The 121,896-nt window shown below is 48.9% G+C and overlaps 9 protein-coding genes across 18 annotated transcripts; 5 read left to right on the forward strand and 4 right to left on the reverse strand.

The window, feature by feature from the left end:
• Positions 1–1,382: 1,382 nt before the first annotated feature.
• On the reverse strand, positions 1,383–13,504 carry RNF168 (ring finger protein 168). Of its 4 annotated transcripts, none has more exons than XM_030456236.1 (10): positions 13,365–13,504; positions 10,302–10,448; positions 9,432–9,722; positions 8,938–9,051; positions 8,008–8,351; positions 6,459–6,535; positions 5,632–5,811; positions 4,848–4,972; positions 4,492–4,579; positions 1,383–4,125 (listed from the first exon to the last, which is right to left on the reverse strand). In XM_030456236.1, the coding sequence occupies exons 5-10, from the start codon at positions 8,306–8,308 to the stop codon at positions 3,094–3,096; spliced, it is 1,803 nt and encodes a 600-aa protein (XP_030312096.1). In that variant the 5' UTR covers positions 8,309–8,351; positions 8,938–9,051; positions 9,432–9,722; positions 10,302–10,448; positions 13,365–13,504; the 3' UTR covers positions 1,383–3,093. The 4 variants fall into 4 exon arrangements, with proteins under 4 accessions (XP_030312096.1, XP_030312093.1, XP_030312094.1 ...); XM_030456233.1 differs by having other exon boundaries at positions 2,861–4,125; positions 4,848–4,975; XM_030456234.1 differs by lacking the exon at positions 9,432–9,722 and having other exon boundaries at positions 2,861–4,125; positions 4,848–4,975.
• Positions 13,505–14,242: 738 nt separating this feature from the next.
• On the reverse strand, positions 14,243–19,251 carry WDR53 (WD repeat domain 53). Its single transcript, XM_008500858.2, has 3 exons — positions 19,069–19,251; positions 17,405–17,896; positions 14,243–15,744 (listed from the first exon to the last, which is right to left on the reverse strand). Exons 2-3 carry the CDS (start codon positions 17,879–17,881, stop codon positions 15,157–15,159), a joined length of 1,065 nt encoding a protein of 354 aa, XP_008499080.2. The 5' UTR covers positions 17,882–17,896; positions 19,069–19,251; the 3' UTR covers positions 14,243–15,156.
• Positions 19,252–19,338: 87 nt separating this feature from the next.
• Positions 19,339–24,811, forward strand: FBXO45 (F-box protein 45). 2 transcript variants are annotated; one of them, XM_030455946.1, is made up of 3 exons: positions 19,339–19,804; positions 19,974–20,330; positions 22,294–24,811. In XM_030455946.1, exons 1-3 carry the CDS (start codon positions 19,520–19,522, stop codon positions 22,477–22,479), a joined length of 828 nt encoding a protein of 275 aa, XP_030311806.1. In that variant the 5' UTR covers positions 19,339–19,519; the 3' UTR covers positions 22,480–24,811. The 2 variants fall into 2 exon arrangements, with proteins under 2 accessions (XP_030311806.1, XP_030311807.1); XM_030455947.1 differs by lacking the exon at positions 22,294–24,811 and adding an exon at positions 20,664–21,130 and having other exon boundaries at positions 19,382–19,804.
• Positions 24,812–34,271: 9,460 nt separating this feature from the next.
• On the forward strand, positions 34,272–38,787 carry NRROS (negative regulator of reactive oxygen species). Of its 3 annotated transcripts, XM_030456604.1 has the most exons (3): positions 34,303–34,385; positions 35,756–35,879; positions 36,124–38,787. In XM_030456604.1, exons 2-3 carry the CDS (start codon positions 35,772–35,774, stop codon positions 38,092–38,094), a joined length of 2,079 nt encoding a protein of 692 aa, XP_030312464.1. In that variant the 5' UTR covers positions 34,303–34,385; positions 35,756–35,771; the 3' UTR covers positions 38,095–38,787. The 3 variants fall into 3 exon arrangements, with proteins under 3 accessions (XP_030312465.1, XP_030312464.1, XP_030312466.1); XM_030456605.1 differs by lacking the exon at positions 35,756–35,879 and having other exon boundaries at positions 34,272–34,385; XM_030456606.1 differs by lacking the exon at positions 34,303–34,385 and having other exon boundaries at positions 35,788–35,940.
• A 1,543-nt stretch (positions 38,788–40,330) lies between these two features.
• Positions 40,331–60,043, reverse strand: CEP19 (centrosomal protein 19). 2 transcript variants are annotated; one of them, XM_030455922.1, is made up of 6 exons: positions 60,034–60,043; positions 51,851–51,863; positions 51,615–51,622; positions 44,747–45,055; positions 42,377–42,559; positions 40,331–41,175 (listed from the first exon to the last, which is right to left on the reverse strand). In XM_030455922.1, the coding sequence occupies exons 5-6, from the start codon at positions 42,504–42,506 to the stop codon at positions 40,799–40,801; spliced, it is 507 nt and encodes a 168-aa protein (XP_030311782.1). In that variant the 5' UTR covers positions 42,507–42,559; positions 44,747–45,055; positions 51,615–51,622; positions 51,851–51,863; positions 60,034–60,043; the 3' UTR covers positions 40,331–40,798. The 2 variants fall into 2 exon arrangements, with proteins under 2 accessions (XP_030311782.1, XP_008499081.1); XM_008500859.2 differs by having other exon boundaries at positions 40,333–41,160.
• Positions 45,529–51,311, forward strand: PIGX (phosphatidylinositol glycan anchor biosynthesis class X). Of its 2 annotated transcripts, none has more exons than XM_030455920.1 (6): positions 45,529–45,617; positions 46,129–46,192; positions 46,952–47,093; positions 47,596–47,809; positions 48,936–49,039; positions 50,069–51,311. In XM_030455920.1, the coding sequence occupies exons 1-6, from the start codon at positions 45,548–45,550 to the stop codon at positions 50,225–50,227; spliced, it is 753 nt and encodes a 250-aa protein (XP_030311780.1). In that variant the 5' UTR covers positions 45,529–45,547; the 3' UTR covers positions 50,228–51,311. The 2 variants fall into 2 exon arrangements, 1 of the variants encoding a protein (XP_030311780.1); XR_003987879.1 differs by having other exon boundaries at positions 45,540–45,617; positions 47,596–47,910.
• Positions 54,261–97,659, forward strand: PAK2 (p21 (RAC1) activated kinase 2). Of its 2 annotated transcripts, none has more exons than XM_030455918.1 (15): positions 54,261–54,469; positions 75,536–75,740; positions 80,443–80,543; positions 81,137–81,287; positions 82,214–82,245; positions 82,587–82,694; positions 83,868–84,003; positions 84,646–84,709; positions 85,424–85,472; positions 87,426–87,538; positions 88,032–88,149; positions 89,995–90,094; positions 92,726–92,922; positions 93,418–93,555; positions 93,956–97,659. In XM_030455918.1, exons 2-15 carry the CDS (start codon positions 75,560–75,562, stop codon positions 94,040–94,042), a joined length of 1,575 nt encoding a protein of 524 aa, XP_030311778.1. In that variant the 5' UTR covers positions 54,261–54,469; positions 75,536–75,559; the 3' UTR covers positions 94,043–97,659. The 2 variants fall into 2 exon arrangements, with proteins under 2 accessions (XP_030311778.1, XP_030311779.1); XM_030455919.1 differs by having other exon boundaries at positions 83,871–84,003.
• Positions 97,660–101,017: 3,358 nt separating this feature from the next.
• Positions 101,018–103,586, forward strand: LOC103534864 (aquaporin-12). The gene is made up of 3 exons (XM_008500862.2): positions 101,018–101,624; positions 102,509–102,625; positions 103,211–103,586. The coding sequence occupies exons 1-3, from the start codon at positions 101,018–101,020 to the stop codon at positions 103,384–103,386; spliced, it is 900 nt and encodes a 299-aa protein (XP_008499084.1). The 3' UTR covers positions 103,387–103,586.
• Positions 103,587–105,804: 2,218 nt separating this feature from the next.
• On the reverse strand, positions 105,805–113,634 carry LOC103534894 (galactose-3-O-sulfotransferase 2). Its single transcript, XM_008500893.2, has 4 exons — positions 113,529–113,634; positions 109,727–109,837; positions 108,157–109,108; positions 105,805–107,322 (listed from the first exon to the last, which is right to left on the reverse strand). The coding sequence occupies exons 1-4, from the start codon at positions 113,555–113,557 to the stop codon at positions 106,483–106,485; spliced, it is 1,932 nt and encodes a 643-aa protein (XP_008499115.2). The 5' UTR covers positions 113,558–113,634; the 3' UTR covers positions 105,805–106,482.
• Between the last annotated feature and the right edge of the window lie 8,262 nt (positions 113,635–121,896).

The following is a 121,896-nucleotide window of genomic DNA, read 5'->3' on the forward strand; positions in this document are numbered from 1 at the left end:
GACCCCAAAAGCTAGCTCAAGGCAGAAAGCTGTTCCCTTTTGGAACAGCTCAGACACCTCCTGCCTTCGCAAACATCAACCAAACTGCAGCTGATTTCACCCGTTTCAAAGTTCCCAGGTTGCAGCAATGCAAACTGTGCAAACCAAATGTACCCAGCAGTGACCAAATTCCACCTTCCAGGGAGAAGAGGAGAGGGCAAAGAGGTGCCTGCCAGGAGTGTTATGCAGTGGAAATGTGATGATCTTTGGGAGCTGAGGGCTTGCAATAGCCCACCTCAGGGGAGGGTGCTGGGCTGGCCTCTGGTGTAGGTTTTAGGGGGTTTGGATATTTTGCAGTTATGGTGGAGTTTCAGCTAATGATAAAGTTTTAGGTTTTGCTGTTTTTATGTGAGAAGGCATTGGTACTGAGAACAAAATCCGGTCAGTTGGAAAGCACAGAATTCCCAAATAATATAACATAGCCCATACATACACACACCAAAATACTCTTTTGTACTATTTAGACCTTAGAAGTGGCTGATTCCCTAACTTGCAGCTGAGTTTAATGCATTTCATAAACCTTATAAAACAGAGATACATTAAACAGGAAAAGAAGGAATCCACAACACAGTTTGAGGGGTGAAGAGGAATGAAACTGGTGTTAAATGCAGCAACCCCATGAACTGGGACATGGCTTCAGCTGCAGCTAAACTGCACAAGGTGCACTGCTGCCTGAAATTTTCCCTTCTCCCTTGCCCTGATGCTCCCCTTTCCCCTTTAACATCTGGAATTAGGTTATGGAGACTTCCCACTTCCACAAGTGTAGGAAATCTCCCGTTGGCAGGGAGCTGTTAGAGCAGCTCAGTGTTTTCTGTGAGGTGCACTCAGCAAGAGCTGCTGAGTTAGAGCTCCCAGAGCGTGGTTTTTAAACACAGTGCCACAGCCTGCTCCAAAGGCAGAGCAAGCCTCACAACAGCAGCAGTAGATCAAGGCTTTGGGGGGATATATATTTCATCTGTAGCTTCATTCTTTTCAGCAGTTCAGTGTTTACCTGGCTCTGTATCAGTATGACCACACATACTGCCTTTCCTTTTTCACCAAATATCTGTCAAACATCAAGACCTGGCTGTAAAAGCAGCTCCAAAGCCACCACTACTCTACTGGGGGATAACAAGGGTTGATCTGAGAAAAAGACAGCAATTAACCAGAGGCAGAAAGCCTAAACAATCCATTAGACCAAGATGGCAATAAATCAGAGGAGCATGTGGTGTCTCAGCTCAGACCTCCTTGAGAAGGGGCAGCAGTTTTGGGGAGCTGAAGTCTGGGAAGGAGGGGCCTCTGTCAGAGCAGGGATCATCTTTTGAGCAACCTGGAAACAGAGACCAGACTTCAGAAACAGATTCTAAAATGAGGCTGAATAGATTTTAAAAAGTAAACTCTTTCTCCTCATCTGTTTTGAAAATTGATAGGTTTACTTCTTGCAGAACTGTGATGACTGGGAAGGCCATCACCAGTATGGAAACACAAGTAACACAGAAAACAACCCAAACAAAGGTAAGGATTAAACAGAAAGACATCTACAGCTAAGGAAGGCTCCCAGGACAATAGTTGGGGCAGCAAAAGGAAAAAATGAATGATTTGCAACTGGTCACCTATTGTGAGTTTCTCAAAAAGCATCTTAGAACATACCGTTCACTTATGAGAAACCCACCATTCACAGAGACATCCAGGCAAAGAAAACAGTTCCAGTTCCCTCTCAGTCTGCTGTTCATGCTTGTAGTAAGTTTTCAGGTTGTGGGTTTTGTCTGGTTCTTTTGTTTGATGTTGGTTTTTTAAACTTAAAAAATCAGAGGATACTGCTTTTAAGTATTCCAAATTTTCCAGAACCAAGTTAAAGGCTATAAATGATTTTAAAAAATAAACAAAAGAACACATTTAAAACATTTGCAAACTTTGGTGACTAGCACACATGCTTCAGCAATGCAAATTGATGCTTTGCTCTCTTTCAAACACCTACAATGGAAAAATTGCAAGCAAAGAAAGGCCAAAAATAGAGTTTCAAATTCCCAATTCCCAACGGAGAAAACAATCCAGCAAGAACATCTCCTCTGCTGATCAGCAGCTGGGTGACTTCACCAGCCTCAAATTCCTACAGCCCTCAGCTTCCCTACATCTGAACTGTCATCTTTGAATGATGTCAGTTTAAAACTCAACTGAAAGACAGCATAAAGCAGTCCCTCTAAAAATGGGAAGAGTTCAGAGCCAGGGACAGTGGTAATGTGAATCTTCAGTTCTGTCATTCCTGAAAATGCCACTTTTCATCTGCTTCCCCCTTCTGGTGTAACTTCATAGTACCTGTCTTGGGGACTATCAGGATTATTGTTTTTAATCAGGCTCAGGCCAGCTGGCATATAAAAACTAAGCAGCACTAACCACAGGTAGTAGTAGCACACAAAAATAAAGTTGCAGAACGCTAACAATGAAAAACCCAAAACTTTTTCCTAAGGACAGTGAGAATGGGATCTGCAGAAGTCAGCTCTGTGAACAGAGGTAAATACAAGCCCAACAATGACCTGGTTTTCCCCTCCATCCCTGAAAGGGCAAAGTAGACACGAGAGAGATGGAGAAAGTGCATCTGGAAGACTCCTGTCTGATGCTATTCATTAACCATGGTGCAAACAATGCCATTCAACAAACAGCTAAAACCCCAGCAGCATGCTTCCATTTAACAGAGCAGTGGCTGTGCCAAGGGAAGACTCAGCCTTACAGTTGGCAGACAACCAGAAATATACTTTTTTGTTTGTTTGTTTCCCCCCTGGAATGTGCATCTTTACTGTAAAAATTCTCATTCCAAGACTATAAAGCCATCAGTTACTTTGGTCTTAAACACTAATGGTATTCACATTCAAACTGATGTAAGCACAAGTGCTTAAAAACAAGGTGTAGTCAAGAAAAGAGCAATTAACATTTTTTTAGCCTGGGGGAATAGATAAATTTGTAACTCAAAGCATGCCCCTCAAAACCAACAACCTGAAAACAGTTTGCAGGAAGTTTTGTCTAAAGAAAGGAGAAGGAATGACCATTCATTCTCATTCCAACCATGTGTCAGTTGATCTACTCCACCACAGGGCTTTTAAACATCTGAAGGATTGTCTTCTGCTTATTCTTAGGTAATGAACAAGCATCCTTCGTGTCACTGGTGTTAACCACACAATTCAGAACCTTTCCCCACTTGGTGCTGGGTGATTTCACCCTGGCTCTGGTAGGGGACTGCCAGTTTTCATTGCAAGAGCCTTTCCGAGTCTTGCGGTGGTTTGTTTCAGACTGGTTTTTTGGTACCTTGGAGTCTTTTGCCAGCCTAGGGCTTCCCTTCCTGGCAGGAGAGTCTTTGAGCAGCTGAGGTGGTTTGGCACGCAGAAGGTATTCATCTGGAGAGCCCTTCTGACGATTCAGGGTCCTTTGCTCCTTGTCCATCTGCTTTTGCAGCTGCAGAGCCAGGAGCCTGTCCTGCTTCTCCTGCATCCGCCTCTCATAGAACTCCTGCTCAAAGGCTTTGTGCAATTCCAAGTCAAAATCATTCATCTGCTCCCCGTGGTCCTGTACATTTTCGGGGAAAGTTTTTCTCTTCTTATCAAGCACGCAGACGTCAGCTGCTGCTTCAGCTCCTGGCTCCAGGGACTTTCTTTTCGGAGTCTCCTTTGTGTTTTGCAGCCTCCCCACCTTCTGGAGCTCACACTCTGCACCTTCATGATCAGACATCACAACATCTGTTGCTGACTGAAACCAGGGACAAGTTTCAGTGGGGTTTTCAAGGCTTGTGCTGTCTGCATGTGTTAAACTGTCACTGTCTGTCTCAGTGCCATCATCTCCTCTGGAGCCACAAGGAGCTGCTCCAGACCCTGCTGTGATTCCATGAGGCACATCTGGATCTTCACCTCCTGGACAGTCTGGTTCTGGTGTTTTGCCCTGCTTGACATCAGTGGTTTCCTCTGGTGCTGAGGCACTGAAATAGTTCATGCATGATTCAAAAAAAGGATCCTTAGCACTGCAGCCTTGGGTCACACCAGTCTGCTGTGGAGACAGTGTTGGCATTTCCTCTTGCTCGTCTGGCCATGCAGAGCTGCTGCCTTCCTTGCTGTGGGTCACCTGCAGAACACAGAGAGACCACAAATACAGTGAATTTACCAAAAGCCAATGGCTATGAATGAAATGCAGATCTCACTTCTCATACCTGCAGTGCTCATAACTAGTAATTGATTAATTAAAAATGTTTAATAATAATGAAAATATTTTCAACAACCTACAGAAGCCTAGCTAAAGGATGGAAAACAAAACTGCAACTTTTTGCATTTTCTGTGGGATTTAGCATGAGGTGAATGTTGCTGATACACAGAAGGTTTTAGCTGTTGCTGAGAAATCAAGAACTTTTCAACCTCTCATGCTTTGCAAGGCAAGGGATAAATAACCCATAATTACCAACACTGAGATTTGTAACAAAATTATTCTAGTTACCAAAGAACCAGAGTCACTCCTGCCTCTTTCCATTGTTCTACAAAATGATGTGGATCCCAATGCATGATGAGCTTTTGGAGAAAGATACCTTGAAGGGAGAAAAAGAACAAAAGTTTACGTTTTTAAACCTTTTCATTGAATTGCCAGTCCTTTGCATTAATCAGTGTCTTCAGATTTATTCTGGCAATCAAAAACTATAAGAAAAGGCCAAGTGTTTCCCTTCTCCTATGAGGAAACGTTTTAACATTCAATAGTTTACATTTGCTCCAGATTGTCCATGGAAGTTGGACTCCAGGATTCCAAATGATCAGTGGGAGGAAAAGAGCAATCATTAAGGGGAAAGCTGAGTTGCTTACTTCTGAATGTCTCCAGAGCTCCCTGGTTTGTTCTTCATCTTGCAGGAATTAGCTGGGGATGTTTGAGATGAAAGACTGCCTGCTGGTGAAGGACTTCTAAGACTGTGTCCTTTGGAATCATCATTCTTCAATGACAAGTAAAAAAGGTATTTATATAAAACAAAACACAACTCCACAACAAGTGGAGGAACCCCAGAAAGTTACTTTGTTCCTTAGGTACTTTTGTCCAGAAAATTCTAGAGCTGTAGTAAGGGACAGTTACAGAATAACAGATGTTACATGTTCTGTGTGCTGCCCTATTGCTTGTATTTGTTCAAATGCTCTGCTCAAATAAGTGCACAGGCTTCATTATGAGAAGAACTGTTACTGGGTAGTTAAAACCAACCAACCAAAACCCCAAAACAAACTAACAAAACAAACCCCAAAAAGTAAGCCAAACTTTCATTTTATGTTCCTTTTTCTCAGCGTAGGTTACAGACACCAATTTCTTCCAAAGAATTATTTTGAAATCGTGACAAAAAGGAAGCATTCAGAATAAAACCAATATTGTAACATGCTTCACAACAAAAACACCCATCACATGTTTCAAGTGGGCAGAAATATCTGGGGTAATTCACCCTCCTGCTGGTTCTTCAAAAATTAATGGTGAGTACTGGGCGCTGCCAGCACCTTTCAACTGCAATCAAAATAAAACCATTTCAATTTTTTACTTTTGCCCAGGAAAGTCTTGAAGTTGCTTGCACTACTACTACGTTTCCTCCTGCCCCTTTTGATCCCAGCTCACCAGACTGTTACTCAGCTGCCAGGCCAACTCTTCATCTTGCTTCAGCTGCTTCTCCATCTCCCGCCGTCTCTCTGCTGCCAGTCTGTGTTCCTCCTTCTCCTCCTCTGCCAGGAGCTGCTGAATGTATTCCTCACTTGCCTTGTTCTCCTCTTGTTCATGTGCTCGCCTTTCTGCCTCCACCTAAAAAAGGTTTTTTCCAAAGGTTACTACTGCTGAACCAGACTTTGCACCAGACCAGCTGTGGTCTGTTCCTTAGGGAGAGCCAAGAAAGCAAGTGTGAGACCACAGCCAAAACAGTTCCAAATGTTTATATTTGCTAGTCTCAAATACTTTATGTGCCTCTGAGGACCTGTAAAAGGCATTTTAGTATGTGTGGGCAGGGATGCAGGCACTGGAAGGTGGCACTTGAACCCTGGAAGAAGTCCACGCTCTGCAGAGTTTTGGTAAAAGCAGGAGAGCAGCCTGGGTGCTGTGCTGTGTCAGTACCCCCACGTGTTTCTCAGCCTGCAGAGCACACCTGCTTGCAGGAACAAGACAGAACGTGTTACTGGACTAATTCAGAGCACCAGCTACAGATGAACTAGGACAAGAAAACCAGAGAAGTGCTGCCAAAACAAAAAATGTTGTCAAAGACAAGAAGCGTCTCCTCTTCCATAAAGGATAAAAATGTAATTCATGCTTTTGGGAAGGCCAGTGTCTTCTTTCAGCAGCAAATTACCTTTTAAGTATCTTTCTTCATCATGAAATAACATTTTAGCTGCTTGTGGGAACAATCAGAATAACTAGATACAAAGAGTTTAAGCTTTTTAACTATGTTTTAAACTTACCTTGCTAATTTCTGCTTCATATTCCTGCCTCAGTTCCCCAGGCTTGCTCAGCTGGTGCTGTGGACAGGGGACACAGACTAAATGGCAGGAAGGAAAAAAAAGAAGTGAGGAGCAAAGCAAGATCATGGCAACCAACAGTGAAAGATTTTAACAAAAGATCACATCCATATCCTGTCACAGGAATGCTTTCAATTCAATCGAGTGTCATGGGAAAAACAACAACAACAAAAAAGCAACATTGCTTTGTGTTTCAAAGGAACAAAATAAAGAAGCCCTGTGTTAGAGTGGCAAGAACAGGAAAGTGTTTTCCATGCACTGCAGACACTGCAAGTACATCCACTGACCATGACTTACATCTTTGCTTTTTGTGGTCAGAAACATTTCAGAATGCTACAACTGGAAAACCATGGCAGAGAGCCAGCCTACCAGTTAGCCCCCCTCTCCCTTACTAGAGCATACGATATAAGAAACTCCAAAATCCCTCTTCAAAAATTCATCAGATTTCACCTCCTTTTCATAGAATCATAGAATAGAATCATAGAATGGGCTGGGTTGGAAGGGACCTCAGAGATCATCAAGTCCAACCCTTTGACCACCGTTGCGGTTGCTAGACCATGGCACTGAGTGCCACATCCAGTCTCTTTTTAAATAGCTCCAGACACGGAGAATCCACTACTTCCCTGGGCAGCCCATTCCAATGCCTGATCACTCTCTCCGTAAAGAAATACTTTCTAATATCTAACCTAAATTTCCCCTGGCACAACTTAAGACCCTGCCCTCTTGTCTTGTTGAAAGTCATCTGGCAAAAGAGACCAACGTCCACCCAGTTACAGCCTCCTTTCAGGGAGTTGTAGACAGCGATGAGGTCTCCCCTGAGCCTCCTCTTCTCCAGGCTGAACAGCCCCAGCTCCCTCAGCCTCTCCTCATAGGGTCTGTGCTCGAGTCCCTTCACCAGCCTGGTTGCCCTCCTTTGGACCTGCTCCAGGACCTCGATATCCTTCCTGACCTGGGGGGCCCAGAACTGGACACAGGACTCGAGGTGTGGCCTCACCAGTGCTGAGTACAGGGGCAGAATGACTTCCTTGGACCTGCTGGTGACGCTGTTCCGGATACAGGCCAGGATGCCATTGGCTTTCTTGGCCACTTTTAGGCTCACTCAGAGACTGCTGCATAAACTGAAGCCTTGGCATTTCGAATTAAATAACAGCATCTAAGTGCTGGAAAAAATATTACCCACTTTGCTTCCTTGTGTGTGATACACAAACACACAGCTGCCAACACTCCACTTACTGATTTTACAGTTTACATTGCACCAGGAATGAATTCCTGCCTAATACCCACTTAAATGACCAGGCAGTCTCACTTATTCTCTGTCCTAAAAAACCCCAAGGCACAGCCCCTTTCTCTTGCCTGCCCCTCTCAGAGGTGAGCTCTGCCACTGCATCTGCTGGCAGGAACACAGCCTGCAGCTTTTGCCTCCCAACATCCCAAGTACCACCACCAGTAGTTACTTAGGGAAAGCAGAGACATCCCGGGACATTTTACTTACTTTCCTCTTCTAAATCCTGCCCGTTGATCCTCCGTTCACATTCCTTTGGGTAATTCTTCTGGATCTTCTCCCAGAGCTCCCAGTTGATGAGAGTATTCCTGCGGGCATTGTATCGTGCCCAGGAGGAGACTCGTCGGCGACAGAAAGGACAACACAGACTGGCCTTTTCCACGGTCAGCTGGAAACAGCAGTTACAGAGGGTATGGCTGCAGGGCAGGGTCACAGGCTCCACAAGGATCTCCATGCAGATCTGGCAGAGACAGTCAGACAGGGAAAGAGGAGCTTCTGATTTCTTCGACATGCTGACTCAAAGTGGGGGAGGAAGATCAGTACAAAAGCAGTACCTGGAAGCAAACAGAAACATGGCTTTTACTTCCTGTCATGAATATATATATATATATTAAAAAAAAAAAACCCAAACAGGAGATGCTTAGTTGTAGAGCTACTTTCTGAAAATGTTAGTGGATTTAAGAAGTCTGTTTAAGTGGCTATTTTGGCTCACAAACTGAGATTCTCAGCATTCAGAGGAAGGCAGAGGTCTTTCCAGAAAGAAAAGTTGGAAAAAGTGTAGTTTTTCCTACCAGTTTCCTGTGAGTTGTAACGGGTGCTCTGGAAATAGGAAGGATGTGGTAAAGAGTAAGGGTGGGGAAAAGGTGAGAGCTTTTCCAGCATTTATCCTCTGTTAGTGACAAGCTGTGCTCCATGTGCTCCATGTTATCAGAGTTATCTTAATTTCCCATTCCATCAATTTTTTAGCATATGTATATCCTTCAAAAGTTGCTTCTGGTACAGGTATGGTTCCAGCATGTTTTGAAGGTGAAATACAACATCCCTACGCATCAGAGGAGAGGGGGGTTCTTCCTCATTCATTTGCTGAAGCTGGGACTAAGTGGTCAAAATACTTTTCATTTCTATGATCCAAGAACTGACCGGTGCTTTCAACACTTCAGCATCTTCTTGTACAGCTTAAAATCAAGGTGGGAATCATCCAGTCTTTCTGTGACCAGTGCTCTTCACGGGGTTTTTCCAGGTGGCCCAGACATACTGCAGAACAGAAAATACAAATACCAGACACGTACGGCAAAAAAGGGTGCAAATACTGGGGGTTCTGAAGTTATAGTAGCTTTAAAACATTGTTAAAAGCTTTGTAGCAGCCAGCTTCATAGAGACAGGGGTCCTTCGGACAGACTGCACCTTCAGCCACAAAGGAACTCGACAGAGAGACAAAGATACTTTAAGTTGGGTTTTATTGGGTCTGCTCTAGCTTTGATGAAAAAAAAAAAAAAAAGTTCAAATTCTAAAAATAAGTAGAGGACAGGGAAACACCCAGGTTTGCGGGTGGATTGCTAACAAGACCCAGAGGAGCCGGCGCGTCGCGGTTCTGGCCGAATTTCAATCTGTAAGGAGGCGGAAAAGGCGCTTACCCAGCCCTGAGAGGGAACCCGCACACACAGCCCCGCCGGGCTTCCCCCCTGCCCAGGACGTCGCTTCACCACTTCGGAGGGGCCAGCGGCCGCTCCCGGCCCCGCACGGCCCCGCACCCCGGGTCAGCACCCACCGAGCCGCTGCTGGGCGGCGGGGCAGCGAGGGGTGCGGGGCCCGGGCCAGGCCGGTGCCTCCCGCAATGGCCGCTGCCGCCACAGCGCTGCCCGCCCAACCGCCGCTCCGCTCCGCCCCGTCCCTCGCCGTCCCACCGCTCCTCCTCCCAGCCGAGCCTGACGGGAGAAAAGACGGGAGGGAACTATGGACGGGTGGGTGGGGCCGTTCCCCCGGTAACCGGTTCCCTTCTCCCGCCCAGGCCTGGGCCCGGCTCCGCAGGTGCGGTGCTGGGCGGGCTGAGGTGCGGAGGGGAGCTGGTGAGCTGAGGGGCTGTGGCTCTGGGTGTGCAGGGACCAGCAGGAGCTCTCGGTGGGGAGAGGGCAGGACACAGGGGCACGAAGGAAGCCTGGTCTGGGCACTCAGAAGGCGGCTCTTCTTAACTCCTTAATTAATGGGAGAAAGTCCTCCCCGTGTTAATGAGGTGGGGTGGTTTTACCCTTTCACCTCCTGCGGGCCAGAAGGAACAGGCTTGGTGTTCCTGCTCTCTTGGGAGTGGCATGGCTGTTTTAAAACCACATCAATATATGAATATATCTGGGCTTGGTTTGCCTTGGCTTGGTTTGTTTTTTACAGAAACATCAGAGGAACGATCCCTTTTCCTCATTGCCCATTTCTGCAGTAAACAGCAACTGGAAAGGTGCTGGTGGTGCTGGAGTGCTGCCAGAGTCACAGCAGTGTCCCTGGTGTGTGCTCACCTCTCCCCAGGCTCCCAGATCCAGGGGGTATCCTGGCTGATCTTCTCCAGAGTCTCAGCCTGCAGTTCAAACTTCTGTGCTAGGTTCTGCAAGCTGGAGTCCAGGTCAGTGAAGCGAGCTTCCAGGGTTTGCAACCTGGTTTCTACTCTGAGAGGGGGAAAATAAGGGCATTTTGTAAGGACTTGAGCATCAACCAGCGGTGCTTCTTGTGAGGTGGGTGACACGTTGCACTGTGAGCTGCTCCAGAGCCTCTCTGAGCTCCTCCAAAGCTCTGTGAGAACATACACCAGTAGAAATATTTTTTTTAATATATAGCCTAGGTATTTTTGGCAGTTCCGTGGTGCAGAAGTCTTATAACTGGCAAATAGAGATGCAATATTTGTATTTAGGTTTGTTGGCAGGTCTCAACCATTTGAATCAAAAATAGTGGCATGGTTTCTTTCTCTTAATACTTTAATTCTCTGAATTCTTAATTTTGACATATTTGATCCTTGAGCCGTTTTCATTTGACACTGAGCAGAGCTTCTCATTCAGCCTCAGCTAGGAAACAAGAACAAATAATAAACAAGGCACACACTGTGCTTCTCTTCTCTCACCAGCTGATCCTGGTCTGGGTTTCCCTTTTATAGGTTTGCCCTTCCACAGAATAAACTTGTGATAAGAAGACCATTGTGAAACAGCAATAAGAAAACCATCTCATAGCTGGTATTTATGAGCTGTTTTTTCATTACTTAGTATCTGTTGTGTACTTCCTTATTTATAACAAACAAACCCAAACAAAACCCAAATGTATTTGTACTTGTAATACTTTGTACTTAAATGATAATCCTAAAACTGTGGTTTTGAGTTTGAGCATCTTCACTCCAATTTTGCTTAAGAAAACTGCCTGGTTTAAAGAACTTGCTGTGTTTAGGGGCAACACAAGAGGGAGATGCATATATTTATGCTTTATTTGCTCATTACTCAAGGAGCAGAATATGCTGGACTTCTGTCCTTCTGGGTGGGGGGTTTGTAAAGACAGTTTTCTTTACATTTGCCTCAGCTGGTTTACATACAGGCATTTTCTTGAGAATCCAGAGGATCTCAAATCTACCAAAAAAATAATAGTAAAATGACCACATAGAGTGCTCACTTTAATCAGGTGGTTACCTCGGTAACTCTGCTGTCTGTGGATGGTTTTCAGCAGCAGTCAGTTCAATGCTTTACTGTTTCACCAGTTTTGTCTTGCCAGCACTTTTTTGATATGCAATATAAAGCCCATCTGCAAATTACTCTTGTGTATTTTTAAGCATCTGTAGCAGATGTTTCAGCATTTACTAATTTTTGTTCTAAAAACATCTGTTCAGTTATGCCACAGGAGGACTGATCTCTGTATCTCATCTCCTGCAGCTTTTTATACATTTTGATACAATTGCTGCTGCTCTCTAGAGCAAAACTCTGAATGGAACAAGGAAGAATGGATTAAACCTCCTGCTTTCACATCAGTCACAGCCTCTTTTCCACAACCCTCTTTCCTTCAGTGGGAGTGAAGCTCCCTGAAGCTGCTGACCTCTGGGTCTGAACACAAACCACATCCCCATTCTCTGCCAGAGTTTGAGAGTTCTCATTAGCCTGCTGAACTGTACCTGGGAGTTGTGCAGTAAGAGATCTAGCACACCCATTCCACTGGAAGTGTCATCTTATGTGTAACTCTGTTTCCACTATTCTGGCACTTACAGAAAATTACATTTTTCATTACTTTAGAGCTGTCACTTTGGTTTTATTTCCCAGGCCAGCTCAGAGTTCCATGCTTCTCCAGAGCTCTTCCTGTGCACTCACTTCATGGTACCAGCAAACACACGCTTTTGCAGACAGTTTCCTACAATCTTAATTTCCACTTTTTCTTTCAGGTGTTGTTCCCATGTTTCTGTTTCTTTCTCTGGTCAGGTCTCTACTCAGTCTCTTTTTTTTACAGTTATTTACCATCAGTGAACAATGTTGGGGAACCTGACCAGGGGGAGCAGCTTCTGACCCAGCCTGTCAGCTGTTACTGGTCTGTAATCATTCATTTACAGCATTTGATCAGCTGTGATACTCGTGATAGACACTGATCAATCATTTTTAGTAAAGATAAGCCAAAGTTACAGGTATGACACCTCATTTCTTGCTTGATGCCATTTGCACAGCACCTGTAAAAGTAGCCTAAGAAAATCCCTACGTGTAAATTCACCGAGAGGGAACATTCTTGCATCTGTCTTGAACTCTGGAGAATTTCAGACCCTTTTCCAGCTCTTTTGCCAAAGAGCTTTTGCTCATGGCTCACTTTTGATCCCACAGTTGTTGTCTGCCCAGCTGGCTGGAGAGGCCATCTCTCCACCAGCCCTGTGATGCTGCACTGCAGCTGAACACGTGGACTGGTGCCAGCAGGGGCAGCTCAGGACAGATTATTTTACACGAAGCCAGTGAACCTGTTGGCCAAACGCTCCTCTTCCCAGCCCAGGCTGTGAAAATGGAAGGTGAATCATTGTTGCCTATGCCCCACTTCTCAGCAACAGTGATTTGCTGTCTTTAAACTCATCAGAAAGGTCAATTCCCAGGGTTTTTTTAGTTAATGATAACCACTGACTTCCCATCTTTGAATCCTCCAGACTCTGAGGCATTTTCCCAAATGTAGTTCATTCCAAACCCCCCACTTAGAACAGCAGCAGAGCACGAGCCTGAGTTTCCTGTTCCCCATAACCACCCAGCAGCAAACACTGGGTGCAGTGACAGCCCCTAGCTGATGGAGCAATTGCTCAAACCCTGCAGCAAACACCCCAGACCAGCAATTTGCAGCTTCTAATGGTTCACCAAACCATGCAGCTTCTGCCCCTGTCCCTCTTCCCTCCCCAATGAGTAAAGCAGAAACAACAGTTCCCATGAACCTCTCCCCACACACACCCCCCCAACCTGTATGTACCCCCCGCAGCTCCCCAGGAAGCAGAGGTGATGGTGCTCAGGATGTTTCCTCTCCCCTGCCCCAGCCCCTGTGCCCCTGCTCCTTCCCTGTCCCTTTGCAGGGGGCCAGCAGGACCCTCCAGTGACCTGTTCAGTGTCTCGTTGAGGGAGCGCAGGCAGATGCTGCCCTTGGACATCTTCAGAGCATGGAGAGAAGAGAAGAAACAAGCACTGGAGTGGGCTTGATCCTCCCTCCTGAGGCAGGCAGCTCCTCCAGGGACAGGGGATCCGAGTCCGGCCGCAGGCTGCTGGTGCTCAGGCTTTTTATAGACTGGGTATCCAAATATAGGGGGGGATGCACAGACACATGCTCCTGAACATGTATCACTTACAGAACCAAGCATCTGGGCTGCTTCCTCTGGCCCACTGTTCCACTCTGTCTTCACACACAGGATTAATTAATTAGGCAGTGACACTTAAGGGGGTACTGACACTATTCTGTCGTGTTCTGGCTTCATTTTGCTGTCATGCCCATAGGTTTGTGCCTTGGGCCAAAGCCTCCTGCTGTTAAAGGCTGTTCAAGCAGATTGCTTTTTTGCCCTCCCCTCCTCTCCCCCCCTTTTTTTTTTTCCTGTTTAAAAGGCATGATGGTAAAATCAGAATTGGATGCAAATGAGTCGCATTTGGTTGCAGGGAGCTGCTCTGAGGATGAAAGACAGCTAACCCAAGAGAGCTGCAAGTCTCTTCCATAAAGGATGGACAACCAGCACAATGGGCTCATGGTTTTTAGGAGATGGGCTTGCAAAAAAGCTGGAAATTTTTCCATCAGAGAGAAAAAAAGTAGACAGATGGATAGTGTGCACCTGGTAACGATACAGCTGGTGAAACAAGACAGCATAAACCCCACATCACTGAAGCTGGTCTTCAGCTGGACCAGGCATTCAGTCTCTTGAAAGATTAAGGACAGCCTGAGGAAAAAAAACAACTTTTATTTTTTTGCCCATACCATGGGGAATCTAGCATGAACTGAACATGTCAAAAGCTGCAGAATTAGTTACGTTCTCCCTATCTCCAACTTGCAAATTAGGAGATGTTTCTAGAAAGGCAAGTTCTGCTCATTTGGCTTCTAAAGCTTTGGGAAGACAGTGGAAATATTTGGGTAAGGAAGAGCCATGCCTTTGGCACTCTGTGTTCATGTATGTGATGGGGGATACAGTGCAGGTCTTGATGCAATTTTGTGTAAATTTGGCAATATTAGAGTGAGTACAAAGCACGAGGAAGCAGTGGGAGAGAAAGCTTTTATTAAGACAAATGTAGTAGGTTTTTTTCCCTGGGATAAACAACTAAATGAGTAAAACAACTGCCCAGTTAAACAGATGTTAACATTTTCCTCTGCTCCTTTGCTGACTGCAGTGTGAAGAAATGCATTTGGCAGGGACTGTTTCAGTAATTTGATAACTGATTAGTTAGTGTTTCTCTAGTTTTATAGGAAGCTGCTGACCAAGTAAGGTGAAATGTATTTCCACTACAGCCAGGTGAGGCAAACTGTGACACAGCTTCACAGGGAGAGTAATGTCCAGCACTGCACTGGTTCAGAATGCACAGCTCACAACTGCTGAGCCTCAGTGAGCACTGTGGGTGCCTCTGTGAGCATTCATTCCTTCCTCCAAACTTAATTCTGGTAGCTTAGTCAGGAACTAATATTACCCCTAACTCTATTGGAACCCGTTTCACTTCAACTGGAGAAGCAGAGTGCCAGCCCTGCCAGAACCAGCTGCAGCGAGTACCAGCAGCACTGACACCAGAGTGCCAGGTCAGGGACATCATCAGCACACAGCAAGTCCCTTCTCCAGGAGGATGCAGCAGGTGTCAGTGTCAGCAGATGGAACTGGGTTCATTTCAAGTGGTTTTTCCCCTGCAGATTCCTGTAAAGCAGTGCCTAAGCTTCAGGCAGTGGGTACACAGACACTGAGCTGCTCTGATCAGCAACTAACACTCTCCTGGAGCCTTTGATCTCCATGCATGAGATCCAGTTCACCTTCTCTCCATGCTCAATGGTCAGCTTTGGTAAAACTCTGGTGTGTTCATCTGAAGCCACCTGGCTGAGCTTCCTCTCTTTTCGGGTGGAAGCAGGGACCTGGCCCTTCCTTCTCTGCAGAGATTTTGCTGGACTTTTCCGCCGCTTTCCCACATCCCCGCCGACATCCCAGAGCAAGACTTTCCCATCGTTTCCTCCAGTCAACAACCAGTAAGCTCCTGGCATAAAAAGGACCTGTGACACCCCCAGGCTGTGAGCTGGGAAGTCCAGCTCATCTTCAAACCTGCCCCCTGTGACTCTGAATATTCTGACTCTGCCATCCTGAGCTCCGCAGGCGAAGATGTTGCCGCAGGATGCCACAGACAGGGAGTGTGCAAGGGGGGGGTTGAGGAACTGCCCAGCTGACTGGGGGCTCTCCTCCTCACATTTACACTCCTGCAGATTTCTGGTCCACAAGGGACGAGCTTTCTGCAGGTTCCACAGCATAACCTGGAAAAAAAAAAGAAAGTGGGGATCGATGATTTGCCCAATTTTTATGTAAAGTCTTTCCCTAGCAGTAAAAAAAAACAACACCCAAGCAACCGCATTTCTTGCTGGAGCAGAGCAAAGCCATGCAAGGGGTGCAAGATGTGAGGAGGGGCTGAGCTTCACCTGATAAATACAGCAAATCTTTACAGTGTGCTTTCCAAACCCTCCTGGTGCCTTATTCAGCTGAGTCAATGACTCAGACATTTAGACCATGAAAGGGATGAAAAAGCTGTTGTAAAAGCTTTCCATCCCAGCAGAGGCAATCTGAGACACTGCACATCCATTATGTAGCAGGGACACAGACACACTAGCAGACACCAACACCATTCCCATTTTTAATTCTGTCTCTGCTACCTACTTGGCCTAAAATGATCCCTTCCATCAACGTGCACAAGGCAAACAGTAGTTCAGAGCCTCATTTTTAAACAGATAATGTATTTTTTTACATCCAATGAGCAGATCTGTCTGTGCCACTCCCATGTGGCAGTAGGGTGTGCTTTTCCTATGAGATGAGGAGGAAGTTGTGCTTTTAGACTTGCCAGCTCCCCTCCAGGCCCCTCAGGCCTGAACTTCACTTAAAATCCTACACTCATCTTTTTGTCAACCTAAGGGAGTAAAAAAAGAATTTGGAAAATTTCTAACCACTTAGCAAAGGCTGCATCTAGCAGACTTCCATCAATCAGCCCTTGTTTGGATCCATATTCTTACTGGATTTCCATGATCCATGGCCTCAGTATGGAAAAATACCACTTGTACTAAATATCAGTATTTTTTCTCCTAGGTGAAGGAGGGCTTCAGTTTTAAGAAGACAGGAAACTGCTTAGTGCTGTTAAAGCAAACTTCACCCTAATACCACTAGAACCACAGAAACCTTTGTCAAAGTGATGGTTCTTTTCAACCACTGTAAAGAAATTACTGCAAAATGTCAGTTCTAGGTGGCAGCTTTGACAGTGTGACCCAAGACTCCATTAACTCCTGGAACTGCTTTTCTCTGAGTGCTTCCACGAGTGGCATGTGAAAGACAAAGCTTCCTATTGATGAGGACAGAGTAAAAAGCAGAGAACATTTAATGCTGCCAAGGGGTTAATCAGGACAAAGGATAAATTGTAAAAAAAGACTTGTCCTCCCATACCACTTGAAAAGATATTTATCTGCCTGTAGTAAAGCATTTCTGATAGCATCAAGAGTAGTATTTCTTGATAGCATAATATAGAATATTATAGATAGCTAGAATATGGATGGAATAAATTCTTGATAGCATCAGCAAGCTTGAAACATTTTGCCTTTTCCTTGGCTCTGATCTGCACTTTGCCTGCAGCCATCAGCAGGGACAAAGAGGGAGCTCAGGGAGCTCATGTGGCACGAGCACCCTTGGCAGCGTGTTCTGCTCCCCCTCCCACCCCTCTCACTTTTTAGATTGTAAATATGAAGGAAAATAAAAATCAGGGAGAGGAATTGCTGAGCAGAAGTGGCACAGAAAATCTCCTTTAGGGTAAGAAAGGAGCTTTCTGGTGATGCAGGCTGTGCACCCCCCCTCTCAGTGACAGTCTGTGGGTGCCTCAGGACACAGGTGGGGAGTTACAGTTCTTCTCTAACAACTCTCTATGTTTATGCAAGTCACCTGCATGTCCAGCCCACAGGAAACGAGGCTTTGAGGCCTCTGAGGCCGGAAGGCAACCGAGGAGCAGATGTTTGAGTGCCTCAAGGACCTGCTGACTCTCTTGCTGTCCAAGTCCACGACCTTTACTGCCCCCGAATCATCCGCCGCAGCCAGGACGGTGTCGGTCTCGTTGACAGAGAGGCAGTTGATCTCCTCCTCATTGACATGGAAGCATTCCAGGGGTTCCTTGAGGGCCCGGACATCCACCACACTGATGGTTTCTCCGTGGGAGGTGTAGAGCCTGGTGGGACAGCGTGGGGAGAACAGCAGGGAGGTGACATCCTCTGCCTCCGGGAGCTGCAGCTGCCCGGCCAGGCTGCCTCCCCCAGCCCACAGTCTCAGCTCTCCTCTCTCTGCACCCGAGGCCACCAGCCCCTCCGTGTTCACATCCAGGCACAAGACAGAGGAGGAATGCCCACCGCTCCACTTGGCTGCCATGTTCCAAGGAGGCCTCTGAAACAAAAAAACCCACCTTGAATCGAGCTGCCGTTGGTCTCCTGACAGCAGAAAGCTTATTGAAGCTACAGGGTCAGCCCACGGACTGTAATGCAAACTGCTTGCAACTCTGGTGTCCAGATAAACCCTGGTGTCCAGATAAACCCTGGTGTCCAGATAAACCAAACTCTAGTGTCCAGATAAACCAGACCCTGGTGTCCAGATAAACCAAACCCTAGTGTCCAGATAAACCAGACCCTGGTGTCCAGATAAACCAAACCCTGGTGTCCAGATAAACCAAACCCTGGTGTCCAGGTGAAACAGGAGCCTCTACAGATCAGATGTGGCTCCAGCAATTCAAGCATCAGCCCCACATGGGATGGCAGTGATGCAGTCCCTGGAGATCCCCAGCTCTGACCTGGCTGCCTGGGGCAGAGGTGCTGCCTCAGCACAGAAGGATTCAGTCTGCCTGACAACACAGTTCTGGGTGAGTCTACTGGAAGGGGAAGATGACAAACTGGTCCAGCCTGTCTGGAGAGCAGCCAGAGGGTTCCAGTCTGGGTGAGGGCACATGTGGACACCTCCCTTCCATCCCCGGGCCCAGGCAGTGGGTACCTAACACCAGCTTGTGGAAAAGCCTCACGACACCTGGAGCAAGAAAGAGTTGGAGGTGAGGAGAGGGATAACCCCGAAGCACCTGCCTTCAGTATGCTTCCAAAGCACACATCAAAACGGAGAGACTTTAAACCATTGTGCACGTGTCCTTTGCACGGTGCCAACGTGAGGAGGATTTTCCTGGGACTGGGAAGCACCGCAAGAGGAACAGACACACGAGTGGGCTTTTAGAGGAGCTTAGGGCAAGGTCTGCAGCACTGACCGGGGCCACGGCTGGGGCTCCCCCGGGACAGCATCAGCAAACAGTGACAGCTCCGGTACCGCCTGCTACCTGTGGGTTTGTTGCATTACTGGGGGATAAAGGGTTTAGTTTGGGTTTTGTTGGGTTTGTTTAGCTGCTTTTTTTTTTCTTTGCTTTTTTTTTTTTTTTTTTTTTTTTTTTTCCCCTGTATGTTACTATGTTACGCTTTGCCTCTGTTTTTTTTAAGCCTGTTCTAAAGAGCAACTTCAGCCCTCCAGGAAAATTTCAACATCGTTGATTAAATAAAATCCCCACACCGCGCCGGACACCTTACCCCACAACTCAGGCGAAAAAAATACGCGGCCACCGGCTCCGGCCCGCTCCTCCGGATCGGAGCTAACTTTTCTCCGGCTCCCTCCGCCGCAGGCCCGGCTCCGGTTCCGTCTCTCGGGAAGACAACGGGGGAGGCCGGTTCGGCAGGGCGGAACCGAAGAGCGGCGGAACCAACCGCCGTGGAGCGAGCACCTGGGGGAGTGTCTGCGTGTGCTCCCCGCCCCGCCCCGCCCCGGCCGTCTCTCCGGTGGCTGCGGTGCGCATGCGCGCGGGGCGGTGCGGGGCGGTGATGGCGGCGCCGCTGTGGCCGTGGCCGTGGCTGAGGCTGTGCCGCGCCCCCTCGCTGTGAGGGGCGTCGGGGCCCGCCGCCCGCACCCCTGACACCGGCTGGGCAAAAGGGGTCAGCGGCGGCGGCCCCAGCCGGCCCGGAGAGCGGGGGAAGGAGGGAGGTCATGGCGGCGGGTCCCGGCCCCGGCGGAGGTAGCGGCGGGGCGGTGTCGGCGGCGGTGTCGGTGGGAGGCGCGGGCTGGCGGCTGCCGGGCCGGGTGCTGGAGTTGGTGTTCTCGTACCTGGAGCTGCGGGAGCTGCGGAGCTGCGCGCTGGTCTGCAAGCTGTGGCACCGCGTCCTGCACGGCGATGAGAACAGCGAGGTGTGGCGCAGCCTGGCCGCCCGCTGCCTGGCGGAGGAGGCCCTGCGCACCGACATCCTCTGCAACGTGCCCACATACAAGGGCAAGGTGAGACCCCCGCCAGCCCCCCGCCGCCACGGGACACCCCCGCGGGCACACAGACACCTCCTGGGGGCTCCCGGGGACACCCCCGAAACCGCGGGGTGCGGGAGACACGAGGGGGTTTGATCTCAGCCCCCTCCTCCTCCCTCTGCTCCTCCTCCTCCTCCTCCCTCAGGTCCGTGCCTTCCACCACGCCTTCAGCACCAACGACTGCTCCCGGAACGTCTACATCAAGAAGAACGGCTTCACCCTGCACCGCAACCCCATCGCCCAGAGCACCGACGGGGCGCGGACCAAGATCGGTTTCAGCGAGGGTCGTCACGCGTGGGAGGTGTGGTGGGAGGGCCCCCTGGGCACCGTGGCCGTCATCGGCATCGCCACCAAGCGGGCGGCCATGCAGTGCCAGGGCTACGTGGCCCTGCTGGGCAGCGATGACCAGAGCTGGGGCTGGAACCTGGTGGACAATAACTTGCTGCACAACGGGGAGGTGAACGGCAGCTTCCCCCAGTGCAATAACGCCCCCAAATACCAGGTGAGGGGGGCTGGGGGGCTGCATGGAAGCTCTCTTCCTCATCTGTCTGCCTGTCAGCTGGATGGAGCTGAAATGCCCATGATAAAAAAGCATCTTTGGGGTGAGGGTGCTGAGCCCCTGGTTGCCCTCAGGAGGGCAACCTCAGGGATGTGGCTGCCCCATCCCTGGAAATGTCCCAGCCCAGGCTGAATGGGGCTTGGAGCACCCTGGGCTGTGGGAGGGGTCCCTGACCATGGCAGGGGGTTGGGAATGGATGAGCTTGCAGGTCCTTTCCAACCCTAAACCAGTCTGGGATTCTGTAAGGCAAATCCCCTGCCTTTGCTGCTTCCTCAGACTAGACCTGTGTGTGGTGTCTGACACAACCTGACCCTCAGCTGTCTCCAGACTTTTAACTCAGCTCCGTGGCTACTCTTGTGTCTCTTTGGACACCGCGTTGCTGTTAAAAATAACAGCTGAAAAGGCCACCGGAGCCTTCTGAAGTGAGGAGTGCCCCCCCAGCAAGGTGTCTGTGTGTCTGTCTGTGGTACCCATCCCTCCTGGTGTAAGGCAGGGTGAGCTGAGGTCAGTGCTGAGGGAAGAGTTTTCCTGCAAAAACCTGCAGCAGTGCTGAGTGCTGCTCCCTGGCACTGCTCCCGTGGGTGACTCCCCTTGGCTGGGATCTGATCTTCAGATAATTTCAGGTTATTAAAGCTCAAGTGCCATTCCACCTCGTGGTCCTTGTGGAAGTGCTTATCTGTTCATCTGGCTCCTCACACGAGTACATTTTGTCTGCTGGGCTTCCTTGTGTTACAACTTAAGCTGTGTACATGATGATTTCATCATGCTGTGGCTTTGTACCAGTGCTGCCTGATGTTTCAGCTGTGTGTGTGTCAGGCTGATAATCCTGAATTTCATGGAAAAGTTAACCAGCAAGCACTGCATTCTTTCTGAAGGTTATACCTGCTGGTTTTGCAAGCAATACATAAAATTAGTGTAGTTAAAGAGATTTTAGGTCTGGGTTGATGCTTTCCAGGCCCTGACTCTTTGTGGCTGCTTCCTGCTGCCCCTGTCTTGGCCTTTACCAGAGGGAGGAGGCATTTGAGGCCGAGAGTCTCATGTTGCTCCTCTGCACAAAGTGCTGAGAGCTGGAATCTGTGATCCTGTGGAGTATTTTGTGTTCAGCAGGGCACAGAGAATGATCTGCTCACACAAAACACTGCAAGGAAACAGGTGTTGGTTAGAAGGGAAATGTGCTGGCTGGAAGAAAGCCTCAGTATTGGGGCTGGCTGGTGAAGCAGCAGAGGTCTGTGTGTGCTTGCTGCTGCTGAGTGGAGCTGGATTTATGTCTCAGCTTCTGCTGGGTAAATGCAGGAAGCACCCTGCATGCCCAGATCCCACTCTCCTGCTGTGGCCAGGGTTGGTTTTTCAGTTTGTGCTTCTTTTGCCCAAGCTTGGAGCTGGTGTTTTCTTCTGCCTTGCTGAGGGAATACTTGGTCAGTGACAGCACCTGCATTAGTGGTGTGTTCTGGTTTATGGGACAAGTTTATGTGAACTTGTTCTAAAACAAGTTCCTTATCTCTAAAATTGCTCCCCACAGAGCAATTACTGCTCAGCAATTGCAAGAGCTCAGGTAACTTGGAGGCTGTGACTGAAAAGTTTCCAGAACTGCCTTCTGCTGAAGCTTGTGACATGCAGTGTGCTCACTTCTCCTGCTCTCTCAGGGTTACATTTATTGGTGGTTAGGGACAGGCTGCCCACTGGGAATGCTCAGCAGAGGTGCTTGCGATCCTGCTGCATTGAAGGGAAATTGAGAAATTCCTGTCACAACAGCAAAAGAATAATGAGAAACAGGAAAGCCTGGTTTTAAGATTATTTACTGTCTTCTCTGTGCTTTGTTTATATATCTTCAACTGAATATGCTGACTCTCTGCATTTTGTTTTGGTTTTTTGTTACTTTATTCTCCCCTCCTGTCTCTGTTCCCAGATAGGTGAAAGGATTCGAGTTATCCTGGACATGGAAGACAAAACATTAGCATTTGAGAGAGGCTATGAGTTCTTGGGAGTTGCCTTCAGAGGACTGCCAAAAGTTTGTCTGTATCCAGCAGTGTCTGCTGTGTATGGGAACACAGAAGTGACTTTGGTCTACCTGGGAAAACCTCTGGATGGATGACGTGGATTTTGTCGTGGGGTCATCAAGATGTGGATGATTGGGAGGAGAAATCTGCATGTTGGTTAGAGGGAAACGTGTGTTACAGGAAAATAACCAACCAACCAACCAAACAGAAAGGTGTGAGTGTGTGTCCAAGAGCCCTGGAGGGAATCATGTGGAGCTATGAAACGGAGGGCCAGCCATACTTCAGGAATTGTCTTATATTTCCTCTTTCTACCAGGCCAGAAAAATCCTCAGGGTTGCAGCTGGTTGTGTGGGAAGCTGACACGTGCATGTTGCAACAGATTTCATTGCTAAGCTGGCAGTGTGTGTAGCCTCAAATATTTAAGAAAAGGATTTGCTATCAAACTGCTCGAGGAAGTTAACCTGAGATTTGTAAGTAGCCTGTTTTGTGGAAGACTCCCATTTTAAAACTGGTTGTTCCTTCCCTCCTTTGGACCAGCGTGGGGACAGGAGGAGAACAAGTCTGGTTGGGGTTTATTTACAGTTTTTTAACATAATGAGAAGCATGGTCTGTCTGGACTGCCCTTCACTAGTACAATGATCCAAAATGTGTGCAGCTATTTTTAAGTGTATTTTAAGGGTTGTGTATATATTTAGGACACGTGGAGAAGAACAGCTCAAAGAAAGGTTTCTTTGTTCTAACAAAGTTTGCTTTGTTCTAACTGGGACAGAGTTTCTGAAAGGGACAGCCCCCTTACCATGTGGCATCAGCAAACACACCTCAGACAGGTATGTGACATCCATTTCAGTGTTCTTGTGTGGTGGTGTGAAGCATTTGGAGATGCTCTTGTGGTGCTGCATTGGGTCATTTTCTCTGGAAGTTTCCAAAGCTTTAGCTACACTTCTGTTCTCTGTAGGAAATGCAAAATGCTTTCCCCACAAGTTTATTTTCCCAAGATTTTCTGTCCCCTTTCAGAAAGGAAGCAGCAGCACAGCAGTGAGCTCATCTTCCTTTCAACACTCTTTTAAAGCATTCTTCCACTCTCTAATCACTGTTGCAAAATGTTTTGAAATAATAAGGAAGGAACATTCCGTGTCTGAATCCAGACCTTACTTTCAGCTTAAAAGGCTTTAAAACTTGGCTTTAATAAAAAGCCAAAACCTTTCTTTAATTCAATATAATCCCCCAGTACCCAAGTAGTCACCTCCCTGTTTTCAGTCAGGACAAATAAAACTCTCCCCAGCCCTTTGATGGGGACTCTGGGGCAGGCCCAGTGTTCAGGCTTTTCACTTCTTCCTCTGGACTTCTGACCCCCACAAGCCATGCTCACTGTGAAGCTGAGGGGTGTGGTAAGGAGGGACTCCTGGGTGAAACCACTTCTCTCTGATGCTGGGAGGTTTGCAGCAGGCCCCAGAGGAGCTCCTCGGGATGGGCATGAATGTCTGTGAGGCCTGCAGCCAGCTCTTGACTCTGGTGTCTGTTGGCTGGGTGTTTCCCAGAGCTGGGAATGCTTGTCAGAGAGAGGGAGAAGGAAATATTTATCCAGCCTCTGGTTTTGCTTTGTTTGTGCTAGATTGTGTGAATGGCTTCAGATGGGACACTGGCAATTCTCTGAGCACAGGAGAGGGGTTCCTCTCAGCCTGGAGCTCTTTCCTCCCCCCATTCCTCAATAACCTGGGCTGTCAGCAGGTGAGAGAGGCTGCTGCCCAGCTGTCCTGGGAGTGCTTTTTACCCAGCAGGTAACCAGATTCTGCTCTGGCACAGAGTATGTACATCATTGCCAGGTTAAAGGATTTTAAAGTATTTATTTGTTTTGTGTGTTGTTTGTTGCTTAAAGGCAATCATCAAGGTCTGTTCCTCATGGCTGCATTAAAGAAACAAATCAGGCAGTGACAAATTCAGGTGGTACTGAGGACAAGTGAATAAATGAAGTGGTGTGGGCACATGAGTGCCTTTTGGAAAAGTCTGTTACGAACAGGGATTGTGCTGGACTGTAAGGTATAATAAATAGAGCATGGTAGTGGGTGCCTGAGGGGAGGGAAAAAGGAAAGAAAACCCTGTCCAGTTTCAGGAAGTAAACTTGTCCCCAAGTTGAACGCATCGTCTGTGCAGTCCTGGAAGATGTGACCTTTGTGCTTGTTCATGAATCCAGTTAGATGCAATTAAATTCTGAGGAGTTTTATTCATAAATTAAGGTTGATTCCCATTCTTCAGACTTCATCTTACCCTCTAAATCATTTCACTCCAAATGAGAAATGCTGAAAGTTGAACATTCCTTAAAGGTGGGCTTGAAGGGGGGACTCACTTGTGTAAGATGATAATAACTTATTCCTGGAGACCAGTGCTGGCTGTACAAAAAAATAAAATAAACTCTGCTGTCGTTCAGAAGGATCTGTTGGTGTGGATTGTTGTAATGACACCCCTGGTGTGGTGAAAGGGGGTGGCAGGCATCTGGTGTTGGGGTGTTGGGGCTGTGCCCCAGCCTGGCTGCTTGAGAAGGGAGAATCTGATGAGTGGGTAATGAGAACCCCCTGAAAACTCAGTGTCTGGTAGCTGGGTTTGGGAAGCTGCATCCCCCAGAACTGGGCTGTAGGGAAAAGGCTTCCTGAGCAGAGTTCCTCTTGTCTGACACTGGGGCAGTGGCTGCCCCGCTGCTGTACCCAGCCAGCTTCTTGCCTTGTCTCTGGTCCTTCAGCTTCCTGTACCAAAGTTCAGTATTTGGCAGTGCATGTAGGAAGACAGAGGTGATTTTTAGGAAGGAGTAGGAGCCTGTGGTGTGGCTGTTAGCTCCAAGGCACTTTCCAAACTCTGCATCAAGAATTTGTTTTTAAGTGGTGCACTTGAGGCTGTCATCTCTGTGAGCTGCTCAGGAGACAGGCTGGCTTGCCAGGAACATGGAGTCCCTTGGGGAGCCTGAGGTACTGGAGAAGTCAGCTTGAGAGCTGTCTGAAGGCTTTTCCCTGCCCCAGCTAATGATTTCACTGCCTGGGCCAGGAGGAGCAGCAGTGGTTCATAGCTCCCATAACAGAAATCAGTCAGGTTCACAGGTCTTGGTTTCAGTATCCTGCAGGTTATCCATTGTTTTTCTAGGATAAGGCACAGACCAGTTCCTCTGAGGAAATCTGAATCAAATTTATTAACCCTCTAGCTGCATTTTATAGCCAAGCCTCCCCCCTCCCCAGTGCTCTTTTGTGTTCTTCCCCAGCTTTCCTGTAATTTTCCAGCTTGTTCTCTGCAGCCAGTGCCAGCACAAAGTACATCTTCTCCTTACCCAGCACAGCTCAGCTCCTCTCCCGTGGCTTCCTAGGGATCAAGGGATCATTGCTTTTTCTCCAAGGTCTTAGCAGAGTTGCCATTCCCATAACAGCTTCCCCAAGTCCCACCTTTCTGTAAGTATTGAGTCTATTAAAACCCTGAATTTAATGGGGTTTTAAGTGTGCTGTGAAAGCTGTTGGGAGCTTAGGTGTTGGGTCACCTGTCTGCTCACACTTGTGTGGCTGAGGAAGCAAAGAGCTGGATGTGACCTTGTGTTTTGGGGACAGTCTGCACACAGATGGGGTGCTGGATTCTTGTGTTGCCTGAAGTCAGTGGCATGACTTCTGCTGCCCTAAGTGGGCAGAGGGGTTGACTCTCCATCTCCAGATGGTGTGGGAAACTCCCTCCCTCTCATATGGATATTTTCTTAAACATTTTTTTTTCCCCTCCCCACTTAAAATGCAGCAGTGAGCAGTCATTTTGGGGCATCCTGTGTGTGCCTTCTACTAGCAGAACACCATTTGGTTTTGTTACTTTTGGCCACATTTCAGGTGACAAACCTGGAGCAGATGGCCCTGATCCTGCTGCTTGCCTTGGACATGCCTGGGTCCTTCTCTGCTTCCCTCGGAATCCAGCAGGGAGCTGGAACCAGAACAGGTTTTCTCTCCCCTTAGTGGTGATCTGCACTTCCTTCACAGAGGTGTCTTTTCCAGGTGGCTGCCTCTATTTTATCTCCCTGGGATGCTGACAGCAGGGATGAATTCAAATAATGCTTGGCCTAATATTAGTTTGATCACACAAAACTTATTTTCTCTAAGTTTGAGAAGATTTTTAGAGGATTCCCTTTCTGAGAGGTAACCAACCCTCAGTGATTCTCTCCCCAAGTGGCTATTTCAATGCTGACATTTTGGTTCTAGCTAAATTTTTTCATGGTATAAATAGCTCTGGCAGGAGTGCAGCTATCAGTGCTGGGTGTGCTGCTGGGCTGTGAAACAGCACGATTTTTATTTTATTTTATTTTATTTTTTGCACAGTACAGATACTTTTGTGAGATCTGTTGCCAGAGAACTGCCTTACTGAAATCTGCTCTGGGGTCCTTTCTAAAGTGTCAAAAACGCTGACATGATTCAAAAACTTTTTACTGAGAGAGATGTAAGTAAAGCAGCACGGCCGGGGGGCCGCAGCTCCACCACCGGCTCGCACCTTCAGTAAGGTGAAGCCGGCCCTTTATACTTTTCACAAAGCCCTTCCCCTCAGTCTCCCATCAGTTCATCATTGGTTCCCAAACCGCGGGCTCTCCCAGCACTGGTTCTCGCTTCGCGGGCTTCTCTCTGTGGCCGATGGGAACGGTTTCACGTTTCGCGGGCTTCGCTCTGCTGCTGAGGGGAATGGTTTCATGTCACGTCCCTGTTTCGCGGGCCCCTGCAGTCGGCCCCTCCTCCTGTTTTTCTGGGTTTTGTTCCTTAAACATACGCTTACAAATAAACACCCCAAAACAACAGGACACAACAAACTGTCTCAACAAACTGACCAAACAAGCACTACCAAACTGAAAGATACACTCAACAAAACAATAACCTACAATTTTAAACCCTTATTTTTCACATAAAGTTACAAAACAGGTTTTTTTTTAGGTGGTGAGGGATGTGACATTGTTTGATTTCTGTGTCAACTTCACACCTTCACGTGGAGGGAAAATTAAGTGGTAAGAAAGCTTTACCTGCCGTGATGCTGGACCTTGCCCAGTTATACCTGAAGCAGCTTTTTCCGTGTTGTCTGATTTCCCGATGAGTTCTCACACTTCCCCACAAGAGGGCAAAGTTAACCGTGCTGGAGCAGCTTAGGCTTTGAATTTCCCCAGTGTTTTGGAAAATGAATGTTTCTGTGGAATATGCTCCGTTACTGTTTGGTTCCTGGCCTCTGAAGAAAACAAACAAACAAAAAACCCTCAACAAAATACTTGAGATGTGAATAATGGACATAGAATAATTTAAATACATTGCTTCATTTGAATCCTTGGTGCTGAAATCAGGCTGAGCAAATCTTTGCAATTCAGAAAATGATTTTCAGTGACAGCAAACTGAGCTGAGATTCTGAAAGCACCTTAAAACACAGAAAGGGATCTCAGAGGCTCAAAAAAAAAAAAATGACACCATTGCCACTGAATGGGAAGACTCAGCTGTAGTCAGCTACTTCTCAAGTCTGTTTTTTCCCAGTCTTGCTTTTCTTCCTCTTGGGCATTTCTGATCAGGTTATAATGATGTCATCAAAAAACTGCTAAAAAGAAACCAAACATATATTCCAGTGCAGTAGGAAAAAACCCCACAACAACAAAAAAACCAAACCAACAAGTCATTTGAAAGGGATTTAAAAATAAAACTCTTTGCATAGTGCAAGTGCTGTTTATCCTTCTTCAGTTTCCTGGTCCACAACCAGGGATGTCTTTTTCCTTCCATGCCCACACTTGCAGGTGTGCTGGGAGCTGGCTGGAGTTGTTCCACTTTTTGCTTGATTTATTTTGTCTTTTTAACACATATTGTTGTACCTGTGTTAAGAGCTAAATATTTACCTGCGGGCAGTGTTTGAAGGTATAACCCTGCCTGTTCTTGTCCTTCACATGGCTTCTGATCTTGTTGACCAAACTGCTTTTTTGTCTGATTCTCCAAACACTGCAGTGGTTACAGCTTTCCAGGCTCTGCTGCTTTTTAATCACCTTTTTTCTGGAGGGGGGGTTGCTGGCTTGCTTTTCTGGTGGGTTGGCTTTTTTTCTGGTTGGTTGGCTGGTTGCTTTTTGGTGCTGAGAAAGGGGACAGAGAATGCTTTTGTGATGCCAGATCCCCTCTGACATTGGGCACCTGAGCCCTTCTGCAAGGTCTTGTGCAAGAGCACGAGAGGCCAACTCCTGGCCAGGAGATCTTTGTCTTGGCTTTAGCATACAATTTTGTCTCATTCCTGGAAAAATAACTGATACAGGCAGAACTGGAGCAGAGTGGGACTCAGGGGAGTGTGCAGTATGGAGTAACCTGTTTTGCAGTGCCAAGCTGTGGCCCAGTGGTCTCACCTCACTCTGCTGTGTCTCTGGGATGTGCCTTGGCTTTGCTAGCAGAGTGCTGGAGGATTTTTTGGGGGGGGAAGGAAAATGGAGTACAGGAGGGGAAGATGTCCTGGAAGGATTGCTGTGCCTGTCTCCACTTCCCTCCTCTTGCATTCCCATGGGCAGTCAGGTCTCAGAATGAAAGTTGGAAGCCTGTCCCTGTGGGGATGAGGTTTCAGATGCAGTGATGTCACCTTTGTGATAGAATTTGTTTTTTTTTTAAGAAAAACAAACTGCCAAACACAGAAACTTATATCCTGGTAGGTTTATTTTCCTGTTTTCTTATGCAAGAGTAAGGAATGTGCCTATGTGCACATATGGAGAGGTATGCTAATGCCCTGCTGGCTGGCTTTTCTCTGTTACTTGTCCAAAAAAAACCCAAACCAACACTAGAGAGGAACCCTGAGGATGAAGACCAAGGAAAGGAAGACTTCAGAGTGTAAAATCTCTGGCTTGCTTCCAGCCCTGACTGCAGCCTACCTTGAGAAGAGTTTTGGGTGAGATAATGCTGGGCAGCAGGGATGTTGGCTCTCCTGGCCAGAGGGGAAAGCTGGGTGGGATGTGCTTAACTCTGTAAGAAGCTGGGAGTGTTTCACTTCCCTTTGCCTTCATGACACAGTTACTCCTCTTCAGCAGAAGAGCAGCAGGAAGGGAGTAGTGTGATTACAGAGGGGAGTAGTTCTTCTTCCCACAACTTACATTTGTTTAGTGATGTCACAGCAGTGATTTCTCTCTGCCTTCTCCTTCTGGTGACTTAGAGCCTCCAGTTCTGGCAGTTTGATGCTTAAAACTTTGGGAAGTGTGCTGGAGTGCTGTTTTTATTGCTTTGATCTGTTGATTTTATCGTGCAGTACAAAACTGGGATCTGTTTATCCACATCTGGCAAACCTGTGGGGAAAACTCAGGCAACACTTTCAGGTGCAGCCAAAGAGCAAAGGGTTCATGTGAGCAGCTCAGTTGTGAGGCTTTCCAGCTCTCCAGGACCTCTGGGGGGAAAAGCCAGCTGTCTGCTCTGTCTCCTAGGGCACTTGCTTCTGCAGATGCAGTGCAAGCAGTTCTGCTGAGCATCTGGACTTCCTGTCGTGGATCTTCTTGGATCTTGAGTCATAAGGGAGTAGATGCAGTCAGCTTCCAGTTGCTGCAGAAAGTCAAGGCTCAGCACTGGCTGTGTTCTGCTGCATGCCCTGCTCCAAAGACCTGGTGATCTCCAAGGAGGAGGAGGAGGTTCTCTGCTCCAGCGTGGTGGTGGATCCCTTGTGCAGACCTCAAAAACCTGGGCCTGGAAAAGGTGGGTGGGTGAAAGCCCCAAGAATCAGCAGGAACCTCAGCCACAGGATGGGCAGAAATGGGATTTCCCTGGCTGGGTGGCTCGGCCTGCTGCAGAGCTCCCTCCTCATCCACACCTCACACACTGACAGAGATGGGAGAAGGAAGGAGGAGACCTCATGGAGAGGGAGCTGGGAGGGGACCCAGGGCCCTGCCTTGAGCCCCGGGGGCTGCTGGCTGGGAAGCAGCTGCTGACCAAGCTCCCTCTTCCCTCCCACACTCAGAAACGGGTTGGCTTTCTCTTAAGCCCCATTTCTGCCTTTCTGATGAGTCCTGGAGAGGATTGCTTGCACCTTTTGGAGACTAAAGGGTCAAAGAGAGGTGGGGATCCTCTCTGAACACTGCTGCTGAGGGGCTGCTGGTTGGTGCCTAGGTCCTCAGTCAGATGTCCTCCAAGCCCAAAGAATTAACTTGTCATTTTGCTGGGAGCTCACCTGGGTCCCTGTGGGCTTGGTGCACCTTGTCAGCCCGGGGGGTTATTTCCTTCCTGCTCCCCCCTGAGCTCACACAGCTCCCATGTCTGCAGGTGCCAGCAACCAGCACGGTGCTGCAAAGGCAGTGAGCAAGCCCTGGGCTCTGCTCAGAACTACCCAGAACCAACTCTGAGTTCAAAGAAGTCTTCTTCAAACTTCCCATCAGAAAACCAGGCAAGGGCTAGGAGGCTCCAGACAGCGGAAAATGGGGCAGCAAAGCTGAGCTTGGTTGGGGATAAATGGGGAATCATCCAGCAAGGATCCTGGGCAGGGAGCAGGAGGGTAGTGGTGGAGTCAGTCCTGAATCCTCTGGGCATTCGTGAGCTGCTGCAAAACCAGAGCCTGAAGCTTTAGTTCAGTGAGTAAGGGTAGTGCTAGCACATGGCTTTCCTTGTAACAAGGCCCAGTGGGGCTCCAGGCACAACTAAATACAGCTGGGAGGGGGAAAAATATTTCGAAGCTGATTATAAGTTATATTATAAGTTGCTGATTTGTTTCTCTTGGTTTCCCGTGCAAGAAGTACAGTGGGGGGCAGCTGGGCTTTTGCAGAGCTCCAGGGCAGCTGCAGCTGCAGGAGGGGTGTCCATGGATGCATCCCTCCTGTCCTGGGACAGGGCACATCCTCCAGTGTTCCCTGGGGATAAACCAGCTGCATTCCCATCAAGAAATTCCACCAAACTTCCAGAGCTGTATTTTAATGCCAAGCTAGCCAGCTGGCCATGTTAACCTCTCCCTTTTGGCCATGCAATGAGGTGTCTGTTTTCTTCATGTTCATCTGAAATTAGAGGCAACCACTGCTGCTGCCAGCTTCTGAGACATCACAGACCTTCAGCTTCCCTTCTTTTATCCAGAGCTGGTGATTAAATTAAGTAACTCCTTTACTTGTGTTGTCTCACACTGCCCATGCACGCTTCAGCCGAGCAGCAAATCTAAATTTCATGTGGACTTCAAAGAGAAAATTTGGATTTTCTTTCCTTTTCAGAGTCGTTGCTGACCCCACAGTGCCTGGGGAATGAATGGCTGGAGGGAGGTGCTGGTGACCCTATGGCCACTCCACCTTTTCTGATGGAGCCCAAAGGGCTGGACCTGGGGCCCAGCAGGGTCCTGTCACTCCAGCCTGCCTAATATTTTCTGTAATGCTCTCTGCTGCTTCCCATGAGCCTGGAGATGCTGATGTTTCTGTAGGTATTTATCTTATTTCCCAGAGCAGCTGGTTCTTCTCCCCATCCCTTTTCCCTCTGCAGGGGCTGAAGGCTCTCTGGGGGTGCTTTGCTCTCCCCTCCTTTGCAGAACAACTCATTTAATTCCCTCCAGTGCCAGCAGAGGAAGCCCATGGAGAAACCTGACTGGGCTGAAGCTGTAGTCCTGCTGGTGTGGGAGCTGCGAGTGACCTTTCTCTTGGTGCTTCCATCCTGGAAGAAATCAGATTTCCTTCAGGAAAAGAAGGGACATGCCAGGGGGCAGTGCTGGGCTGGCTGCTTTCTGTGGCAGTTTCTCACGACTCTCAGGGTCCAACATTTCTCTTGTTTTATGCTTGGCAGTTTTGGGGTCATTAAAGGGAAAGATGGTTTGGAGGGAAGAGTGGGGGGATGGAGGAAGCTCACTGGGTGTAAAATGCCACGGGGGTTTCTGATCCTCTCCTACAGCTGCAGGAACTGCAGTTTGATGTTAGGGACATGGCTGAATCTCCTGCAGCTTCATCAGCGTTGGAGCTGAAAGTTCTCACACCCCCAGTGCTTACTGTGACAGCTGGGTGGCTGGGGCACAGGCAAAGGGGAGCAAGCAGCAGCTTGGGGTTTTTTGCAAAACCAGGATGTGGGGGAAGTGTGAAAAGCAATGGTGCTGCCCCAGCCCTCAGCCTGCAGGGAGCAGCCCTGCTGTGGGGACGTGGTGGATGGACCCTGGCTGGGTGGTGCAGGGGCTCTCTCACCCAGGGTGTCCCACCAGAGAGCACCTCTGCCTCTGGGCAAAGGTTCTGCTTGGCTCTGGTCAGGCTAAGTGATGGGTTTGGAGGTGAAGGGTGTTGTTTTCTCTCCCAGCTCCTTCTGGGCTGCAGGCAGGGAGCTGTTTGACCCTCGGGGCACCACTTCGGTGGCACCACAGGAAGGAATCTCATCAGAAGGTCTCCCAAGAACCTTCAGATCACCAGAGAGGGGAATTTTGCTACCTGTGAGGATGCTTGAGTTTTACAGCTTCAGCACTGCCCTGACCTGGGGCAGATCTCTGCCTCTCCCCCCATCAGATGAGTGCCTCTGGTTGGGCTCACGGAGGGGTTTAGGGGATGACAAGTGGGTTGGTAATTGTTGGCTGGACTCAGCCCTTCACGTGACCTTGAGCAACACCATGGGAATTTTGCCTTGCTGTGCAGCTTCTGCCATCTGCCCTGGTTCACTTGCCTGAGGAGTGCTTCTCTCTTCTTGATTTTTCTGCTTCTAACTTCCTTGAAAATGGAGGAAACGAAACCACAGGGCTTTTTTTTTTTTTTTTTTTTTTTTTTTTTTTTTTTTTTTGTGACTGACATGGGGGAGCTTTTGCTTTTTCTCCTTCCAGAGAAGAAATGAAATTTAGGGTGAAGGCAGAAAAAAAAAAAAAATCTCCCAGGGTATTTATGCTGGCTGGCTGCAGGAGTTTGGGGGTCACTTGGTCTGGCAGGTGGGGCTGTCCCAGGCTGTGATGTCCCTGGGGGGGGGGTGCATGATGTGCTGCAGCAAGTGGGGGTGGTGCTGCCTCTGGGGCACAGGTTTTGGGGCTGTACCTGCTGCTGCTCCCCCCACAAAGGGTCCTGTGGCAGGGCTGAATGCTTTCTCCATCATTTTGAACCCTTTCCCACCTAAGTTAAATCCAGGGAAAGTTGTTCCCCTCAGCAGCTGGATTTACTGGGGATTTTGGGGGTGCGTGAGGACCCTGGGAAAGGGGAGGCATGGGGTGGGAAGGGAGATGGAGAGCCAGGGATGAGGAGGAAGGGGGTTTCCCTCTTCATACTGCTGTGGAAATGTGGATTTTCCACTCTCTCTGCCATAGCAGTTGTGGGAAAAGCCATTCCTGCTGACTTTCACCCAGGGATCAGCGCCTGGGAGGTCAGACTGCAAAGGGGCTGACTTGCACCCTGCCTGCTGGGTTTGCCAACATCCCCAGGAGACCCAAAGCTCTGCGGATGGTGGGATCTGAGCATCATCCCAAATCTCAGAGAGCACACGAGGGGCTGGGTGCTGCTGTCCCACAGCGGGGGACTCAGCATCTGGGGACATGTTCAACCTCAGCTTGGCTGAAAAATCAGCATCACCTCCTTCCCCCGTGGGAAGGGCACCCAGGGCTCCTGTCAGAGCCTCTGGTGGCAATCAGGGGACTGCAGGGACACAGATGCCATGCAGGGGGGTGCTGCCCAGCCGGTGGCTTTTCTCCAGCTCTGGCAGGGCTGGTGGCAGAGCTCAGCCCTGAGCGAGGGCAGGAACCCCCCTGCCTCGCTTTGCTGCCCAAATCCCTTGTGGGGGTTTTGCTGCTGGAGCTGTAGAGAGGAATCAGAGTGCGGGGTCCCCAGGAAAGCCAGAAGCTGCGTGATCCCTGGTGGGCTCCAGTTGCCCCTGTGCCCCCTCCTGTCCCCCTGTCCCCCCGTTTGCTGTGCCTGCCCCGGGTCAGTGAGCGCGGTGCCTCCATGTGACTGCAGCTTCCGTCCCTCCTTCCGCAGAGGCTGTGCCAGGGCTCCGCAGGGGGGACAGGAACCCCACGGGGAACACCTCCCCCCGGGACCCCCCCCAGTCCCCCTGCAGGGGACACCAGCATGGGGTGCAGCAAACCCTGCCTGGGGCTCCTGGCGGTGAGTAACTGCTCCCCTTTTTACGCCTTTTATTCGGGGTGGGAACATTTATTTGGGGTTTTTTGGTGGTGTGTTTTTGTTTTTTGTTTTTTGTTTTTTGTTTTTTGTTTTTTTTTTTTTCCCTTTTTTTTTTGGGGGGGGCAGCCTCCCTTGAAGCCAGCTTGGAGATCCGTGGTGCCCAGGCTGGTAGTGAGAGCCGGTGTGGCATGTGGCAGGGAGGACACCTCAGGTGACTTCCCAGACCTCCTGCACGTGGGTTTCTTGGTGGGGCAGTGGGCAGGGGTTTCCTGCTGGGCTGCTGCCCCCTGACCCCAGGGAGCAGTGTGGGAGGATGGAGGGATGGATGGATGGAGGGAGGGAGGAATGGATGGAGGGATGGAAGCACTGGTAATACTGGGGGAGGCAAAGGAGGAGCTGGGGGAAGGAAAGCGTGAGCTTCTGTGGGAGGGTTTGAGGGGCCAAAGGCCAGCCAGAACCAATGCCACCATTTTTTGGGTGCTGTGAGGACACAGCAGGGTCCCTCTGCTGCCACCACGCCTGGGACTGAGGTGGTGTTGAAGACCAAGGGCTTGGGAAGATCCAAGGTGCTGAGGGCTGGCTGCAGCCCAGGACAGAGAGGGTTCTCCATCCCCAGCAGATTAACAGATGCCACTTGGCTAAGATGTTGTCTTGGTGCTGTTGGCTGTCCCAAGGAGGAGACCCCCCAGGAGACATGTCCCTTGCTTCCTCTGTGCTGCCAAAAATACCCCCCCTGCAAGCATGGCAGTGGTGAGAACGCTGCTGGCTGAGCCCCCACTGGGACCTTGCTGCTCATTTGCCTGGGGCTCAGCTTTTCCCCAGATGCAAATGTCATCAGCTCGGGTTCCACCGAGTCCCTGAGCGGGCACCTCAAGCCAGAGAGCCTCCACTTCCCTGCAGGACCTCCAGGAGGGTTGGGTGCTGGAGCTGGCAGCTGGGCTGGTGTCACCAGGAGGAACCCTGGGTGCTGGAGAGGGGAGATGTGAGCCCTGGCAGGGGGAAGGCTCTGCTGGGGGGCTGCACTTCAGTGGCTTTTGTGACCTGATGGTGCCTTTCCCATGTGCTCTGCCCCCTGCGAGGACCGGCCTGCCACCTCCTTGTCCCTTCTCTTCTCCTGCCTGCCAGGTTCTCACTGCTGGACCCCACAAAGCCTCCTTCCAGGGCTCTTCACCATTCCTCCACAGGCAGCTTGTGGTGGCCCAGGTGTCCCAGGGCATGTGGGGAGCCCAGGAGCCATGCTGGGAGCTGTGTGCCTACTGCTGGTGTCACTGCTGCCACCCAAAGCTCTGGGACCTTTGGGATGAGAGGTCTGTGGCCTTTGTCCTTCTCACTTCTTGTCTCCATCTCTATAGGACTGCCATCACTGAGATGGGGGCCCCGCTCCCTGCTCTCTCCCTGCTTCTGGTCCTGCTGGCAGTGAGATGGGGAAGCGGGGCGAGTGCAGCCTGGGCATCACCTCCTGGGGGCTGCAAGCTCGTAAGTCCTCCCCTGCAACCCCAAAACCTTCTGACTGCTTGGTCCTGCCCTGCAAACCCAGGTGCCTCGGCAGCTCCAGACCTTTCCCCTCCCAGCTGCTGGCTTTGCTAAGGAGTAGACTCTGGGGTGCTAAGACTCTAAGCACAGAGCCACCCCATCCATCCTCACTTTGTTCCCCAAACTTCTCCCTCCTCATCTCTCCCCACCTCTCAGAGCAGTGTTAGGTATCCACTTCTTGCTTTAGGTGCAGAGCACTATGGACTGCACTGGTAGATGGCTGAGCTCCGTGCCAGGGAACCTTGGAGCTGACACCGAGGAGCTGCTGCTTGATGACAACACCCTCCAGGTCCTGGGCAATGCCTCCCTGCTCTCAGGCCACCACCTGCGACATCTCAGTGTCACCAAGAACAGGCTGGAGCTCATCGAGCCCGGGGCCTTCCTCAGCAGCCAAGGCCTCCACGTGCTCTCTCTGGCAGACAACCTCCTCTTCACCAACTACTCACTGACAGCAGCTGCTCTTTCTGCTCTGCCAGCCCTGAGGACACTGGATCTTGCTGGAAACCTGCTCACCGAGGACATGGTGTCAGTTTTGCTCTGGAACCTCTCTTCCTTGGAGTCCTTGTCAGTGGCCAGGAACATAATCATGAGGCTGGACTCGTCCGTCTTCGATAACCTAACACAGCTGTTGGAGCTGAACCTGGAGAAGAACTACATCTTTGAGATTGACCAAGCTTTTGAAGGGCTGCAGAGGCTGCAGAGGCTGAACATAGCTTACAACTACCTCCCGTGCGTGGTGGAGTTCGGCCTGACCCAGCTCAGGGTGCTCAATGTCAGCAACAACGTCATTGAGTGGTTTCTGGCTCTGGAAAGCGACGACCTCTTCGAGCTGGAGGTGCTGGACCTATCCCACAACCACCTCCTCTTCTTCCCCGTGCTGCCCCGGCAGAGCAAGCTGCACTCCCTGCTGCTGCAGGACAACGAGCTGAGCTTCTACCAGCGCCTGCCCAACGGCACATCCCTGGCCAACGTCACCGTGCAGTTCCTGCTCATTGATGGCAACTCCACCAGCACCACGACAGTCAGCCTCTGGGAGGAGATCTGCCACAGCGACCTCTCCTCCCTGCGACTCCTGGACATGAGCCAGAACCAGGTCTGGTACTTGCCCGAGGGCTTCCTGGCCCAGATGCCCTCCCTGACCCACCTGAACCTCAACCAGAACTGCCTGGAGACGTTTCGCCTCTCGGAGGGGGACCCTTTGGCCACGCTGATGGAGCTGGACCTCAGCCAGAACCAGCTGGAGGAGCTGGGGCTGGAGATGGGCACCAGGGAGGTTCTGCCCAACCTGCAGCTCTTCAACCTCAGCACCAACAGGCTGCAGGAGCTTCCTCCTGGGGTTTTCACCTACACCAGGAAGATCATGACCGTGGACCTCAGCCGCAACCGGGTCGACCTCTGTCCCTGGCCGGCTGTCATGGGAGAAGTGAAGAGTCCTCCCTGCGTGGACGTCAGGGGCCTCAAGACTTTGACACACCTCTCCTTGGCTGGCTGTGGTCTGGGGGGACTGCGTGGCCACCCCTTCCAGGGGACCTCACTGATGCATTTAGACCTCTCTGACAACCACCGGGCGCTGTCCGGGGACCTGGCGTGGCTGGAGGACCTGGCCGTGACACTGCGGGTGTTGTCTCTGAGGAACACCAGCCTCTCCTCCCCCGGCACCGTGGACTTCTCCACCCTGAGCGGCCTCTCACGCTTGGACCTCTCGGGGAACTCCCTGAGCGCCTTCCCCGTGTCACTGAGCGCCCTGCGGCTCCGCAGCTTGGACCTGCGGGACAACCTCCTCCCGGCGCTGCCGCCCGACATCGGGAGGACGCGGCTGGGAAGGAGCCTGCGGGAGCTCTACCTCAGCCACAACCCCTACAACTGCTGCACGCTGGGCTGGTGGGAGGCCCTGCGGCGGGCACAAGGCCTGCGGGTCCCCGACGGGCCCGAGGTGACCTGCAGCTACGCATCCCGCACCCTGAGCCCCGGGGCGCTGCCACAGCCCGTCCGGAGGAGCTGCCTCTGGCAGTCGGCTGACACGGCCCTGCTGTACCTGGTGCTGGCTCTGCCCACCTGCCTGACCCTCCTGGTGGCCTTTGCTGTCACCTTCCTCATGCTCAAACAAAAGTTGCTGAAAATGGTGAAAAGCCGGTGTGGGGTCTCCAGCTCTTACTGATGGCTGAGGAGGAGGAGGAGGGGCTCAGGAAGGGTGAATGCAAGCAGGCTGTCAGGGTTAGCAGCGACAAGCCCTCTGAGGTGGTTAAGATGGAGACATGTTTCCTGAAGGAGCAGGGGGTGGTGGGAGAGCTGCTGCTCCTGCTACTGATGCCCGAGGGGTATCCGAAGATTGCAGGGCCATGGGGGTGATGGAGCCTGGGGCATCCTCAAAGGACCAGAAACCTTCAGCTGGTGTTGGCGAGAGCCAAGCAGACATAACACTGAACACCTTGTGGCTAAAGGGGTGTGAACAGTTGCCCCCTACGGCTGTTTTTTTTAATCCCCATTCAAGCAGTTACTTTTATTTATTCACCCCTGTAGCCAACTCTCTGCTGCAAACCATTCTGCAGCCCCCCTCCACGCGTTGTCCTGGGCTGGAGCACCATCACCTGGGTGCTGGGGAAGGGTCCCCATGGCTGTACTTGCCAGCATCAGCAAACTCGCCCTGGGCATGCACCTGTGTGCTGGTAGGATGGGCTGGAAAACATATTTTGGGTTGAAATTGCTTGGTGTGAAGTTGTGATCCTAGCTAGAAGAGCCCATTAAAAGTAGCCCAAGTCACAGTGATATAAAATATTGACTCAAGACATGACAATAAATTATAACCGAGGTAATATTTTATCATCGAGTTCTTTTCCTGCAGTAACTGCTGGATGAAATGGATGGAAAGGAGATAAAGTACATGCAAGCCTTCCTCCTGTTGCGCAAGGTGTGTACTTGGGGGCTGTGGTCTCCAGGGGGGTTTGAGGTTTTTTTTCTCCCCCCCCAGCCCCGGTGGCACCGTGTCCCAGCAGTGCTCCACGGGAAGTGCCACGCTGGTTCCTCGGAGGGTCCCACCCTGGGTGGAAGTGAAAAGTTATGGTAGTTTGTGCTAACTCAGAACTCCTGCTGAGAACTGGAGTGGCTTTGTTCCTGCTGCACCGTTGGGAGGAGTCTGTCTGAGATGGTCCCTTCCCTTCCACCCCAGAGCACGCTGCGAGTTCAGGGACCGTGTGGGCTCGGGGAAGCGGGTGGCATGGAGGAACACCAGGGGGGCTTCTCCTTGTCTGCATTCGAGGGAGCTCAGAGAGGGGTGCTGAGGGCTCAGAGCCACCCCAGACCACCCCGTGTCACTCCTCCTTACTCTGAGGTTGTCCTGGGAAGTTGGGGAGGGAGCTGTGGGGATGGGAGTGGTGCCTGGGGGGGAGGTGCAGGCAGAGGGAGCCAGGGCTGGCAGCGGTGCTACCAGGGCTGCATCCTGCTGGTGCTGGCCTGGGGACAAGGACTGGGGTCACTGGTGAGCCTCACGTGGCTGACTGACATGCCAAGCTGGAAAAACTGGTTGTAGGTTTGCCCATGGAAAGCAGCAGCACTGGGGCCAAGTGCTGGCAAGGCTCTGGGAACCCAGCTGCTAAATCCATCTCAGAAAACAGCTGCTTTCTGGCCCTGTTCTGGACTAAAATAGCCAAAACCAAATCAGGCCTCAGCAGGGTAATCCCTCAGCCTCTTTCATCTACTCTTTTGCCCACAGGCTGCAGGCCCATGGTTCAGCAGTGCCCTGTAAACCCCCCCTGCCCTGTCCCCTGGTAGGTGTGTGGCAGCACTAGGTGCTGGCAGGGTGGGCACCTCACTGCTCAGGGCTGTGTCTGCAGAGGTCTGGGTGGTGCTGGGGGTGTGTGCAGGCTTCCTGCAGCACCAGGGCTGCAGCTGCTTCTCCTTTTGGCAGGGGGATGTGGGGCACTGCCATGGGTGTGCACATCAGTAGGAACTGAGGGGCCTGGCACTGCCCAGGGCACGGGTAAATTGTGGGTGGATGTGGGGGATCCTCTGAGCTCCTCTCTCATGGGAAGTGTTGGCAGCTTTGCCCAGGCACAGGGACAGCATTCTGGGAAAGCTGAGGCTCACCCAGAGCTGGGACTTGTGAGGGATTTCAGGGAAACAAGATGGGCTCCTGTGTTTGGAGTGCCTGAGATCCTTACAGAAAGATCCTTCCTCAGCTTGGTGAAGTCATGGAGATCAAGGATGTGGATTTCAAGCACATTTCCCCAGAACTGAGCACTTACTGGTAAAGCATCACTTTGTAGTACAAGGAAGAAAAACATCTCACTTCATCAGCTTGAAATCACTGTATTTTCAAAAGTAACTGACCTGCTAGATATTCCAGTTCTTAAATACAAGGATTTGCAGTTGTGTCAGAAGCTGGAGAATTAAGCATTGCCCACAGAATTTGAGAGTAATAGTCTCAAAGCAATGTTGGCTTATCCAGCATATCTAGTACATATTTAACATTACAACAAGTAATAATAAATCATATCTGTATACAAGACACGTTTAACACTTCATTTACAGGTAAAGCTGAATAGAAATCACACCAAGGAAAGCTGGTGAGGTTTTCAGCTGAAGCCAACTGAGAGAGTAAAGAACTGAAAATTATTTAAGCACTCAGACATAGGAAAAGACTAAAAACATCCAGTAAGGTCAGCTGCCCAATTTCCATTCCATCAAGTCAGGCTTCTTGAAGTTCACCAAAACCTGGAGTTGCTGTAGCACCTTAAGCCTTGGGTTCTCTGTGGCCAATGTAATGTGCATCAGTGGCTGAAAATGCTGCAGCACGTGTACCCTGACAGAATCCCCTCTGTCAGGTTTGTCTCTGAACTGCCCATCCAAGACATCTTTGTGCTGAATCAGATCTCTTCATCTGACTCCACGTCCCAGCCACAGGACTCCAGCTGCTCATCCTGGGGGAACTCAACCTCGAGGTCGTAGACGAAATCAGGGTCGTCCTTCTTCTTCCTGTTCTTTTCAAAGAGCTCATCCATGATGCTTTTCCTTTTGGCTAGTTCCTTGTCATCTAGTTTGTTCATATCCTCTTCTGGGTTGATGGTCTCTTCCTGCTGGAATTTTTCCAAGCTCTCAGCCAGGCTCTCTCCTCCCAGGTGACCCTTCAGCAAGCTGTACATCTTCTGTAGCTGACGCAGGGAGACTCCTTCCAGGTACACCTTGTGCCGAGGGTGATTCTTCAGCTGCTCAGCTGCCCAGCTGCAGTCTGGAGAGAAAGCCACTGGGAGGGATTACAGCTGCAAGCAAACCTCCTCCAATAAACAGACCCTCTTCTCCCAAGCCCTCATGTGAGACCTCCAGACTCAGCAGAGCCACTGCCTGGGTTGAGATCATAGAATCATAGAATGGGCTGGGTTGGAAGGGACCTCAGAGATCATCAAGTCCAACCCTTGATCCACTCCCCCCGTGGTTCCCAGCCCATGGCACTCAGTGCCACATCCAGGCTCTTTGGAAAGATCTCCAGACACGGAGAATCCACTACTTCCCTGGGCAGCCCATTCCAATGGCTGATCACCCTCTCCAGAAAGAAATTCTTTCTCATCTCCAACCTAAACCTCCCCTGGCACAACTTGAGACCCTGCCCTCTTGTCTTGCTGAGAGTTGCCTGGGAAAAGAGCCCAACCCCCCCTGGCTCCAACCTCCTTTCAGGGAGTTGTAGAGAGTGATGAGGTCTCCCCTGAGCCTCCTCTTCTCCAGCCTCAACACCCCCAGCTCCCTCAGCCCTTCCTCACAGGACTTGTGCTGGATCACTTCACAGCCTCCTTGCTCTTCTCTGGACCTGCTCCAGCACCTCAATCTCCTTCCTGAACTTCCTGAGGGGCCCAGAACTGGACACAGGATTCAAGCTGTGGCCTCACCAGGGCTGAGCACAGGGGCAGAATCCCTTCCCTGGACCTGCTGGCCACGCTGTTCCTGATCCAGGCCAGGATGACATTGGCCTTCTTGGCCACCTGGGCACACTGCTGGCTCCTGTTCAGCTTCCTGGCAATCCAGACTCCCAGGTCCCTTTCTGCAACTCTGTGCCCAGCCTGGAGCTCCCCATGGGGTTGTTGTGGCCAAAGTGCAGGACCCGGCACTTGGCCTTGTTGAACCTCATCCCATTGGGATCAGCCCAACTCTCCGGTCTGTCCAGGTCCCTCTGCAGAGCCCTCCTGCCTTCCAGCTGATCCACACTGCTCCCCAGCTTAGTGTCATCTGCACATTTGCTGATGATGGACTCAATCCCCTCATCTAAATCATCCATAAAGATATTAAACAGATGTAGCCCCGGACTCCTCAGGGGGAGCAGCGTTTGCCCCCCAGGAGCCCTCCCTGCCTGCTGGTGAGAAGCCACTGGGCAGTTACTGAACCTGCTGTGCCCAGCTAAGCATTCATCTGTGTCTGCGGAGAGCCTGGGCAATGCTGCAAGTACCAGATCCTACCTGAGAACTTGGAGAAGTTCCTGACAGGCATGAGGCGGCGGCGAGGCTTCTCCCGGCTGCCCTCTGTGTAGAGCAGGATGATGGAAGGAGGCTGGAAGCAGACACCACACTTCTTGGCAACGTAAGTCATTGGGGTGCTGCCTGGAGCTCAGCCTGAGGGGCCCTCACCAATGGCAAAGCTCACTGGAAACCAGGAAAAGGGGAAAAAAAAAGTGTCTTTCAGTACCATTCTTTTTGATCAGGGTCGGAGTGACCCAAGCTCAACAAAACCAAGCAGCTATGGGGCAAAGTCTCCCCAGTTTCACACCAAAAGGGAGCTAGAAGATGTGTTTTCTATTATTAATTTTTTTTAAGTGAAAAAACATCATTCAGTAGTAAATCAATGCATTACAGGTTCTTCACAAACACCACTTACTCCATATTGTATCCATTACTCTGGGAAGTCAGGAATTGTCTCCCTACCTCCTGCCCCAACCACCTGGCACTTCCTATGGAAGCTCCCCCTGTCTTCAGAGACAACCTGAATTTCCAGCTCAGGTGTAACAATATATATCTGCTGTAAATTTATTTGAAAAAAACCTTCAGGAAAATGCAGCTAAAACAAAAATCTAAATGTCTTGCAGCCCCACTGAGATCTCTAGAAAATCGATTCTGAGCAGTGCAAGAGGGAACAGAGTTCTGCTACCCAGAAGTTCTGTGACACATATTTGCAATTTAGATATTGGCCTGGAAACAACACAGATGGGGACAAATGGATGTGGTTCAGCTTTCCTTTTTTTCTCTCTGTTTCTGTCACAAACCTGGGGATAATATATTCCTTATTTTGCATGGTATTGATGATGTTTATATCTGTAACATTAGAATTCCCTTATTTTAAAAACCCTTCTAAGAGGAGGGGGACCTAGTCAGTGTTTGCAAAACTTTTTTAGAGCTTCAGAGCATATCTGTAACTGACAGCAGAGGGGATAGGGAGGAAGAAGAAATGAGGAAATGAAGGACAAAGTAATGAGCCCTAATTAGATGAAAATGAAAAGACGGATTAATTTTTAAAAGAGGAGACTGCCCTCTCCTCCTCAAACTGAAACCCAGCATGGAGGAAATAAAACAGCTGTGAGTTTACAAGTGACAAAACACTTTTTTACACAGCCACCTGATGTGTGTGAAGTTACCAATGGAGAAGAAAGTGGATCAGGCCAAGCTGTTTGTGTGAATTTACTTTATGTAGAATTAAGACTTGTAATATATGCTAATGAATTTGTACTCATAACTACTAAGAATTCAGGGTTAAACTGAGAAAGAAGCTAACAAAGCAGCTCAGACATTTCACTTTCCCATACAAAGCAGCTCAGACCTGGCATTTTCCCACTAGAACAATGTAACCAATACAAGGTCCTAACGGGATTAACTTCTAGCTCGGGAATAATTAAAAGTGTAAGTCTTTTCTTCTGTAACTCTTTTCTTAAAACAAGTCTTGTTCTTAAAGCAAGACACTGCCAAGGCCATTCAGGTGCCAGCTGGGCACCAAAGGATGTGAACATCTGCACAAGAAGAATATAAAGATGTCACCACCAAGGGATAAGAAGAAAGTTCTGGCTGGGGTCTGATACCACCTTGTAACAATAGAATGAAGTCAGCAAGAACTGAGAATGTAAGGATGATGTAACCTCCCCTTTTACTGTATAAATACCCCAACCCTTTCCCTTAACCCTTGGAACTCTTTGTCCGGCAGGAGCTGGGAGTTCCCCGGATATGAAAATAAAAACCTTTGGTGTTTAAAGACTCAAAACTCCGTCTCTAAACAGTTTTGCTGGGCCTTTTTTTTCGGCTTCACCACTTCCAGGGATTAAGCTATAAAACAGTCATAAAGGCCAAGAATGTCTTCAGCTCTGACAATGCTGAGGATCTGTGTGTGTGCACAGAGGGACCAGGAGCTTTTGCCTTAACTTAAAAGGTGGAGAAAGAGGGTGTGTGTGTGTGTGTGTGTGTGTGTGGGGGGGGGGGGGAGGATGTGCTGAGCAGCAGGCACAAGCAGCCTGCAGGCACCAGAACCTCCAGATTCTCTTTTTCTACTTTATCTCAACTGTCCATACCTAAAATGCTCTTGAGAGCTCCTCAGCATCAGCCCTGCCCTTGGCTCTGAGCCTTTTCAGGTCAGATGGAATGTGAGAGGAGATGGAGGGACCCAGATCTGCTGCAGGAAGAAAGAACACCCCAAAAATGAAGGTATGACCCCAAAATGAGAAAAATCCCTACAATCTTCAAAAGCTGCTTTGGAGCCAAACTGAGAAGTCTTTGTTCCTGGTTGAAAAGCACCCAGGAGACAGCTCTAATTTGCAGAAATATTGAATATTAATATTGAAAACAACCTACCTTTTGCTTTTTAATAGTTCTTTAAGAGTCGGGGGAAAAGCACAAGTCTCTCAAGAGCCACTTTCACGATCTTCAGATGAGAAATGATGCTTCAAACTGAACTGAAATGGCCTCTGGAAGGGTCAGTGTCCACAGCAGAGGCACCTCCACCCGGGCACCGGGAAATAAATAAATCCTTGGCTGAGGAAAACAAAGAGGAGGAGCAGCAGGGAACAGAGCTTTGGTGTCTTCAGGTGAGGCAGGGGTGGCTAAAGCTGGCTCCGGTAGCTCTGAAACACGGGTGGGTGTTCCTCTTTTACCCTGCAGCTGCTGTTAACGTTAAAAAGCGGCTTTTCTGTTGCTTGCCGCCGCCAGACCGGCAAAGCCTCGGGGTCGCGAGCGCTTGAGGCCTGAACGTTGAGAGAGAAGGAAGAACCGGGTCCGTTCTTCCCGCCCCTCTCCCCTTCCCCTCGCCTCACCCGGCAGGACCGGGCAGGATTCCTCTCCCTCGGCGGCAACGGCGGCCCCGACCAGGCCGCACCCCCGCTGTGGTTGCCATGGCTACGGCCGCTCCGCAGGGCCCTCCCGCCGCAGGTCCCCTCCGGGCTGCCCGCAGCAGAGCCTGCGGGGCGCGCCGGTGGCTGCTCACTCCTCCCATCTGAGAACCCGCCTAACGGGGGGAGAGGGCGGCCGGGATGAAGCGCCGGGGCAGCGTTTACCGGCGGGCCCCACCGGTGCCGCGGGCCGAGGGGCAGGTTGGTACCGCGGGTCAGGCGGGCACGGGAGGCGGCCGGAGCGGGGATGAGTCGGAGCGTGCCCGCCATGGCGGTCGGTCGGCGGCGGGGTGAGGCGGTGCTGAGCGTCGGGCTGGCCCTGCTCCTCGGTGCCCTCCGTGAGTGCCACCTGACTCCGAGGACCGGTTCCCGAGGAGCCCGGCGTGGGCATGCTAGGCCTGGGGGCTGCCCCGCGGGCTGGGAGAAGCCGGGCGGGTTGCCCCGGGCCTGTGCGGAGGCGGTGGAACCGTTCCCTGAGGCCGGTGCTGGGGTTCCGGGCGGTGCCGGGGTTCCGGGCGGTGCCAGCCGGTCGGGCTGAGAGTCAGTAAACAGCAGTGCGGGGAGAGTCCGCAGCCCTGCCCGCCGGAGCAGCCCCGGGTCGCGCTGTGAGGAGGGCGAAGGGCTCGGTCCGGGGTGTGCGGGATTCCCCGTGGAAAACGTTCGTGAGTGGGGGTCTGTGCCTGGCGGTCTCTGGGTTTGGGGAGCAGGGCTCAGTCCCGGGAAGCTGCTGTGCTGTGGAGGTGTTGCCGGGGTGTTCACAGAGCAGGACTGGGCTGTTGGGAGCTGCCCGGGGGTGCGGTACCGCTGCTCTGCTCACATCTCTGCTTTGGTCTCTCTGTGCTCTGGCAGGGGTCCCAGCCACTTGCCCGGGGGTCTCAGTCACCCAGCAGCTTCTGAAGGAGGGGTTTCACAGGTGAGCTGCCACCCGGGGAATCCTGCCTGAGGATAAGCTGCTCGTTCTGTACCAGAGCTCTCAGTGTGACCTGGGGGAACAGCTTGTGCTAGGAATCGGGATCAAGTAATTAACAGTTCCAGTCTGGAGTGAAGGAAGAGCAGGAAGCCCCTCTCTAAGGTCTGTGTGGAGGCTGGTGGTGGTTCTGAGGAGTTAACAAAGAATGGAAACTTCATTTTGGAGATGGGGAAGAAGGAGGCTGAGGGGAGACCTTTTGCTTGAGAGGAGGCTGGAGCCAGGGGGCAGAGCAGTCTCTTATCCCAAGTAACAAGTTACAGAATAAAAGGAAACGGCCTCAAGTTGTGCCAGGGCAGGTTTAGGTTGGAGACTGGGAACAGTTTCTGCCTGGAAAGGGTTGTCAGGGCCTGGCCCAGGCTGCCCAGGGTACTGGTGGAGTCCCCATCATCCCTGGAGGGGTTTCAGACCCTGGGGATGTGGGGATGAGGGACATGGGGCAGTGCTGGGGCACTGCTTGGACTCAGTGATCCTCCAGGTCTTTTCCCACCAAAATGATTGAGTTCTGTGACTCTCTGGATGTGGAGTCAGAATGAACAACATGAGTCTCAGCAGAGCAGGACAGAGGGAGCTGTGTGCTGAACCTCAGCCCCTTGGTGTGTGGGAGCTGGGTCTCTGGGTTTGTCAGTACCTCTGTCAGGGGGAGGGGAGTGCAGTGTTCTGGAGTGCAGATGTGAATGTTTTGCTTCTATTTCTTGTTTGAAGGGAGCTGGTGGTGAAGGTGGAGCTTGGTGCCAGAGGGGAGGATGCAGGAGGGTGCACAGTGGCAGCTAGAATTCATCTTCCACCAGGAATCTTCGTGGATCCCTACGAGCTGGCATCACTGCAGCAACACAACTTAACAAAGGTAACAACCCCAGAGCTCAGCCTCCTGGGCAGGTACTCAGGAAGTTGTCATCTCTGGTAATTATCTGACCAAGGTGTGGTGAGTTCTTTTCCCTGGAAGGTGTTGCAGCACAGCCTCATCTTTGTGACCTCTCCTTGTACCTCTCCCCTTGCCCAGCACAGGGTGTTTGCTTTTGTGTCTTGCTGGGATCTCAACACTGAGTCCTGGGGAGCCACTGGGACTCTGCTGAGCCTCAGATGAGCAGCTGTGGGAAAAGCCACTCAGGTTGAGAAGACAGAAGGTTGGGGGTGCTGTGCATTTGTCCTGAGTAGCTTCACAGCTTTCACAAGAGAATGAGGGAAATGGTTTTCCCTTCTGAGGCTGCAGTCTGGAACCACAGCAGCCAGCAGCCTCTTAAATCCCAGAATCAGGCACACAAAGTCTGTGTCTTTCCCCCCCTGCCAACTCCCTGCCTCGTGTCAGTTCTGATTGCAGCCACATCTCTCTCTCTCTCTCCTTGCAGGCAGTGTTAATTCCTGATGCCATCGATGTGGAAGCTCCTGAGTATTTATCCACAGAGCTCCATGTCCTCCTGTCCCTGGAACCTCACCTGCAGTGCTCTCACTGTTTCCAGGCTGCCTTGCCTGTGCACGGGAGGTACCAGCGCCCAGCAGAAGAGAGTCAGGAAGCCTGGGTTGTTGTGCAGAGCCCAGAAGCACTGCTCTGCTGCTGTGACAGTAAGATCTGGGGAGAGAGCAGTAACCACAGGCAGGCCAGAGCTTGGAATCCACTTGTGCATTTGTTATCTGGAGATGGAGCTCTCAGTAGTCATGTGAAGGTGAGAGGAAGACAGTGGCTCTGCTGAAGACCATGTTGTCTTCCTCTGATGAAGGCAGGTTAATTGACTTCTTGGTGTTGTGCTGCTGCCATTGTACCCTGGTACCAAAAGTGTTGGCATTTGATCTGTTTGTCACAGTCCCTGCAGGTCAGCTGCTCAGACCACGTTTTCACAGTGCTTCTCTTAGCAGCTGGAGCCGTTTGTGGCATTTTTAATATTCACTGTCAGGTATTTTGATTGCTCTAAGTATTCTGGTGGTTTCTCTTTCTGCATTCCCTGTGTTAAGGGAGGAATGTAGAAAGCTGTGTCTGGAGGTTAGAATGGCTGGGACTCCAACATGGACCCCTGTGAAACAAGAACCTGATATCCCCTGAAAATCAGTATTTTGAGTTATATCAGCAATGAAGTCCTTTATTTTTCCTACAAATTGTATTTTCTGTCACTAAATCACCCTTGCTGGCTGCTAAGTCAAATGTGCTGATGATTCTCAGCTTCTTGATCTTCACTTCTGTATTAATTGAGCAAGGATTTTCTGGGATCAGCCTAGGGGCAGGGAGGACTGTCTGGTCAGTTAGAAAAGGGGTGTGAAGTCTTCACCTTTTTCTGCCCCATTTACTCCTCATGAGCAGGAAAACATTACCAGTATGAAAGCATCTGAAGTATTGGAGTGGAGTTCTTACCTGTGCCAGCAACGAGGAGAAACAGAAGAATGACTTCTGTGCTTTTTGGGAAGAGCAGTGATAACTGTATTGCTGCAGTGGAGGGGTTCACAGGCCAGGGAGGAAATCTTGCCCCTGTTAAGGACAGAAGAACTAGGTTACCACATGGGGGTGAGTTTTACTTGGGTGCCTGCTGTATCACAGGAAAAAAGAGTTGCAAAGTTCATTAAAAGAAGTGGCCAGCTCTGCTTTGCCCCTGCTGGCACATTCCTGTCGGTGCTGGATTTCTGTCTAGCTGCTGTGGAGGAAAGATAACCTGGTTTGGGAGAGGGATGGGCTCGGGCTGATCAGGACTCTCTTCCCCAGATCTCCTGCCCGCTGAGTGCTGGACGCTGAGTGCTGCAGAGGGAGCTCCCTGCTCAGGACAAGCCCCCGGCCCCTGTCGGTGGTACCGAATAACGCAGAAACCTGTGAGTTGCACTGCTCCTGGGAACTCGTGGTGCCTTTTTGTGTGTGTGATTAACGGGTTCCATAGCACAGGAACTAAGCAGTAAAAGCCCAGTTGTGTGATGCCCCCTTGGGGAGGAGCAGGGTGTCCTGTGGGCTCTCTCTGCTCTTTTAGACCTTTGTGGGGCTGCTCTCCTCCCCTTTTGTTGACAGTTTACATGGAATTGTAGGATATACTTGGCAGTAGTCAAATTTAAAAAGGTTTTTTGCAAAATAGGTGCTTTGGATGAGCAGCAAAGTGAAAAGGTAGTTTATGACTTGGCTAAAGGAAGGAGTAAAAGCCCAAAGATTGAAGGGATAAAATCTGAAAGAATCACCACTTCTTTTTGTTTGGTTGTTGTCAGATTGGCTGAGTAGCTAGGAAAAGGTGTGCTTCCTTTACTCTGAGTTCAAGACCAAGGAAAGTTGTACCTTTAATGTGGTCAACAGCTGCCTTTGATACTTGCAAAGGTTGCAGTAGCATAAAGATTCAGAAATCAGACCTCACAACAGATCTGCTGCTTTTATAACACGTGTGCCTTCCTGTGCTTAAGATACTGCAGACGTATGGGACATCTGCAGCTCTTACCCAAAAACGTTCTGGAGCTTTCTGCAGCACAGAGAAACCAAACAGTTGTTCAGCTTGGAGAAAATTGACTTCTCAGTGATCTGTGAAGTGCTTCTTGGAGCCTTCTCTCTTCTGTGTTGTACTAGGGCCATATCCTCAATGGCAAGCCTGCTGTACAGATCAAGATGCAGAGGATATAAATAGTTCCTGCTTAAAAGAGTAGCAGAGGAATTTATTGAGCTTTGCCCTGCAAGAGCAGCTGTCTTTCCATGTGCTGTTACAGGAAAGGTGGTGTCCCATCTCTCTTTTGATTTTGAATCCCAGAAGCACCCTTAGCAAGAGGCTACTTAGTAACCAGTGGTCTGGTTACTGAGCCTCTCTGAGTTGCAGTAAAGAAGAAACACCACGTTTAGATTTGTGTAATCCATTTATTTTTCCTTTGTAGACCCCTGAGGAATTGGTTCTGCAGGTCCCAGTGGGACTCAGGCACCACAGTTCCTTAGTGTGTGTCCTGACTCTTCTTGCCACGGTGCTCTGCTCCAGCCTGGTTCTTGCAGCAGTCTGCAGATATGGACACCTCTCCCCAGGCCCCTGCTCTGAGTAAAGAACTACTGACTGACTGACTGACTCTCCTCTGTCCAGCAAAACTCCCTGAATATTGCATCAGCCTCCTAAATGCAAGGCCCTGAACCTGGATCAGCACAAAGCCAGGCTGATGGCTTGGCAGAGAATGGTCTGAGAGCAGCCTTGAGGAGAAGGCTGTGGAGGTGCTGGCTGATAAAAAGCTCAATCTGGGCTGGCAGTGTGTGCTGGCAGCCCAGCAACCAGCCCTGTGGTGGGCTGCATCCCCAGCAGGGTGAGGGAGGGGATTTTCCCACTCTGCTTTGCTTTGGTGAGAGCCCCCTGCAGTGCTGGGTCCAGTTCTGGGGTCCCTAACAAGAGATGGACACAGAGCAATTGGAGCAAGTCCAGAGGAGGCCCTGGAGGTGATCTGAGGGCTGGAGCAGCTCTGCTGGGAGGACAGGCCAGGAAAGTTGGAGCTGTTCAGAGGAGGATCTGGGGAGACCTTGGAGCACCTTCCAGTGCCTGAAGGACTCCAGGAAAGCTGGGGAGGGACTTTGGATGAGGGCACAGAGTGATAGGACAAGGGGTGATGGCTTTAATCTGGAATTGGATAGATTTAGGCTAGACATCAGGAAGAAATTCTTTCCTGTGAGGGTGCTGAGCCCCAGATTGCCCAGGGAAGCTGTGGCTGCCCCATCCCTGGCAGTGTTCATGGGCCCTTCAAGGTCTTGAACAACCTGATGTGGTGGGAGGTGTCCCTGCCCATCCAGGGGGTTGTAACAAAATGATCCTTCAGGTCCCCTCCAACCCAAACCATTCTATGATTTGATGAAATGAATCTTACTCTACTTTTATTTATATCTTGCTTATGCATGAGGGTCTCTCCATGAGCAATAGTCACCTTGGCCTAGCTCCTAAAACCACCTTGCACACCCCCAGAGATTGTTCTGGTGCACTGCACAGTCTGGGTTCTGGTTCCCTGCCCCTGGCCCAGAGTCTGCTCTGACTTGTGCTGCCTCTCGTGGGGGTGTTTGTGTTTCTTGAATTCAAAGCAATGGACTCAGGGACTGGGCATCAAGGGAATGGAAAACATTTACTAATCATTAAAGTTTCTGAATTTTAAGCCTGTTGTCCAGGTGTGTTAAGTGTGAATTTGTGAAGAGATGTTCTGGGACAGGAAAAGGCTTGTTTTATTATTCTCTGCCATCCTCATAATTGAGAGCAAGAAGCTGCTCCTGGTCAAATCAGTCACAGTTGAAACAGTTTAGGAAAGCTGAAAGAAATTTCTCCCTCTACCAGAATCTGAACGGATAACCCTTGGAAGGTGAAAGCTGGTGTAAAGAGCAAATATTTAGAAGATTTGAACTGAGCCAGAAGAACAGTTGATAAATACAAGGAAATGGAGAGGAAATTACTTAATGGAAAACCTGAGCTGCTCTGGATTGACCCTATAGCTCAGTTCCTTACTGTCAGTAGGTGGCATTGTGAGCTTACAGTAACTCCTGGGGACTCTGAGAAAATAGATTTTATTCACTTCAAGATGAGAGTAAATCAGTGCAAGGAGGTGATCTCAGGGAGTGTGTGCCAGGAGGATGAAGGAGAACTCTGGTTTTCAAACGAGGACCTGCTTTTGAGGGCTATGTGTGCAGCCCAGGCTTCTCACCAGCAGAATCAGCCTTTCATCCCTGTCCAGCTGGAGCTGCAGGATCCCTCGGGCATCTTTGTGCCTCTGCTGGGATTCAGCAGGGAGCTGTCTTGTGACTCTGCCCAGGACAGGTTGGTAAGTGCCCTGACACTGGGCTCTTGTTCTCCCTGGGCTGAATGATGATGGCTGGGCCAGCACTTCAGCTGCTCCCTCCCTTCCTCCCTCCCGGGTCAGACACTGCATCTGCCTGGGGGAAGGGAGAAATTCAAGAGAACAATGGCAGAGAACCACCCCAGCCTGGCACCAGGAATGCACATCTCCCAGTGGGATTCTTCATTCCCAGAGCTGAGTTCTGTCCTGTGCTCTCATGCAGGTAAATCTGTGTTGCAGTCTGACCCTTGGAATCCAACACCCCTGACTGCCACTCAGCTCTGGCAGGTCCTCATCACCTGAGAGTTCAGAGGTTTTTATTTTAACATCAGATAATAACAGCTGAAAAATCACAGGCTGAATTCCTTAGCTGAAAGCAAGCTGCCTGATACCATAGCCTGGTGACAAGGAATGGTCACATCCTTCAGACAAAGGGGCAAAAATGGATGAGTGGGTGGTTTGGGAAGTTGTGCAGGTGAGGATGTGAGAATGGAAACCGGCAGGAGGAACAGGCAGGAGGGGCTTGAATCACAGAGGGGGCTTATCACTCTTAGTCCTAATTAATAGCTGACCATTGCCACGTGCAGCCACCAGTTTGTCTGCCATGGAGCTCTAAAATTCATCAGGATCCCACCAGTGGGCTTTCCAGCTGAACCTCAGTGATACTCATTCTGATTAATGTAAAATACGGGAGAAGTGGCAGATACTCTCAGTGGGGTTTTTTGTTATGGCAAACATCAAGTATCTGCTGCTCTCAAAGCTGCAGCATTTGCCTTTTAAATAGACACGTTTTTTTCTTTAAAAGTTGTTAATAATTGTACTAACTGTTGTAGTGCTAAATAGAAAGGAATTTTCCAGTTAAGCTTTTGCTGTTAGACAAGCAGTGTGTCCAGCAGGCCCTGAGGTGTCAGACACAGTGGGATGCAGGTGCAGCCCCACAGGGATTGCTGGGGACAGGGAGGATGAGCCCTGAGGCAGCTGCTCTGTGGAAAAACTCTGGCAGCTTGGGAGACAGAAAGGAGGTGACTGGATTCTCAGCAAGAGAACAGAGAGAAAACGGTCAGAGAGGGATCTGTGCATCATTAATGTGCTCACAGATGGAATCACAGCACTGAGAGGAAAGAAGGAAAGAGGAAGGGCTGGAGTGTGTCAAGGCTTTCTGAATCACAAATGGCTATAACAACAACAAAACCACACAAAACAAGAAAAAAAAATAAAGAAAAAAGGGTTATTGTTTCTTTAAAAATATGTGCCTGGAGAGAAAGAAGAATGGGAGAGGGACAAGGATTCTGAAAAGACTTTGGAGCAGGAGCTGAGTGGGCAGAGGAGTAAATGAGCTGAGGCAGCAAGAGGAAGCCAGGGCACCTTACAGGGAAGGGAAGTTGGAAGGGCTGAGGGAAGTGAGAAGTTCTGAGAGGTACGTGCAGAGATAAATGAGCAGAGCCTTGCTCTTGGGTGAGTCAGGGTAGGAAGGCAACAAAGCAAACTACAAAGAGCAGAGAAGAGAGCCCCGTCCTGCAGGAGGAAGCAGCCACAAGGCCACTGCAGTCCTGTTCCTGGGGCTGCAGTTAAGGCAGGGCTGTAGGGACAAGTGTTTGGTGAGCAGGAATGCAGTGGAGAGTAAGAGAGCCAGAGAGTTGTCAGGAAGCACCGGGAAGTCTGATCCCGTCCGTGCCGGGAGGGTTGGCCGCAGTGGAAGCCATCAGCTGCTGTTCCCTGGGTGCTGACGCAGAGGAGCTGCCTCATGTGTGTCCTCTTCTCACGGATAAATCCGCGGTAGCTGCAGGGCTGGCAGCGGAGCTGATGCCCCAGGTGCGGGTGGGGGTGCGGGGAGGGCAGACGGGTCCCTGTGCTGCCCCTTCCAGTGGGAGCAGCAGGCAGGAGGGGGCTGCACCCTGCCCACCCCGGGGCTGGCATGGCGGGCTGGGTGCCACCACCCCATGGCCTCAGGGACAGACCCCGACACGCAGCACCGAGCCCTCGGAGCGGCTTTCCTGGGCCGGGGGGCGTTTGTCCCCTGCCCCCTGCAGCGGGGTGACAGCCCAAGGCGCGCACGTCTGATGGCGTTGTCAGGTGTGTGTGAACGCCCGGTACCTACAGGAACCCTACAGCCCCCGGGCAGTGCTCCAGGACGCCTTGAGGCCCCGCACCCCCGGTCCTTCCCGGGACCCCCGGCTCTGCCCCCCCCCCCATCCCATCCCCGGTGTTGCTGCGTCACTTCCTGCGCGGTCGTGATGCCTGCCGGGAGTTGTAGTCCTGTGCGCGGCGCCCCGCCCCCGCCCGCCCTCACGGGCTGTGGCCACGCGCGGCGGTTCCGCTTCCCCCTCCGGCTCCTGCCGCCGCCGCCTCCTCCTTCCTCCACCTCCTCCCTCCTCCTCCTCCTCCCCGGTGGGTCCCGCCGCCGCCATCGCACAGGCGCCGTGTGGCGGCCGCGCCCCGCTCGCCAGCCCCTCCGTCCTCTCAGGCGGCAGGCGCCGCCCCAGCCCGGTGAGTCCGCTCCCACCTGCCGGCCGCGCCTTCTCCCGCTCTCCTTTGTGGAGCGGCCGTCCCCCTCCTCTCCTCCCCCCCTCTCCTCCCCGGTCGGGCCCTCGGCGATCACGGGAGGCGGCTCCCCCACCCCCTCCCGGAGCTTCCGCTGTCCCCGCCGCGGGACGGGCCCAGGGCGTCCCTCCCGTCCGCTGGTGCTGCAGGAGGGTGGCGGTGCGGGGCCGGAGCTCCCAGCCCGCTGCTTCCTGTGGGCCTCGCTGGGCCCCGCCTCGGCCCGACAGCCCCGGGACAGCCCCCTCAGGGGGCAGCGCCGCTCCGGGGGGCTCTGAGGCCTGGGGAGAGCGGGGAAGTCTGGTTAATCTCGGGGAGGGGGAAGGAGAAGGAGGGGTCGGTGCGGGTGTTGGTGTTAGAAATCCCCGCGGGAGGTCGGAGGGGCGGCAGGCTGAGCCCCCGGGCCCCGCCGCAGGTTGTGTGTGTCCCCGCGGTACCTGGGCTGCCCTGAGACCGCCTCTTGCCCTCCCTGCTGGGAAGCTCTTTGTGCCCCTCACCTGCTTGTTGGGCTTTTGTTGTTGTGAGTTGTTTGGGGTTTTTTTTTTCCGCCCCACGTTTTCTGCTTTGTTTTTGTTACTGCTTTTTGTATTTGCTCTGTCAAAGCCAGACAGGATGGTTTATTTTCACGACGAGCTATTCGTGGAGCAGGGAGAATGAAGTCTGATCTGGGCAGGGAGGTGCAAGGGACTGCCCCAAGGTTTGTTTGGGAGCAGGGAGTTGATCAGCTGGCACTCAGGGAGCACCTTCCACTGAGCCAGTGGCCATCTGAGCCCCTTCACGGGCTGCCTCTCCCTGACTGAAGACAGTCCAGAGATTGCATCATTTCAGTAATCGTTTTCATAGCATAGCTTGGCTTGGAAGGCACCTAAAAGATCATTTTGTTACAACCCCTCATGCCATGGGCAGGGACACCTCCCCCAGCCCAGGGTGCTCCAAGCCCCATCCAACCTGGGCTGAGACACTGCCAGGGATGGGGCAGCCAAAGCTTCTGGGGGCAACCAGGGGCTCAGCACCCTCACCCCAAAGAATTTCCTCCTAATGTTTAACCTAAATCTCCCCTCTTAAAGCCATTATACCTCATCCCATCCCTCCAGGCCCTTGTCCCAAGTCCCTCCCCAGCTTTCCTAGAGCCCCTTCAGGCACTGGAAGGTGCTCCAAGGTCTCCCTGGTGCCTTCTGTTCTCCAGGCTGAACAAACCCAACTTTCTCAGCCTATGCTCATAGGAGAGCTGCTCCTCTGATCATCACTGTGCCATTCTCTGGATTGTTCCAACAGCTCCCTGTCCTCCCTGTGTTGGGAGCTCCAGAACTGGACTTGGCATTCCAGGTGGGGTCTCACAAGGGTGGAGCAGATGGGGAGAATCCCCTCCCTTGACCTGCTGGCCACACATTTTGGAGATGGTGCATGTTAGACACAATTCAAGCATAGTATATTATGGGTTTTTTATCTTTTTATTTCTATATTTCTTGTTTATTTGTGGTTTTTGCTTTGTTTTTTGTTTGTTTATTATATATATGAAAAAGTGTGCCCGCAGGAGAAAGTGTCCTCACAGTGTGAGCCATGGAATGGTAACTCCCTGAAAAATGGGCACTAACCACTTTGTGATTCTGTTTCTTCCTGTAGGAGGTGGAGGTAATTTAACTCACAGAGATATTGTGGAGGCAGGTTGGGAAATATCTGTGTGTAACCAAAGGAGCTGCTCCAGTTTTATGTTCCCAGAGAACTGACAAATCAGTAATTTCTTTTTTTTTTTTTTTTAATTTCTTTATTACAGACTAACATCCTGAAGCAGAAGCATGCAGAGATGTAAAAATGTAAAGCCTTTTGCTTAAAAGTTTTTGCATTGAATCTTAAAGATAATAGGAGCACTCAAAAAAAAATAAATAAAAATCACTGAGTAATGTTTTAGAGGAAGGAAAAGCCTTGCTCTGGAGTTCACTGGTTGGATATTTCAGTTCTTGAGGCCAGAACAAGAAATGCTTGAGGAAAAGTAACTGAGATCTTGTTGGGTGTATTATATGGGCAAGTTGACTTGGCTTTGTGCAGACATCTTTGTAACAAAAACCTTGGGCTATTAAGTGGGGAATAATGCACTTTTTACTGCAGTGCACCGTGTTTGGGTGCATGTGCTGCCTGAGTTGCTCTGTAGCCCTGTGTCAGAGGCTGAGTGACCCCAGGTGACATTGGTACCAAGTGTCAGTGGGGGAGTTTCCTTCTGGAGGCTCCTGCTCCTGTTACCTCCTGGGGATGTGTGCTGGGCTGGGTGGGGGAATGCTTTGGCCATGTATGGCAGGTCACATCTGCTGCTTGTGTTAAAGTGTATCCTTTAAAAAAAAAGCCCTTGCATTTAAGTCAGCTTTTTGGTTATATTTAAAAGGTAAAATTATTCAAGCACCTTTTGGTTTCTAGATAAATGTTAAGGGTGTTGATGCTATGTGTCTGTATCCTTTACTACTACTAAGAGGGGCTTCTGCTTCAGCCAGAGTTCTTTTGTCACTCTTTGCTGTGTTAGTTGGAGTTTTTTGTGTTTTTTCTTTCTCTGTAATATTTTTTTTCCTTCATTAGGAGGTTTCTGTGCCAGTATCTTCTTGTTTCTTACAACACACACAATTATTACCACGTCTGTATGGCTGCCACAACAAAGAAAAAGCCATTTGTTCTGCAAACCACCCCGAGCTGCAGAGAGGTTGCTCTGGGTGGCTGGGCCCAGTGATAACCCCTGCAGAGAGGAAAACTTTGGGGTCAGAATCTGGGTTGCAGGCAGCAGGTTTTGGAAGTGCAGGCAGTGGTGGGGGGCATGGGATGGGGAGAAGTTGTGGACAGCCAGGCAGAGTGTGTCTGGATGCATCCCAGTGAACTGTGTTTCAGCTGGCAGCTGGGAAAAGGTGTGACTGAGTTGCTAAAAGAAGGTGTTTGTGGAGCTTTCCCTTCTTTTTCTAGAAACATGGTTGCTGGCATCGTTTCTGCTCTGTTTTTGTCAAGGCAGAGGCACTTTTTTGGGCTAGGAGAGATTCAGAAAGGCTGCAGCAAGCTCCATTTTTAGTTTTCCAAAGAGGGGGCCTCCTTCACAGCCCCTGCCTCAGAGAGTGCTTTACAGTGTCTGCTCTCGGGGAGGTTTCTGTACCTGCTGTGGCAGTGACTGTAACATCTCAGGTTGAACTTCACCAACCCTGAGGTTTCCCCTTGGCCTGTGAAGTGCAGGACTCCTGAAGAGAAGCTGAGGACTCCAAATGCTTGGGGTGCCAGGCTGACCCCACAAACTCTGCAGTCCTTACCTCAGTGCAGTGCTTGGCCCCTGCTGCCTGGGTTTGACCCAGGGAAACACCACGGGGGAGTCTGAGCTTTCCAGTCCTTGTGAATTGGTGTTTTTCCCAGCCCTCTGGCAGGGGGAGGCCACAGGGGAAGGGTAGCACATCCAGAGGGGAAGCTCTGGACTCTTGAGGTGGTGTTGGGGCAGCTGGGCTTGTGCAGGGGGACAGGAGGTGGGGAAAGGTGAAGGACCCCAGCACCTACCTGGTGGCCAAGGACAAAAGCCTTTGGGCAAGGCACCAGTTTTGAAGGCTGTCTTCGAGCAAGGAAACACTGCAGTGTTCTGGGAAGGCCACAGGATTTTTATTGTGCTTGTCTGTTTAGAATTAGTGTCCTAATTGCTGACAACAATTGCTGTGTTGTCAGATTTTTAGAAAGCTCTTATTTGGATTTAAATGCAGGTGCTGAGAGGTAGTGAGTGCTTTCAGGTGAGCATAAGAGTGACCTGCCCTAACTGGGGCCAAGACTGAGCTCACCAGGGATACTCAAACCTTACTTCACTGCTCAAGGCTTGTGAGACCTCAGAGCATGATTTTACCTCAAGTTGTACCTTACTCTACTTGGAAAATACCCAGTGTAGTGTTTGTATTTAGGCTGATGTAGGGTAAAGTGTATTGTCACTGCGAGCTGGAAACACTGCTTGGGGGCCCAACCCTGGGGCTGCATTGCCAGGTGTTTTAAGTCCATCACCTCGGCTTCTTTCTGTCTTCCCAGCTGGGAAGGGGGACTAATTTGGCCTTAAAAAAGGGCTCACCTGGCAGATGGGCAGAGATTTAAATGTTAGGAATGTGTCTTACAATTGACAGGAGTTGATTTCTTTCTGCTTAGGTAAATTTTGGGTCATTGGCCACGCTAGCTGCAAATTCCCAACAGGAATTCCTTATGCTTTTGAAAGGCTAAGGTAATGGAAGTTGAAATGCTTCAGAAATTAGTGAGGCTTCTTTTTTTCTTCAGGCAAGACAAGTGGCTTTAGAAATTCTCCAACTGATACATCTAACCTGTGTTCATAACTTTCCAAATCCTTTAAAAAAAAAATCTTTGTTTCAGCTGCTTCTGCTGCACTGATGCTTAGAGCTGTTTTAACTAACACACCTAACTAGGGAAATACAATATATTTAAGACTCCCTGAAAGTGTCAGGCTGCTTTGTCTTATAGCTCATAATTTCCCAAAAAGCCTAAGTCCCAGCACTGGTGTTGGTGTTGATGCAGCTCTGGCCATGAGAAGTTTGCCCCAAGTGGGATGCTTGAACAGCCCAAGCTTGGTACTGAGGTGCTGGGGCTGCCCTGGAAGATAGGTGGTGACCTGTGGCACTAGGTTTGAATCTCTGGTCAGGGCTTTTCTCTCTGCCAGTTGCCAAAAATTGTTTCTTACCTTCAAGGGAGTTATTTTGATAAGACAGGTTTTGATTATTTGTAATTCTGTAGTTTCATTTTGAAGAACGGGAGATGTAGGAAGGAAACACCTCGTTAGGGCAACAGTGAGTATGACTGAGAAAGGGACATACTGTGCTTAAAGAGGGTTTTCACATGTCAGCCAGAAAGAGGGAAGCTGGCAGGTATATTAGGGGATGGAAATACAGTAAAAGCCTTTCCAGTTCAACTCCTACTTTTTTTTTTCTTTTTTTTTTTTAATTTCCTGAAGTTTTCTGCTTCCTGGTTAGGTACTGGATGTTTGACTTCACGTGTGCCCAAAGGAGTTTCCAACTGGCAGCTTACACAGGCTTGGCCACAGCTGCTTCAACGAGTGAAATTAAGAGTTTTGCCCAGTAGCATGGGGTTTATTTTGCAAAAAATTCTAATACTTTTAAGTTGTATTTGTTCTTCATTTACAGTCATTCTAGAACTGCTTTAACAGAGGTATCTCTGGATGGAGAGAAAAGAGTGTTGCTGGAAGATGTGTCTTAAAACCACCCTTGAATGTTTAAGTCCTTTCCTCTTGAAAAGGTCTCTGATAAAGTGAGAACCTGGGGGGATGAAATTTCCCCTAAGCCTGTGTGCTGTGAAAGTCCATCTTCTTTTACAGGGGTCTTCTGGGGACCTTGTCTTACCTGGAGCTCAGAAAAAAGCCAGCTGGGCAGTTTCTTGTGGAAATAGCTCACTGGAAGGGGCTGAACTGAAACAATGCTTCAGCTTGTGTAATATCTGCTTTAGAGTGTGAAAAAAAAAACCAACAAACCTATAATATGTGTTTTAAAGAGAGGAACTTTTAAAGTTCTAAAACGTTACTGGGAAAGTGAAAGGAGAAGTAAGAATCTTTCAACCTTTTCTTCTGTTTTAAACCATTTGACCAATCAGGAATCCACAGGACAAGAAAGGAAATACTTCTGACCTTTTTGCCAGGATTCAGGATATCAGAATCAAGGAAAAACAATTTCTGTCCTGCTGTAAAAGGACCTTTTTGGAATTCAGGCAGTCACAGAAAGGATCTCCCTGTCCTGCTGTGGGCAGGTCACATTTTAGGCATTTTGCCTAAAATGCCAGCAGCAAACACTCTCTGAAGGTGCTGGAGTAGAGAAGATTGATGAGGGAGAACAGTCATCCATACAGCATCCCAGCTATGTGTCTGTAAGCTCTTTTTTTGGCTGATTCACAAGAAAATATTGTTCTAAGTGCTTGTGCTAAGGCAGCTTTCCCACTGCAGTGCTGTGTTGGTGTGCTGTGAGCCTGCAGGGAGATGCTGCCCAGTTCAACAGCAGCTACGTGTGGCATAAAAAGATGTGATTGTAATTGTGCAGCTCATCTCCCTTGGGAATACAGAGCACAGCAGTGGGGTCAGTGCTCAACTCAGGCAGCTCCCAAACTTTTGGATTTTAGTTGAGTCTCCTGAACCTGGCTGACTTCCTACCTGCTCCTCCGTGGCTGTTGCTGGGAGCCAGCAGGCTGACTGCAGCTCATTAAATACTTGATGTTTTACACCAGTGTTAAATAAGCTAGGTGCTAGAGATTTTTGCCAGGATTAAATCCACCCTCTGCAACTAATTTATACCAGAAATATGCAACTGTAAGGGTGCTTTTTGATTTTACACCCAGGGACTTGGGTTGGAAGGGGAAAGGAGAGAGTCCTGTTCTCCTCTGGCCCCAAACCAGTTGTTTCTCCCCACTCCAATGAGTTGGTGCTGGGGCATTTTGATCTGCATCAGGGAACTGAATTGGTGGAGTAAAAAAAGTCCTTGCATGATTTGCAGTGGCATAGAAAATAGAATTTTTTTTTCTTGCTATGTATGAAATGCTGGGTGTCACTGTTAAATTAAATTCAGGAAATGTTTGATTTTTGGAGTTGGGATTTTATCACCAAATCTGAAATGCTCAGTAAAATCTTCTTGTCTCTTTGCTTTTTCCACTCAAGGGTGCAGGTGAAATTCAAAGGGTTTGAAGATACTCAGCAACAAGAAGAGATAACTTTAATCTGGTGCTAACATGCTTAGGCTCTTTGATACTGGTGTCCAGTCTTTGGAAGTAATTCTTTGTGGTGAAGAGGGCCTGGACTGTTGCAGTCAGGAAATTCATGCAAATACCTCCAGATTTTTTGTTTCTGGCAGGTTGCAAAGGATACAGCAGCGTGGTGGGGTGAGGGCTGCTCTGCAGTAACTGGAGTTTGTGCTGGCTGTTCCAGCTCCTCTGGGTGTATTTGCAGGGTTTTCATATATATGATATAGTCCTGGTTGGGTTGAGTTGGGGTTTTTTGAGAGGTTTGGTGTTAAGATTTTTAGGTGTAAGATTATTTCTTCCAGGTAGCTGTTGTAAATGGAAAGTAAAAATTCAGAATATTTCAGGACAGCTGGTTTGGATGCTTTCTTCATAAGTATATTTCTGAGTGTGGTTGTGATGTATTTTATTTTCTTACTCATTAATACTTATCCAATTCTCAACGATTTTACTTCTTAGAGACCTAACTCTCATTCTCCTTGGCTTGTGTGTACCCTGAGAAGTCTTGCAGTCCTTTTGCAGCAGTAGCAAATGTACTCATGCTTGGGAAAACTGGGTTCAGTATTGCTGGTGGAAGAGATAAGACACCTGGTGAGCCTGGTGAGCACAGCCACAGCAGTGCTACTTGACCTTGGAGCATTTAATGAAATAAAGGGTTAGTATCTTAAATAATTTAGAAGGTTTGAGGAATAAGCTAAAAGAATAAAGGATAAGAAAAAATAACAAGATGAAATTATTTTTTAATTTTGGTTTAATTCGTGGTAATGGTGTGGTTTGTTTGTTGGTTTTTTTTTAACTCCAGCAAAACAAAATTTGTATTAACATTGAGGATTTAAATGATTTTTTTTTTTCATTTCCTCACTGCTGCTCTGAAGTGATGCTTGTCAGATTCAGTCCAAGGTTGAAAATAGGTGTGATTCTTTTTCCATGTGACTGCTGAACAAGAGTGATGGTGTTTCCTGTGGTGATGAAATAACTTTCTCTCCCTAGCCCTTAATGTTTTTGTCATTTGTCAACATTGTGTATCTTCATTGTGCCTTTCTCTTGTTTATGTTTTTAATTTCCTAAGTGAGGGGTGGGTATGGTCAGTGCTTTCCTTTCGGGCTTCCCATGGCAGCTCAGGGGGCTGCTGGGCTGCTGGCCACCAAGCAGTGCAGTGACAGCCTGGTGGCAAGTGGCTGCTCAAACTCTGACCTTGTGGCCTCTGTCTCTTTTGCCAAATTTAATAGAGATCTTTATCTATATTTCACTCTATTGAAATGGCTTACTGAAATTCACTTCCTGTTTCCCTAACAGACTTGAAAGGACTTGAGAAATTTTTCCCCTTGAAATTTCTCTTAGCTCTTGGAAAGTTGACCATTTCTAAAGGGATTATGTTAGGGTTAATTTTTCCATAGTTAAAATATTTTTTTTTTATCAGAGGAGAATATTTTAAATTTTTGTTTTCATTTAAAAGAATGTTTGAATTTTAATAATCACAGAACTTCCATAACCATTATCTTCCACGCTCAGTTTTTCCCACAAAAATATTTTATGCCCTCACTTGTATTTTCAGACTCACTGGTAGCAGCTAGTAGTGTTGTAAATGAAGAAGAGGAAGACTTGGAAGCATGAAGTTGTTGTGCTGGGTCAGGCCACCAGGGCATCTTTCATGATGGATATCAGCTGCAGTGTGAGAACTCTCTTAAACTGATTTTTGGAGACTTGCTGTCTGCAGTACCCCCAGACTAAGGAGCAGACTATCACAGTGATGCCTCCTTCAGATATCCTTCATCTTCCTGTGCTGTAGGGCTCAGCTGGTGCTGAAGATGAAGGTCATGCTGTAGCCCAAGCCTTCAGTTCTGGTGTTGATGGCACAGCCTGTGTGCTGCCTTTCTTCTTCTGATTTTGTTTTTCCATAGCCTGCCATGGGGCATCCCTTGCATGGCATCAGAGCCTCCCAGCTACCTGGCTGTCTCTTCTTAGCTTTCATTTTTTCTTGGGGCAGTGTGAGGACCTCATGGACAGAAGCCTCCATTTCAGGAATGGGTTTTTGTGTTTTATGGAGAGCATTGGTTGAGGTCTGGTTTATGGGAGTTCAGTCTCATCCTCACAGACATCTTCACCTGCTTTGTAGTTGTTACTTGGGGCAAGAGAATAAGGTAGAGCTAGGACTGAGAATGGTGTCTGTGTTGTTTGTGGGTGCCTCAGCCTCACAAAAGTGCTTCTTTTGAAGCTTTACTCTTGCTCTGTAATGTTTCACTGAGACCTTACTAAGCTGCCCAGAAGGGTTTCACTCATCTTCTATTGAACAGGTCCCAGGGTTATGAGAGGTGAAACCAGAAGGACTGCTTAAACTTCTCCAGGTGTCCTTGCCTAGCCAGCCCAGGCCTTGCTGAACTGTGACACCAGAAACACTGCTAATACCAAGCACCCTGAGGAACCACTTGGTTCAGTAGGATCACATTAAACATGTTGTATAAGTCCTAAGATAGATAAGATGCTCAAAGAACACCAGTGTCAGAGCCTCTTCACATGGTGTTTGTTCTCTGCTATGTGCCTCTGAGCTACACTTCTGTCATCATTTGTACAATGTTATATATAGGTTGAAAAGTGTTATGCAGCTTTCCAAGTTCAGGAGAATGTTTTTGCAACTGTTTAAATATTATTTTAACTTGACAGCTTCCTTCTGCTTCACAGAGTGTTGGGTATCCTGTGTTGCTGTAACTTTCACAGTCCTTTGTCTATCCAATTGATAGCTGTGTTCTTCATTCTGTGTTTTTAGTCTTTAAAAACGATTTTGTTCTTGAGCTGAATAATTGATTTCTGTGCTGATCCTGGTGCTACAGCATCCCATATAAACAGTGTAGAGAGCTAGAGGTAATTTGTGTCTAGTTCTGGGAAGTGTGCTAACATAAACATGTTGCATGTGGTACACCACTATGAAAATTCAGTACATTTATTATAACATTCACAATTGGTCCTTAAACCACTGTAATTTGATTTACATGCATATATGTTGGGGGATTTTTATCATATATTTCATTTTTGAACTGTAAGAAGCAGATGAAGTAGCAATAGTGCACAGAAGAGGGGTTGTTTTTTGGGTTTTTTTTCCCATGTTATTGGCTCATCTAGTTGTAGGTGTGGCAAAAATTAGATTGCACATCAGCTTATGAGGAATAATGACAGGTTAGTTTTGAATGCTGATAAAATTTTAAGGTTTTTTGGCTTGATTTTTTAACATATAATTTTGGATTTAATTTGTGCACACAGTTCTAGTTACTAGGTTTGGATTTGTTTCTTCAGCATTTTAGATAAAAGCCTTTTGATGATTAAGATGAGTGAGAGAAGGAGCTTTACTAGGAATTACTAGTAATAGAATATTACTAGAATAATATAGAACAACTAGATTTTTTTTTCTGTAAAAAGAAAAAAAAAAGTGGAAAAAGCCTCATTCTGGCATCCAAGTTTTTGAACATAAATTGTTCTTTACAGGTTTAAAATGAGTGTTTTGGCTCTCTGAATGGCACAGGTGACAGACCTGCCAGAATTTTAGAGATTTTCTGCATTTAGCCATGCATTAATATGCTGCTTGCATCTGTGCAAGTAATTTTCAAGTAGAAAAGCTGTAAGAGCATGCAAGGCAAACCTGGGCAGTGCCACCAACAGGATTCTGGCTTGTCTGCTCATCTCTGACAGAGAGTTTGCCTCTTCCCTGTGGTACAGCAGTTCAGTTTTCTGTTGATGAACACAGGTCTTTATGTCAAAACTTTGTGCTCAGAGATCTCAGAAGTTCGTGTTGAGTTGTGGTAGCTGCAGTTTGTGCTTTTTGTGTGATGTGTTGCTGGGGAAGGATGGGCTATGTTGTTGTGCAAAGACTGCAGGATTTGGTTATTCATCCCATCTAGGTACCTTTACCACTGCTAATTAATGCTAAACATGCCAGGAGAGAACAGGTTCATTCCTCATCACTTGTCTCTTTGTATAAAATCTGTAAAAGTTTAGAGTTCAGCAGTGTTCTCTCTGAACCTTGTGAGCAGTGTGAGGTGGCTCTGCCTAGGAGTAGTTTCAGTGAGCTTTTGTACTACTGTCTGATGCCATCCTGAGCTGCTGCTGTTGATAAAGATGTATTGGGGTGACCCTTCCTGAGTGCATTCCTTTCTCCTTGATTTGGGGTTGGGTTTTTTTTGGTTTGTTTTTAAGTGAATTGACAGCCTTGCTTTCCAACTCAGAGGCTGCCCTGCTATTTCCCCATCAAGATCTCTGGCTTCCCAGTGCTAAGTGTTTGCAGGAAAACTGGTTTGCTGCTGTCCCCTTCCCAAGTTTCTTCCAAGTAACTGCAGCAATAAAAACTGCTCTGGATTCTTCCTCTCCCCTGGCTCTGGCACCAGCAGTGATTTCTGCAGCCTTGGGCACACCTGCACTGAGGTATGTGTGTAGGTAATTTTGGCCACAGCAAGTCTAGAAGTTGGGTCTTTCTAAGAGGGCTTAAGACTTGGACAGTTTTGTGCAAACTGGCCAAAAATAACTTTCCTAGCCACCTGCAGGTGAACTGGCATGGTGCAGAAGTGAGATGCTTGCAGGGGTCTCACCTCGTGCAAGTGTTTGAGTCTGAGTGTTTGGAGGCCTTGTACTTGTCAGGGCACAAATGGAATAGTTTTCCCAGGAGAAATAATTTCTGGTGTTCTGTATGGTGCTGCTAGAGAATGATCAGAAAATTATGTCCACCCAAGCCATCTCTGGTTTGGATTTTTGGTGTTCTTTTTTGGTTTGGGGTGTGTTTTTGAAAGACCTGTTGCCATTCGGAATTTTTTTTTTTCATATTTTTAGGTCCTGGCATTTGATTTCTTGCAGACTTACCTCTTTCTGTCTGAATTTATGATGTCCAGTGTGTGTATGAAGAAGTAAGCACCTTCAGCTTGGGTCTGTTCGGGCAGGGGTTTTGGCAAACTGGTGAACCCTTCCAACTGGTTGTGACCATCTGGGTGGCAGGGCTGTACTGGTGTCCACTGTTACACACTGTGTCTGAGAAAAATGACTCAGAAGAGGCAGAATTTCCCACTGTGGCATTTTGTTCCAGGCTGGCATTGTTTGGCAGTGCTGGAAGAAGCATGGAGGGTTTGGCCTGGGGGCTGCTGAGCTGAGCTGAAGTTCCCACTCTCTGCTGGCAGTAATTGAAGTGGAAGAAAGCCTTGGCCAGCCACTAGGGAGACACAAAGAGCTCTATCCTGAGTGCGTATTAAAAAGATAGCTTTTCAGAAAAGGAGTTATTTGTCTCTTCTTTGCCATTTGTCTTTTCTCTTACTATTCCTTTTTTCCATAGCTGACATCTGACAGCTCTGCCAGGGTGATGAGGGAGAGGAGGATCCCTTCATCTTGGATGCCTTCTTTTTTTTTTTGGTCATCCTGGTGTACACTGTCTTTCTTCTCCTTCCAGTGAGCTCTGGACTTCTAATATGGATGGGTAAGGCATGGCCTTGTTTTCCCAAAACCCAGTTATGTTTCCAGAGGTTAAAAAGGCTTCAGCCTCAGGTGTCTCCAGAGCTACAGGTGACCTCTCCCCATACCACAGGCAGCCTGACATTTTAGGGTGGTACCATCACTCTGTTGAGTGGGAATGCTGCCAGAAACACAGCAGTGCACCAAGCCTCCTGTGTTATACCCTTTATTCAAATAACTTTTGCTCTGGAATGTGTGATCCCTCCCTGCCTGTAAACGCCAGGTTAAATTAGGAGAGAATCTAAAGGATGAGGTGCATACTTCATTATTGTTTCTCTTGCTAAACTTTCCCCGCTTGCCCTTTTCCCCATTCTCTTTTGATCTTCAGAAAACCTCGGGTCATGAAAATAAAGGCTGAAAAGTGTCTTCTAGTCAGTGAAACCTGAGTAAGCAGGATGATCCCCTGGAATCAGGGATTTGCATGTGCTGTGCCTGCTGCAGGCTGCCTTTGGTTGACTCAGGTTTTTAAGTAGGTAGAGCAGGAGTCAGTCGTTTCCTTGCTGAGGGCTGAATTGGCTTTTTCACCACCTCTGAGCACACTTTATCATTATGCAGCGTTGCACAATGGCTCCTTGAAGGGAAGCTGTGTCTGTGGGCTGTGAGAAATGAAGCAGGGCCTGAATTCAGCTGGTGGGTGGTGATGCCCAGCCCTGTGCCAGAGGGGGCAAATGGAGCCCTCTTGGTTTCATGCCTTCCACCAGCCTCTCCGAGCAAGGTGCCTGGCACAGACAACAGAGCAGCCTTGCTGAGGGGGTTTTCCTGCCAAACTTAAGGGAAGTGGGAAATGAAGGCAGTTGGGAAGTCGCTTCCAAGGTCCATCTGGTTATGCCTTATTTAGTGCTCGAGCTGTTTCAGAGGTCATAAAGCAGAGAAGTATTTTCTGGTTCACTAGTGGTAAAATATAAAATATGCCTGTGCACTTCAGCAGTGCCAGATTCATTGGAGGAAGGAGAAAACTCAGGTGGGATCTGATTGCCATGTGTGGTGTAAAGGGAAAAACTGGAGATGTATCAGAAGACTCACAGGTAGCCACGTTATATGGTGAAGTAAAGTATAATTAATTTGCTTAAATCTTATACACAGTAATGGGCTTTTACCAGGACTCTTTTACACATCTTGTATCTGGTCTGTGCCTCTTCTGATTTTTCCTTTTTGATACATTTTCCAGTCACAAAGCATAGCCAATAATTAAGAAATTATATGGCCACCCTAGCCATCTATATTCAAAAAGTAAAAAACCTGAAAAATTTGTTTGTAGCGGGAGGAGCCATTCTTGCTCCAGAGGCTCAACGAGCTGCTGGTCTCTCCATGCCTCGCACCAGAGTGAGCTGAGGTGCCTTCTGTGGGTGTGGGTCCCACCTTTATTGGCCCCCTGGTCTTGCTCATGCCCAATAGGGGCCTGTCCTAATCAGGCACAGGTGGACTCACACCCACTCTTTGGCAACTCAAGGCACCTGGTTGACAATGTCTCTCTACATTTGTTCATACCAAAGCTTCTGCTGTTGCTGGTTCATGGCTTTTTTTGTTGTTGTGTTTTGGTTTGGTTTGGTTGGTTGTTTTTTCTGTTTTTTGTTTTTTGGGTTTTTTTTTTTGCTAACTAGACAGACTTCGTGAATCTGATCTGCCACTCTGGAAGGCTGCTAGTAGAAGCTTTGCTTTATCAGTGGTTCCCTGAAAGTGTCACTTGGCTGTGTCACAGTGAGGGATGGGGATGCTGCATCATGTACGGTGTGGTGCAGCAGCAGGACCTGAAATAGGCTTGCTTGGCTTGGCTTGGCTTGGCTGGGGCATGAGAAGGGGATGTCTACCACTGCTGGCTTCTTGGAAGTCTGCTGTCTGCCTCTATTTCAAAAATGACATTTTTTTGCAGGCTGGTTGCTCATTTTCAGTGCACATCTGCAAGGTGCCTGAAGGGGTCAATAGTTGAATTGCTTTGGGTTGTAATGTATTACTTTGGCGGTGGGTTTGAAGAGTATTTTTCTTTAGCAAGCCTTAGGAACACTTTCAAATAAACCATGAATAAAATGCTTGTCTTCTAGAACTTGGTTCATGGTAAGCACATCTCATTACAGCTTTGGAGAGAGTGTTCCTTCTTCTGAACAAAATATAGTTTTCTTTCTGCTGTTTTCTATGCCTTCTATTTGACCATGCTTTTTTCTCTCTCCCTTTTTTTTTTTTTTTTCCCCGGCTCTTTTTTCCCTTGGCAGTGAAACTGCAGTCCTTTTTCCATGTGCTACGTTTTCCCTTCTGTTTGTATGACTCAGGAAAAATGATAAGGCAGCTGGGGATTTCTGTGGGGCATCCAGGCTGATCATGCAAAGGACTCTGAGGTTCTCCTGTCCTTGTCCTTAGTATGGGAGTATTCTGGTTTGCCTCTGTCACATGTGGCAGTGAAGAAAGGACCTGTTTGTAAACTTCATGGTTGTAGCCTTGCTGCTTGGAAGAGTCAAAGGGTGCTTCTGGCTGCTGACTTTGTAACAAACAGGCTGCAGTTTGGTGACTCCATCAGCGGGTCATCCTTGCTCAGCAGTCAGTTTGATTAACGTGTGTCCTTGCACAAATTTTAATGAAAAATACGTTTGACGGGCTCAGATGTTTTTTCTTAACATTTTGTAAGCTGATTTCTCAACTGCATCATTAGAAAGAGGCATCTTGCTTGTCTGTGCTTGTAAATGAGAGAGGAGCAGAGGGGGAGAATCCCCTCCCTGACCTGTTGGCCACACTGCTGGGGATGCCACCCACCCAGCACCTGGTTGTGGAGAAATCACAGGACCAAAAACTGATAACCTCCTAAAAGCTGGAAAGCAGTGTTTGAGCAAGTCCTGTGGAGGTTGGGGGTTTCCTTTTTGGAGGTGGGAGGACTTGGAGAGCTGAGTGTTGTACTGGAGCATCAGCACACGTGTTTTTAATAATAACCTTAGCACAGATCATCCTCCTGGCCCTCACTGGCCATTGTCAAGGTTACTCTTGTTCTTGCTTTTGCTAAAGTCCTCTTTTTGGCAGGCAGAAGATCTCTGAAGTGTGTTTGCCCAGGCTGCAGGAAAGTAATTCTTTGTCTGCCACTGCTGGTTTTTGGGGTTTTTTTGCACAACACTTCTGAGTTGAAATGAGGCATTTTCAGCCTCTGAGGGTAGTGTCAGACTGCTCCAGGAAGCTCCTTTTTGAATCCGATTAAATAAGTATCACAGATCCAAATGCTTCGAGTTGGAAAGCAATGTATTCCAACTTTTTTGTGTGCTGTTTGGGGAGAAGACAAGTCTGGGATTTGCTGGTTCTGTGAATCTTTTCTGCATTGGTGAAATAATTTCGACTTGAGCTTCTGAACTCACATGCTGTTAGAGAAGGGGCAGGAAGTGAGCTGTGGCTAGGTAGCACCATCTGAGTAAAAACTTGTCAGAAAGCTGCTTTCAGCTAATGCCTGGGAGGAAGTGAGCTATAATCTGTACTAAGTGAGCTAATCACAGGAAATCTATTGCTCAACAGGAGCCTTTAAACAAAAAAGGGCGGGGAAGGTGGGTGGAGAAAACGGGAAAGCAGAATGCCCATGCAGACATTTCATTCTTCCTCTGGACTCCAGAATCAATTTGGTCCAAGAAAATGGCACATCTGATGAAATGAGTAGCCCTCTGCTCGCCACTGATGTGTGTATCTGTGTGCCCTTTTCCACAACAACAAAGGCCTGCTTCCTCCAGTAAGGTCTTTTTTCAGATACTGATGGGTGGCAGAGTGAGGAAACTGAGAATAAGGGAACTACCAGAACCACTGGAGATTTGGGGTTAATGCCCCAGGCTTGAGACTCCAGGCATTTTCAGCAGGGATTTTTATGTTAATGACACAGAGTGGCACAGGACTGCCCTCAGTCTGCCTTGTTGCACTGGGCTTTCCTTGGAGCACTGCATCCTGGCTGTTTTACAATACTATTTTTTTATCACTCTGTGCTTCTTTTCCCTTGACATACCCTGCCTGGGAGAGCTGTTTGTGTGATGTTTGTTTTGCTGCTTCTCTCTGCTCAGGACCTGGCTGTCCCGGATGCTGCTCCCTCTGTGTGACAGACATGTCCAGCAGCACCCTGTGAGGCTCTGCAGGAAGCCAGCAAAGGAGAGCCAGGCCAGGCAGGTTGCTGTGAGGATAACTGCACTGCACTGACCACAACTCAGGGCCTGGTTCACTTTTCATCTTTTGAACTTTTGGTTTTGCTGTGTGGCTTCCAAGCACTGCTCCTGCTGGCTGTGGCCATGGCCCCAATGTTCTGCAGCTCTCCTTGGTTCAGGTGCTGTCCCAGGAAGGCCCTGAAGTGGCATGTCACTGAATTACAAATTGTCACTGAATTTCAGAAGCAAAGTGTTCATGTTTCTGAGTGCATTCTTAGCCTGAAATCCATCACTTCTGCTTTTTGGCCAGCCCTGCAAAATAGACTCAAATTTGATGTTTGCATTGCTCCTTCTGTGTTACCTTGCTTTACACAGTAAAGGAGTTGAGGAGCTTGTGGCAGCAAGAAACAGCTGAGCTCAGTTTGCAGCTCTATGGGCCTCCTGTCAGGGTTTGTACATACAGAGGATTTGATTTCTTTCCCTGATTTAGTTGAGGCTCCTCTGACTTGTGCTGCTTGTGTGGCAGTGTAAAACCAGTATACTGTGTGCCAGGAGTAGGAATTTTTGTATGTTTATCAAACTGAGCTTGATGTGTTGGGGTTGGGTTTCTTTATGCCAAGCAGCAGTCTCATATCCCAGGCAGTGAAACACAAATGCAGCCTAGATGTCTCCAATACATTATTTGACCATTCTAAGAAGACAAATTCAACTCATTATGATATGAGAGCTTTCTTCAGCTGCTGTTTCTTTTGATGCCTGGCACCATCTTCTAACCTCTGCTTGTGGTACCATCCAGTCTCTGGCCTTACAGTACTACAGGGTGAGACTGATGTCTGTGCACACATATTTAAAACTTGATCACTTCCAAGTGCTCCAGGAAAAACGTGACTGGTGACTGTGCACTACAGCAAATGGGAAAACACTTGTCTTCATTTTCAGTCCATTTTCAGTTCATTTTAGTTCCCTTTGGTCATTTCTGCAAACACGTTAGAGAGGAAAAATGTCCCTTTTTCCAAGTCCCGGGAGCTAAAGAGCAGCCCTAGGGCTGAGAGGGAGCTCGGTGGTGGAGCTGCTGACCCACAGGCAGAGGGTTCAGGGGGACAGGACCACATCTCAGCCATGAGACTGATCCTGAGGAGGCTGAGGGAGCCAGGGCCAGCACCAGAGCTTCCCTTAGGAAGTTTTTCAGGAAGCAGTCCCCCTTTGTTCACATGAGGGGGAAACAAAACCCAACAAAACTAGTCAGAACCCAAACCCAACTGAAGTGCCACTTGCTGCTGGCTCTGCAGCAGAGGGGACAGTGTGTTTTCAGCTGCAGCATTGCACCTTAAAACCTGTCTTAAGACTGCTGAAGAGGAAGAGTTCTTCCAGGTCTGCTGCCCCAGTGTAGGTCAAGAAGCTTTGTCAAAAGGAGGGGACAGCTTTTGGGAGTACTGTTGTATACTGGGAATGAGGACTGAGAATCAGGGCCTTGTGGTCACCAGTGCTGGTCCCTGGAGTTTGTTTTCTGGAGGAAAGCAACAAAGCTGCTGGGAGAAGGGCTTTTAGCTCTTTTTCTGTCTGTCTTTTGTGTGTGTGTGTGATGGGTTGCAGCACTGTCTTGTGGAGGGAATGAGTCTGCCTGACACCTGTACTGAAGTATTTGCAGCTTGACAGCTTCTCTCTGTGGTTCATTTCATTGCTTTCTAGTTCTGGTGATTCAAAGTGGCTGTGAAGGATTTGTCAAGGTGCTTGATTACATTATTGTGGCTGGTATTATCTTCACTAGGAAAGCTGAAAGTGAAGCTCTTTCCTCTGATTACATCCTCTTCCATATATTGCCTTTGCTGCTTCTGCCAACTTCCAGATGGAGCACAATGTTAGGAGGCTGTTTGAACTTAGATTAACCATTTCAGTAAATGTCTTTCAGCCAAGCTACAAAAGCCCAAACCCCCACCCACTAATAGTGTTGTCTGATTCTGTCAGAGGAACAGGAACCTGACATCCCCAATATACAGACTCTTGGCAGGCATTGGAAAAAATGGAAGTTCCCTTGGTCCTTGCAACTCCTGTGCAGCCCTGATCCAGCGGGGCAGCCCACGGGGGTGATGCTGCAAGAGGGATCCCACAGAACCACTGTGTAACCAACAGGCTTCTCTTCCTCCTCAGGGCAGTGAGAGCACAAAAGCAGCTTCAGGGTGTATTTTCACCCTCTTTCTCCTTTTCCCATCTTGCCAAACCTCTGCATCAATTTCAAAAGTACTTCATTGATGCTGTGCAGACTTTCTGAGGAGAACTGCTCTTTTCTTCTGAACACAGCTGTGACAAGGAGACTAGTTCAGATCTGAACCTGAACAAAATGATTGATTTTTAACTTCTACTGATGACTGAAGGATCAGATTTCTCTTTCCTGATCTGTTGTGGGTGGAGCTGTTGAAACTTCTTCAAACTATGACTTCCAAGCCTCTCTGCATTGAAATGGTCCCTAGTGCAAAACAGTTTTGGATTTAGCAATTTATTTTACAACAAATCTTTCTAACAGCACCCCAGAAATTACACTAATTTGTCTTACTAAATAAATCACATCCGTTAAGTTTTTTCCAAAAGTGGATGTGTTACTGAAACCTCTTTAAGGAGCCTGAAGGATTTGGTTTACATGCAAAGGGCAGAGCCCATCCCTCTGGTTGGAAGCCAGTGCCTCTTTCTCTCCCCCCCATTCTGCTCTGCCAGCCCCAGATGTTTCTGAACACTGGATATGAAATGCTGATCAGAACTGCAGCTCTGAGACAGACCCTGTTATGTTATGTTGTGCCATGCCATTCTTAAAGCCACCTGATTTTCCTGTGGAATTGGTGAGTTTTGGATTGCCACAGACTTGCTTTCAACTCCTTGCTCAACACTTCCATCTCTTTAGCACGTGGCACTTAGGAATAATTAGCTTCAGAATTATTGTTTGTTTTCTAAATTTGCAACCTGAATGCTACATCTGGTGGCTGGTGTTTCCAGGGGACCACACAGGGAATTAATATGGGGTTGGAGGGGTCTGTTCATGTCTGGTTTCAGGTGCTGCTTAGTTGCTTATCCTTACATCCTGCTCTTGCTAATATCAGGCAGCTCAAAGTACTGCACAGGGGGAGGAAATAATGGGGGTTTATTTTAGAAAAAATACCAAGGGCTACTTGTGATGTTGCTTTCTTCATATAATGTATTATTTGGTGTTAAAAGTTTTGTGATGTGCTTCTGTATCTACTGTGATTTCTTTAGCCATCTGACTGCTTTGTCGTCCAGAGGGGGAGTCCTTTAGTTTAAATGTCTATTCCAATTTGGATAGCTAAGGAACCCATATCCTATTTCTTTCTGAGATTTGATTAGGAATACATAAGGAAATGGATTTTGATCTGCTGTCAATTGAAGCCTAGCTTCAGTAGAGCTCTTAAATACCATGTATCTATCTGATTTGGTGTGGGTCACACCAGGAATCTGTATGTCTCAAATAGGTGGCGAGCACTTTGTGCAAACAATATATATTGTTAGGGAAGTGTTTGGAATTAAAATCCTTGAGGTAGGCTGCTCAGACCTGCCATTAGATTGCAGGGTTCTTAATTTTTTCCACATACTGCAGTGTAGGTACTAGAAAATGTAGAAGGTCCGGCAGATAACTTGCAGCATCTGGAAGAGCAATCAGTCAGCAAGTTTGAAAGACTGCTGGAGGCTGGGAATCCCAGTCTGAGTCACAAGTGCATCCCTGCAGACATACTCAGGGGTTGAACTTCTATTTATCACCCCTTCATCAGGCAGAGGACTCCAGGGCAAGGTGTCTAGGTGAGTGTTGCACAGCTTTGACCACTGTTCTCCATCAGCCTCTCTGAAGATGGGGCAACCAAAAAGGTAGCTTGTGTTTTGAGAGTATGGAGGAATGAGGGGCATATTTGTTACTCAGCTGTCATTACCAGGTCATTTCTGTAAATCTTTCTTTGTGCTCTTTACTCTGTAGCAGAGGGGCTGCCTGCCTCTTGGTGCATCTCCAGGATATTATGGGGAGGATTTTATTGAGTGTGGAATGTGTCTTGTAGATAGTTGATTGTGCTGTGTTTTCAGCTTTGGCAGCTATTTGTTTGTGACCTCCCCCGTGTTTCTGTTAGGGCCCCAGAGTGCTGAGGTGACAGCACATTTCCTTTGCACAGAGTGGTGAAGCAGTGCAAGTCCTCATTCAGGAGTGGAACACATCCATTTAGTGGATTAGTCCCATGCTCTTAAAAACAGACTGAATTATAACTTACAAGCTACCCTTTTCTCCCCAAGATCGTGCTTGATAAATGACAGGTAAGGGAAGCATCCAAGGCTTTTAAGGGGGTTTGACTCCAGAGCACAAAGCTCTGTTTTGGGCTGGAGCTTCCCCTAAAACAGGTTGTACGGGTGCCCTTGCTTGTGCTTCTGTGTGAACAGGTAGTGAACCAGATCTGGGGACTGGACCACATTGTAACTGACTGTTCTTTTTGACTGTGTTAGTTTTATCACTGGAAAACTTTGTCCCTCCATCCAGGAGTGCTGCTGCTGGGGTGTCCCAGAAGCAGGAGTGGAGGAAGGGATCCATTTCCTTTGGCAGATCCATCGGCGTCTGCCAGCACAGTGCTTGCTGAGTTCCTTTCCCTCCTGGAGAACAGAAGAAGTGCTACATTTATGTATTCTATGCTCTCTTCCTATGTTAAAATAAATATTTCTGTTTCAGTGCTCTCACTAGCTATTGGGAACCATGTCTGCCAACGGGGAACTGGAAGACAAGCCACCAGCTCCTCCTGTCCGGATGAACAGTGTTATCTTCAGCTTAGGGAGCAAAGACCAACTATCTGCTAACCACAGCTTGAAACCCCTGCCCTCTGTACCAGAAGAGAGAAAACCTAGGAATAAAATTATCTCCATATTCACTGAAAAAGGTAAGATGCCTCTATTTTCCAAGGTTACTACTTTTAATCCTTTAGTTTGGTAGCTCTTCAGACTTCTCAGTCCAGCATGTCCAAGGGCAGGGGATTGGAGGAAGTGTTGCATAAGTGTGTTCAGTGAAGTGAGATACTCTTTCTGTTTGCACTGGGCTGTTTGAAGATGAAATGCTAAGTAAGAAAATATAAATAGCTCACCTCGGAAAACTACTACCTATTGCTTCTCATGTTTGATGCTCAGTTTAAAATTCCATTTCCAAACAATCCTAATAAATGTGGTTCCTGGGTAGTGCATTACTTAGCACTTTGCCACACTAAGTCTGTCTTCAAGACAGGGACATAATTAATCACAGAATAATTTGGACTAGAAAAGACTCAAGATCATCGAGTCCAACCATTAACCTGGCACTGCCAAGGCCACCATTAAATCGTGTCCCTCATCACCACATCTGCTTGGCTTTGAAATCCCTCCAGGAATGGAGACTTCACCACTGCCCTGGGCAGCCTCTTCTGGTGCCTGACAACCCTTTCATAAATAAATCTTTCCTAATATCCAATCTAAACCTCCTCTGGCACAACTTGAGCCCATTTCCTCTTGCCCCATCACTTGGTGTCCCATCACCCCCCCTGGCTCAACCTCCTCTCAGGGGGTTGCAGAGAGCCACAAGGTCTCCCCTCAGCCTCCTCTGTTCCAGGATCAGCACCCCCAGGGCCCTCAGCTGCTCCTGGGCAGACTTCTGCTCCAGACCCTTCCCCAGTATAGAAAAGTAAAATGTAAACTTGAGATGAGGGAAGTTTTTTCTTTGCTCTAAATTCCTAATTCCATGTTAAGACTTGGTTGTGTTGTGAAAGGAGTTATGAATGCAAGTGGGTGCAGTGCAGCTGGAGAGCTTTGTGACATCTTACAGGGCCTTGACTTCTCCTTGGAAGTTTCCTCTTTTCCCATCTTGAAATGGCTGGGGAGGTAGGTGAAGACTTCTCTAAAACTGGATTGGCTCATCTGAAGTTGGAGTTGGGAGTCCCATTAAATTCATTCAGACCACTCTGTAAATACTGATGTGTATAAAATTTATGGAAATTAATCTGGATGCTTGTTTAGCATATGTCTGGATACCTGCTGATACAGATGTAGTGATGCAGACTGAAAATGGAGGAAATACTTTCTGCTGAGAAAAGTAAATTTCAGAGAAAACGGTGTCAGTTTTATCTATTCTAGATGTTAAAAATTATTTGAATCCATGTCCCTCTGAAAGAAAGCAGAATTACTGCCTGGCAATATGATGTGGTTAGGAAAAATGGTAATTGAATTATATAGCCTAAGGGCACTATCTGAAAGTTGTCTTGTTTTTTTTAATTTGGAAAACTCTTGTGCATTGGTTGACCTGCAGCAGGGATAATGTAAACATTCAAAGAGAAGTTGTTGGCCCTCAACAAAGCAAAACTGTCTGTAAAACATAAGCAGAATAGGAACAGACATAGTGGCTTTTTGGCACTGAAACAACAGTCAGATGTTGTTTTGTTCATTAGCATGGCTCAGGCCCACCCTCACCAGAAATGCCCATTTAAGTGCAGGGTTTAAAAATTCTGCTCACTGGAAGCCTGTCATCCTTTATGTCTGGGCTGGGGCTTCCTGCTTTGATTTTAAAATTATATGGGGACTAAATGCAAAATAATCTTTTCAAGATTTTGTCATGGGAAAAATTTTTCCAGCCAGTGCAAGAATTAACAATTTACTGCCATAATGTTAACTTCTCCTTTTTACAGCAGATGAAGGGATACCTTCCCAGGAGGTGTTCAGGGACAGTGCAGGCAGGCTTGGTACTGGCTGATGTTTGGCTTTGGTCTGCAGATCTCTGTCCGTATCAGTTTGCAGGGTCCCTCCTGGCCACCTTCACCAGACCTATTGCTGCAGCTCTGCCTGGCCCCAGGTCCTTTCTTGGGAGGTTTCTCTGTCCTGGGAGGTGATGGGGGGGAGGTAGTGTGCTCTGGAGGGCTCATTGTGGAGGTTTAGCAAATGCAGAGTTTCTTCCCCAAGTCTGAGCTAGTCCTGTGCTGAAATAAATAATCCTAAGCATCTGAAGGGATTCTTTAATGACCTAGTCATGGAGGGGTTTTCCCCCTCATCCCATTGTTCAGCACAAATGAAGTGATAGCCATCTTATTTTACTAGAGTACTTAATTGCCATGAATTTTCTTGGCGAGACTTCTGAACCTGTGGGTGTTTTCTGGAAAGCTTTAAAATGGTCCCCTCAAAACACGAGGTGTTTGTCTTTGAGCAGAACTTGTTGAGGGAGGGAGGTGCTGTGGGGTATCATCTCCCAGGAACCTGCTGGGGTGTCATGCCTGTGAGGTGCTGCTGGCCTGGGAAGGATTTTAGTGTGGTTTCAGCTGTGTTACCCCAAATGTACCCAGCACCTGCAGTCACCTCCTTGCTGTCACCAGGATGCTGGTTTCTTGCTCTGGGTACAGAGGTTGCTAGTGGGGCAGGAAGGATGTTGCAGGAGGGTCTGTGGGGCACCCAGGCTGATGCTTTGCTGAGTGTTTGGGGAAAAAAAGAGTCCAGCTGTAATCGAGGCATTCTTTAGACAGTTCTCCAAGAAATCCTGAAGGGCCTGCTCCTTCCTCCTCCTCCTGGCAGCAGGGACACTTTATGCTCTTGTCTCAGCAGGGCCGAAAGAGCACAGCTTTGGCTCATGTGCTGTTTGAAGCCAGCCTTGCCCTTTATTAAAGGGATTCCCATCTAAAACCAGAGTGGTGTTGCAAACATCAGCAGAGGTTGAGCAGCAGCCTGGCCTCACAGTGCCCTTGTTCTGGGAGCCTCCAGCATGTCCTGCCAGCCCATGACTCACAGCTTTGCCTCTTGCCTGCTGCTCCCTGCGTGCCTTTGTTTGAAGTGCTGCTCTGAGCTGCTGTTCCTCTGGGCAGAGGAGTGATTTTTTAGCCTTCTTGCCTAGCCTGCTAATAAGATTTGTGTATTTTTGGAAGGAGTGAGTTTATTTGTGCAGCACGGGCTCGAGGGTTCGCACGCCGGCTCCTGTTGCCTACATGTCAAGTGCTCCCAAACAGGAACCTTCCTGAGGAATATAACTTCCCCCTCCTCTCCTACTCATCCCCCTTGCTTTCACATAAACAACTGCAGAAGTTTGGAAAGAAACAGCACTTTCCTGAAAGGTTTTCCCAGAAGCAGGTTTCTCCTGTCCTGTGACCCAGTGATGTTGGTGAGGAGGTCTGACAGCCCACTGGCGTTTTGGCTCTGACCTGTGCAGCCATATTAAAGACATCCTGTTTATAATGGCCGTGTCTTTCCACTGCATTGTTCAGCTGGAGGCAGCCCACATGGCTTTTCGTTTGGAAGCATTGTCCTCAGCTCCCTGTCCTTCCTCTCCTGCCAGTGTGAGGGGATTGCAGAGGATTCTCTGGCTCTCAGCAGTCTGATTTATGCTCGCCCCGTGCTCAGGAACTTTTTACCATGTCGTAACAAAAAGGCTGCTGGCTTAACTGCTTTTTTTCTGGGCTGAAAATAAAAGGTGAATTTAAAACCAACGCAAAAAGCAAAAAAAAGAAAAAAAAATTACATCAAATGGTGATCAAGTTAGAATGCAAACCACTGTGCTGCTTTCCTTTGTGGGTATGAGCACCAAGGGATTCTTGCTGGCTTCCTGCACGCTGTAATAAATGCAGCTGCCTCAGGTATGTGATCTGGGAGCCCACAGCCATCCCCAGGACTGCACATGCAGTTTGCTTGGTTGGTATCAGGTTAGACACGCTCTGCAGCTTGCTGCCAGGCTGTGAAATGAGGCCTGGGGCATCATCTTTGTACCTGGAGAGCAAACAGCAGGAACACTCCTCTGCTCTGCTCTGGAGAGCAACCAGGGCTTGGGGGTTTTTTGGTTTTGTTTTTGTTGCTGTTTTCTCAGGGACAAGGACTGGTCGCTAAAACCTTCCTTCTGAGTAAAGGCAACAGAATGGTGGATTTTATACTTGGAGTTAACTACAAATTTTCTTCCATTTTTATTTATTTTTTGCTTTGTCAGAAAAGAAGCAGCAAAAAACCCAAGCCCTAGGCATTTTAAAACATCTGAATGAATGTAATTGGGTCTAGGTTGGGTTGTGCACATGGTTCTTCTCATTATCTGTTCCTGCTTCTGGTACTTAGTATTCTTGCTTTTTTTTTATTTATTTAATTTTATTTCTTCCCTTTTAGTTTAAATTAAGTAATTGCTCTGAGGCTATGAAGTCTTATCTTCATCACAGGAAGTCCTAGTTTGCATTAATTATCTTGAATTGAAGCACTGAGGCAACTGAGTTTTAACTGTCCTTAGGCTGAACTTGAGGATGAACTGAAACTTCAGTCTTGTTCTCAATCCATATGAAAGTGTCCTTTTTTTGCATTGTAAATATTTCAGGTGTTTAGGTTTTTTTTTTACTCTCCAGAGCTCCTTGCATTCTGGGGCTCTTACTCTCTTGCTTGCTACCATAGTAGAAGTTATTTGAAAGAAGGAAGTTGTTGACTCTTAGGTGGGGTCTGTACCAGCCTGAAAGTATCAAATCCCTGTGCTGCTCATGAGAACACCTCCATCCAGTAAATAGAATAATGGTTATGTTCATCTCAGTTGTTTTAAGGTTTGGATTGATTGTGTTAGACAGGACAATAAGACTTGAAATCTGTGCTCAGTGAATCTTTCAATCTCTATTTCAGGAAGCAAGAAGAAAGAAAAGGAGAGGCCAGAAATCTCTCCCCCATCAGATTTTGAGCATACCATCCATGTTGGCTTTGATGCTGTTACAGGAGAATTCACTGTAAGTACACACCTGCCTTGAAGCTGCTCAGAAAACAGCTGAGGGCCAGTGAAGCCACTGTGGAGACAGCTACTCTGTTCATTTTTACCAAAGGAACAATCTTACTGTGTGTTTGTACAGCACGTGGGTTGGTGAGGCTGTGACCTCTTGGTACTTCTGCAGTGTAAATGTCAGAGCTGATGCTTTGTGTCACCTGGGGAGGGCCTGGGGAAAACCCTCTTCAGTTTACTTACATCAGGGGGTAGTGAAACTTACACCAGTTCTGCTGAGTGCTTTTGGAGGCCTGTTCCTCCCATCTGTCTTGGTACACCTGAGTACACCTGGGTACACCCTGGTACACCTGGGTACACCTTGGTACACCTGGTTTGATCCAGGCACAAGGTCTGGAGCCCCTTGGGGTGCTTGGGGTATGGAGCAGTGCAGGAGGGTTCTCAGCCATGGCTTGGTTGTGGCTCCCTGTTAAAAGCCCAGCTGACCCGTGTGTGTTTCAGTCTGTACATGTTATGCTTTGTACAGAGGAAAAAAGAATTGCTCTGCTTTTTAAAAAGTCTTTAAAATATGAGGAAGATGCTTAAAGCAGGCTGTTATTTCAGGGAATGCCAGAGCAATGGGCTCGGTTGCTGCAGACCTCCAACATCACCAAGCTAGAACAGAAGAAGAACCCCCAGGCAGTACTTGATGTGCTGAAATTCTATGACTCCAAAGACACAGCAAAACAGAAGTATCTGAGTTTCTCTGCTCCAGGTGAGATCCAAGTGTCTGCAAGGCATACTGAAGGAGAGAGTTGGGGTTTTGGAACACAGTCTTCCTCTTTCAGAACACTAAATCACCCTCAAATGCTGAAAGAGCAAGCTGCTTTTCAACAGGGAACAAATATCTGAAGATGGATTTAAAACTTACTGGAAACTGGTGTTGTCCTTTTAATTTCCTGTTTTAAGTAGAGAGGGGAAGAAATGTAACTGGGTAATTCAGAATAGCAGGCCACAATTAACTTCAGCAAGCTGTGTTTAGGAAACTGGGGCTCTGAGACCATGATTAATTGGTTTTGAGCTGGAAAACTTGCTCCTCCTGTCTGTGGCCAAAACAGCTATCTGTGATCTGGATGTCACCACGTGGTGACATAAAAGATGCAAAATAAGTTGTGGCTCTAAGGCTGGGAGCTATGCAGGGAGGCTGAGAGAATGACTGCCCTACAAAAACAAGCAGTTGTACTTAGTTTTCTTCCATATTATTTCTAAAAATAGTAATGGGGAATAGCCTTAGTAAGGCTTTGTAATGTCCTCATCCTGGCTTCAAGGTATCTCTGAGGGAGCTGGAATACATATCCATATGATCCTGGTTTCACATCTCAGTAATACAGAACACAGGAGTATAACGAGTGGTTCTCAGTTTGGAAAACTGTTTGTGGGTACTTGAGTGAGCTGCAAAGCAAGTTGGAAAATGTGTGGCTCTGCCTGCCTTTGGGGGGGAGGATTTGAGAAACTTCCAGCTGCCTTCTGACATGGTCTTGCAGTGCAGTATTGGTCTCTTTCATTTGTGACTGTGAAATTTTTCTTTCTGAGACATGAAAAAAAAAAAATTCCAGTGCAGTCTGTGTACTTTACTCTGCAAAGTTCACTTTTTATTGGTTTTCTGATTATTTTCTTTGTTCTGCCACTTGTCCTGTTTAGAAAAAGAAGGCTTTCCTTCAGGAACACCAACAGTGAGTGTGTTTACTATTCCTTGTATATTACTAGGTGCATGTGAATCCAGGTCTTTTGCCTTTTTATACTGCAAGATTCAGTATATAATAATAAAAAGTTTCTTGTGTGGAATAAAAACATAAACTGGGGTATCAACAGAGCATATTTGCCTGCAGCAATGATGTTTTAGTCCTGGAACAGAATGTAGTAGGGCACTTAAACCACTCAATCTCTCCCTTGCTTTTGGAATCAGTAAGAACTTTTATCTTCGTGTGGGGGAAAAAAATAGACAAGTCTTTAACACTCTAAGGCAGACAATTTTGTTAATTTTTTTTTTAATTTGAATTTGGTAAAAATGTAGAGCAATGCCAAAGGGTCAGAGCCATCAACAGCTGTGGCAGATGATGATGATGATGATGAAGAAACTCCTCCTCCTGTTATTGCTCCACGGCCAGATCACACAAAATCGGTGAGCAGCTGTCAAATCTGCAGTGCAGACCTGCACTTCACTTTTCCTCTGTTTCCTAGTCAGTTGTTTTGTTTGTGAAATCATCTGTTGAAAGTTTTTAGGAAAAAGTTCTGCTTTTTGTTTGAGTCTATAAAGAGAATGCCTGATTTCAGGATATCAGTGGGGTCCTCAGAATCCTGAACTTCATTGTTTGTTGGCTTGTGTTGAAGGTACCCAGCTTTACTCCAACCCAGCATGCAAGGAGGAGGCTTGTTAGTCCTAAAATACTGCAGCTGTGGTACAAGTGTAGTGCATTTGATTATTTTAAAAAATTTAATTGCAGTGTGAGTCTCACCAAACATTAAACTTAAGTACAAAACTATTAAAATTTTAAATCTGAAAGCATATTTCACCTGCAAAGTCATTATATGAAAAATTCCATGCTTAGGAAGTTCTTTGTTAAGTTTTAGTGTAGTCACCCACAACTGTACACCTTGTTAATAATGTCCCTGGGATCCCACTTACTCCAGGTCATTCTTCTGACCATGGTGGGTGGACATTTTGCAGCTCTGCCCACTTATTATTTTTGCATCAGAAGTGCAGGTGGGAATTTTGTATGTTTGTTGAGTGATGCTGCTTTATAATTGCCCACTCTGGGTATGGAAACATAAAAAACGTGGCAGGTCTGCAGTTTGATATTTCTAGAGTGGGTTTGGATGTCTGAACAGCTCAGGAGGAAAATAAATAAAGCTCAAAAAAAATTCCCCCAAATTGGAGGTGGCTGGGAAATTCCAAGAATCTCATCCTGCCTTTCGTGGTGAAGCATGAATCCTTTTCCTTTTGATTTAATAGTGATTTCTGTTCTGTGAAACTTGGAAATTGCAGAAATTAAGTAGATGAAAGGACCGCTCCTGTTAACTAGGATGGGTTATAAAGAATAAGCAGGTAGAAAACCCACAAGAAGTCTGTCTGTGGAAGATTTATCATTGCTCTGGTCAGGAGGTGTCTGGGGCTTTGTTTCAGAGGTCAGTAACACTGCCAGCATCTTGATTTGCTGGGCTTGACTGGTTCTCAGGTCTGCTGTTTGCCTCCAGCCTGTGAAGCAGTGCTTAGGGACCTCTGAAGAACTGTGATTGTTTTCAGCTGAAGGTCCCTGCCTGCCAAGCAGCTGCTCAGGGGAATGGTCTCTCTTAGCAGATCTACACACGCTCTGTGATTGACCCCATCCCTGCCTCAGCTGGTGACACCTCTGCTGACAGTGCCACCAAATCAGGGGACAAGCAGAAAAAGAAGACCAAGATGTCAGATGAAGAGATCATGGATAAGCTACGTAGGTGTCTTTTTGTTTCAGATAAACAAAGGCTTTAGGACTGAGAGGGGAATATTTGCTTTGGCCCTCACCCTGATTTCTGTATAAGCATTGTGTGCATATTGTGCTTGGTTGGGTCTGTGTCAGACAGTAGCTCAGAGAGCTGCAGTCAGAAGTTTTGCCAGTTTGTATGCTCTAAGCTCTATTTATTTTTTTTTTTATTGAAGTTGTGATAATGTGATCTACCTGTATAATACAGCTACAATAGCACAAAATGGTTTCTTCTCTTACTTGTTCCATAATCATGTGGAAGAGAATTTTTCCTCATGTTCTTAAGTCAAGAACTGCCTGGTTTCTGGATTAGGAATGGATTTGTCATAACTTCATACTGGGCTTTGCTGGACAGAGACTGACATTAAATTGAGGCACTAGGGGAAATAAGATGATCTGGCTCATTAGGAGTATAACCTAACTAATGGTTTTCTGAAATTGGGCCATTTGCAACTGGAACTGACTCAGGAAGCTTTGGTTGTGTATCAGCCTTTACTACTTGAGCTGACCCACACTTGGAGCTGTCTTGGTCAGGCCAGCCCTCCTAAAGGGTGGCATCAGGATGGCTTCTTTGTTTGAGTGTTGGTTTGTTGTTTTTATTTTTTTTTTTAGGCACTATTGTGAGCATAGGAGATCCAAAGAAAAAATACACCAGATATGAAAAAATTGGGCAAGGGTAAGTGCTCAGCCCAACTTTTATTGAGCAGTGTTAAAAGCTGTGTGCTGTTCTCTGGTGCTGTTGTGTAGCAGGCAGATTAGCTGCCTGTATTAGGCAGTGATAAATAAATGGTGAAGGCTTCAAACATTGGTGGGAATTTTAAATTGTGTCTTTTAATGCAAGAGCCTAGCTCTGTATCCTCTCTCTGGGTGTATCTAGTCCTCTCCTCTCCCAAAAAGATGCATTCATTTGTTTTGTGCTAAGACTGCTGAATGGCATGAGGGCATTTCAGAAGGCTTTCTGTGTCCTAAGATATCATTACTGCCTTGACCAAATTATTCTTCCAGTGATCCTTTGCATCCTTCTGAGAAAAAAGCATATGCAAGTTCTAGCTTTTACAACTTTGATTATGCCTAACTCCTGCTGCAGGCTTCCCAAATAGGTCTGTGAGCTTTTGTGGCTGGGGGGATGTAATACCTCCTGCAGGAAGGGCTGATCACAGAAAGCACCACAAGCTCTGGGGGCTTAGAACAGGTGGGCACAGCCTGATGAGTTTGTTTTGCCTGGCCTGACTGGCATTTCTGTAGTACCACTGTTTAACAGCCACCTTTCTGATAAAGCTCTTGCAATATTAAAAGCTGACACTTTTGTGTGTGTGTGTGTGATTTGTCTGTTCACTTGCATATTTGTTATGCAGAGGGATGCAACTGGCTGTAACATTTTTCTTCGCAGGGCTTCAGGTACAGTTTTCACAGCTATTGATGTGGCAACGGGGCAGGAGGTAAGATTTCTGTGTTTATCTCTTTTTCTGTGTAAATACTCTTCTGTAGGTGGCTGAAATTGATTGACTAGATTTCTTTCTTTGGCTCCCATCTCTGCTATCACCTCTCAGAAGAATGTTTGTCATAGTAACTTGTAACAGTGTGTGCCTTGTTCTGTAGTAGTCAGATGATGAAAGCTAAAAATAGGTTTCTTTTTCCAGTGAAAAGCAGAGGGAATGAGGTGTTCCAGAAATGGGTTTGGAAAACAGTTTATCCTTCAAGAATTGTGGGCAATGGTACCCTGCATTTTCAGAAATAAAACTTCATTTAGTCTTTGCCCACTTGTTTTCAAGTCCCATATCAGTAGAGGTGATGGATGTGCCCCTGGGTATGGAAACAGCTTGCCCTGGGTGATTCTTTGTGGCTGGCATGACTTCTCCACAGCCTGCTCTCTGATTTTACTTCTTGAGGTCTCTGAACCCACTTGGTGAAGTTCACAACACCAGCAATACTCTGGTATTCATCCTGTGCCCATCTCTGGTTCCCAGGACTAAAATCTTAGTAAATATTTGCTTCTCTTTAAATGCAGAAATCCCTGATTTTCTGTTAAATATCTGCAGGTAGCCATTCCTTAGGTCACTGATAACTAATTGCTGTTTCAAAAGCATTTTGAAACCGCATTTGCTAGTGCTGTAGTGCCTCTTGATAAAATGCAACCCTATCACTCATACGTTGTTTCTTAATTTGCTTTCTCCTCTTACTGACTGCAGAGTAAATTCTGTGGTCCAGTCCCTTTCTTGGCCCCCCTTTGTGTCCAGGCTATCTTTTGATCATGTGCAGTCTTCATGCATGAAGTGGATGCAGTGCTTTGCCTCCTCAGTGCTTAGTGTCTGAAGATAGAATTGGGACTGTTCAGCAGTATGAGGGCCACAGAAGGATTTTTTTTTTTCTTTTCAACACTAATGGGAATTATAAAGAGTGTGGAGCAAGACTCCTCTTAGAGCTACACAAGGACAGGACAAGAGGTAACAAAAAAATTGCCATAAGGAGAATTGTGGTTAGATATTAGAAATTTTTTTCTTTAGCAGTCAGGATGATCAAACATGGGACAAGACCCCAGAGAGATTGTGGAGTATCTCCACTCAAAACTCAGTTGCACAAGATCCTCAGCAGCCTTGCTCCACATTGGCTGGACTTTGAGCAGTAGAGATTGGATTGTATGACCTCCAGAGGTCCCCTCCAATCTTAATTATTTTGTGATTCTATACCACAAGTTCTCTTCTTTTCATGCCCTTGATAATATGATAACCATTGTTTCTACAAGATTATGTTGGGTCTTGTGTTTGGTTTTCCACTCATGGGTAGGTTACCTTGTAAAGCTCAGAACTGTCTGCTCAAGGTGTTGCAACTACCTACCTGGGACACTTCTCCATTTTCAAGTCAACAGCACTCGTGCTGCTCAGCTTATTTCCTGGACAAGATAGGATTTTATATCCCCTTCTTTCTTGGGGGTTGTTCATTGGCTTCACTGTTTTGAGAGGAGCTCCTTTTGCCTCCCAGCTTTCCTTAAACTCAGACACTAATTTGGTTAAACTGATATAAAACCAAATTGCCTTGTCTTGCCCTGGGAAGATGGTTCTTTCTCTCTTAGTTGCCACACTATTCTCTTCTGCTTTTGGCCTGTTGATATGAAATTGGATGAGTATCTTTTCATCCTCTCAGTGTTTCCTTTGCTGTGTGTTCTGGCCTCTGTTATTATTTGTGGCTCCCTTCAGCTGCAAGAAAATGATGTTGGTTATGGGTGCAAGTTGTGTTCTTTGAAGTTGTATGTTAATAAATAGATAACTTGCCAGCTGCAAGCTCTGCCTAAACTCCTTCAATCCCACTACAGAATGTCTTCACTTTTGCTCTATTAAGAATGACCAAAAAATGTTCAAGTTTGAGGGACTGCTGTTTTATTTTGTCCTGTGCAGGTTGCTATTAAACAGATCAACCTTCAGAAACAGCCCAAGAAGGAATTGATAATTAATGAGATCTTGGTAATGAAGGAACTCAAGAATCCAAACATAGTCAACTTCCTGGACAGGTAAATGCAGACAGATGGCTGATTCCCTCATCCCCAAGGCTTTCAAGAGGTTATAACCTGATACACTTACACAGACCAGGGCTTCCTGTACCTAAGGCTCTTGCAAGTAAATGAGATTGCATTTAGATTGTTATCTAAAAAAGAAAAAAAAAAAGTCATCTCTGCTAGGTGATGGTCTTGATGGTTCAGTAAGAAGGCTGCTTGTCATGCATGCAGTGCTACCTGCTACAGGTGGTGGACAGGAGCACAGCTGCAGTAATTCTTGTGTTGTGCATGAGATATGTAGGGTGTTACTGTGCCTGTTTAGGTAGTAAGAAGCATGAAGCTTTTTTGGCCATCATTTACATTTCAGATCACCTTCCAGAGGTTATCTTTCCATCCTGATTGTCTTGAAGTGCTTATGAATCATTTCATTGACCAGCTCTTACCAGTCACTTTTCAGTTCTCAGGCTGTGGATGGCAAAACAGACATGCTTTTTGTTTTCTGTTGTAGTTATCTTGTAGGAGATGAATTGTTTGTGGTCATGGAATATCTAGCTGGAGGCTCACTAACAGATGTGGTCACAGAAACATGTATGGATGAAGCACAGATTGCTGCTGTCTGCAGGGAGGTGAGTACTGGAGCTGATGGACACAGGAATGAAGGTGCCCTCTGTTCTCTTTAGGTTTTATGGTACACTTGGGTTAGGGCTCACTGAAAGAATTGCTGGTGAAGCCATGGGGTTAGGAAGCATGAATGATGCTGAGAGCAGAAACCAGTATTAAAACTCCAGAAAACAACAAAATTAGTTCTACTCAGCAGATGAGGAGTTTGTAAGTTGTGACACAAAAAAAGCTGAAGGAGTTTTTGAGCTGTGTGTTGGGGAATGGTAGGTGATAAAGAAAAAAAAAATGTTTAATTTTGGTACCTGGGTTGGCTAGTCCTGCTGATAATGGGAAAAGGAAGGTGATAATGATGTGGGCTGAAGGAAGAGCAATGAAGTTCAGCAGCTGGCAGGAGGAATGCCTGCTTTAACTTTGGCTAACAAAGAGGATTGAAAAGCACCAGAAAGAAAACTGAGTATTGGCATAGAGTTAAGGTAGACAGTAGAGGAGATTTAAAGCACATTTGAACATACTTTAAGAACAAACAAAAATTAAAAAGAAAAAGCACCTGAAAGCTTTGGAGTGTTTACTAGAAGAAAGAAGGGGAGCTGCATTTGCTTAGAGTGTGAAGATTGATCTGGATAAACAGGAACACTTTAAGAAACATACTAAAATTAAGATGAAGTTGATGCAGACTATCCCTTTCTCCTTTTATTGCTTTTCATAGTGTGTGAAATCAATAGTTTTGTTAAGCTGTCTTTACAGATTTCTGAGAAAATAATTCTCCAGAAGATTGTAGTTGGAATAGTTTTTAGTCTGCAGTAAGATTTCAAGTGGAAAAAGTAAAGATAACTGAAAATATCACAATTTAGCAGTGGTTTCTGCCCTCGCTCAGCATGCTGGCATCTAGCTCAGGCTTGGTTGATGATGGAAGGTGGAGGAAGAATTGTATTATCTGCTGCACAGAAGAAACAGGCTTTTTAAACTCCATTTGACTACATCAATGTGACATCTGCTTTTGATGACTCACCCAAAGGGAGGAGATGGAGAACAAACTTGTACATAAATGTGCATGGATAGGTCCTGGTTTCCAAAGAAATCAGAGTTGGAAGCAGGGAACTGAAAGAAGCTATTTACTCTGACACTAATTCACTTTCCTGATGAAGTAATCTAATATTGAACTCTTGTACTTCATTGAAACTCTGCTGCCCAGTATGTTGGGTGTGTTTCATTCTGCAAGTCAGTGTCACTTTGCTAAAGCAAATGAAGACACAAAAAACTCCCTGGGGACTCCATCCATGGCAAGCTGCAAATGGCAAATATCCTGCTTATAGTAAAAGGGGAAAATCTTACAGGTTTTTTTACCAGTTATTCTCAAATCGCAAAAGTAAATTTCATCGTGTTCTTAGGCAGAAACTTAAAGGTTTTAATCTAAAAACAGTGACTTTCATAATGAAAATGTGGTACAGCCTTCACTGTAGGAGAAGCTGCATGTGCATTTAGAATGAACTCTCACCAGCCTCTTGGTGAGACTTCAGACTCAACAGTTTCACTTATGTTTTTATGATTCCTCTGTAGAATTTGGGGTATGTGCTTAACATCTGGGGTTTTGGGGAGCATCTTGGGTAATGACTGGATGATGAGGAATTTAATATGTGGGTTTGTACTCCATGGTTAAATGGAGTTTTTGATCCTCAGAAGATCTGGAGAGGTTTTTTAGCAAGCACAAGAGCTTCCTCTGCTGGTTATTTTAAATAATACTTGTTATATTTTTGCACTCAGCCAAGGCTGAGGGTGTAAGCATTGCTTTTGAATTTATGTTCAGATATACAGATTGTGTTTCCATATGCTGAATATTTTTTTTCTTTCAGTGCTTGCAAGCTCTTGAATTCCTACATGCCAACCAGGTCATCCACAGAGACATTAAGAGTGACAACGTGCTGTTAGGAATGGATGGATCAGTTAAACTAAGTGAGTACCAGACAATTATTTTAATGTTCTGTTTTCCCTTTCCCAGTAAACCATGACTCAGAGAGTGAAAAGCAGTAGAAGGAGAGTTAGCAGGGGAATTGGAGGTGAATTTGCAGTGACTGTGAGTGACAGTAATTAATTTTGTGTTACAAAACACACAAGTCACAGCCTACAGGCATGGAAATCCTGAGGGCCCTAAGACTAAGGCTGTGACTGGCTCAGGCTGGCAGGATGTTGAAGCAAACCTTTAACCACAGAATCTCTTGGTAACTGTGAAGCACCAGGCACCATGCAGTGAAGCACTGACATTGAGTGACTGCAGGAGGAAGCTGCAGCTAACTGAGTTGCTCTGTTGGTCTCTTTGGGTTCTCATGATGTGCTCTGAATGTTTTGCCCTTTTCATGAGGAGGTCACTAACAAGAAAATTGTGCATTATTTTAACTATTTATATTGCAGTTTAGTCTTGTGCTTCGTCTGTACTGGGTCTCCTTTTCTTGGACTGAAAGTGTAACATGCTTTCATTAATATAATAATGAAATGAAAAAAGAAACTACTTGCTTTTCAGGTAATTGTTATGCATGCATACAGTAGGTCAGTCTCTGGTGTGTGTACATGTGTGTGGCAATAAAAAACTGTGAAACCTCCTTACAAAGGTTGTCAGGACCATCGAGAGAGAGAGAGGTGCATTGTCTGACTTCTTGGTATGTAGGAATGTGCACAGAGTGACCAGAGTTAAGGGATGGTGTTGGGTTGGTTTGGTTTGTTTGTTTTTTTTTTACAGTTGGGTAGGAATTCAAAATGCCATGAGAATGTATCTCAGCAATATTCCTTAGTCTGGGTGGCTTGCAGTCTCATATTGTTTATGAGATGGAGAGTGAAGAAAGATTGCAAGACACCTGATTTGCTTACCAGCATGGTTGGGTTCACTGCTTGCTTGCATAGGAGGTTGGTTTTTGGTTTTGTTTTTTTTTTAAGGGTGTGATGTGTTTGTGCACAAACTGTGTGGATTCAGGGGCTGAAGATAAGTGAAGAGTTACCACAGAGGATGTGGCTGAGAAGAGTTAGCTGGAGAAGGTTCAAAAAATATCAGGGCTGTCAAAGCAAAACCAGACAGGGTTAGTAGCCTAGGTAAAGAAGCATCATCCCCAGGAAATTAGGAGGATTAGGAGGAAGGAGAGACAGGAGGAAAGAAGGGTCAGCTGTAAAGATGTGTCCTATGAAGGGGAGGTACTAGAATCAGTGTTGAGCCTAGCTCTTCAGCTGTGTGATTATCAAGCTTGTAGAAGTTGTTTAGGGCAGAGGCTGGAAGGAATTGCATCTTACCAAGCTCTGGCCCTTGTCTGGGGCAATCTGGCTTCTGGGAGACTGGTGACAGGAGAAGTAGGAGATCCCAGGCTGCCTGTCACCACACATACTGCTGGGTCCCACATCTTGCCTGTCTTTTCTCTCCTGTGGCAGGCAGCATGGTGCTGAAGGGCTCGTGGGTAGGTCAGCAGCCATACCTGTGCTGCTTCTCTGCTCTCTTCCTTGAGATATTGGGCTTGGAGTTGAGGGGGACACCATGATAAAGGCCCAGAAGTGCTGGCAAGGAACTTGGGCACTCTTAGGTCTCTGGGTTGTTTTGTTGGTTGGATTTGGTTTTTAAGGCAACATCTGAACAATCAGGGTGGGGGTAGTTCTTTGTTAAATTGCCCTCTTGGTGTCACCTAGCACTTCCATGACTGTGGCTCTTTTGTCAGCACTGCGTGGCAAAACACCTCCAAAAACACCTTGAATTTTTAAATTCTCTCTCTTTCTCTCTCTCTCTCTCTCAAACATAGTGTCAATGATAAGGTAATATCTGTCTCCTGCCTTAACTGTGTTCTTATTGATGCTTTACATGCCTGGGAATTGGGAGTGCTGCAGCTGGATAAAGTAACATGATGGAACATGCATTGCTGCTGCACCTGAAGCTATAGGAATAGGTGACTTTTCTTGTTTTCTTGAGTGTGGTTGTTCTCTTCAGTAGTTTCCTTGTGGAAAGGTTTGTTTGTCTAGGTTCCTTCTGCTGAGTGGGGTAGCACTTCACTTACCTGAAGCTTTGTTTCTCTGTCTCTGTCAGCTGTAGTACCTGTATTTGGTGGCCAGATTGCTGAGGACTGTTGGACTCAATAGCTGCACAAATGAAATCTGTTTAGCAGGGCAGAAGCTGTGGTTTGTTAATGAATGTTTCCTAGTTCAGGCTCTATAACATATAACATATAACATCCACAGAATACTTCTGTGTTCTGCTTGGTTGCTTTTTTTTGGCTGTGACCAGTCTGGGATCCTTGAAGGAAGGACTGGGCAAAGTACCATTATTCTACAGGGTAATACTTGTATTGCTTTTCCAGAGGACAAAAAGCTTTATCTTCATTCCACAGAAATCTGTCCTGCTGAAACACTTCCAGGTTCTGTATCCATCTTGCACGTTGGATTTTGTAATATGGAGAATGTAGTGGTGGGGGGGGGAAAAAAAAAGGAGACATCCCCACCAATCCCCTCTCAAGTGTAAAGGAGTAAAATGTATGTGTCATCATAGAGAAGTCTTCTAGGAAACTCACTTACCTGGGGTGCACCAATTTAACTTCTTCAAATTCTGTTGCCCTGCAGCCGACTTTGGGTTCTGTGCTCAGATCACCCCCGAGCAGAGCAAGCGCAGCACCATGGTGGGAACTCCCTACTGGATGGCTCCTGAGGTGGTGACACGGAAAGCATATGGCCCCAAAGTGGATATCTGGTCTCTGGGCATCATGGCTATTGAGATGGTGGAGGGAGAACCACCATACCTCAATGAAAACCCCCTGAGGGTAAGCAGCCACATGTGGCTCGGGCTCTTTGTGGGTATATGTCATGTGGAAGTTTGCAGTCATTCATTAACAGTAGCTACATGAAAGATAAAATTACATGAAAAAAAAACAAAACAGCAGCCCAAGAAAATTCCTCCAGCAGGAAGGCAGCAGCAGCCTTGAATTTTCAGTCAGCTCTGCCCTGAATTTCTCTGTTTGGAAAATCAGTACCTGCTTGTAACTAAATTCACTCGTTTATGAAACATGTTACTTGTGTCAGAGACTGATGTTTTCTTTGCCAAGGTAAGTATCTGTTGCCAAGAGATTTTGAATGTTATTTTGATACTAGCAAGAAAAGGTCCTGACTGCCTATAATTGTGGCATCTTTACAGTGTGTCTTCTCATCAGGGAGAGGAGAAGTAGGCTGCAGAGCCCTTTCTCATCTAGACTGAAGGATTTGCCACTGGGCATCTTTTGAATGTTTGGCTTGCTTATACAATATTCCTCATTTTACAGGCTTTATATTTGATAGCAACTAATGGCACACCAGAGCTGCAGAACCCTGAGAAACTCTCCCCAATATTCCGGGATTTCTTGAACCGCTGTTTGGAGATGGATGTAGAGAAGAGAGGGTCAGCCAAAGAACTGCTGCAGGTGAGGGTCAGGAGCCTCGAGGAGAGCAGTGGGTAGGAGCTCAAGTCATCAAAGATCATGACACAGACTCTGAAGTCTTTCTGGTGGCAATCTGTGGCTTAATTCTTCCACTGCTAAAGCATCCAGCAGTTGCAAGCTTACTGTAGTAGCTGAGCAGGATGGGACTGGGGGAAGATGTTTGAGCCAGGAAGCTCCTTGAAAGTCCTGGGCTCTTAGGGTGAGGACAAATGACTCTCAGGCTGGAAGTGCTCTGGATCTGTTCCCTCAGGAGCTGGGCACGGGTGGCATTTGCGTTGCTTTTCGTAGCTTAGAATGAAAATGGCTTTGTAAATATATGGCTTTTTCTGGCTGGTTAAGCTGCATCTTTTACTCACTGACTGTTTCTCTCTCTTCCTGGCAGCACCCTTTCTTGAAACTGGCCAAACCTCTGTCCAGCTTGACACCACTGATCTTGGCAGCCAAAGAAGCAATGAAGAGTAACCGCTAGCATAACTGCCACAGCCTTCATCCTGGTTTTTTTTTTGTTTGTTTGTTTGTATTTTACAAATCTTTATAATATATGAAATTGTTACACTTCTGGGGGGAGGGAAGGGATTTTGTGTGGAGGGGAAACGTCTGCAAAAGGGAAGAAACTCTCATCCAGAAGACACCCAACATGTGGTGACTCTAGCGATCCCTGCCTGGGGTCCTGAAGGAATTGAGGACTGAAATACTGGCCTTTTTTTTTTTTTTTTTTTTTAAATTTTATTCTGCAGACAGCCAAGAAATGCCACTTACTATGCCCAGGGTTTAAGGGTTTTTAATGACTTCGCTGTAACAGCTTCCATTCATTGTACCCTTCTGGGTACTTTCAATACTTGAATGACAGATTCAAGCTTTCAGAGAGCAGTACTAATTTTACCTGCTGATCTCTTTTGCTCTCCTCTTCCTCCCCTCTACCTGTTTTTAAATTGCTCTTGTAAGCTTCCATATAACCAGATTTGTGGCAAGTGTGACAAATGTGAAGGTACATCTTGCCCCTCGTTTCTTTTCTGGGTTAGCTGTTACTGTACTGTAGAATTGACAACTTGGCTACTTAAGGAATTGTAATGTATTGATGTGGTTCTGCTTTTTAAGATGAATATGGAGAGAAGGGGAAGAGATGTATTCATCTGTTTCTCAAATGCCTGTGCTCTGTGGACATTTAATCAAAGATATGGCCTCTTTGTAGAAACTTAATGATTGGTCAAGTCTTTGGATGTCAGTTTATGGATGTGTAAGTGGGGGTCAGATGCTTTATTTATGATCAAATGATCAGCTATAGTCAGGGCAAGAAAAAAATTCCAGCTGTCTTCCTGTCTGCTCTTTTTTCCTGTTAGACTTGCTGGCCAGAAGCTTAAGGGATAATGTGCTTGGTGGTTCAAAAACATGTATTGCATCTGTGCTCTGGAAGTTATGCTGGTGCCTTTGACTTTTTTATTTTACGTTTTCCTTCTTTGTATCAAATACATTTTTGTATATGTTGTAATTTTTTTTCCCCTAGCAAATAATGCATCAGCCTATGGAGTTGTCAGAATTTTAAGTATTAGAGCTATTTTTTTTTCCAGTTTTGTATGTGCTCCACTTGTACTAATGAAATCAGAAGAACAAATAATCAGGTCTGAGGACACTGAAGATGCAGGATTTTAAAAATGTGACTGAAACACGAGATGACAAACACCTGGAAATGCCAAAGTGCTGTTCTGAGAAGATGAAGGCTGAGAGAGAAGAACAGTGCTGTCAGATGTTCATGGGGCTTATCTGACCAGCTAGTGTGAGGCTGAGGAGCCCTGATGTGTCACACCCATCCTTTCTCACTAAAGATGCTGGACCAGCTGCTAATGGCTGAAGTCAAACATTCAATGCAAGCAAAAGTGCCTCCCTCTGAAAGACAGTGAGCAACTCGAGCAGTTGAGTTCTTGGGATGGTAAGCAGGGGTGAGTGTAGAAGAACCTGTGCCTGGGCTGCTTCTACCTCTACAGTCTATGCATTTCAGCTTCTCCAGCAGTTTAATCAAGAGCCAACTGCAGTTCCAATGTGCCAAACAATTCTGTGAAAGAATGACCATTACTGCAGTGGGATTTTGTTGCATTCCCAGTGGGGGCAGGACCTTGGACAGATAGGGTTATGGCTGGGTTTGGATGGAGGACCCTACATAAACAGTTTTGCACACTTTTGCAAGCATTACTGGCAGAAGACAGAAGTAATTTTTATGATAATTTTGGTATTTGTATGGCAATAGAGCTGTGTTTTGGGGACTGGCAGCCAAACAAACAAACTTCCAGCTGAGAGTGGTTGGCCCAGTACAAGGGGGGGGTTATTTGTGCTGATGGAGGGGCAGAGGGGTTGGGGCCTCATAGCCTGTGCCATGGCTCTGAAGCTTCTAGGAGATGGTGTGGATCCCAACAGGATGTGTGTCATGCAGGAATAAATCTTGGCAGTGTTTCAGCTCAGCTCACCCTCTGCTCTTGCACAGGAGTCAAAATTTACGTCGGGCAAATTACATCAAAGGCACCATCCCAGGAGTAAATCCTTCTCAGCTGCAAGTGTAAAAACAGTTGTGGGTTTAAAGTCCAGGCAGTGTCTCATTCCAGGCAAGTGGAAATAGATGCATTTCCCAGGTAAAATGCATCATGAGCATGGACACTGGCACAGCAATGCCCTCAGCAGGGGTGTGTCTGGCTCCCTGCTCAGATGCAGTGGTGAGGAGGCTCAGCTGAGAAAACAAATCCTATTGTACCAATGGTTCCCTCGTTGTCCATTGCAGGCAATGGACTTTATGAAACTGCTTGTACCAGAGTTAAACTGGGAGGGTTTTGTCATTAATTTTTACTTCAAAACAATCTTGACAGTAAGATGATGGCATAAATTTGAGGGGTTTTTTTGTTTTTGTTTTTAATAGAAAGCCAAGAAATTCTAAGTAATGTTAACTTATTAGCTCACTTTTATGGATGAATGAGAATGGTTTAAAACATATATTATAAAAATTGTCTGATTTAAGTCTACTTAGGAAATGATTGCCAAACTTTCAGCCATCCTAGCACACAAAATCCAGAGGTTGTATCCAGAATATATCTTGATGCTTGCTATTGTGATTTGGAATGGTGTTTAGCTCTGAAGCCAAGAAGTGTCCCCCTCTCCCCACACAGCAGTTTTGTTGTTACAAGGCAACGTTTCTCATCCTCTGCTGCCAGAAATCAGGGCTAACAGAAGAGGAAAGCCAGGAGCAGGCTGCTGGGCTGTGCTTTTGTCTTGGGCATCCCTTTTGTAACCATCCCAGCTAGGTGTGTCCTCAAATTGCAGAATGCAAGCTGTTTTTCTTTTCCCCAGAAGGGAGCAGTTCAGCATTTGGGTAAGACTTGCAGTGCAGCTCTGCTGTATGGCAAGGATGGAGATCAGCCAGAGTCTGGGGAAGGTGACAGTAAGGGAAGGATGGCATTGGGAAATTCTGGGCTTCTCAAATGTCTCAGATGCTCTCGGGTGCCAGTGTAAGGGTTTAAATACTCCTGTGATTCCTGTGTACAGCAGCAGGGCTACTGGGATGCATGGAGCTGGGCAGCCCTGGCTGAGGTGCAGGTGTGTAGGGAAGGTGTAAACTCCTGGGATTTCTTTTTCTGATGGTAGGGTAAGGCAGACTTTTCAGGAAAAGCACCCATGGCACTGGGGATGTGCACTTTGCCCTCTCTTAGGTGTTAAGGAGACTAATGGGAGGCTTCCCCCCAGCTTCTCTGCAGGGAGGTACAAGAGGGGTGGCTGTGGCAGATGGGGGAGGTCAGGTCCCTTTGGCAGAGGGGATAGGGAGTGGGCTGGGGAGCCAGCAAGGAGGTTTTTAAAGGTCTCTCCAGCTGGAGGTGAATAAATAAATGTCTGGTCCATTTTCCCTCTGTTCCTCATGCTGTCAGTGGAAATGGAAGTAGGTGCAAGCTTTCTTTTTATTTTTTATAACTGTCTTCAGATTTTAATGTTGCCTTTTGTGTAATTTAATCCCATTATGTTATTTAATTGTTACTGCAATATTAACTACTGTATTTGTTGACTTTGTTTAATAAGTGTTCTTTCAGGGCTAGAAATAAACTTACAAAAAACGTTTGGGTTTTTTGCCCCTTTCCCCAGCCTGAGTTTTATGCCTTTTAAGACGAGATTAGCTGAAAAGATTTTATGTTTAGGTGTCTTAATGAGATTAATGGAATGTATTAGTTTGTAAGTATGTTTTTTGTGCTCTAATTATGACGGTTATAATTTCATGCTATAATAGCATGTCCTGTCTCTCTGAAAATTTGATCACCCATCAGTGTCTGTACCAGGTTGGTGATACAACTGCAAGCTTTCCTTGCTGCAGACAGGTGTTATGCCTTCCCCAGAATGCTCCAGATCACTGCTGGGAGGAGAGCAGCCCTGGAACACCCTTTCCACTCCCTATGGAAGAGAGATCTTTTCCTGCTTGGAAGGGAGCAAAGCAAAGACCAGAGCTGCATCTTACACCATCCATTTGCTGTCAGGTGGTGGTACCTGGGGTGGGACTGGTAGGCCAGGAAACTGCAGTCACGGGGACACGTGGATGTGCCAGTCACTATTTCAAACAAATATTTATTGTATGGTGAATTTCATCCCTTATCCTGCATTATGGTGCAAGAAGTAATGGGGGGAGTGAGCTGGCCTGGTGCCTGTTTGGGATCAGGGGTCTTGGTTCTGCACCCTCTGCTGCTCAGTGTCCTCCTGTGGATGTCAAGGGCTCTTTGTGTTGTGTGTGACCCACTTGCTGGTGGGAAATCATCACTGCCCCTTTCCTAGCTCTTGGACAGGCTGTGCTCATCCCACTGACACATGGGAGTTGGGAAACCACTTGTCTGCAGGAGCCTTTGCCACCAGAGGTGAGAGAGTTGTGTTGCACAAATCTCCGTCTCTTCAGGTGAATTAATTTGTTGGGGTATCTTTGTTTTTATTTTTTTACCTAATTTACCTAATTTACCCTTAAATTTTACTAATTTACCCTTTATGCGTTTAAGCTGATGTACTCTAGCACTGCATTTAAGTGGTTTTGCATTTAATTTCTTGGTGGGGAGGGAGTTAATGGGAGGAGGGAGAAGGTGTTTAGTGGAACTGTTACCTGGATGCTGGTACTGGTGCTGGGTGAAGGAGAGCAGGGTTTGGGCTGGGTGTGGTTTGCACAAGTTGAAAGTTTCCAGTCCTTGCTTCATAAATCCTGCTGAGTCTTGTGTTAACCTGGTCATTCCTTGCACAGGCTAAAACCAGGAGCAGCCCCTTCTTTTTGGATCCATTTGTTCAAGATCTGGTATTTTAAACCTCGCTCCTCAAGACAGTAAAGTAGGGACAATGATTTCTCCCTTGCAGAGCTGCTTTTTGTATTTGCCACAATGCTGAGCAGATTTCTTCAGACTGCACCAGCCACACACTGGTTGAAACAGGCTGGTTGGACATGGGGGGGTCTTCATTTCTGATGAACTTTTTCACAGTGCTGCCTGAAGTGTTGGGTTGCAGTGCAAGTGGTGGGGCTCCTGTCCAAGCACAGCAGTTGCCTGCAACTTCCTTCTCCCAGGGATTTGTACTGCTGAGTCTTCTCCTCTTTTTATAGCTTGCATTTTGCTCTTGAAGATTGTTTTTAATAAAAACACCCATCCTTAGTCATGTGAGAAAGGTACTTGAAAGAGTGCTGAGCTAAATCCTTGTTGTTCTCCAGATGTCTGGAGGAAGCAGGATTTTCCAAGAGCTTTTTTTTTTTTTCCCTGCTTTGAACTCTAGCTTAAAAAAAAGGATTTTTTTTTTCTCTTGTGAGAGGGAAAACACCAGCAAGTGAAAGCAGTGAATTTGACTGATTTCTTGTCATTCCTTTATTGCAACAGATACGCTGCTTTTTCCCTTTCCTGTTTTCCTGTCAGTGTCTGCAGGGGATTTATCTTCCAGCAAATAGTAACTTCATGTCCCAGTCACCCATTGACCTGATGATGGACTGGTGATTTGTTAATTTCTATTTGAAGAGGCTTTACGTGCTGGGAATTTAATAATTACTCACTCTCTTTAGGAAGTTAAAAGGCTACCAGACCTTTGCTTTGGAAGTGTGTTGAGTCTGCAGAGAGGAGGATGAGACCAGAGCTGCATGCAGGATGTTTCAGTGAGATGACAGATGATGTGTCTCGGATTCCAGTTTCTGGTGTTATCTGGCAGACTCCTTCTGAGTAAGGAGTCTGGCTCACTGTAGCTGCACAGCAACAGAGGAGGCATTGATGCCACTCACTGCATCTCCACAGGATGTTCCAGAGGTGGGGAGCAGGGGTGACATTCCCAGGGACAGACATCCCCCCTAAATTCAAGGTTTCTTGAGCTAAGGATGAGCTTTCTTTGTTATTTTTTCCCCCCAGCAAATGCTTGCTTTAAGGATATTCATGTCTTTTCACAAAGCCAAATTAACTCCTGGCTGTCCTTGAGCCTTTTTCAGCTACCTGCTTGTGGGAGGAAAGCTGCTGCTGGGTTTCTGCTGCCTTGTCACAGCAGCTGATAGCAGGTGGCTGCTCTTGGAAGGCTCTTATCCACTTGCCTGCCCAGTTAAAACTCACCTTAAATAACCTTACAGCTGCATTCAGCTGGAGCTGTTACTCCTCTGGGTGAAAATCATGTAGTGGTGGTGAGCCAGGGTGGTTCTGGTGGCTTCTGTTAACCTTAAGTGTTTTTGGAAAGTGTTTATTTTGTTTAACTGTACAGATGCCAGCTCATTCTCCTGCGGAGACCTTGGAGCACCTTCCAGTGCCTGAAGGGGCTGCAGGAAACTGGGGAGGGACTTGGGACAAGGGCCTGGAGGGTTATGACATGGGGAATGATTTCAGGCTCAAAGAGGGGAGACTTAGGTCAGACAGGAAGAAATTCTATGCTGTGAGGGTTGTGAGCCCCTGTCCCTGGTTTCCCAGAGAAGCTGTGGCTGCCCCATCCCTGGCAGTGTCTCAGCCCAGGTTGGATGGGGCTTGGAGCACCCTGGGCTGTGGGAGGGGTCCCTGACCATGGCAGGGGGGTGGGAACTGGATGAGCTTGGAGGTCCCTTCCAACCCCAACCAGTCTGGGATTCTATGATCACCTAAAGAGGATGGCCAAGAAATGGTGCCAAGTAGAAACAAAGTGAAGGTTTTTGCTCCTGGATGGAAGATCTGAGCAGCTCCAGGGAGCTGCTGCAGGCTCTCAGTTAGGAATGCTGGGGTTAGGCTCTGCCACTGTGCTGGAGATAACCCCAGGACCTGCTGGCTGGGCCAAGCAGCTTGTTGGCTGCTCCAGGTGCTGGTGAGTCCCACAAAGGTGAGGGCAGCACGTGGGGCCTTTCCCAGGCCCCTGGCTGTGCCACGTTTGCTTACACAGAGCTCTATAAAGAGGAGGTGCAGGAGCTTTCTCTGCTCTCTCCTGGGCTTTGAGCCGGTCTCTTTCCCCCAGCTCAGCCTTCTCCATGGCTGGCCTCAACGTCTCCTTTGCTTTCTTTGCCCTGGTTGTTGGGGTGTGCCAGGTGCTCAGGTGGCTTTCCAAAAGGCTTCTGTCCCCTGCAGTGTATGAATGCCTTGCCAGAGAACTTGCTGGCTCCTTACAGTTGTGCATGAGCTTCCTTGAGCTGAGGATGCTGATGGAGATTGGGCTGTGGGGTGGGGGCTTTGGCCCAGATGTCATCCTGACTCTCCTCTTCCTCCTCTTCTTGGTTCACGGAGCCTCTTCTGATGGAGCATTTGCCAACCCAGCTGTCTCCCTCCAGGAGTTCCTGCTCTGTGAGTCCAACCTGGCTGCAACTGCTGCCAAGCTGCTGGCCCAGGCTGTGGGCATGGGGACAGGCTGGGCTGCCACCAAGCTCTACTGGTCCTGGGAGCTGACCCATTTCCACGTCATCCAGAACCTGATAGCAGCAGAATGCAGCTCCTCCATCCACACCTCTCTGCACCACGCTGCCTTTGTGGAAAGCATCTGCTCTTTCCTTTTCCACCTTGTCCTTCTCAAGTTGCATCAGAGTCACCCCATCTGCTGGACCCCTGCACTGGCAGTGACTGTCACCTTCCTGACCTACACAGGTGAGTAGCACCTGCTTTTCTTTTTCTAAGTCCTTTAGAAAAATACCTAATCTGTGGGGGAGGAACAGTCCCTGGTACATCTCCCATGACTTGAGAGGTAACAGTTACTAAGGTGTTTGTTTCCCTACTTACTTTGGGGAAATATTCACTCTGGGATGAAGATGGCAGCAGGTGAAATGTTGGCATGTGCAAAGCTACAGCTTGCCCCAAAACTGGGAGCACTTTCCTTGAACATCCCCTGATGCAGCCCCTTGGAGCACCACTGAGCTTCTCTGCTTCTGTGGCCACAAGGGTGGGGTTTTCCCTTGGAATGTTTTTACACAGTCCAAGTGCTGTGGCTGCCAGAGCTGGGCAGCAGCTGTGGGCCTGGCAGGAGGGCTCCTGGGTCTCCTGGCCCAGTTCTCTGTTAGTCTTTCAGTGAATCACAGAATGGTGGGGATTGGGAGGGGGATCATGTAGTCCAACCCCCCTGCTAAAGCTTGGGAACCTAGAGCAAGTGGCCGAGGATCACATCCAGACAGGTTTTAAATGTCTCCAGAGGAGACTCCACCATCTCTCTGGGCAGCCTGGGCCAGTGTTCTGTCACCCTCAAAGTCAGGACAGTTTTCCTCAGTTTCCTCATGGAACCTCCTGGGTTCCAGCTGGTGCCCATTGTCCCTTGTCCTCTCACTGGGCACCACTGAGAAGAGCCTGGCCCCATCCCCCTGACACCTGCCCTGCAGGTTTTTGTAAGTGTTTATGAGGTCCCTTCTCAGTCTTCTCCAGGCTAAACACTCCCAGGTCTCTCAGGCTTTCCTCAGTGTTGCTCCGGTGCCCTCACTCTCCTCGCAGCCTTTCCAGAGGATGTGAAGAAGACTGATGGCCTTGCTTCTCTTCCCCTGCAGCTGGACCATTCACAGGGGCCTTCTTCAACCCTGCCCTGGCCACAGCCACCACCTTCCACTGCTCAGGGAACACCTTGTGGGACTACATCCAGGTTTACTGGTTGGGACCCCTGGCAGGTGAGATCCAGGGGATACTGGCAGGACAGGATGGGGGCAAAGGGCAAAGCAAAAGGGCTGCATGGAACACAACCTGTTCCTGGTAGATGGCTGAACCTGGGTCTTTAACAGTGACAAGTGTCCTTTTCTGTCCCTCTTCCCTGTCACTCAACTCCTTCCTTTGCTCTCCATTGCTCTAATCCAGTTTTTGCAGGGAACATCAGAGAAACTCACCCTGAGGCCAAAGTCTGAAGGAGGTGAAGCAAAGGTGTCTTAGGGTAGCCACAGACTAAGCTTACTATTGAGGTTGTCCACAGCTTCAGGATGGCCACGGGGAGCTGGATACCTGCTGCCTAAAAGCAGAGAAAGGAGACTACTGGCTTGGTGCATGGCTCTCTTGGGGTCAAACCAAGCCCGAGGACAACGGAGTGAAACTCTCCCTGAAGTCACATAGCAGTGGTCTTTTAAACACTGTCACTGGGGGCTTCAGTGGTGCTGAGCTACATTTTGGTCATGACCAAGGTTGTGGCAAGGGCCTGAAAATGATTGCCCAGGTGTAGAGGTGCTGGATGCAGCCTGCGGAAGGGCTCATTCCTCTCGTTTCAGGGATGCTTGCTGCTCTCCTGCTGTGCCAAGGGAATGTCCCACGCCTCTTCCAGAAAAACCTCTTGTACAGCCAGAAGAGCAAATACAAGATACCCAAGGCAAGGGTGGTGGCACATGTGGAGGAGCCACAGCAGAAGAAGAAAGGGGAGAGGAACAACTCCAAGCCTCAGGCCTGAGCCATGGACTGGTGCCAAGGAGGCCTTTGCAGCCCTTCTCCCTGGGAGCAGGCTTCCCATCCCAGAGGATTTTGCTGCTTGTCCCATCCAGCCTGGTGAGATTTATTTCAGGCATTGCAAAGGAATTGGCCTTGAGGGATCCCTGAGCTCCTTTGGGAATCAGCCTTGAAAATCTCCCTGGAGAGCCCCAGATGTTTCCAACCCACATCACTAGCTCAAGGGGGAGGGGAAAGAAAAAAAACAACAAACCTAACACTTTTTGCATAATTCCTGGTTGTGTTGTATTGGCCAGGAAGCTTACAGAAAGTCAGGACTGTTGGGCAGCTCCTGGATTATTCATACAAGGCTTGGAAGATTCTGACTTGAGGCTGTAAAAACAAAGGGTAAGCCAGGACCTGCCTCAGAAATTTGGGATGAAGAGGAAGTAGGTTTAGATCTTTCAAGTTATTAAATGGATATTAGTAAAAAATTGGTGGTTTTTTTCAGTTAAATTGAGGTTCTGGAATGGCAAAGGCTGAACCTGACAGCTCTTGGAGAGGAATTAAAAGTGCTCTGGGGCAAGGGACTTCATTGGCCACAGCAAACCCTGCTCCTCTGTGCAGAAGGTGCTTAGCCTGGGTTTTGTGTGAGGACTCAAGAAATGGTGCAAAAAGTGTCTGTGGTTAAAAGTGGGACCCAGGTGTGGGTTAGCAAGTGCACAGTCCCAGGGCTCCTCCCCATGTCTCCATGAAACATTCCTGAAGAGAAAAATGATGATTTGTGGAAATAATGATAAAAATTACACAGAATCACAGAATCAGCTGGGTTGGAAGGGACCTCTGGGGACCTCTGAGACCCTCAAATCCAACCCTTGATCCACTCCCCCCGTGGTTCCCAGCCCATGGCACTCAGTGCCACATCCAGGCTCTTTGGAAATATCTCCAGACACAGAGAATCCACTACTTCCCTGGGCAGCCCATTCCAATGCCTGATCACCCTCTCCTGAAAGAAATTCTTTCTAATATCCAACCTAAACCTCCCCTGGCACAACTTGAGACCCTGCCCTCTTGTCTTGCTGAGAGTTGCCTGGGAAAAGAGCCCAACCCCCCCCTGGCTCCAGCCTCCTTTCAGGGAGTTGGAGAGAGTGATGAGGTCTCCCCTGAGCCTCCTCTTCTCCAGCCTCAACACCCCCAGCTCCCTCAGCCCTTCCTCACAGGAATTCTGCTGGATCCCTTCACAGCCTCCTTGCTCTTCTCTGGACCTGCTCCAGCACCTCAATCTCCTTCCTGAGCTGAGGGGCCCAGAACTGGACACAGGACTCAAGCTGTGGCCTCACCAGGGCTGAGCACAGGGGCAGAATCCCTTCCCTGGACCTGCTGGCCACGCTGTTCCTGATCCAGGCCAGGATGCCATTGGCCTTCTTGGCCACCTGGGCACACTGCTGGCTCATGTTCAGCTTCCTGGCAATCCAGACTCCCAGGTCCCTTTCTGCCACTCATGACCGAGTTGCAGTGAATAAGCAAGTGGCACTCAATTAAAATCCAAAGTGAAGGTGCCAGATGCAGGTTTTGGTACCCAGGCACCAGCCCTGCTCCTCCCCACTATGTCCCTTGTAGTTTTTGGGGTGACCCTGTCTGTGCTGCCTGTGGGCTGCCCTTGCTCATGTGGGAGATTGTCCCCTGGGGTAAACCACAGGGAGCCAGAGGGGAGCTGGACCTCTGCAAACCATGGGACAATACCCCATCGCACCAGGGGAAACCAGAGAAGGGACCAGTGTAGCCATCTGTGGACACAACCCACAGATGAAACTTTATGGAACAGCCAATACCCAAAAAAACATGCAGCAAACACCCCTAAAACAATACCCTCTTATCATGCCTGGCTGGGTGCTCGGTACAGCCCCATGCCATGTGGGGAAAGGTGGGGGGAACTCAGTCTGGTTTTCCTCCCGCTGAAACTGAGCAGATGAGGCACATTCAGATGCAAAACGAAACCTTTGAAGCTCCATGGGGCTGATCCAGGGAGAGCCTGGGATGCTCAGATCCCTCCAGAACATTTTTCTGACCCTGTTTTGGATTGAAACAGTGCTGAAAAATCCTGAGTTGAGGCCTCCATTTATCCAAACTAATTTGCTGGCTCTGCTTTTGTTCTGAGGAGCGGCACAGGATGCAAAAAGGAAGGTTGTCTAACTCCACACAACCTGTTCTTGTGGGATTTTTTTCTCCTGATGGAGTGTAGAATGTTCCTCCAGCCTCTCCGAGCAGCGGGTTGGGACATCTGCTGCCTGCAGGAGTGCTCACAGGACTGCTCTGGGGCACCTGGATCTTTAATTTGGATTCTGACACTAAAATTTCAGGGGTAGGATGCCCGTCCTGTAAATGCAGCATGTGTAACCACAAAAAAACTGATTTGTTTACACTTTGTTTTTCTTTTTTTTCTTTCTTTCTTTCTAGGCCATTTTGAGAAGTTTGAGATCTCATTCTTGGGTGGCTGGAGAGATTGTCTACTGGGCAGACTGATAACTAAGGGGAGTGCTGGTGAACACAGTGACTTTTACCGAAGAAGCTGCTTGCCCAGCACAGTGGCATTAAGGTGGAGAGGAGGAGAGCTGCAGCTGGACAGACAGAGGTGTTGCCAAGCTGTAAACCAAGCCCCACAGCTCTGATCACAGCCTGGCCCCGTGCTGCTGGGATCACCAGGTGAGGAGCAACGATGCAGTTCCCAGCTGGAACCTCGTTCCCACCTCCCTGAGATGGAGCTGGGGACTGGGGCTGTGTCTCCTGCCCTGCTCCTCACCACCGAGGCTGCTGGAGGCAGCGCAGAGCTCCAGGTTGCCTTCTCCAAGGCTTTGGCCAACAATTGATGGTTTTGCCCCGTTTGCTCCCTGGAAGAATCTTGTGTTGTGTGGAGCCCCCAGGTCCCTCTGTGTCAGCCCAGCCCGTGGCACCCGGGGACATTTTGTGTGTGTGTGTGTGTGGCCAGGCACAGAGGAAGGTGCCCGGCGGCTCTGGTGGGTGGCAGCGTTCCTGCCTGCTGCCCCAGGAGGTGAACTGCATTCGGATCTCCAGCATCCGGAGCTGGAGAGCCACTCTTGGAGAGGGTCCGAGGAGGTTCGGTTCAGTTTTGCGTGTCCTCCAGCCTGTGCCGAGGGCGAGGGGGCCGAAGGGGCTCGGGGGCCTTTTGAGGGAACTGCCTCTTGTAGAGAGCGCCGCTGTACTGCAGCTCCGGGGTCACCAGCCGCCGGCACATCAGCTCCGTCTCCTCATCCAGGCCCTGCTTGAGGTTGTATCCCAGGATCCTGGCGCTGCCGTGCTGCAGCGGGCGCAGGGAGCTGTCCTTGATGTCCTTCGGGGCCACGCTGCCCGTCCCTTGCAGGCAGGTCCTGGCCAGCTCCGCCTGCCGCTCCCGCAGCGCCCGCACCTCCCGCGCCATCTGCTCCCTGCCGATGTCTCTCTCGATCCTTTCCCAGAAGGTCCTGTTGAAGTGAGTGTAGATTTCCCAGTCCAGCCTGTTCCACTCCTTTATCTTCTCCACGATGGTGTCTGAGAGCTGGGACTTGGTGCTGCTGTCCCTGATGTTGAGGGGGAAGGAGACGACGCTGTCCAGGTCCCAGCACAGAGTCTCCTTCAGCAGCACCATGGACTCCTCGAAGTACTCGGAGATGAGGAGCAAGTCGAAGGACGCCTCGATGGCCTGCAGCATGAGCCTCACCCGCCCCGCTGAGACATCTCCATCAGGGTTGAAGCCAAAATCAAAGGTCATGAGATTCCTGGCGTAGTGCCTGTCACTGCTCCGGGGGTTGTAGTAGTGGTAGGGCTGGCTGAGGAACTCCTCCAGGCTGCCGACGTGGGAGAAAGCTGAGGCACCCTTGTAGTAGGCAAAGGAGGACTCCATGAGCTGCACGGGGTTCCTCAGGATGGAGAAGTAGATGGCTGAACTGGACACCACCTTTTGCACCTGCAGAGGGGAAATTGGAGATTTTAAAGATGGGATAGGGAGAAGGAACCTACCCGGCACTCTGCTGGGTCGGAGGTGGTGGGTGCTGGGGAGGGTTTCAGGGTGCAGCTCATCAAAGGAGTGTTTGTGTCAGATGAGGTACATGGGGAGAGCTCCCTGGTATATTTATATTATTTATATTTCGCCTATTGCCATATTGATAGACATCCTTTGTAACCACTCTGTCAGCAGAGGTAAGAACAGGAGTCAGCTTGTTAGTACCTCAGCACTTCTGTTTCCAACCAGTTTAAAAAAGGCACAAGGCTTTGCTGCCAGCCTGCCTGCCTGGTGTCTGATGCTGCTACTCCATCAGGGTTGAAGGAGACCTATTGTGAACAGCAACAGTTTGTGAGTGGCATTGCTGCCACAGCTGAGTGACCTGTCCAGGCTTGAGATATGTCCTATCTCCTTGCCATTCACCAGATCTCCATGTCCTCAAGTGGAATCCAGAAAGCTTGATGCTGGGCACAGCTGAACTGATGTGCTTAAGGTGTTCTCCTCTTGCAGCTGGTACCTTCTGGGCCTGTCTGGGAAGCAAGACCTCTCCAAGAACCCAGCAGACAAGACTGGGGTGATAGCTGCTGGCTGCTCCAGCAACTGGCTTGTCTCGGGCCACAGCACAACAAGTCACCCAGCCTGTTAACAGAAGCTCTCAAGAGATGCCCATAACATATTCAAGGTATCTGGGGGCAACCTTGAGCTTTCATCCCTGAAGAGTTTACAGCTTTATGGGTGTCCCACCTTGCCTCCCCCTCTTTTCTTCGCCCTTCCCCCTTCCCAAAGCTTTGCCCATACCTCTGGCTGCAGGAATCTCATGTGGTGGCAGAGGATGTTGAACCGCCGAGAGCTCTGGGGGGAGAAGCCCTGCACAAACTTGGCCAAGAAGTGCTGGGGGTAGAAGAGCTGATTGCCCCCACCGATGGGGAAGGCAAAGGTGAGGTTGTGTGTCTCACCAAAGCGGAAGAGAATGTTCATGACGGTGCTGCTGGCACTCTTGTGGACTTTGAGGAAAACAATGTCAGTCTTGGGCTTACATGTGGCCCCTGGAGAGAAGAGCCTTCTGGCCTGCCAGCCTTCCCCAGGTGTCACCTCATCACCCTTAGAGGCTTCTGTCCAGCTTGGAATAAATCCCCTCTCCTGGTCTGCCTTGTAAAAGTCCCCTGCTTGTGGAGGCTGAGCTGAGTTTGGCAAGGGGTGTTTAAGCAAACTGCCCCACTGATGAGGGGGGGAACCTGTGGCTTGAGGCTGAGACTGGATCTTCACCATCCCCTGCCTCATTCCTGATGGTGCTGCTGTTTCCTGCTCCTCTGCCTTCGTCCTGTTTGCAAAGGTTATGAACTTGTTGGTGACAGCATCAGCATCTCCCTTGGCTGTGGAGATCCTCCCGGCAAGACTTGGAGAAGGATCCTCTCTGCTGGTTTTCCTGAAGCCAGGAAGCTGGGATTCCATCCTGGTGGCTGAAGGATGGGTGCTGAGCTGCTTGCTGCTCTCCACAGGCTGCTGTGTCCAGCCCTCCTCTGGGCTGCCTGGACTGATCTCTAACGGGGGCTTCTGGCTAAAGAACAGATGCATCTGATGAAAAATGTCCTGCACACTCTGAGTGGAAGTGGGGTCAGGCGTGGTTGTCCTCTGCTGGGGCAGGGGATGATCCTCCCACAGCAGGTCAGGGGCTGGGGGGGCAGAGCCCATCCTCTCCTGGCTGTGTTCTGGGGTCTGCAGGGCACGCTCCAGCTCACACCGACAGCTTCTGCAACCAGAAGGACGTGGGGATCAGCAGAGCAGAGGAGGGGAGGAGCATGCAAGGAGGGCAGCTCTTCTGCAGCTCAGGAAAACCCCTCTGCAAACACTCCAAAGTCTGTTTCTCCCTCAACACACACTTTTTTGGGCCAGGTGGCATGCTGGTGGGTGTATAACTTGACCCACTACCCTGGGAGGGTGGGATGGGTGTCAGAGGAGAAGGATGGGTCAGCAGTGATGAGGAGAAGGATGGGTCAGCAGTGATGTGCTAAGGCCCTGTCCCTCTGGAGCACCATGGTCTGGTGCACAGGAACAAAGCAGAAGGTGAGGGAGAAGAACAGGGGACCTGGAGAAGCTGGAGGAGAACTGGCAGGTCACCCCAGAGTGGGAGGACTGGGGAACTCGGGAGCTGTGGAGTTTTGAGGCCAGCCAGGACAAAGCCCAGAGATGCCCAGCTCTGGCCTGGGTGTGGACATTGGATGTGAGAGCCCCAGAGGGGCCCTTCCCACCTGAATTTTCCTCCCTGTCTAATGAAGACACTTGGGTTATTTTCAGGAGGATGGTTTTGAAGCCTCCTCAAAAGGTTGGAGGATGAGGTGTAGGTTTATAACCCTGCTTGGGGACCTACCTGGGAGGCTGCAGCTTCTCCACGACTTGAAGTATGACCAGGAGGAGGATGAGGAAGCTGAAGAAGACCCAGAGCCGACCTGGCTGGCACCTGTATATTGCATTTAGCTTCCTAGGAGGAAGCAGATGTTTCAGCTCATTAGTAGGTAGTAGAAAATGTTTGTGGGGGTTTTTTTGTTTGTTTTGTTTTAAAGTAAGGTCATGTTTTCATGGGTGAAGAGGTGCAGAAGCAGTGATAACCACCAAAGCTCAGAGGCTGGGCTCAAGGAGTGGAAATTTCCAGCTGTTACACAGTTATCAGCCTGAAAGGTAAACAGTGATAACCATGGAGTCCTTGGGCTGCTCAGGGACGGGTACAGCCCCAGCTCCAGAAGCAGGAACCAGTTCTGCCTTCTGCTTGCCCTGCCCTGCCTGGCCTACAAATCTCAGCACCTTAAACTTTAGGAACAAAGATGAGAAATCTCTTGTTTTCCCCTCTCTCCCCTTCCCTCAGCTACAGGAATGTCTTGCCAGCTGTGAAGGCTCCAGCTGTGGCTACAGATGTGCTGCTGCTCTGAGGGCACCTACCATGCCTCCCTGGGGAGCAGCTTGGCCTCTTCAGCCAGTTCTCAGCTCAGTCTGCAGGAGTAGTGGGGTGTCCTCAAATTATCTGCATCAGGATATGGGATTTTACAGTGGGTGTGGGGACATAGCTGATGGAAAAGAACCTCATCATGGGACTCTGCCTGGTGGGTGGCTTTGCTGGAAGCCCTGGTGGGACTTGGCAGTAGTTTTAATATTAAGGAGAGCATCCAGGAGACTAAGTTGGCTGGGAAAAAGAGGAGTAGTTTATATTTCATCTCTGCTGGCTTCGACGCCGGGAACCTACTGTTGCCTGACAGGAGATGGTTTGCACCAAGAACCTGGTCCAGTCTTCCATTGTGGACTTCTGTGGTGGGAGCCCAGCCTGCAAGCCCCAGGTGTCTGCTGTACAGCTCTCAGAGGAGGGGGCAGGCACAGGGTGCTGTGCTGTGGGACAGAGAGACCTGAACAGGAAGAATTAGGGAAAGCAGAAACTTGAAGAGAGGAGATGTAGATTAGACATTAGGAAGAAATTCTTTCCAGTGAAGGTGCTGAGCCCCTGGCCCATGTTGCCCAGAGAAGCTGTGGCTGCCCCATCCCTCAGAATGTTCCAGACCAGGTTGGATGGGGCTTGGAGCAACCTGGGCTGGTGGGAGGTGTCCCTGCCCGTGCAGGGGGGTCAGAACAGGGGTCTTTAAGGTCCCTTCCAACCCAAACCATTCTGTGATTTTATGAACGTGTTCAGGCCTTGCTTGTAAGCCCCCTTCCCCCCTCAGCTGAGTGTTTGGGGCTGTTTCCAGCTACCTTCAGTGGGCAGTTCTGGACCAAGAGAGTTGGGCTCCTGCTTCTCCCAGAGCTGCTTCGTCTCTGCAGTGCTTTCTCTCTTATTCTGGGCAGTCCTGTGACATAGGAGAGATGCCCCAGCTTGGTGAGCCAGGGATGATGCAACCATGCTGAGGTGGTCACATGCATCCCACAGGGGTGGATGGATTCACCCACGGTGAGGAATTTGGGTTTGCTACTGAGAAACTGGAATTGTTCCAGAAGAATTGTTGGTGGAGCATCACAAGCAGCTCCTGTTGGCTCACTGCAGCACTGCTCCCCAGCACTGCTCAGCAGGTTGAACACTCCTGGCCACTGGCTCTGTGCTCAATCGTGTCTCTTACTGGGCTGGAGCTCAAATGTCCTCCTGGGAGACTTTGAATGTCTGAAGTACTTGAGGCTGTAACAGCAGGGAGGTCCTCAGATGGGGATAGTGCTCTGGAGGATTCCAGAGACAAGGACTTGCCAGCAGAGTGACTGAGCAGCTCAGTCACCAGCAGCTCAGCATCCCCCCAAGCCTGATGGATAACCTAGAGGTATCCCTGCTCATTTTCCACTCGAGGAGTTTGGATGAGGAATGTGTGGCTGGGAAGGGTGCCCATGGCTCTCTGCCTGGCACAAGGAGAGCCTCCAGCTGCCACAGGGATGTGGGTATGACCAGAAAAAGGCATAATGCTTAAACAGGGCTTAAAATGCCAAGACACATCAAAGGGAGAGGGTTAAGGCCGAGCCCCTGAGCTGCTGTGAGGTAAGGCTGATTGAAGTACCCAGGTGTGGGAGATCTTTGGTGGTCAGAGAGACCAAAGAGTGAGAAGGCAGTGAAGGAGGAGTTGCTTCGGGATCAAGTGATGCTGTTGGAAGTTTGATCCAACTCTCCCATCCCTCAAGGTGATGATGAGCCTGTTTGCCTGGCCAGCCTAAGAAAAGTGGGAAGAGGGAAATGAAGAGCTGCCTCAGTGTGATGTCTGCTGCTAGACCCACACTCTCTTTGGGGAGCTCTGCACAAGCACCCAGTAGTGAAGGCAGAAGGATGCAACACTTTTCTAGCAGGTGGCACTGAGGTAGGCAGCACCCTTTGCTATTCTGTTTGCTGTGCTTTGGGCATATATAATTCTGGACTCCCTTCCACAGAGGTCCCTGGTCAGTACTAAACTTCCAGCCTGTGGAGAACCAGAGGAAGCTCCAGGGTCCCCTTCCTACCAGCCCACTGCCAATGATGTAGGACCCCAACAATGCCCACAGCAGCTGAGTCCTCCCATCTAAACTCTACAGATTTAATCCAAACCCAACATAGGGGTCATTTATTTGCAAGGATGGTGCTCCTGTCCCCCTGCCTGCTGCAGGGCAGGGGGCCTGAGGAGCTGCTTGGTTTTTTGGTTTTTTGGTTTTTTTTTGTCCTTTTTCTCCCTTCTGCTTGAGGCCAGCAGGACAATCTGCTTCCCCCTAACCCATGCCCTTTCCCTGCCCAGCACACACAGAAAGGCAGCAGTTGGGATGGGTCTGTGGTTGTCTTGGTGCTTGCTGAGCTCTGCAGCTCCTGGGCTGGCTGGCGGGTGCTGCAGGAGGTGGCCAAGGCTGAGGTCACCAGGCAGACATGTGGCAGCAAATGACTTCATTGCTTTGCTCTGGCTAGACAGGGCCCTGGCAGCGTGCAGCCTTGCACGGGGAGGTCATGTACATAAAATGTATGCCTGGGGCAGCCTGGTTCCTCCAAGCAGTGATTTGAGCCGTTCTCCTCACTTTCCATCACAAGAACATGCAGGTAAGAGTCTGCAGGATGCTCAGGAGAAGGTGCAGCAAGGGCACTGCATTGCCTGCTGGAGTTCAGTGCCCAAGCTGCCCGTGAAACAGCTGGGTTAGGAAGTCCTAACCAGGTCCTGACCTCGGGTCCTGTGCAATGGGGAGAGCCCCAAAACATTCTCCACAGCAAGAGGGATCTGCCAGGACGGGAGGCTTTGCCCTTCTCTGCTCCTCATTCCCCCTCAGGCTGTGGGACAGCCCCATCATTGGGGTTGCCTTGTTAAAGACTTGCCCAGAGACAGCTTTCTGCTCCACATCCTCTTCTGTGGGTGAGGGTGCAGAGCAGGGAGCCCTTGGCTGGGATGGAGCAGGGGGGATGAGCACCCTACGTGCCTCACCAAGGTCTTTGCCACTCTCCCTCCTTTGTGTGCTGGGCCTTACAAAAGCTGCTGTTTTCCTGGCTAAGGGGGAAATGGTGCCCCTGGAGCTTCAGGAGGAGAGAGAGCGAGCCCCATCAACCCAGCCCTCCTGATGTTTATGCAGAGCAGAAGTGCATTTCCACCACCCCTTCATCTCCATCCACCTCTCAACAAAGAGACCTACAAGAACGTGACCTCCGGGGAGGCTGGAAACAGTATTTTACATAAATAAAAAAAAATAAAAATAAATATCCCACTTACATGATCAAATACCTTCTGAGTTTCAGCATGGTGAGCTGGAGCCTCAGCTGGGGAGCTGCTGGTTGTCTGCAGAGTGGTAGGATGGAAAGCAAACAGCCAGAGCCCGCGTTGTGTGCCTGCAGATGGTGGCCCCTCCCCGGGGGAGCGCCTGGGACAGGAGCTGGGGATGGACCTTCCCACCACTGCCCTGGTCACCACTGCCTGCCCCAGGCAGTGACCAACCTCTGCTCTGATGAGTGGCACAGTCAGATGGCCACAGACTTCTGCCAGCTGCTGTCACGTCCCGTAGAGCTGGGGACAGGCTGTGGGTGGTTGTGGACACAGCTGGGGGTGGCCGTGCCACCCATGTTTGTGTCCCTGCCTTAGTCCTGTGGCTGTCAGTGTTCTGCTGTGACCCCGGGTGTCCACCTGCTCTGCCCTTTGCTGGTGATCTTTGCCCCTTCTTTTCCCTCCCTGTGTCCTGCTCTCACGTCTGGACAAAGCTGAGGACAGAGCTGGTTTGGTCACAGGTGGTCAGGATTTGATAACCTCTGTGTTGAGCCGGTCTTTAGGGCTGTTCTGAGACTCCACGCAGGGTCACACCTGCGTGGCATGGGGGTGTCAAGCACCACGTGGCTCCATCCACCCTGAGCTGAGGTTATGGCAGTCCTGGCTCCCTTCCTTGCTTCCCTTGCCATTCTTGCTGCTCCAGCTACCTCTTAACACCTTGACACCCTGAAGCTACCATCTTCAGACTCTTCCCTCGAGCCAGCAGCATCCTCAGCCCCCATGTGCTGGGACTATGCTGTGCCAGGGTGACCAGCAACAGCAGAGCCCTGCTAGGAAGACAAGTTTCCCAGTACCAGCAGAAAAATGGTCAGTGGGTCTGCTTCTTGCTGGCTGGAGCAAAACAACCCAAAGGAGGACCAAAGGCTGCTCTCCGGGATGCAGGTCCAGAGCTGGGCCTTTGTTCAGGATCTCCTCTCCCTCTGGTAGCTTTACCTCCACATCTCTTCCATTGGTGGAGATGCAGGGTGTGTGGCTGTGATGTGGTGCCTCAGGCTGTGCAACACCAGTTCTGCAGGACCAGCCTCCTGAACGTGTCTCTTGGCAGTGGTGTGGTGCTCGTGTTCCCCTCCCCTGTGCCGACGGGGCTCAGGTAAATGCATCCCAGGCAAGCAAGTCACTTCCAGCACAGACCTTGGCTTTCTGGAGGAACAGAAGGGCTCAGTTTCCTCCTTCCCCCAGGCTGTTCCCCTTGCCCTGGCACAGGCAGGCACTGCCTCTCCCTGTCCACCTCATCGAAACCACAAGTTTACTGTAGAGCTGTGAGTTCTCCACCCATCCTGCACCCCTGCTATCTGCCCAGAGCTTATCTGGGAGCCTGGGGCTGGGTGAGAGCCATGGGGGAGCTTGGCCTTTGCAGGGCCCCTTCCTGCAGCTGGGACTGAGGGCTGGCTGGTGCTTCTACCCTCTCCTCCCTCCCCTTTGCACAACCATGACCATGAGATGGGGGAACTGTCTTGGGATGCTCCAGCTGCTGAGAGCTCTGTGAGCATCCTCTGGGCGGGAGCTGAGGACACGTCCTATTCCTGCAGGGCATGGGGCATCCCCAGCTGATGTGAGTGTGCCCAGAAAGCTCCTCATTGCTTGTTTCCTCTTGCTCAGTTGTCACCTGGGGGATTTCCTGCTGCTCAGCTCATTTGTTTCCCTAAGGTCAAGCCTATTTGTCCATGAGGACCTCATGGGAGGTCCAGTTCTGGTACTAATCCTGGTGAAGATCTGTGTGCCTGTTTGCTGCCTGGCAGCCTATCTTGAGCATGGCTTGACCCACCTGGGGAAGGTGAAACCCAAAAGGCAAACTGCTCCTGCTGGGATTTGGTGCCATGAAGCAGTGCATGTGCTCTGTGGTGGGGTTTGTGTCAGAGCCCATCCCTGCAGCTCTCTTGGGATGGTTCTGGCACCTTGAACTGCAACCCAGAGAGCTGGGTTTGGAGTGTGACCTGGATGGGCTGGGGCTCCACCTCTGGAGCAGTGTCTGAGAACCTTGGAGGTGGCAGTCCCCTGGAATTACATCTCAGGGGCTCTTCTCTCCTGCAGCTGCTGGAGCAGGGGTCAGGCTATGGGCTGGCAAATGCATCTTCTGCAGCCACATCTCTTGAGAACTGAAATGGGCCCTTGTGGGAGGCCCAGGCTCTGTCTCTGCTGAGTAGTCATCCAGGTCCTGCTGGGCTGACTCCACGGGCTCCTGACTTGTGTGCATGTGGGGACTGTCCTGGATGCTGCTGCTGCAGAGCTACAGAAAACCATACCTGGGGTTAAAATTATCCTGGGGAGGGCCAGGAGTAAGAATGCTGCTAATCTCAGGTTAGAGGAGTCTGGAAGACCTCCTGGCAGTGCCACAATGGGGGGGTAGAACTCCCCAAAAGCCTGGCTGCTGCTGGAGGCTGAGGTGGAGGAGTGGAGGTGCCACTGGCTACATCCCTGGTGGGAGCTGGGGTACCTGAGGGCAGAGTCTTCTGCCTTGAGGCTGTTGCTTGTCCCTTTGCTCACGCACGTAGCTAGGCTCTGAGGATCTTGGAGTGATGTTGGACTGGGTCCCATTCCTCACTGGGGATGACCACAAGGTCCTGTTTCTTACTGTGGTTCCTGCTGTGCCTGCCTGGGCTCCACTGGCCCATCTTCCATGGCACCCTCACATCAGGAACCCCCTAAATCCACTTCTGCCTCTCAGCTCAGGTTCTGAGCCCTCAGGTTTCCCATCCCCCTGTGCTGCCTCCTCCTCTTCCCACCACCCTGCAAGAAACAGCTGAGCTGTGACTGCATTTGGGCATCTGCCTTCTACAGCCACCAAACCCAACCTCAGCTGGAGCATTACAGCTCTGAGCCATGCCCGGGTTCATTGTGCTGGTCCCAGGGCAGTGCCAAGGCTGGCAGGATTTGGCAGGCTTCTGGCTGCTCACATGGCTTGGGCACTTTTTTCCACCATTTGTGTGGAAATGGAGAGCAAGGCAAGTCCAGATGAGGTGGGGAAATCTGGGTCAAGAGCCCTCTGCTCCCCAGGGTCTGCAGTCCTGCCTGACACATCCCTGATGGAGGGACAGGCTTTCCCTTCTGCCCCAGCAAACTCCTGGTGCAGCTTTTCTGTTTTCTTTTTTCAGATCAGCTTCCTGACCCGTGATAATTTCTAGATTGCTTTCTGTGAGGAACCCAGCACCCTGTGTTATCAGCAATGTGTAAGTTTGCTTTCCAACTTGTTTTGAAATCTGTCACACACCGGGGCCTCTCCTTCCGCTCCACAACCACCACTCCATTAGCACCACCTCAATTGATATTTAGTTAATTTTACACTTTGCAGAGTGAGGGAGGTGTACCAGCTGCATGAGTTGTTGCCTCCAGCAGCTCTCCTGGCACACTGAACCCAGCCCAGACTCTGCTGACCTGCTGGGCTGGACCAGCTCCTTCTGCAGTGATGCCCAGGGGGAAGATGCCTCTGGGTGAGAAGTGTTGGGTGAACCCAGCACCAGTCCCGTGCTGGAGCTGCTGGGCTGGATGGGATCCCCACCAGCATGGTGACCTTGTCCCCAGGGGTAAGGGTTTGAAGGTGGAAGAGGAGAGATTCAAGTTAAACGTTAGGAAGAAATTCATCAGTATGAGGGTGCTGAGCCCCTGGCCTCCCAGGGAAGCTGTGCCTGCCCCATCCCTTGAAGTGTTGAAGGTCAGTTGGATGGGGCTTGGAGCAGCCTGGGCTGGTGGTGGGAGGGGTCTTTAAGGGCTTTTCCAACCCAAGCCATTCTGTGATAATCTATGGTCACCAGGCAGAGCTCCTCTTGGGCATAAAGGGTGAAGAAATGCTGGGGTTTAGGTGAGAAGTCATGGCTGCTGGCTGTGGGCTGCTGGGCTTGTGTTGAGACTTTGGCCCTAACCCTACACTTATTTGTTCTTTAATCTCAGTCACCTTATCAGAAGCCTTTGAACAACCATGTACATCTCTGCTCTCCTTGGAAATGCAGCCTTTGCCATTCCTTTTCGGTCAGTTTTGTTTCCTTGCCAGAAGCCTCAGGGAAATCAGAATGATCCCTCACAAACCTGGGCTTTGTCTTGAAGCTGCCCTCTGACGCCTGCAGTGCCAGCAACACTTGGGTGCTGAAGGACACGGATGTTTTAGGGTGGCTTTGACATGACATAGGATACCTCAGGGCCTTGTAGGATCCAGGATTTTCTGAGCAGTTCCTGGTGGCTGTCCCTGCTGCCTTCTACAGACAAAGACACCAAGGTTCGTGTTACTGAGAGGACTTCCTGCTCTGTAGGCATCTAGAAGCAGAAATGGAAGTGGGCATCCCAACCATGAGCTTATTTTTCAGAAAATTAATTTCTCAGGGCTTCGCTGGGGGGAATATTCATGAAGGAGAAGGTCCCGGGGGGGGTGTTAGTTGCTGGGGGGGGGAGCAAGGCTGACCCCACAGTGACAGGCTCAGCCTCGTTTCCCTACATTTCCAGCCCAAAAAGTGGAGGAGGGAGGGAGGGATGGGGTTGGGGGTGTCCCTGAGTGGGGGTGTCCCTGCTGTGTGGGACACAGGGGTGGGGGGGATGCAGCTGTGGGGCTCACAGTGGGGATGTTTCCCAGGGTGAGACCCCGAGTGGTACCCCAGGGCAATGGATGTCCCTAGGGCTGTGCTGGGTGCACACCCATGTTCCCCCCAGCCCGGGTGCTCTGGGGGTGCTGGAGCAGAAATGGCCTCGCTGGGCTGGGGACTGGGGGGGCAGGCAGGCAGCTCACCCCCACCTTGGGACCCCCCTGGATGCTCCCCCCCGGCCATGGAGCTCCCTAATGATAACCCCAATGGGGTTCCCCAATGCTTCCCCCACCCATGGAGCACCCCAGTGGTAACCCCGCTGCACCCCCACTCCCAGTGCTCCCCACATGGAGCCCTCCCCATGCTCTCCCCCCATGGATGGAGCCCCCCAATAACACCCCAAAGGGAGCCCCCGAAACGCCTCCCCCATGGACCTCCTCCCATGCTCCTCTCCACAGACCCCCCCCAATGATCACCCCAATGCCTCCCGCAGAGCTCCCCCCACGGACCCGCCCCGGGACCCCTCTATAGAGCCCCCAAACCCTCCCCCAGACCCCTCCCCACCCCGCACGGCCCACGCCACGTCCCCCCCCCTCGGGGCAGTGCTGCGGGGTGGGATGTCCGATCCCGGACCCTCCCCGGGGCGGTGCTGGGGCTTGGTTCTCCGATCCGGCCCCGGGGCGAAGTCGGTTCTGTTCGGGCATGGCGGAAGCGGAGCGGAGCGCGGGAGCTGGAGCCGGAGCGGGTCCGCGGCGTGCGGGTTGGGGAGGCCCGGCGGGGAGGAGCTGCGGGACCTTACCCCGCACACCCCGTGCCCCCCATTGCTGTAACTCCCCTCCCTGCTCTGTCCCGCCCCCTGCGTGCCCTGGGACCGCTTCCCCCCGCATGCGCTGTGCGGGGTTTTGCCCCATCCCTCGGGTCATGGCCTGTGCCCCCCGGTTCCTGCCCTGAAGCCACCCCCAGTACATCCCCTGTGACACCCCCCCCATGCTTTGTGCCTTCGCTTCATGCCCGGTGCCTCCCGATGTGTTATGCCCCCCCCCAGGTTAATGTCCTGTGTTCCCCGATGTGTTGTGCCCCCCCCTAGGTTAATGCCCCCTGATATGTTGTGTCCCCCAATAATGCCTGGTGCCCCCCGATGTGTTGTGCCCCCCCCCAGGTTAATGCCCCCCGATGTACTGTGCCCCCCAGGTGAATGCCCGGTGCCGCCCCGCCTGGAACACTGCATCCAATGCTGGGCTCCCCAGCTCCTGAGAGTCAAGGAGCTGCTGGGGGGAGTCCAGAGGAGGGTGAGGAAGGTGCCGGGGGGGTTGGAGCTTCTCTCCTATGAGGAGAGAGCCGGGACTGCTCAGCCTGGAGAGGAGGAGGCTGAGGGGAGAGCTTGGGAAGGTCTGCAAGGATCTAGAGGGGGGGGTGTGAGGAGGATGGATCCAGAGTCTGCTCAGGGACATGGGAAGGTCCATTTGAAGCTGAGGAAATAATAAAACTTGTTGGCTCTGAGGGGAACTGTCAGAGGCTGCCCAGGGGGGTGGAGTCCCCTGCTCTGGAGAAATTCAACTGCTCCTGGGTGCAGTCCCAGAATCCTGGAATTGTAGATGCCCTGGGGTGGGAAGGGGCTTTGCAAGGTCACGCAGAGCAAGCCTGGTGCTGTGGGATGTGCTCCGGGGGCTGCTGCTTTAGTGGAGAGTTGGGCTGGGTGCTGTGCAGAGTTCCTTCCAGCTCTGCTCGTTCTGTGTCAGGGTGTGGGGCCCTTCCTCCTCTTCTCTGCTCTCTGGGTTGGGCAGCTGAAGGCCCTGGTGCTGAAATGTTTGTTTGAAGGGCACTGAGGGCCCCAACTTGCCTGGCAGGCTCTGGCCTGGCTGTCAGGCTGTCAGGAACCCCTTGCCATGCTGGCTGACAGCTTGGAGTTGTCCCACGGGTGCTTTTTGTCCCCAGCAGTGACTGTCAGGAGGCTGCTGCCAGCACACGGGGTGGGATGGGTGCAGGGTGCAGGGAAGGGAACTTTGTGCTCGTTGTCTGCTGGGTGCTGCTGCTCCCCCGCTGCTTTTCCCTTCCTGCTTGTGAAGGATCTTGCTGTCAGGGAGGGGGGGTTGTGTTGTCCTCTGGTGTCACAGGCAGTGCCTGGCACTGATCAACTTGTGTGGATGTGGAGATGGTGGCTCCCAAACCCCTGGGGCTGTCTCTGGGGAACTCGACCCCCTTGGCTGAGGGGAGAGGGAGAGGAAATGAAAAGACAAATTCTTCCTCAGCACCAAATCTCTTTTCCTCACAGGTCCCAGTGCAGTCCCTTTCCCCAAGAACTTCCTGGCAGTGGCCAAGCCCCCCCTGAAGCAGCTGCTCCCTGGCTGTGCCCACAGCTCCCCCCAGCACTTGGATCCATCAGGCATTGGCAGGAGGAGCCCCAGCTCCACACCTCCTTCCAGCACTGCAGCCCCTCTGCCAGTCAGTTCCTGGCACTGCTGACACAACACACACAGCTCTCTGCTTTCTCTTTCTCTTTTCTCATTCTTTCTGCTTTCACTCTCTCTGTTTCTTTGCTCACTCTCTCTGCTTCAGCACTCCCCAGATCTCTCTTCCTCTTTCCCTATTCTCTACTTTTCTCTCCCCTTTGTCACACACTCACTGCTTTCTTTTTCTCTCTGATTTACATCTTTCTCTCCTTGTCTCTTTCTCTCATTCTTCTCCCCTTTTTCTTTTATCTCTATCTCTTCCTCACGCTTACCCTCACCCTCTCCCTACCCCTCCCTCATTCTATTCCTTCCTTTCTTTCTTTCTTTTTCTTTCTTTCTTTCTTTCTTTCTTTCTTTCTTTCTTTCTTTCTTTCTTTCTTTCTTTCTTTCTTTCTTTTTTCTTTCTTTCTTTCTTTCTTTCTTTCTTTCTTTCTTTCTTTCTTTCTTTCTTTCTTTCTTTCTTCTTTCTTTCTTTCTTTCTTTCTTTCTTTCTTTCTTTCTTCTTTCTTTCCTTCTTTCCTTCTTTTTCTTTCTTTCTTTTCTTTTCTTTTCTTTTCTTTTCTTTTCTTTTCTTTTCTTTTCTTTTCTTTTCTTTTCTTTTTTCTTTTCTTTTCTTTCTTTCTTCTCTTTCTCTTTCTCTTTCCTTTCTTTCCTTTTTTTTCCTTTTTCTTTTTCTTTCTTTTCTTCCTTTTTCTTTCCCTTTCTCTTTCCCTCTCTTTATTTATTTCTAATTTTATTTCTTTCTAATTCTATTTCTTTCCCTTTCTAGTTCTATTTCTTTCCCTTTCTATTTTTATTTCTATTTCTATTTCTGTTTCTTTCATTCTCTCTCTCATTCTCATTCTCTGCTTTCTTAGCAAAAATCACTTTTTAAACAGTACAAAAAATAGTTTATTGTCTGCAGAAGATTCCAGTTGTCACAGAGTCTCCACAGTGCCAGCACCACCACCCAGGGGCTCTCACAGCTCCTGACACACCCACACACCAAACTCATCCTTCCCTCCTCCAGGTGGCTTCCAGCTGGGAATTCACTTCCTCTTCTCTTGGCTTTTCTTCTCCAGGAATCCATCCCCATGGACAGCAGCTCCACAGCTCCAGGAATCTATCCCCATAGACAGGAGGTCCCACAGCTCCCCTTCCCCTGCTGCTCCACTGGTTGCAGAGCCCCCCAGGAGCTCCTTTCCTCCCTGCCTGCTCAGGGCACACCCCCCCCCAGGGCTTGGCAGGACAGCTCCACACCTGCAGCACCCTCTGCTCTTCAGCTGCTCCTCACAGCCTGCAGCACACACAACACCCCCACTGCTCAGAGCTGCACAACTCCCCACACCCACTCCCACTGCTCCAACAACACAGACACTGCTG

Source organism: Calypte anna, chromosome 9 (genome assembly GCF_003957555.1).
Source record: "Calypte anna isolate BGI_N300 chromosome 9, bCalAnn1_v1.p, whole genome shotgun sequence".
Taxonomy (NCBI): Eukaryota; Metazoa; Chordata; class Aves; order Apodiformes; family Trochilidae; genus Calypte; species Calypte anna.

Bases quoted from the DNA above. Each gene is read 5' to 3' on its own strand.
- RNF168 (XM_030456234.1), bottom strand. From the start codon at position 8,308: ATGTCGAAGAAATCAGAAGCTCCTCTTTCCCTGTCTGACTGTCTCTGC. The intron at 4,580-4,847 runs GTAAGCAACTCA...TCTCCCTTCAAG, and splicing joins AGCTCTGGAGACATTCAGAA to GTATCTTTCTCCAAAAGCTC. The intron at 4,126-4,491 runs GTAACTAGAATA...TGTGTTCTGCAG, and splicing joins GGAGTGACTCTGGTTCTTTG to GTGACCCACAGCAAGGAAGG.
- WDR53 (XM_008500858.2), bottom strand. From the start codon at position 17,881: ATGGCAGCCAAGTGGAGCGGTGGGCATTCCTCCTCTGTCTTGTGCCTG. The intron at 15,745-17,404 runs GTGACTTGCATA...TTTTTTTTCCAG, and splicing joins CCTGTGGGCTGGACATGCAG to GTTATGCTGTGGAACCTGCA.
- FBXO45 (XM_030455946.1), top strand. From the start codon at position 19,520: ATGGCGGCGGGTCCCGGCCCCGGCGGAGGTAGCGGCGGGGCGGTGTCG. The intron at 19,805-19,973 runs GTGAGACCCCCG...CTCCTCCCTCAG, and splicing joins TGCCCACATACAAGGGCAAG to GTCCGTGCCTTCCACCACGC. The intron at 20,331-22,293 runs GTGAGGGGGGCT...CTCTGTTCCCAG, and splicing joins ATAACGCCCCCAAATACCAG to ATAGGTGAAAGGATTCGAGT.
- NRROS (XM_030456604.1), top strand. From the start codon at position 35,772: ATGGGGGCCCCGCTCCCTGCTCTCTCCCTGCTTCTGGTCCTGCTGGCA. The intron at 35,880-36,123 runs GTAAGTCCTCCC...TTCTTGCTTTAG, and splicing joins CTCCTGGGGGCTGCAAGCTC to GTGCAGAGCACTATGGACTG.
- CEP19 (XM_030455922.1), bottom strand. From the start codon at position 42,506: ATGACTTACGTTGCCAAGAAGTGTGGTGTCTGCTTCCAGCCTCCTTCC. The intron at 41,176-42,376 runs GTAGGATCTGGT...AATCCCTCCCAG, and splicing joins GAACTTCTCCAAGTTCTCAG to TGGCTTTCTCTCCAGACTGC.
- PIGX (XM_030455920.1), top strand. From the start codon at position 45,548: ATGGCGGTCGGTCGGCGGCGGGGTGAGGCGGTGCTGAGCGTCGGGCTG. The intron at 45,618-46,128 runs GTGAGTGCCACC...GTGCTCTGGCAG, and splicing joins CCTGCTCCTCGGTGCCCTCC to GGGTCCCAGCCACTTGCCCG. The intron at 47,810-48,935 runs GTAAGATCTGGG...TCTCTTCCCCAG, and splicing joins ACTGCTCTGCTGCTGTGACA to ATCTCCTGCCCGCTGAGTGC.
- PAK2 (XM_030455918.1), top strand. From the start codon at position 75,560: ATGTCTGCCAACGGGGAACTGGAAGACAAGCCACCAGCTCCTCCTGTC. The intron at 88,150-89,994 runs GTGAGTACTGGA...TTTTTCTTTCAG, and splicing joins TTGCTGCTGTCTGCAGGGAG to TGCTTGCAAGCTCTTGAATT. The intron at 90,095-92,725 runs GTGAGTACCAGA...GTTGCCCTGCAG, and splicing joins GGATGGATCAGTTAAACTAA to CCGACTTTGGGTTCTGTGCT.
- LOC103534864 (XM_008500862.2), top strand. From the start codon at position 101,018: ATGGCTGGCCTCAACGTCTCCTTTGCTTTCTTTGCCCTGGTTGTTGGG. The intron at 101,625-102,508 runs GTGAGTAGCACC...CTTCCCCTGCAG, and splicing joins CACCTTCCTGACCTACACAG to CTGGACCATTCACAGGGGCC. The intron at 102,626-103,210 runs GTGAGATCCAGG...CTCTCGTTTCAG, and splicing joins CTGGTTGGGACCCCTGGCAG to GGATGCTTGCTGCTCTCCTG.
- LOC103534894 (XM_008500893.2), bottom strand. From the start codon at position 113,557: ATGCTGAAACTCAGAAGGTATTTGATCAT. The intron at 109,109-109,726 runs GTAGGTCCCCAA...TTCTGGTTGCAG, and splicing joins GAGAAGCTGCAGCCTCCCAG to AAGCTGTCGGTGTGAGCTGG. The intron at 107,323-108,156 runs GTATGGGCAAAG...TCCCCTCTGCAG, and splicing joins TGAGATTCCTGCAGCCAGAG to GTGCAAAAGGTGGTGTCCAG.